The 144179-nt window shown below is 33.7% G+C and overlaps 4 protein-coding genes, 1 non-coding gene and 2 pseudogenes across 7 annotated transcripts; 5 read left to right on the top strand and 2 right to left on the bottom strand.

The window, feature by feature from the left end:
- Positions 1-9907: 9907 nt before the first annotated feature.
- On the top strand, positions 9908-14437 carry LOC120123162 (protein NUCLEAR FUSION DEFECTIVE 4-like). Its single transcript, XM_039142115.1, has 3 exons — positions 9908-10354; positions 10549-11402; positions 13825-14437. Exons 1-3 carry the CDS (start codon positions 10025-10027, stop codon positions 14303-14305), a joined length of 1665 nt encoding a protein of 554 aa, XP_038998046.1. The 5' UTR covers positions 9908-10024; the 3' UTR covers positions 14306-14437.
- Positions 14438-46525: 32088 nt separating this feature from the next.
- LOC120123231 (thaumatin-like protein 1) lies at positions 46526-48374 on the bottom strand. 2 transcript variants are annotated; one of them, XM_039142159.1, is made up of 4 exons: positions 48055-48374; positions 47294-47963; positions 46807-46925; positions 46526-46770 (listed from the first exon to the last, which is right to left on the bottom strand). In XM_039142159.1, the coding sequence occupies exons 1-4, from the start codon at positions 48113-48115 to the stop codon at positions 46610-46612; spliced, it is 1011 nt and encodes a 336-aa protein (XP_038998090.1). In that variant the 5' UTR covers positions 48116-48374; the 3' UTR covers positions 46526-46609. The 2 variants fall into 2 exon arrangements, with proteins under 2 accessions (XP_038998090.1, XP_038998089.1); XM_039142158.1 differs by having other exon boundaries at positions 46526-46925.
- Positions 48375-77622: 29248 nt separating this feature from the next.
- On the top strand, positions 77623-79033 carry LOC120123164 (actin-depolymerizing factor 5-like). Its single transcript, XM_039142117.1, has 3 exons — positions 77623-77703; positions 77784-78043; positions 78813-79033. Exons 1-3 carry the CDS (start codon positions 77683-77685, stop codon positions 78961-78963), a joined length of 432 nt encoding a protein of 143 aa, XP_038998048.1. The 5' UTR covers positions 77623-77682; the 3' UTR covers positions 78964-79033.
- A 17051-nt stretch (positions 79034-96084) lies between these two features.
- Positions 96085-96191, top strand: LOC120123237. The gene has a single exon (XR_005516179.1). It is a non-coding gene; the product is annotated as a small nucleolar RNA R71 (small nucleolar RNA).
- A 3173-nt stretch (positions 96192-99364) lies between these two features.
- Positions 99365-102912, bottom strand: LOC120123197 (annotated as a pseudogene).
- Positions 102913-105111: 2199 nt separating this feature from the next.
- Positions 105112-106125, top strand: LOC120123196 (annotated as a pseudogene).
- Positions 106126-107070: 945 nt separating this feature from the next.
- On the top strand, positions 107071-113856 carry LOC120123221 (basic leucine zipper 23-like). 2 transcript variants are annotated; one of them, XM_039142150.1, is made up of 3 exons: positions 107071-107169; positions 107707-108492; positions 113379-113856. In XM_039142150.1, the coding sequence occupies exons 1-3, from the start codon at positions 107085-107087 to the stop codon at positions 113402-113404; spliced, it is 897 nt and encodes a 298-aa protein (XP_038998081.1). In that variant the 5' UTR covers positions 107071-107084; the 3' UTR covers positions 113405-113856. The 2 variants fall into 2 exon arrangements, with proteins under 2 accessions (XP_038998081.1, XP_038998082.1); XM_039142151.1 differs by lacking the exon at positions 107071-107169 and adding an exon at positions 107207-107500.
- Positions 113857-144179: the final 30323 nt, after the last annotated feature.

The following is a 144179-nucleotide window of genomic DNA, read 5'->3' as shown; positions in this document are numbered from 1 at the left end:
TCAAGGACAAATTTAACATCATATATTTTATATTTGCATATTTTATATACTTGTAGGTTTTACTCCTATTCTAAATCGAGTTAAACCCGATTATAAAGAACGATAAAAATGCCAACAAACTTAATGGAATATTTTTAGGGTAAATTATGTATTTAATACTTAAATTGTCAATTTTGATATGTTTTAGTACCTAAAATTTTAATTTTTTTTCAAAACTTAACTTTAAACTTTGAACGTGATACTAAAATGAAACAAAAACTGAAGTTTTTAACGGCGGGGTACTAAAATAAAACAAAAATTAAACTTTAGGTATGATTTTAAAAAAAATAAAAATTTAAATATTAAAACGGACAAAAACTAATAATCTAGTACAAAAATATGCAATTTACCTTTTTTTTTAAAGAACTTATTGGAATCTAAATATCTGATGACGTTTAAATCTAATCGTATGGCTAATGTGGACATGGTTTCTATATGCTCCGTTCTCCTAAAAGTCTAGGCAATTATATCATTTTTAATCAAAATATCTAATCACGTCTAAATCTAATCTTATGATTAATTTATAACTAATTTAAGGTTTAATTAGAAAATAAGTGATCAAATTATATCAGCTCTTGTTTCCTCTCTCTCTCCCTCTCCATCACGTCCTCCCTCCTATTATGTTTGGCTTGAAAGTTGGCAAAGTTGAAAGTTGGCAAAGTTGAAAGTTGGAAAAATTGAAAGTTCGCAAAGTTGACATCTTTGGTTGGTGGCTAATTTGTATACATTGGAAAATTCTTTGATAGTGGCCAACTTGTGCACATGAGAATTTCATCTTTGGTCCCTAAAATATTAGGTTATTTATAAGTTTAGTCCTTAAAACTCAACTATAAATAGGTCTAAGTATTTCATTAGAAATCATCCCAATACAAGTTCTCTTTTCCATTTGTTTTCTTCATTCTCTCACTTTGGGAATTTTAAAGAATTCCATTTGTTGTAATATTTGTTGATAGTGAAGTTACCATCCGGTGTGGTGCCCGAGGAATAGACGATATTCTCGTCGAACCTCGTAAATTTGGTGTGGTATCTTATTTATTGTTTTTATTCGGTTTTTCCATTGTGTTTCAATATTCAATAGTTTGACGGGTTTGTCCACTGTGCAACCTTTGGTTGTTTTGATATTGACATTTTAGGTCAATTTTGAAACTAAGTTCGTGTGGGAAATAACTCAATTTCCTAAAAAATTGGCATCAGAGCTTCGGTTGAGGTTATCCTCATGGTCCTGTTGCTGAAAAGATATAGTTCGTGCTATTGAATATTGTTTGTTAGAATTAAAATGCCAAAATACGGATCAGTTGAGACATCAAACTCTTCATCTGAATCGGTGAGGATGATGATGTCAAATGCTAATTTCTCGATGGAGATGTTCGATGGATCCAATCATTTTGTCATGTGGCAAGACTAGGTGTTAGACGCTTTATTCCAACAAGGTCTAGACATCGTCATTGGGGAAGAAAAGCCCGAATATATAGAGGAGAAAAAATGGGGAACAATCAATCGTTTGGCGTGTAACACGATTTGATCTTGTCTTTCTAGGGAGCAGAAGTATGGCTACAAGAACGAGACTTCTGCAAGTAAAATATGGAAAACATTGGAGGAAAAATTCCTAAAGAAATGCTCTCAGAATCGTCTCCACATGAAGAAAAGATTGTTCAGATCTAATTATCAACCAGACACCAGTATGAATGAACACATCACTGCGTTCAATGAGCTAGTAGAAGACTTATTGGGCATGGATGAAACCTTCAAAGATGAAGATTTGGCTTTGATATTGTTGTCATCTCTTCCAGATGAATTTGAGCACCTTGAGACAACGTTACTTCATGGTAAGGATAATATTACCCTTGAAGATGTAACTGCTGCTTTGTATAGTTATGAGCTCAGAAAGAAAACCAAGAAGGAGAGCAAGTACGAAGCAGCGGAAGCCGTGGTGGCAAGAGGTCGCTCGAAAAGTTAAAAGCAAAGTGGAGAGGGAGATCAAAGTCGAAGTCCAGACTGGAAAAATAAATGTGTCTTTTTTCATGAGAAAGACCATTAGAAGAAAGATTGTCCGAAGCTGAAGAAGAAAGGAAAAGATGCTCCAGATGCATGTGTTGCAAAGCATGATGAAAATGACTATGACATATCATTGGTTGCTTCATCAACAACATTCCATTCAGATGAGTGGATATTAGATTTGGGTTGTACCTATCATATGTCCCCTAATCGAAAGTGGTTCTCCAATTTAGTAGAACTAAATACAGGAGTTATTTATATGGGCAATGACAATGCCTGTAAAACTGTTGGGATAGGTTCAATTCGGTTGAAGAATCAAGATGGATCAACCAGAGTTCTGACTGATGTCCGATACGTGTCCAGTTTGAAGAAAAATCTCATCTCGTTGGGAGCTTGAAATCTAAAGGCTCAGTAGTCACTATGAGAGATGGAGTTTTAAAAGTCATATCTGGCGTACTTGTGATGATGAAGGGCACCAGGAAAAATAATTTGTATTACTACCAAGGTAGTACAATTATTGGAGTAGTTACAATAGCTTATAGAGGCGATTATTTGGACACAACCCAGTTATGGCACATGCGGTTGAAACATGCTGGAGAGAAATCCTTGCAAATTCTGGCAAAGAAAGGATTATTGAAAGGTGCAAAGGCTTGCAAATTGAACTTTTGCGGGCATTATGTTATAGGAAAGTAGAAGAGAGTGAAGTTTGACACTACTATACATAATACAAAAGGTATTATGGATTATATTTACTCAGATGTATGGGGTCCTTCAAAGACACCGTCTTTGGGAGGAAACCATTATTTTGTAACTTTTGTAGATAACTTTTCTAGAAGAGTTTGGGTGTATCCGATGAAGTCTAAAGATGAAGTGCTTCAAATTTTCCTTAAATGGAAAAATATGATTGAGAACCAGACTGGTGGAAAGATCAAATGTCTTAGGACGGACAATGGAGGGGAATATAAAAGTGACAAATTCTTTGACGTTTTCCAAGAGTATGGTATTGTTCGACACTTCACTGTTAGAAATACACCACAACAGAATGGGGTAGCAGAGCGTATGAATCAAATACTATTGGAGAAAGTTCGATGTATATTGTGTAATGCTGGTTAGCAAGGCATTTTTGGGTTGAGGCTGTGACATATGCTAGCCATCTCATCAATCGTCTGCCATCATCAGCGATAGGAGGAAAACACCATTGGAGGTATGGTCTAGAAAACCTGCTACTGATTATGATTCCTTACATGTATTTGGATCCACTGTTTATTATCATGTGAAGGAATCCAAGCTTGATCCGATAGAAAAGAATGATCTCTTTATGGGAATCACCCATGGAGTGAAGGGATTCCGCCTTTGGTGTTTAGACACCAAGAAGATAATTTGTAGCAGAGATGTTACCTTTGATGAATCTGTCCTAGTAAAGATGGTAATGAATGAAGCTGTCCAGACAAGTAGTACTCTGCGGCAGGTGGAGCATACTCCAAAATAGGTGGAGTTTCAGCAGACGATGATCCCAGAAGCTGATACAGTTGATTCTTCAAATCAAATAGAAGAATCAGAAGATGAAGAGGGTCAAACCCAAGAACCATTGGAGACACCAGAACCACTTGCAATTACAAGGCCAAGGAGAGAAATTCGTAGACATGCTCGATTTGTTGATATGGTGACCTATGCTCTTCTAGTTGTTGATGATGATATCCCTATCACTTACAAAGAAGCAATACAAATCTTGGAAAGTAATAAGTGGAAAAGTGCCATGGATGACGAACTGTAATCTCTCCAAAAGAACAACACTTAGAAACTGCCACAATTACCGAAAGGTAAAAAAGCATTTGGATGCAAGTGGGTATTTGCAAAGAAAGATGGATCTCATAGCAAGAAATATGTTTGCTACAAGACAAGGTTGAAAGCTAAAGGCTATGCTCAAAAAGAGGGAATCAACTGCAATAAAGTATTTTCCCCTGTTGTGAAACATTCCTCCATTAGAATATTGTTAGCCTTGGTAGTACAATTGAATTTGGAGCTAGCTCAATTTGATGTAAAGACGACTTTCTTGCATGGTGATTTATAAGAGGAGATCTATATGACTCAGTGAGAATGATACAAAGATAGTGGTTGTGGGAAATGGGTTTGTAAGCTAAACAAATTGCTATATGGATTGAAGCAATCTCCAAGGCAGTGGTACAAGTGATTTGATAGCTTTATGAGGAGGTAAAAGTACACTAGAAATAAATATAATCATTGTGTGTATTTGCAAAAGCTCAAAGATGGATCTTTCATTTATCTTCTCTTGTACGTTGACGATAAGTTGATCGCTTCGAAGAGTCAAAATGAGATAGACAAATTAAAACCTCAGTTGAATCAAGAGTTTGAGATGAAAGATCTAGGTGAGGCCAAAAAAATTCTTGTATGGAGATAAGCAGAGATAAACAGAGAGGGAAGCTTTGTTTAACTCAGAAGCAGTATCTGAGAAATGTATTACAATGTCTTGGCATGAATGAAAATACCAAACATGTAAGTATCCCACTAGCTTCTTATTTGAAACTTAGTTCTCAGTTATCTCCTAAAACTAACGAAGAACGAGAATATATGGCAAAAGTTCCATATGTTAATGAAGTTGGGAGCTTGATGTATGTAATGGTGAATACGCGTCCTGACATTTCACAAGCAGTTTGAGTTCTGAGTAGGTACATGCATGATCCTGGAAAAGGACATTGGCAAGCTGTGAAATGGATTCTATGGTATCTCCAACAAACCGTGGATGTTGGTTTAGTTTTTGAACAGGATGAAGCACTTGGTCAGTGTGTGGTTAGATATGTTGATTCCGACTATGTTGGTGATTTGGATAAGCGTCGATCAACTACTGGGTATTTGTTTACTCTTGCTAAAGCCCCAGTAAGTTGGAAGTCTACTTTGCAATCTACAGTGGCTTTGTCTACTACAGAGACAGAATACATGGCAGTTTCTGAGGCTATGAAGGAAGCAATTTGGCTTAACGAGTTGATGGAAGACTTGGGAGTTGTTCAAAGTCACATTAGTATCTATTGTGACAGTCAGAGCGCTATTCACTTAGCGAAAAATCAAGTCTACCATTCAAGGACTAAGCATATCGACGTGAGGTATCACTTTGTGCGGGAGATCTTTGAAGAAGAAAAGATTCTACTTCAGAAAATTATGACATCATAAAATCCTGAAGATATGATGACCAAGGTGGTAACAGTAATCAAGTTTAATCATTGTTTGAACTTGATTAACATCTTGAAAGTTTGAGCACCTTCGGGTGTATGGCACTTGTGAGCGCAATTAAAGGCATTACATTAAAAGAGCTTCATGGAATTTGGGGAGTTGAAGAAATTGAGTAGGCTTGGTAATTTCAAGCCAAGGTGGAGATTTGTTATGTTTGACTTGAAAGTTGGCAAAGTAGAAAGTTGGCAAAATTGAAAGTTGGCAAAGTTGAAAGTTGGAAAAGTTGACATCTTTGGTTGGTGGCTAATTTGTACACATTGGAAAATTCTTTGGTAGGTGGCCAACTTGTGCATATGGGAATTTCATCTTTGGTCCATAAAATATTAGGTTATTTATAAGTTTAGTCCTTAAAACTCAACTATAAATAGGCCTAAGTATTTCATTAGAAATCATCCCAAAACAAGTTCTCTCTTCTATTTGTTTTCTTTATTCTCTAACTTTGGGAATTCTAAAGAATTTCATTTGTTGTAATATTTGTAACACCCCAACCCGTACCCAACCCGGATACGAGTCTGAGGTGTCACATTGACTTTTCAAACTTTGACTCTTGATAAAATTCAAAGAATTTTTAAAACATTTCATTAAAGTAAAAGAGGTTTAGTTACATAAACTGACCACAATTTCCAAAATCAATCAGAGCATATTTAATTCAACCAATTAGTGCATGCCAACTATACTCAAAATAACCAAAAACATTTAAATCCTCTATTTTCTGATCTGAAATTTTGTAAGGGAGGTGCTGACCTGTCTTACTCTTCTTCTCTTCTCTTCTTGCTTATGTACCCTACGTGTGAAACAATCACACGCTAAGTCGAAAACTTAGTGAGGCATAAAAACTTATAATGCACTTTATAACATATACCAATACATGCATGTTCTGTTCTATCATGTTATACCAAATTACATGCTTTCTTCGTATCATATAAAATCATATCAGATTAATTACAGTAAATACATACATACACATAACTCATCATTAACAGTTTATCATGTAATCACATACTTTTATGCTTAACCTTTTCAATCAAACACTATACACACACAACATCATATCATTTCTATAACATTTATCATACCACTAACATATATTTGTTTATATCTCTTGATTAGCCCATGTATATATGTGAGAACTATAGATATGTGAGTTTATGGAGATTGTGCATTAATGCTGTCACCACAGCTCATATAAATGCACCGAAGTGCCACATAGAATTGCACCTTAGTGCCGCGTAGAATTGCACCGTAGTGCCGCGTAGAATTGCACCGTAGTGCCATATAATAATGTCCATAAGGACCACATATCATTCCTTAAGAATCATATACATATACTAGGGATCAAGTATGTGTCTCACCAGACTTCACACATGTTCAAAAGAATACATATATATCCCGAAGGACCACATATCATTCCTTAAGAATCATATACATATGCCAAGGATCAAGTATGTGTCTCACCAGACTTCACACATGTAACTTAACGAAATTTTTTAACACTCACTGTTGAGTCACATAAAATAATAACGTTTTTAATGTTAGATATATGGATGAATAAAAAAAATTACATGGATGAATAAAAAAAATTTAGACAACGAGAAAAATAGATAATAAAAAAGGAAAAATACATCCCATGTGACTATTATTAACTTGATTACAAACATATATTTTTTTAAAAGTTACAATTTAATCATTCAGTTGAAAAACTATTGCAAGTTGATAACTTTACATTAAAATTGAAAAAACGTTTAACATATCCTGATATGATAATAGTTTTAATTCGTAAAAATTATATATACTATCAATATAATCATAATCTAAAATAATTAAATAAACTTAATTTAATATATTTAAAAATTCTGTCAAATTAACGTGTTAATCTCAAAAGATGTTATATTACTACCATGTTACTTAAAATCGCCCTCAGTGTGTTTACATGGAGTTGAGTTTTATCAATAGGAGCGCTCACTGCATTTATAGTTTTGTGTGATACATGAGGCAGTGGAATTGACAAAATATGTCCTATAGAATTTATTTTCATTGTGCATTTAGAGGATACTCTCTTTCAGGTTTTGTTGATGTTTGAAGTATCAAATAGGTTATATTAGTCGTGGATCAACTTTATATTCGAATGATAGTTCTTATACATATATAAAGAATGAATAAAGGGTAAACCAAGGTAGGCTATGCATAAAGTGATACACGTCCATTTGCAACAATTATTGTACCAGATTCTCCATTATCACTACTCCCATTGGATTTCCTCTGCTAAGTTCAGCCACATAATTGGCAGCCCTAGTTTTCTCACGCAAGCTACGAGAAATATAAACCTCCCAGTCATGATCTAGCCTATAAGAGTGCACAATGAATAGGAGTTCAAGTCACATCTATAATAAAATAATTATTAGTATTCTTTGAAGATTCTGATTTAAACATTAAAAATACTAAGGGCGTATTTGGTTCAAGTCATCTCATATTATCAGGGGAATGAAATGTCATTCTCCCGTTTAGTTGGCAAACATTCTCAGCTCCCGGTAATCTTTTATTCCCAACAGTGGTATTTTGAGGGTATATTATCGGGAATGTGATTACCCTTCTTTCCTTAGGTATTGTTGGATTACCGGCGTTTTGGACTAAAATACCCTTAAGATTTTATTTTTTTCAAAAATATCATTATTATGTCGTTGAATATAAAAAATTCTACGAAGGTTAAATTACAAATTTATCCTTTAACTATTTTAGATTTACAAAAAAGTTTATAATTAGAGTTTTATATGAAATTCAGGGGTTAAAATAAAATTTTACCCTTTCATTGAACCTATTTATCTTTTCAATTTTGTAAATTTTTTTTATAAATTTTATAAATTTCAAATTTTTAAAGAAAATATATAAATTAATTATAGTAAAATTATAGTAGAATTCAACTTGTTAAAAACAAATATATGATAAGGACAGTTTGGTAAAATATACATTTCAATAATCTTTTATTTCTTTAACCAAATACTGTAATCTTATATTCATACTAAAAGAACCAAATACAAAATATAACATTCCTAGTAATCTTACTCCCGCAAGTAATCATATTCCTACTGATAATCTTATATTCCGTGAATCAAACACACCCTAAAAGTATAAACATTTAATATTGAAAGGTTAAGAGTTATCTTTAAACATATAATACCCTTTTACATATCATAAATAAATTAAAAAAAGAATAATTGAGTGATATAAAATGTATTTTACCCTAAAAAGTGTGCTTCAATAATTTTATATTAACGTCTTTTTTAATAGCCTAAAATAATTATAAAATAATATATATTTATAATTTTTCTTAACTATTCACCTCCCATATCAATCTTACACACATCAATCTTACACATACATGTACTCAATTCAGAATTTTAAAAAAGATCATTTAAATGAGTTGTAAATCAATAAAAAAAGAAGTAGATGCGCTTATAAGTCATATAAGTGTCCCCACTTTTAACAGTGCGCCTATCATATCATTCTTATCGTTTCATCACAAATTTGTTTTCTTCTTCTCCGTATACTTCTGCAATTTATGTAATCCCCTGTACTTCTTTTAGAAGGTTTAATATAACATTATTCCTTGTATTATGGTTTAATTTTCATTTTATTCTTTAAACAATCATTTTCAATTAGTCTTTATATTATTTATTTTACCTTTTGTATTAATATTTTTATGTAAAACAGAAATATTTTAATTAATCAAAACATATCATGTCATGAAAAATAAAAATAATCATAAAAAACAAAATATATGAAAAAATTTATAGATCCATTTGAATATAATATTAAATTACTAAATTTGAATCCGGTTTAATTGAATCTCTTTCTAAAATATTATGATCTTATAAAATATAATTCATCAGGCCAGGTTTTCTTTTATCATTATCAATATATAGAAGTACAATTAATTTGTAATTATTATCTCTTTATTTAATCTATCACTAAAATTACAAAAATATTATATGACAAAAAAAAAACTAAAATAAGTCAATCGGACAGTAAAAAGAACATACATATAGATAATTGTATCTTCAATTATTTAAAATATACATACTTAAAAGATTATACTTTCGTTTAAAAATTTTTATACATAAACGATGTGAGATTTAAAAATCTCTTGATTAAACTTATTGATTTTAACATGTTAAGAATATGCCTTAAGCATGTGTTAGACAGTGAGACAATTGTTGTTTTTTTAACACTCGGGATTTAATATCTTAAAATGTTTTTAATTGTAGCACTAATATGAGTTTGTACAAATTTAATACATCTTTTTAAAATACACCTTTGACACTTATCATGAGCGTTATTTCTTTTTACATAAAATCAGTACAATTTCTTTAAATGTTTTTGACTCATTATTTCATTTATTTTATAGTCTAACTAATAAAAAAAAAACAGTACGGTGTGAAAACCGGACCCAATCCGAAAGCATCCCCCGATCATCAATACAAAGATCGCAATTTGACAACTTGCAAAGAAAAAAACAATCGGAACCATAAACGTCAACATTGTGAGCCAATGCAGCTATTCAACAATCGAAGTGTTTAAACCAACGTTGTTAGCACTTTAAATACCCACCCACAGTCTCAAATTCAACACCCAAATCGCTACAGATTAGTTGTAAATTCCTCAAAATTCCACCCTCAAGCCCTCCGTTCAAATTATTCTCAACATCTTTTTTCCTTTTTGTTTAGCAAAGCTTTAATCTAAAGTGTTAATGGGGCATCGTGAAGCTTACACTTTTAGTGCCTGGAAATGGCTAGGCTTTGTTTCTGCAGTATGGGTCCAAGCCATTGCAGGCAATAACTATACATTTTCCAACTACTCTGATGCTATCAAGACGATTATGAACCTTACTCAGCTTCAGCTCAACAATTTGTCCGTGGCTAAAGATGTCGGTAAAGCTTTTGGTCTCATTTCCGGCCTCGCCTCCGATCGTTTGCCGACCTCCGTAATTCTCCTTATTGGCTCCATTGAAGGGTTGGTCGGTTACGGTATTCAATGGCTAGTCGTCAGCCGGAAAATTCAACCACTTCCTTATTGGCAGGTAGAAGAACTGTTCTGTTGAGCATTTGATCGAATACTTGTGTTGCAACTGTGTGCCTCACCACTTCCATTAAAAAATTGTTGTTTCACTATTGAGATCCTAGTCCCTACAAAATGGGTCGTGTTCACTGTTTAAAATCTATTTGATTTTCCGCATAATTTTTATTTTTTGTTCTTTCGAATTCGTTTCTACAGATGTGTATATTCATGTGCATGGGTGGCAACAGCAGCACATGGATGAACACGGCGGTGTTAGTGACTTGCATGCGCAACTTCCGTCGCAACCGTGGCCCGGTTTCCGGCATCTTAAAAGGGTACGTCGGCCTCAGCACCGCCATTTTCACAGACCTCAGCACCGCCCTTTTTGACAAAGATCCCTCCAAAATCCTCGTCTTGCTTGCTGTCATCCCTTTCGCCGTTTGCCTTACCGCCGTCTTCTTTCTCCGTGAAATCCGCCAATCTGCTCCCGTCGCTACGGAAAATGAAGAAGATCGATACTTTACGATATTCAACGAAGTTGCCGTCGTGATTGCTGTTTATCTTTTAACGTACGACCTCATCGGCTCGACCAATCAAGTTGTGTCACTCGTTTTTGCTATCATTCTTCTTATTTTACTAGCTAGTCCGTTGGCGGTTCCGGTTTATTCTTTTATAAAGAGTTGGCGCTTGGTCGGGTTCGAACCCGACATGGAGCAACAGGAACCGTTGCTGGAACAAGAAGCTAACACAACAACGGCGGAGAAAAGGGAGGTCACTGAAGAGGAACAACCGGTTGTGGCGGCTGGGGAAGCGGTGACGGCGGTGGAAAAGATTAGGCCGGTGATCGGAGAAGAACACACGGTAGTCGAGATGATGCAAACGTGGGACTTTTGGCTTCTTTTCGTGTCGTTTTTGTGTGGGGTGGGGACCGGTATGGCGGTGATAAACAACATGGCGCAGATCGGTTTGGCCCTTGGCCACGCAAATGTTTCCATTTTCGTGTCGTTCATCAGTATCTGGGGTTTCTTCGGTCGGATCATTTCGGGTTCGGTTTCGGAGTATTTTCTCAAGTAAGCTCCATTTCTTTACCTTATTCTGCATAATCCAAATTTTTTCATATTTACACCAATTTTATGGCATCAGAATCTTCCACTCATATTCATATTAGATCTGTTCATTTATTTATACCATTGTTAGCCATTAAAATTGAAATTAGCCACGGATTTAGAAAATATATTAATTATTCTCAAATTATTATTGATATTTTTAAAATTTTCATATATAATTTCCCTCAAAGAAAAAAAAATCAACCGTCAATTAACACTCTAGTCACTTTAAAGTTTTGTCCGAATAATACCAGAAATTATTATATGAATCTCATTAGTTATATTATCTATCAATGAAACTTATCTATTTCATTTCTTTCTTTCATGTCATTGTTTATTGATAAATCTTTACTTTTTTCCGTGGAAATATAAAATTGAGTGATTACTTAAAAAAATCAATTATAAATAGTTTAGTGACATGAAAAAAATGATGTGACCAAATTTTACTAGTTGCGGGATCATAATGAGGCGATGAAAAAATAAATAAAATAATTTCTCAAATAATACCTTACAATATTAGTTTATTTGGTATTTTTGTATATAAGAAATAGTTTGGAAAGTCACGTGTCATGACCGGAACGAAAGGGTTTTTAAAAAAAATAATTTAAGAATTTTTTATGTAATTATTTAAGGATTCTTTTACTAAAATAGATAGTTAAAATATTATTTTTATATAAATAATTAAAATATTTTTTTTGTTATAGTAGATTCCGAATATATATTATTTTTTATTTAAGTATCTAAAATGACACGTGAAATTAATTAAAAATATTTAAATTATGTTAGTTTTTTGCTTTAGGTATCTTAATATATGCTTTTCAAATTAGGTACTTAAACTATTATATGTAATCCCTTTATGTACCTTAGCTATTGTTTTGGTCAAAATAAGTCCCTAAATTATATCCTTTTTTATTTTAACACCTAAAGTATTTTTTGGTCAAAATAAATATTTAATTTTGTATGACGTGTCAACATCTTAGGTAAAAAATAATTTTTTAACTAAAAAAATATTAAGACTTAAAATAATTAAATATAATAATATAAGTACCTAGTTTGACAAAAAATAGTTTTAAGCGCTTAAAGCGAAAGAAAATATAATTTAAATATTTATTTTTACTTTAAAAATTTAAAAGAATACTGAGATATTTAAATGAAAAGATTGATATACTCTAAATACTTACTTTAAGTAAAAATTAATTTAACTATCTACCTAAGAAAACGTAAACACTTTTTATATTTATTTCAATAGAAAATATTTTAAATATTTAAATAAATAATATACTTCAAATACATTTTAAAAAAAATATATGTTTGTTGTTTTTCTTCAATAAGTTTACACGAAATGATCAATTCTATCGTGTTCTTTATGTAATGAACTTTAAAGCTGCTGAATCTGTTATTTTGGTGTGACACGCTTAAATTAATGGTTACGTTTCAGAGCCGTGCGTGCATGCCAATTGCCATGACCGTAACCACTAAGCTTTATGTGTTGTCAATCTTGCTTAAATGCACATGCTACAGGAGGACCACACTCCTTTTATTTATTTATTTTTTACCATATTAAATTGCTAAAAAATCTATGGTTAGCAAAATTCGGATTTAAAGTTGGATTGATTTTACTTTGATTTAATTAGATGAATGGGTTGATCGGTTAATTTATTTTGAATTAAATCTTGAATTGATGAGAATTCAAATTTGTTTAAATGATTCTTTGGTTTTATATGCAGCATTGGACCGACAATGACTGATATTTATTATTTTGATGTTGACAAGTTTAGCTCAATGGATGGGTTGATGTTAGTTGGCCCTATTAATTCCATCAATTTACTTGGTTGAAATTTTATGTGGTGTTTTATTCATTATCACAATTTTCATTTATCTTGAAATATTTATGTCTAAAATTGGTATTCAAGATTATATACTCGAAGATATAAACTTCGTAGGTACACCAAATATATTTAAAAAATTATATATTTTCTATGATTGTATGCTTGTCTCTCTTATAATTTTATAATTTATTCCTTTTTAAAATTTTAGAAGTTCACTTATAATATAAAATCTTGCATTTATCCCTGATTATAAACATTCTCATCCTAGTTCAAATAATATGCATTGCACTCAAACGTTACGTATCTTATTATGGACTTGTATGGTAATGCATAATGTAGATGATGGTGATGAGCTCACAGCATGGCTCTTGTCCAGCCATTGACATCTTTCACTTTTGGCCATTTCAGCTTTTTTTTTTATTTGTTTTATTATAATGTCGGATCATTTCGGATTCGGATTGTTTAAGATTCTAGTTATAATGGATATGCAATAATTTGTCATACATTTTATTGATTATTAAAAAAGAAAAACAACCTGAGCTTTGAACTACCTGCAGGAGAGCTGGAACACCTAGGCATGTTTGGAACGCAGCATCTCAGATCCTGATGGCAGTTGGGTTCTTTCTAATGGCATTGGCAATGCCCGGTTCCCTTTACATTGGTTCAATCGTTGTCGGTATCTGTTACGGAGTCCGTCTAGCCGTGTCGGTCCCTATCGCCTCGGAATTATTCGGTCTCAAATATTTCGGTTTGCTCTACAATATCTTAATCCTCAACCTTCCCATTGGTTCTTTCCTCTTCTCAGGCCTGCTCGCCGGTTACCTATACGACGCGCAAGCAATTCCGACACCAGGAGGTGGGAATACCTGTGTGGGAGCACATTGTTATAGGCTGGTGTTCATCGTAATGGCTATAGTCTCGGTTATCGGATTCGGCCTGGATGTTTTGCTGGCAATAAGAACTAAGAACGTTTACACCAAGATATTCACCAGCCAGAAATCGAAGAAATCATTGACCACGTCAAATGGCCAACGGTAAACAATGCAGCAAAAGAGTAAGTTGCACGATTGCTGAACTTTTATCTTATCAGCAATTGTATTCAATAATATGATATGTTTTGGATATGCAACAACAACAACAAAACCCTATTCCCATATGCAATGGGATAAGGGAGAGGTAGGGTAGTAGACTGCCCCAACGCCAGGTTGAGAGCAGCTTCCATGGAAGACCTCTGACAGTCAGAAAATTAAAAATAAAGATAAAATGCAATGCATGTATAAATAAATAAATAAATACATAGTTGAATAGTCTTCATATGCACTCTTCATATGCGCATCTCTAATGGGAAGTAATCACTGCAAATAAATCACTGCGTAAAATATATCTGCATATATACAGAAGACGTAAGACCCGGCTAAATTTAAAAAGAGGTAACCTGAAGAGAAGGATACACAGTAGTCAACGATAGCAAGCTACGAGACGGAATAAAGTCAAATGGGTTAACACATAAACTAAGGCAACACTAATACGCTACCCTAGTTCTAAGCCTTCATAAATTCCAATGACAGAAACGTATATAAAGTAGAAGTCATGGAAATTACTATAAAGACATTAAAAATAAGACAGAGAATGTTACACCTTATGGTTGTGACTCGCACTACTCGGCTACCCTGGTCTTAAGTCTCCATACTTTCCTATCAAAAGTCGTGTCCTCGGTAAGGGCTAAATCGTTCAAATCAGATCTCAAGCAGTCTTCCCACTTCTACCTTGGTCGTCCTCTCCTTCTGGCACCGTCGACTGTAACGACTCTACCCTCCTGACCGCATCCGACGGTTGTCGCCTAAGGACATGTCCAAACCACTGTAGTCTTTTCTCCCTCAATTTTTCGGATACATGCACCACCCCCCAAGGACATCCTAATAGTAGAGTTTGGTGTCATGTCCCACAGAGTCCTACCACATGCCCATCTAAGCATTCTCATTTCTACGACTTCCATCCTCCTTACGTGATCCTTCTTGATTGCCCAACATTTTGATCCATATAGCAGCGCTGGTCTTATTGCCATTCTATAAAATTTTCCCTTAAGTTTTAGAGGCACCTTCTTATCACACCAAACTCCAGTAGCAGCCCTCCACTTTAGCCATCCCACCTTTATACGGTGTGTAACGTCATCATCTACACCCCCATCTTTATGTATCATAGACACTAGGTACTTGAAACAATCCTTTGAGGGGAGAACGTGTCCTTCTATGCATACTTCTACATCTTCATCGTTTTGGTTCCCACTGAAGTTTGAACATAAATACTCTGTCTTTTCAATATTGATCCTTAGACATTTTTCTTCCAAAGCACTCTTCCAGGTAGCCAGTCTCCTATTCAACTCAGTTTTTGTTTCAGAAACTAGGACAATGTCGTCAGCGAAAAGCATACACCATGGAACACCGTCTGGTGTCGCACAAAATATGTCGTCCATAATCAAGGCGAAGATGTAAGGGCTAAGAGCCGACCCCTGGTGCAGTCTGATTTCCACCGGGAATACCTCAGTGTTGCCAACTGTAGTCCTGACGTAAGTAGTAGATCTATAGTACATATCACGAATCGCCCGGATATAAGCAGTTGGATCCGTCTCGTTTCCAAGGTCTTCCAAATCAGATCGCGTGGAACGCTATCATATGTCTTCTCAAGGTCAATGAACGCCATGTGAAGATCTTTTTTTTTTTTTCCCTATATTTCTCCTTTTGGATATGCATTGCTGGCAATTAGAACCAAGATAATTCACCGTCGGATATCGGAAACATCCTCAACGGCGTCTTACGGTTGTTCGCCATTTTATATTGTGATAGGTGATTCTGGAAGAACATTGTATGAATTGTTTGATTTGAATTATTAGGATGTTCTTCCAATTCTCCAATTTGAAGGCATCTCATTTGTTTTATTTTTTTTAGCTGATAGCATCTCCTGTTTGTCAGTTTGTATGCTATGCAAAGTCTTAAGCTTTTACCATTGGATAAATTCACATAAAAATGTATTTAATTTTATTAAATAAATTCAATCATCAAATAATATTATTTTATAATATTATAATAAAATTCAAACGAATAATCAATTTAAAAGACTCGTTTATAATCAATTGAGTTTAATTTAATCATTATGCAGTTGGTATAATACAAGATAATTTAAGATCGAATATTTTTAGATATTTAATATCTTTTGATTTATGGGTAGCGATAGATAGATTAATATATACATTAATATTATCGACACCCGTTTTTATCCGGGTTGATGTTTTATTTTATTTTTTATTATTATATTATATTATATTATATTATATATATATATATATATATATATATTAAATAATTAATAATATATTTTTATTATATTTTTATTTCCAGACCCAAATACAACCCAAGAAACAAGCAAGCCCAACATAACCCGGCCCAAATTGGATTTCACCAAAACCTAACCTAACCATAGCTTCTACTACATCCGCCGCCACCCGCGCCGTTGCCATCACTAAATCCCACTGTCGGCACCCCTGTTCCAGAGCAAGAAATCAAATCAATCAAAAACGAATCTAATGAAAATGAAATCAAATCCACCCAACCATCATCGTGCGCTTGTCACCATAGCCACACCATCACTATTAAAAGGGGGAATCATCCGAAAAAAGAAAGAACGGGAGGAGAAGAGAAGCAACTCGAAAAAGAGGAAGAAAAAAATAGGAGAAGAAACCTTACCGGGATCGACGCTCGTCGAAATCCTAAAGTCACCGAAGTTCAAAACTTTCGAAAGGTATTATTGTAGATCTACACTCCTAGGTTGAGATTTAGGACAAAAGGGGTTCGGATTGGGTTAAGAAAGAAAATAGGAAAATTTTGGGCTATTCGATTCTCTCTTCGGATGCCAAGAGCTGCCACCAACGAGCAATGGTCGTCTTCCCCGACGATGGGAAATGGAGAGGATTTCCTCTCTCTTAAAAATAGTTGGGTATAAAAAATGGGGCTAGGGTTTTAAATTTTTCTATATATATATCCCTTGATTCTTGTAACCTTTTGTTTTAATCCTGAAATGAAGTGGGTTAATAGCACATTTAGTTCTCCTAGGAGTGCAACCTTTTATTTCAGTCACTTAATCATAAGTTTATTTTTTTATTTTGAATCTTTAATTTTATATATTTATATTTTAATCATTGTTTACATATTAACATGCTTTGGTCAAATTCCTAATCTTCACTGTCAATTTATGATTTGTTGCATTTTTACCCTTCATGTTTATTGCATGTGGGAATATGCTCTATTATGGGGTAAGCCCTTTCTAATTTCACTTTGTATATTTTTGGTCAATGTCCTTCTTAGTTTAATACTTGAATGGCTTTGTGGTCTTATTACATGTTTAATATTTTTGCATTTTATGTGATACATTTAGTCCTTGTAATTTATTATATATTTAATCTAGGTATTTTATTTGTTTCGATTCTAAATCCTCTTATTTTAAGTTTAATGTAATTTATCTATCTTTTTATGTTAATGGGGGTTGTCTCAGGAAAGACAGACTAATATACGGCTAAAAAACGGCGTGATCGAAATTTAATAAGATACTTAACAAAGTCGGTTAAGCGTTACCGGAAATGTTGACTAATAATAATGTTGTAGGTAGAAAATATGAAGAAATATTGGCAACTGGCAAAATTTACTTTTCGGTACATATCGATACCGTGCACAAAAGTAGCGATATATATATAATATATAAGAAAGTTATGAAAACCGGTTAAAAGTAGACATGTATCGATACCTTTATAAGAATATGTATAAAAGTATCGATACTTTAGTAATTTAAGAGAATTGCAATCAAAGTGCGTACGAAGTATTGATACCTTACACACATGTATTGATACATAACAATATAACAAGTTGAAATTTGACAAATCTAGTTTCAATTTGATAAAACATGTAACAAATGTGACTAAACCGGTTGAAAATTAACAAAACTGGTTTTGTAATACCCCAAATATTAGGTTGATGACTATATTGAAAAGATTTAAAAATTTGGAGGGTTAAATTGAATAAATGGTAAAGTATAAGAAAATGATTTAGAAATTTTGATTAAGACCAATTAGTAAGAATGGAAGAATGAAATGGTATTTTGGTCCTTTAGAAGGAAATGAATTTAAAATCCATTTTAATTAGGGTATTTAAGAAAATGGGAAAGTGAAAAATACACTAAGCTATTTCTCTTCTTCTTCCCCGTGAAAGTGCTCTCCTTCATAGCCAAAGGTAAGGCTTCATCTAGCTAGCTTTTCCTTTCATTTTTGGTTTGCTCTTGAAACCTTGAGTGTTATAGAGGCTTAAGGAATGGTTAAATATAATTAAAACTAAGAGATAGATGATTTATTTGAGATTGAAGAAAGTGGGTTTTTGAATGATATGTTGAAATATAAGTTTTTATTGAGATTTACTAGTATATTTGGCTTGTCAAAGAAGTAAATAAGAGCTTAGAAACATTGGATGTGATTAAAATCATATTAGAAAAAGTAGTATGATTTTTGGTCTGAAATGTTCTTTAGAGAATTTGGATGTTATAAGAAGCTAAATGGAGGAAAGTTAGTTGGATTAAGTGATGTAAAGTTTAAGTGTACTGTTAGAGGTAAAAGTAAGAGAATTCAACGAAAATTTGGTGAAAATCGAACTGAAAAATGGAAAATCTGGGTAGGGGTATCCGTACTGGAAGAACAGTACCAATACTATAGGTTTAAATTTGAAGAATTACGATGAACAATATATTAATATTGGTGCAATTAGTATCGATACTGATGTGGGTATCGATACTAAGAGAAAGATATCGATACCTTGGATTCCAGAATGTAGAAATGGTATCGATATTGAAAGGGAGTATCGGTACCATAGTATAGAAGTATCGATACCATGGTAGGGGTACCGATACTTTTGAGCCTGAAATAGTAAGATTGGATGAAATTGTAATAGAAATTGAAAATAATAGTACTTTGAGTATTATTAAAGTATAAATGTTAGAGAGTATACTAACATTGGTATGATATATGTACTTAATGGATGTTTGTGTAGATCATAACCAAGCTCCCGAGTCAAGCAAGAGAAAAGGCAAGGATAAAGTTGTCGAGTAGTTGGACGTCATTACAATAAATTAGGGAGGTCTATCTGGTGAGTGCATCTACGGTAATTATATGGGATGAGGGAGACTCGCAATGAGTCAATCTCAAAGGTTTTGATTTAATGTATGATTTACAATATTTAATATATGTTTATAATGTGTATGGAAATGATATTATGAATAAGTTTTAGAGTATGAACTGCTCTAAAATGAAAGTTAAATGCCTAACGGTGCATTTTTGGTAGAAAGGTACCACTAATGCAAGTTAGATGACAAATGGTGCATTTTTGGCAAAAAGGTGCCACTAATGCAAATTAAATGCATAACCGTGCATTTTTTTAGAAAGGTACCACTAATGCAAGTTAGGTGACAAATGGTTCATTTTTTGCAGAAAGGTGCCACTAATGCAAGTTAAATGCCTAACGATGCATTTTTGGTAGAAAGGTTCCACTAATGCAAGTTAGATGACAAATGGTGCATTTTTGGCAGAAAGGTGCCACTAATGCAAGTTAAATGCCTAACGGTGCATTTTCGGTATAAATGTACCACTAATGCAAGTTAGATAACAAATGGTGCATTTTTGGCAGAAATATGCCACTAATGCAAGTTAAATGCCTAACGGTGCATTTTGGTAGAAAGGTACCACTAATGCAAGTTAGATGACAAATTGTGCTTTTTTTGCAAAAAAAGGTGCCACTAATGCAAGTTAAATGCCTGACGGTGCATTTTTGGTAGAAAGGTACCACTAATGCAAGTTAGATGACAAATGGTGCATTTTTGACAGAAAGGTGCCACTAATGCATGTTAAATGCATAACGGTTCATTATCAGCATGAATGGATGGCATAAATGAAAATTCATAATGGTGTATAATCGACATGAAAGGATGCCACAAATAAAAATACATAATTGTGTATTAACGGCATAAAAGGTGTCACTCATGGTATTTATAAAAGATAAATGATCATTTGACACTTTGGTGCAATACATGTACATTTCTTTCTCATTTAACATACATAGAGAAAATAAAGAATAATTGGGAAAAATATACAGAAAAATAGGTATGTTGGGCATACTAAGAATAATTTCGATGATTGTATGAATGAAATTTGGTTTAACTGAAAAGGATTTATCTGATCCTTATGGAGTATGTGATTTAGTTCGTAATTAAATAGCCATGATATACTATGTATAAATTGCAGTTTCTTTACAATATTATGTCTCACTAAGTAAATACTTAACGTGTGTTAATTTCACGTGTAGGTAAAAGCAAAGAATAGTCGAGTAAGGGGTGTAGTAGCAGCTATCATCAATCTAAGGTTGACTCTAATCAGTAACAGTAGGACAATCATGTTTATTTTGAAAATTAGTTGGCATGTAATCGACTTTAAGAAAAATACTATGTAATGTATTAAAGTGATAATTTTTAGTAATATGTTTCAACGAATATTTTATTTTTGTAATAAACTGTTTTGTTTTAATTTGGAAACAAAATTTTATGGGTTTTACAAATAAGTGAATGATTTGAAAAATCATGTGACACCTATGAATTGTGTACAGAAACGTATACGGGAAATTGATGTTACATTTATTGGTATCAAAGCTACAGGTTTAGCCGATTCTCGGCTGAAATTAGGTTTAATTGAATTGAGAAAAAGGATTACATTCCATTAAGATTATCAAAATTACTGATATGGTGTCAATTAGAGTGTGATTGATGTCACTTCTTACTAACTTGAGTGTTATTATTATGTATGTCGTAATAGATGTCCGAAACTAAAGATAAAGGTAAGAAAGTTGATAATGTTGAAAAGAATGTCGAGATCAAAATCGACCTAGGAGAATCCGATATGACTTCAGTATCAAGCCTTATAAGGGTAGATGCTCCTATGGATTTTCCTTCATTCTGTGGAAGGAATGCCCCAGCGTTTAACGAAGTTTATGCATTTGAGAAATCCATTAAAAAGTTTGAACGACTTACAAGAGAAGTTGAATCGGATAAGGATCCAGAGGAGATTTTTGAATCTAGTGATGATTTTGAGGTTTCTTCAGGTACACTTAAATAATCGAGAAATATTTTAGTGAATCATTAAATTGTTTAAAACAATGTTAATTTGAGTAAAAGGAAATGAGTAAGCGGTAAATAAGTTGACCGCTAAAAGTTTAAAGAAAGTTGAGTTATTAGTGAATCAAATGATTATAAGTTTATTTGAGAATAAATGTTTAAGTTTTATAGACTTAATAGTGTTATTTTTAGAAGGTAATTTGTGAAAATGGATTTTCTACCCATTTCATGCTACAATGAATTATTATTTAGAATTGAAATTAATTCTCGAGAACTTGGAAAAATGTCAAGTTTGTAACGATAGGAAAAAGAGTAAATTTGGTTTCTAGTGTAATTTTAGCATTAACTGCTATGAAGTTATTGCTACAAAGTTGGCAAGTCTTCCTATTAAATGATGTGAATATTTAAATTTTCATAGTTGAGATAGAAGCTCGAGAATATTTTCAATGGATCTGAAAAAGTTACACATATTACCTTAAAAAGGAAATAAGAAATTTTAAAATAAAAGTATTCTATTTAACCTAATCTCGAGTGTGATGATAGCAGTAAACCCTATAGGTCATGGTGTAAGTGGGAGTTGGACAGGTAGTAAATATTCGATAAAGATTCCAGGGACCATGTTCCCGGTGAATCTGATGGAATTATCAATTGATGAGTTAAGATAATATTGGGTATATGTTGTTTATCTCCAGAAATGATTATTTCAGAAAGATGCAGAGGATATGGAAATTATAGTTTTTGAGAAAAAGCAAAATCATTGCTTAAGGTGATATCGACAATGATTGTAAAGAAAATGATGTCAGAAAGATGTATAGCTTTTCTGGCTAATACGATATATACTCAAATAATTAAGTAGAATTGTATGATATTTCTGCAACTAGGGAATTTATAGATTTCTTTTCAGATGAATTAATTGGGTTACCTCTAGATCGAGAGGTGGAATTCAAGGTTGATGGTTATCAAGGTATTGATCATGTTTCTATAATTTCATATTGAATGACTTAATTGAGTTAAGAGAATTAGAGGCTCAATTAAAAGAGTTGATTTATCAAGGTTTCATCAGACCGAGTGTATCATCTTGGGGACTATTTGTGTTATTAGCGAAAAGAAAGATGAATCTTTGTGGTTATGCATAGATTATTGACATTTAAGTAAGGAACAATAAAGATTAAGTATCCTCTTTCGAGGATTGATGATCTTTTTGATCAATGGAAAGACACAACAATGTTCTTTAAGATAGACCTTAGGTTAGGATACCACCAATTAAAGATTAAAGAGGAGGATATATCAAATACAACTTTTCGGACTCGGTATGGACATTATGAAATTGTGGTGATGCCATTCGGATTGACAAATGCTCTTGTAACATTTATGGACTTGATGAACCGAGTATTCCAATCTTACTTGGATCAATTTGTGGTGGTATTTATAGATGATATTTTGGTGTATTCCAAGCCAAAAGAGTTTTGAAATGCTAAAGAGGATGTTTATATAGGCACCAATGATTATACAACTTGAGATTATGTGGTTTTTAGTGATGTATCTCCTAACTACTTAGGAATGATGCTTATGCAAAAAGCTAAAGTTGTGGCATATGCTTGATAAAGTTAAAGACTCACAAGATGAATTACCCTATGTATGATTTAGAGTTGGCAGCAGTTGAGTCTGCCTTAAAATATTTGACGCCATTATCTGTATGGTGAGCAGTGCTATAATTGTGCTAATTACAAAAGCCTAAAGTACTTGTGGACTTAAAAAGAGTTGAACCTGAGACAGAAAAGATAGACATAACTTTTAAAGGATTATGATGTGATCATTGATTATCTTCCAGGAAAGGCCAATGTTGTTGCAGAGGTAGTTGGTCAGAAACCTTTTTGGCAGTTTTGTTAGTTATGGATGTGCGATTAGTGTTGAATGAAAATGTCATTGTGGGCTGAATTAAAGATGAAGTCGATGTTTTTATTATATCAGATAAGAGAATTACTAAGGAAAGATGAAAATTTCTTGATTAGAATTGTATAAGTACAAAAAGAAGATGTCAAAGATTTTGAAATGAGGGTTAATGGATGTTTATATTATCGTGGAAGACTTTGCATTCCCAATAATAATTAACTGAAGAAATATATTCTTTCGGAGGCACACTATAGTCATTTGATGATGCATCCAGACGGGAAGAATATGTATTAGGATTTAAAAAGTCGTTATTGGTGGCCTGGTATGAAAAGAGTTGTATTAGAGTTTGTTGAGAGATGCTTGATATGTTAGTAAGTGAAGGTTGAACACCATTAAATTATTTTGAGTTAAAAGATCGAGATCTAATTAGCCCTAATTTAATGAAAGAAATAAAAGATTAAATGAAAGTTATCCAAGATAATCTAAATAGAAAAGAGATTATATATCAAGTAGGTGATAAAGTTTTTTGAAAGTATCATCTTGAAAGGTCAGATTTGACTTATAAAGAATAACAAATACGGATTTGGACTCGAGAAATCAAGATATAGAGTAGCAAAACGATTACTCTAGTTGAAGTGCTTTGGTAAAAGAATAAAGTCTTTAAATTCGAGGTTGAATTTTCTTAAGGGGATAATTATAATACCCCAAATATCAGGTCAGTGACTATATTGAAAGGATTTAAAAGTTTGGAGGGTTAAATTGAATAGATGGTAAAGTATAAGAAAATGATTTAGAAATTTTGATTAAAACCAATTAGTAAGAATGAAAGGGTATTTTGGTCCTTTAGAGGGAAATGGATTTAAAATCCATTTAAATTAGGGTATTTAAGAAAAGGGGAAAGTGAAAAATACACTAAGCTATTTCTCTTCTTCTTCCCTGTGAAAGTGCTCTCCTCCATAGCCAAAGGTAAGGCTTCATCTAGCTAGCTTTTCTTTTCGATTTTGGTTTGCTCTTGAAACCTTGAGTGTTATAGAGACTTAAAGAAGGCTTAAATAGAATTAAAACTAAGATATGGATGCTTTAATTGAGTTTGAAAAAAGTGGGTTTCTGAATGATATGTTGAAATATGAGTTTTTATTGAGATTTACTAGTATATTTGGCTTGTTAAAGAATTAAATAAAAGCTTAGAAGCATTGGATGTGATTAAAATCATGTTAGAAAAAGTAGTATGATTCTTGTTTTGAGAAGGTCTTTAGAGAATTTGGATGTTATAAGAAGCTAAATGGAGGAAACTTAATTGTATTAAGTGATGTTAAGTTTAAGGGTATTGTTAGAGTTAAAAGTAAGAGAATTAAACAAAAATTTGGTGAAAATCGAACCAAAAAATGGAAAATCTAGGTAGGGGTATCGATACAGAAAGAACAGTATCGATACTATAGGTTTAAATTTGAAGAATTACGATGAACAATATCAATACTGATGCAATTAGTATTGATACTGATATGGGTTAATTGATGGGTATCGATACCATGCTAATGTAGAAATGGTATTATATTGAGCCTAAAATTGTAAGATAGGCTGAAATTGTAATAGAAATGGAAAATAATAGTAATGTTAGAGAGTATACTAACATTGGTATTGTATGTGTACTTAATGGATGCTTGTGTAGATCATAACCAAGCTCCCGAGTCAAGCAAGAAAAAAGAGCAAGGATAAAGTTGTTGAGTAGTTAGACGTCATTACAACATACTAGGGAGGTATATCAAGTGAGTGCATCTATGGTAATTATATAGGATGAGGGAGACTCGCAATGAGTCAATCTCAAAGGTTTTGATTTAATGTATGTTTACAATATTTAATATATGTTTATAATGTGTATGGAAATGATATTATGAATAAGTTTTAGAGTAGGAACTACTCTAAAATAAAAGTTAAATGCCTAACGGTGGATTTTTGGTAGAAAGGTACCACTAATGCAAGTTAGATGACAAACTATGTATTTTTGGCAGAAAGGTACCAATAATGCAAGTTAAATACCTAACGATACATTTTTGGTAGAAAGGTATCACTAAATCAAGTTAGATGACAAATGGTGCATTTTTTGCAAAAATATGCCACTACTGCAAGTTAAATGCCTAACGGTGCATTTTTGGTAGGAAGGTACCACTAATGCTAGTTAGATGACAAATGGTGCATTTTCGGCAGAAAGGTGCCACTAATGAATGTTAAATGCATAACGGTGCATTATCGACATGAAAGGATGCCATAATTGAAAATGCATAACGGTGTATAATCGGCATGAAAGAATGCCACAAATGAAAATACATAACGGTGTATTAACGGCATAAAAGGTGTCACTCATGGTATTTATAAAAGATAAATGACCATTTTACACTTTGGTGCAATACATGTACATTACTTTCTCATTTCACATACATAGGGCAAATAAAGAATAATTGGGAAAAATATACAGAAAAATATGTATGCTGGGCATACTAAGAATAATTTCAATGATTGTATGAAAGAAATTTAGTTTAACTGAGGAGGATTTATCTGATCCTTATGGAGTATGCAGTTTAGTTTGTAATTAAATAGCCATGATATAATTATGTATAAATTGCAATTTCTTTACAATCTTATGTCTCACTAAGTAAATACTTAACGTGTGTTGATTTCACGCGTAGGTAAAAGCAAATAATAGCCGGGTAAGGGGTGTAGTAGCAGCTATCATCAATCTAAGGTTGACTCTCAACAGTAACAGTAGGAAAATCATGTTTATTTTGAAAATTAGTCGACATGTAATCGACTTTAAGAAAAATGCTATGGAATGTATTTAAAGTGATAATTTTTAGTAATATGTTTCAATGAATATTTTATTTTTGTAATAAAATGTTTTGTTTTTAATTTCAAAACAAAATTTTATGGGTTTTACAAATGAGTGAATGATTTGAAAAGTCATGTGACACATGTGACTTCTGTACGGAAACGTATACGGGAAATAGGTGTTACAAGTTTCAATTTGAGAAAACCGGTAAATAGCTATCGGAATTGTTGAAATTTGTATCAATATGTTTATAAGTATATGTATCAAAGTATTGATAGTGTAGGAATTTTAAAGAAATAAAAAAAGAAAAACGTCTCGAAAGTATCGATACCTTACACACATGTATCGATACGTGACAATATAACAGGTTGAAATTTGACGAAACCGATTTTAATTTGACAAAACTGATAAAGAGATATCGAAATGGTTGACATTTATATTGATACTTTTATAAGTATATGTATCAAAGTATCGGTACTTTAGGAATTTAAAAGAATTGCAATAATATCGCCGATATGTTAGACATAGGTATCGATACATGACAATATAACGGGTTGAAAATTGACAAAATCAGTTTCAATTTGACAAACCAGAAAAGCGATATCGAATATGTTGATTTATCTATACTTTTATAAGTATATGTACCATAGTATCGGTACTTTAGGAATTGAAAAGAAATAAAAATTGAAAACATCTCGAAAGTATCGATACCTTACACAAAAACATCAAGACTTGGGTAATGGTATCGATTAAATATAAATAACATAACCAGTTAAAATATCAAAGGCATTGCTAACAGAGAAATAGATATAAGACGGCGTAGTTTTCGAAATCAAAGCGTATTAGTTGCTGCAAAATAGAAGCAATGTATTTTTGAAAGCGTAATTGTTTGTTTGTTGCTGCAATCAAATCAAAATATATGTCGTTAAAACCCTAGTTTTTTAGTATTATAGTATTCAGAAATAGGGGTTAGGTTTATGGGTTTGGGTTTTTTGAAGTACAGAAGGATTTGGGACCGATTACAGGTAGAAAATGATATTCTTGGTAGAAAATAAATATCGATACTTTTATATAATATTATAGGTAGAAATTGATATTGTAGGTTGTATAAAGGTATCGATACTTGTAGTAGAGAGTATTCTCATTCCTTTGAAGGAAACTCGGTTACTATTGGATTAGTTATCGATACTTGTATATTGAATAAAATGTATGTAATTTGTATTTGATTTTATTTGAGTTAATTTAGTGCTTGAATGTTCATAAACTTATATATGAAGGAAAAATGAAGTAAATGGATCTTGCAATTATTGTTTGCAAAGATGACATTGAAATGGAGCCCGAGAGTATCAACAATGAAGTAAATCGAAAGCAACCATTGGGTGGATATATGTACTTCTAGTAAGTATCAATGTATTTGTGTAATTGTTGTTGAAATGGTAATTGAATTAAAGTATTTAAGAACTTTAAATTGATTACAAAATTTAAATCTTGATAGTATGACTGAATGCCAAAGGATGAAAGAAGCTGATAATTACAACATCAATTTGGTATGCAAACTGAAGTTGACATTGAGTATTATTTAGCGTTAATTTATTGATTAAGAAATGTTTATGCTTAATTTTAGGTGAAACATAAGGTGTTATAGAAAAAATGAAAGAAATGATGATCGATGAAAACAAATACTATCAAAGTAGAGAACAATATAAAGCTTGGAGGAAAGCAGATGAAAAGAAGGTATTCATTAAACTTGTAAATACTATGATAAACGATATATAAAAAACACTAACAGTAGAAATTTTTTAAAAAATGTAGGAAGTGTCAAAAGGTGTAGCATCGAAAGAGTGAACTCCAAAATTGAACACCTGAAGGAGAAGAATAAAGTTTATGTGCTGGAAGAAATGGAGTTTGGATCTTTGATAAGAGTGAGGGATTGACCAATTCAGAGGGAATTGTGTCGATCATTGATGGAGGAATTTGATGTAGAAAAATTTAGAGTTCAATATGGTAATTATTCATTTCCTCTGTGGGTCCCATGTGTTGTAGCCGTATTTGGGCTAGAAGATAAATGCAATAGTGTTGAATAAGTTATTAAGACGAAGAACTGAAAATCATTTACCAAGAAATATGATTTAAAGCCCAAGTTGACATATGTTGGACTTAAGGAGGAAATTAGAAGCGGAGATTATGACGAGGATAACCTGAAGGCCCAGGTACTATTGTACCTTGTCGGAATATTTCTTTGTCCAATGGGTGATACATCCCCGAGAAAGGACAATATAAAGTTGATTTGTGATGAAAGGTTGAAAGAGGAATTGAATTGGGATGAATATGTCCATGAAAAATTAATTGAATAAATAATTAGCTTTCAGAAGTACCGAAGCCAGATATACCTCAAAGGGTGCATAACAATCTTAGAGGTAAATGAGTTGAAGGATTTGTTGGGTTGGAAAACTTTTAAGTATAGTTATTATAGAAAATGATAAATTTCATTATAAATGCAAATTGTATTATTTTATTTTTGGCCTGATTGTGCAAGTGTGTCGACATTCCAAAGAATCGAAGTGGCACATATCTGTTCATGAGGGAAGGAAGAAGTAGTTCGAGTGATGACAAAATTGAAGTTAGAAAGACCAAGCTAGCAAGAAATGGTAATAAAAGTAATTATATAATATTAAGATATAAAAAATGTATTAATATTGTAATTTAATTTTGAAGGTTATTGGCAAGGAAGAAGATGAGGAAGAGAAGGAATAAGAGAATGTAGTAAGGGAATTATGGTCAGAGAGTGCAAGTAAATTTGATATTTTAATGTCTAAGTTGGAGGATCTAAGAAAAGTTATTTATGGTTGTCTGAAAAGACAATCCATAATTGAAGAGGCGATTGAGATACTTACGGGGAAAGTGGGGGGATGTTGAAAGAAGTGGTAGAATTAAGGGGTAAATTTAAGGGGTAATGGGAGAGGATGAAAAAATCAATGTAGGGGGAAAATGAGGGATGAAATAAAATATATGAAGAGTTATGTGGGGAAAAAAATATGATGAATTTAAAAAAATGAAGAAAAGTTGGATGAAATGAGGATGAATGATGTTAATGTTATGCGGACATCGGAGAATGTAATCGATGCTGACCTGTAAGAAGAAGAATTAGAAGGTAAGATGAATAAAGTAAAATTGAATTTGATTTTTAATATTGTGTTGTGACTAATATTTGTAATCATAAGTATAGGTTGAAAAAGTGAAAATACCCAAAACAAATTAGTGCATTTGAAAGTGGAATGTGTGAATATGTATGGAATAGTGAGTTACCATTAAGGTCAGTAATATATATTGTTTTTTTAGTGATATTTAAATATTTTCATGATAAAACATTATTCCAAATATATTATACATCGAAATTGTAATCGAATTGGGAAACTAATTCGCCATAGTATCCAACGTTGCAACATTAAAACCTATGTCATGGGTTAGCAGTCTGGTAAGTAGAGAGTATAAATTGTTAAAACCTAGTGAATATGTTGTAATTATGTAATTAATTTTGTTAGGTTATTGATTTGGTTGGTTGGGTGTTGGTTAACTATTCGAAGAAGATACTGGGGAAGCAGAAGATTGCCCACCTTCCATAAACTTTTGCAGTGAGTTAAATTAATAAATGCTGAAAAGTAATGTTATGGATGGTCAATTAATAATGATTGTCAAGGAAATACAGGCAATGGTGTTAGAACACAAGCCAAGTGTTGATGATGTTACGGGCTATTGGGAGTGTATATTAAAAGACTATTCAAAATTAACCAATTGTGACACGGTAAGATATCGTATGATTTGCAAATGGTGTTTTGTATTTAAATATTTATAAAGCAATGTTGTATTTTTTTAAATTGGGCGTGACATTTATTGTAGATCTTTATTACAATAAACGACAGACATAACCATTGGTATATGTTGTGTTGGATATGGTTTCTCATGTTGGAACGATTTATGATAGTCTATTTACAACACCAAGGGCCAAAAAGATAGTGCAAATGCCAGGAAATTGGTATGTATGAAAGGAAACAATAGTTTATAATGCATAATTTGTTTGCAATATAACTTGAAATTTATTCACGCAGATGACCATATTAGATAAATATAATAAGGAAGGGATATTTGTGAATTCATGTGGGCAGCTGAAGGTCCCATTGAAAGGTTTCAACTTTGTGGAGCATAAAATGAATGCGCAATTGAATAAGTATGAAATTTGAGCATAAATTGAATACGTAATTTATAAGGGTTTCATAATTGACATTTATGGTATTCAATTTTTTAACAAACATGATTACAACATTTATGTGATGATGCAGATGGAAGGGATCGTTGTTAGAGCGTCAACGGAGGATTTGGTAAATGGAATGAAAAATTACTTTGTAGTTAAAATGTTAAAAGTCGTAGATTGAATGATGTGGTTAATATATTGACAATTTGAATATAGGTTGCTGAAGATTGGGATCACGCGAGAATATTAAATGATCTCATAAGCCAAGATCAAAATAAAAGGAGAGATGAGTTGACAATTGCTTTCATGAGACACATGAAAAAACTTATGTGACGATGTAAGCTATATTTTGTATGTGAATGAAATTTTATATGTGATGACCAAAGTTAGCAATTGGTTGTTGTACATGTTTATTATACATACTAGGTGTTATGATATTTACGATATACGTAGATCGATACTTGCAATATTTCAAATGTCTTCGTTGTTTTGAGATGTAATAGACATATTGAAATTATAAATAAGCATTGAAAATTTAAGACATCATAGTAAAATAGACATAGTAACTCACATCATTGTCATCATTTGTGGGATCGTATGACCATTCCATTCCATCTTTAAAAAAATATGTTGATGTAGGATGTGTGCTTGTTTCTAAACTGAGCTTTACTTGAGGACATGTTAGTTTGTTATGTACCTCACCGTTGCAGAACCCACATTGCCTAAATTTCTTGGTGACTTTATTCTTTTGTACTTCTTTTCGCTTTTCCTATTTTTGTTTAGGGTCATGAACGTTGTTTACGACATTTCTTCGGTTAACTAAATCTTTCAAACCAAATGAGTGTTCAAATTCAGTCGTTAGTCTTTTCATCTCATCTCTTGCGATTATAAAAGATGTATCTGTCTTTGATGTAATATAATATAAACGACTTGACATTGCACGTACAGAGTGAACCGTGTCATTTGCATAACTTCTGGGGGTACATTGAAGTAACAAAACTTGGTGCACAAGCCTTCGCATCCTTAGTCCACCTACTTAGAATCAAAGACTTAGGCATAGATGTGTAACCCAAGTGCTTCAAAACATGAAGTTGATGGTGACATGGAATTCCTACGGTCTCGATTTTCCTACACGAGCATGTTATGGTTTTCATATTGACATCAAAACTAATTTCAAATCTCTTGTTTTTTTCTTTGTGCTTTTCAAAATAAAATTTTGGCATTCATCTGATAAGGACTGAATTTGTTCCTGAAGCCAGTACAAGGTCTACCGTTGAAGTTCTTCTTGGAACAAATGAAATGATTTACGCCTATAAATTTCAGTAGCATGACTTTGTTGGTCAATTAGTTTGAAGGACTTTGTCTGGGAACTTAAGTAATCTTCTTTTAACTCGTTGATATGCATTTTACTAATTTATTCTCAATTGCTCGAACAACATCTAAATATGTCTTCGTGTTTTTCAGTGCAATCGCGATTGAAGAATTCATAGACTCGCACCTTTGTGTATAGCGAATATTGGCAAAGAAATGATCAGTTAGATATTCTTGTGCCCATAAGTGCCAAGTATTTCCCTTATCAATCACCCATGGATGCTTTTCGACATTGAATTCTGAAACAATTGAACGCCATTGAATATCAAATTCTTTTGTTGTTCACCAAGAAGCCATGCATGTAGAAAATGTTGTAAATTTACGGTCACCCATGTTAGCTTGTGCATTACGAGAAAGTTGCCAAGAACATAATATGTTCTTAGCAAAAGGGATAATAATTTGATAGACCTCTGCATTGCCCTATCCTCATCGGTGACAACTGAAAGAGGTGATTTATTCATCATGGCTTGTAAAAAATATTTCATTCTCAATCACCCATGGATGCTTTTTGACATTGATTTCTGAAATAATTGAATGCCATTGAATATCAAATTCTTCTATTATCCACCAGGAATCTATGCATATAGAAAATGTTGTAAATTTACGGTCATCAATATTAGCTTGTGCATTACGAGAAAGATGCCAACATAATATGTGCTTAGCAAAAGGGATAATAATTTGATAGACCTCTGCATTGCCCTATCCCCATCGGTGACAACTGAAAGAGGTGATTTATTCATCATGGCTTGTAAAAAAATTTCTATTTTCAATCACCCATGGATGCTTTTTGACATTGATTTCTGAAACAATTGAACGCCATTGAATATCAAATTCTTCTGTTGTTCACCAGGAATCTATGCATATAGAAAATGTTGTAAATTTACGGTCATCAATGTTAGCTTGTGCATTACGAGAAAGATGCCAACATAATATGTGCTTAGCAAAAGGGATAATAATTTGATAGACCTCTGTATTGTCCTATCCCCATCGGTGACAACTGAAAGAGGTGATTTATTCATCATGGTTTGTAAAAAAAAATTCAGCACCCACTCGAAAGAATGGGACGTTTCGTTAGCCATGATGACAGTAGCAAATACTATTGTGCTATGGTGATGATATGACACAGACAATAGGCATAATTGGTTGACCATACCAATTATCTTTGTACATTGTGTCAAACATAATTACATCATCGAATCATATATAATCTAATCTCGATATTGGATCAGCCCAAATATGTTTATGCAATGCCCCTAATTCATCTATTGAGTATGTCATAAAAAACCTGGGATCATCTTGTTTCTTATAATTAAAGTAAGAAATTAGTACATTGACATCCCCATTGACGATTTCCTTTTCTTTACGTCTTTGAAGTGCATTGTAGAGGTCTTTATATGTAAATCCAACATTATGATAACCCTTGCATGATGCTTGAAATAATTCATTACTTGTGATGTCCCAACACCAACATCTTTTTTAATGTTGTTGCCTCATCCACATTAGCCTTACTCACAACTCTACTTGAACGCATAAATGGTGTCATAACAATTGCACACAATGCATGATTATATTCATGAAAAGGCTTACTTAGAACCCATTGATCATTTGTATTTGTTGCTGTCACCAAGATTATGCCTTGCATGATTAAATGGTGTCATAACAATTGCACACATTATTGACTTTGGATGACCGAAACCCTTCTTTTGAGCAATAAAATTCTTATGTCTTCACATTCCCTTCCCTATCAATGTATGTTGTTCCCCGGCGTGCACTAAAACCATGTTTCCGTACGTGTTGTAAAAATCCCAAGCTTCCTCATGTGAAGAAAAAAGCTGACCAACCAATCTTTTAGATTCATCAACATTAAGTACTTCATGGCATTCCTGCTCGGCTTAACATTGTCTGATGAAGTATGGTTCATAAATAATGATTCATTAGTACGAAAAAAATATGCTTGTTTTAGGAAAGTTCAGTGGTCCCAACAGGAGTTGATGTTGAATTTTGATGTTAGAAGTTGAAGTAGAGGTTCATAAAACAACATTCTTCAGTGGTGTTTTCAATTATATTAGGAGGAGGTAGTTGAATGGTGGGTACAACATTTATTTGTTAGGACATATTTAGGTATATACAATTAATAAGTACCAAATGCAATAAATTTAGCTAGACGTATCAATACCACTAATGTAAATATCAATACTTTGATTATAAGTTTATACACGTTTTCTCTAAGTACGAATACTTGTGTCGATGTCGATACTTTTATTCCAGTATGCTTGTAAAATAATTTATGCAAAGTATGAAAATGTAATAATATCGATACTTTTTATATACATATCATACTTTTATTCTAGCATGGTTCTGAAACAATTTGCAAGCAAAAACGTATCAATGCCCATGTATAAAGTATGGATACTTTGAATTTCAAAACCTATTACTTTAAAGTAATAGGTAAATTTACAATGTAAATGGTAAAAATTTACCGATTTAATGATAATAAGCGTAAACATCAAGTATCGATACTTATTATCAGTGCTTATAATTTTGAAACCTATTTCTTTAAAGAAATAGACAAATTTACAATGTAAATGGTAAAAATTTACCGGTTGAATGATAATAGGTGCAAACATCAAGTATCGATACTTATATATTCCAATATGAATCTCAAACAATTTGCACTCAAAAAGTATCGATACACGTATAACTAGTATCGATACATATAAATTCGAAACCTATTTCTTTAAAGAAATAGGTAAATTTACAATGTAAACGGTAAAAATCTATCGGTTAAATGATAATAGGCATAAATATCAAGTATCGATACTTTTTACATAAGTATCAATACTTTTATTCCAGTATGAATCTCAAACATTTTGCACTAAAAATATATCGATACACGTATAACAAGTATCGATACTTATAGTTTTGAAACCTATTTCTTAAAAGAAATAGGTAAATTTACAATGTAATCTGTAAAAATCTACCGACTGAATGATAATAGGCGTAAACATCAAGTATCGATATTTTTTATATAAGTATCGATACTTTTATTCCAGTATGCATCTCAAACAATTTGCATGCAAAAAAGTACTGATACACGTATAACAAGTATCGATACTTATAATTTCGAAACCTATATCTTTGAAGTAATAGGTAAATTTACAATGTAAACGGTAAAAATCTTCCGGTTTAATGATAATAGGCGTAAACATAAAGTATCAATACTTTTTATATAGATATCAATACTTTTTATATAGATATCGATACTTTTGATATAAACAACACCAATACTTTCAACACAATTATCGATATTAAACCAATTAACTGGTTAGGTTAACAATATTTTACCGGTTACAATATTATTAACCTATAAACAAACCAGTACCGATGTTCAAGTATTAGGTTACGCTTCCTTTTTATTCAGTAGATGTGTTTTTTTTTCTTATTTATTTAAAACAATCGATCCTCTATACTTGTAATCGAAACGTTGCTCACCTAAAAGGTAGATTTCTCTTCCACTCCGACGAATACCGCCGTTCAGAAAAATTGCACCTTTCAGGCTTCCCAAAATATCCCTTCCACTGGAGACATTTCTTGCAACTATTACGATAAGATTTGTAGGTAAAGTTTATACAAATGTTATCCTAAATTAGGGTTTTAGTGATTTAGGGAATCAATATTTTTTTCTTAATGTGCTTGTCTTTCATGTAACAACCTCTATATCCACTCCTAAAAATGGCTCCAAAACGTCCGAGAAGAAATTATTCTCATGCAAAACCTTCTTCTCAACCAAGGTCTTCTTCTCAAGTAAGGGATTCTGATCAAATCAGGTCGTTTGATACAAACAACTTTAAAACTGATGAAGAGAAAGAAAAATTTTATTGGCATTTTAAAGCAAGAAAGATTCGTCCAGAATGTGTTATTGACATGTATTTCATGTTCAATGAAAAATATAAATTTTATTTTAAATAGATATTTACAGATTGGGGTTGGCTTGGATTTCTTGGTATAGAACCAAAATATTTTCTAAACCTTGTTCGAGTGTTCTACAATAATGCTTCATTCCACCGTGAGCCTAATAGGAACAACATTATCGGAATTAATACTGATGTAATGGGGAAGATATATATATATATATATATATATATATATATATATATATATATATATATATATATATATATATATATATATATATATATATATATATATCTAGAATCTATTGCTACGGGTATATGTGTCGATGATAAAGGGGATTCCGATAAAACTAATTTATATCCTACAATTAAACGTTTGGATAGAAATAGCCCCACTCACCTAGATATGGAGGTCAGAGTGTTTCACAAAATTATCACTTGGTTTACTCGGCCTTCTGGTGGAAATTTTTCCATAATTCAAGATATCGATTATAAGTGGTTAGCGTAGTATAGCTCAAAACCCACTCCAAACATTGAACAAATGATATTTGAGACACTTGTAAATTTACTCAGAAAGGGTGAATCCATTACAACTAATCCATTACAACTTCACTGCCATATGCATGTGTCATTACCCATCTGTTGAAGAAGAATGAAGTTGATTTTTCGCTTGACTACCTTGTTCGCTTATCCTGGAATATTGACATGTTGTCCATGACTAAAGCCGGATACGGATTTATTGAAAATGTCAATTGGACAAAAAAGATGACATTGGAGTATAATAAAAGAAAGAGCAATTGGACCTCATTAACAATGGCGACCAACAACCGATGGAAGAGACGCTCCGATGGAAGACACTAGGGTTGAAGAGGATATTACAATGAAGTCAGTGATGGAGTACATGGATAATTTCCAGGAGCATTTTGATTCTCGTGTGGGGCACATTAATGACCAAATCGGGGAAATGCGAGCCGATATTTCATCATTGCGTGATGAAGTCTCCAACTTGCATAACGAATTTCGTCAAGGAGAGTTAGGTAATTCATTCTTTATGTTCGAAATATTTACATATTGTAAAATGTATTTTCTTTTCTTATAACAGTGGTGGAGGAGGCGGTGGACAATCAAATGCTGAATGAAGAGGACAACATTATAGATGATGAGGATGAGGATGAAGATCCAAACAAATATATGGTGTCTGCAACACCACCGTCAATAAAACTTGTCATTTTTTATGTCAATAGAGTTCTTGCCTAGTTTTCAAAAAATATCAAAGGTTTTAAATTTGTTTATTTCTATACATTATTTTAACCTATAAATGTACAATTTTAATGGCATTTTGTTCATGTTATAGATGTTATAGTGAGACCATGTGTATATGAATTTCTTCATTTTTGTTTAGAAAACTTTGTTATTGCCATTTGGTCTTCGAAGTTGAGGTAAGCACTGTTAAGAAATTGAATTACTATATATATAAATGTATAATTTACAATTTGATGTTAATCTTAGAAACTGTTAACAATTTCAGGCATAACATTGATCGTTCACTTGACAAACTACCTTTATTGTGCGACCAACTTATATTCATTTGGGTAAGATGCATGTTTTTTCGTTGCTTAATTTTATTTGTTTATGATTCCTACAAATTTATGTTTGAATATTTCTATAAACATGATAAAGTAAAGTGTAAAAAAAAAGATGAAGTTACCTACTGTAAGGATCTGCAAGATGTTTGGAATGCGTTTCCTTAATACAACCCGGTAAATACATTGTTGTGGATGATTCAGCAAAAAATATTATTTATAATCCAGTAAGTTACATGTTTTCCATATGTTCTTTCTATTAAGCTATATGTTCATACATTTTTTATTCACAATTTATGTATTTATATAGTAATACAGTTACATATGTCCACATCCCTTTGACGCTTCATCTTTGAACGACAATGCTTTAGGTATGACACAAATTTATGCCGACTTATGCGAAATTGGTTTCTTATTACATTATTGAACATGTTTCATTTGCTAATTTCAATTATTTATATATTTCCTCAGCAAAAGCCGGAAACATCCGCGAGTATTTGGAAAATTTCTCGAATGCGCCTAATGTTCTGGACTTTGTCAGAAATAACCCCTTTTCTTGGTTTAATTTCTTTGTGGGTAGACAATTAGAACATTGTTATGTATAAAATTGTTTTGTATGTTTGGTTTACTTATATTGCATGTATATTTTTTTTATCCAAACACATAATGCATTATTTTCAAATTTAATGTACTCAAACATATAAAACAAAAACTGTGTATTTTAATATTTCTATCTACAATACAACTTGTGACCAGTAAAGATTTCATTCTTATGTGGCACTGTAAAGAATCCATTACAATATCTTTCTCGTATTGTCTTCCATTCGCGTGACTGTTTTCTTTATGTGAATCAACTAAGCTTTGAACCAGTATTGGTTGTGTCTTTCCCTGTTTTTTTGGCAGTTAACACTTGTTACTTGAACAGTAGGAAACAATTATGCAGTTTTCAATTTCAATTTGAGATCCACTATAAATGGGAGCTTTGTTGCTTTGTTCCCTTCAAACAACAACATGCTCATTGCCTCGGGAGGTTCTGCTGCTATGAGGTTCCTGCCAAATGTCGTGATATATGTGGAGATGTTGGTTGGAATCACCTAGTTAATATATGTTGCGTTTGTAACATCAAATTATATTTGTAAGATTCTTTTCTTATTAACTTACACAATTTTCATGTTAGCATTGATTAATCCTAATTTCCATTGTTTCTTTCCAACATGAAACTACAGGAAAATCCCCACAATCATAATTTTGAGGCACAAGCTAGAAGATTGGATATGTGAACAATGTCTTTCGGATAGAATACATTTCATCCATCCCATGAAGATAGGATAACCGTAAACTGAAACCGTTAAAGAGAAACATACCTGATATAGAAGTAGTTGCAGATTTAAAATCACGATAGAGATGCATCTGGTTCTCAAACAGTTAAAGCATCATAAATATATCAAACTTATGATTTAGGTGGTATACGGGAAATGCAACCAAGGACAGCCAAAGAATCCTGAGAATTTAAGGCTACAACTTTTAATAATAATAAAAATAATTGAAGGATACACATGTATAAAGTATCGATACTTACCTAAATTAACAATGTAAACGGTAACAGTCTACCGGTGTAATGAAAATAGGCGTAAATGACAAGTATCACCACTTGTTATTTACGGCTATTTTCATTATACCAGAACACTTTTATCCATTTACATTGTTAATTTACCTATTACTTTAAAGTATTTGGTTCTGAAATTCCAAGTACTGATACTTGTTATTTACATGTGTATATTCAAAAAAAAATTATTATTAAAATATATATCGTTCAATTCTCGAGAATTTGGGTGTATTTGGTTGTATTTCCCATTTACCACCCAAATCATAAGTTCGATATGCTTCTGATGCTTTAAATGTTTGAGAACCAAATGCATTGCCATCAAGATTTTAAATATGCATATGCTTCTACATAATGTATGTTTCTCTTAGACGGTTTTGGTTTACGATTATCCTATCTTCATGAGCTGGATGAAATAGATTCGACCCGGAAGACATTCTTCACATATCCAATCTTCTAGCTTGTGCCTCAAAATTATGATGGTCAGGTTTTTTCTCGCGTTTCATGTTGGTTGATTGCTTCGACTATATCACAACAATTGATCTCCAAAGCGTTATTGGTTGATTGGCCGGGATTTTTCAAAGAGTTGTTGGTTGATTGCTCCATATCATTTGATAGAAGATGAATGAATTATTACAGTATTGTACACCTACTCCAAGTATCGGCAAAATTAATTTTGAAACATAAATTGCATAGTTTATGTATCCATACTTACGTTTCTGTATCAATACCTACACTATAAGTATCTGTATTTTAAATTTGAGGATTGTTGAAATATCAATACTAGTTATTAAAGTATTGTACACCTACTGTAACACCCCTAACCCATATCCGACCCGGATACGAGTCCGAGGTGTAAAATCTTACAAATTGGTCACTAACCTGATGTCTGGGATGTTACACCTACTCTAAATTCCAATATGCTTGTAAAACAATTTGCACGCTAAATGTATCGATACACATTATTAAAGTATCAATTTTTATAATTTGGACAACAAAGTTTCAATATTTAAAATTTTGAAACTAAATTTATAATGTAAATTGTAAAAATCTATTGGTTTACTGATAATAGGTGTAAACATAAAGTATTGATACTTATTATATAGGTATCAATATTGTTATTCCAGTGTTCATATCAAATAATTGGCACGCAAAAAGTATCGATACACATATATAAAGTATCGATACTTATAAATTCGAAACCTATTTCTTTAAAGTAATAGGTAAATTTACAATGTAAACGGTAAAAATCTATCAGTTTAATGATAATAGGTGTAAACATCAAGTATCGATACTTTTATTCCAGTTTTCTTATCAAACATTTTGCATGCACAAAGTATTGATACACATGTACAAAGTATCGATACTTGGAATTTCAATACTTATTACTATAAAATAATACGTAAATTTACAATGTAGACGGTAAAAGTTTTCCGATTTAATGATAATAGGCGTAAACATAAAGTATCTATATATTATATATATGTATCGATACTTTTAGTTCAGTATGCTTCTCAATAATTTACAAGCAAAGTGTATTGATACACATGTATAAAGTATCGATACACGGAATTTCAAAACCGATTACTGTAAAGTTATATGTAAATTTACAATGTAAACGGTAAAAGACTACCAGCATATTGATAATAGGAGTAAATACCAAGTATCGATACTATTATTTCAGTATGCTTCTCAAACAATTTGCATGCAAAATGTATCGATACACATATATAAAGTATCGATACTTATAATGTCGAAACCTATTACTGTAATGTAATAGATTAATTTACAATGAAAACGGCAAAAGTCTATCAGTATAGTGATAATAGGCGTAAACATCAAGTATCGATACACATGTATAAAGTATCGATACGTTGAATTTCGAAACCTACTGCTTTAAAGTAATAGGTAAATTAACAATGTACACGGTAAACGTTTCTACCGATATAATGAAAATAGGCGTAAATGTACAAGTATCGATGCTGTCATATAAGTATCGATTCTTATAATTTTGAAACCTATTACTTTAAAGTAATATGTAAATTAACAATGTACACGGTAATATATTAATAATATTGATAACAAATCAAGTAATTAACCTATTTTGTTATCGTCGGATTTCTAAGGTTCCATCAGCTTTAAACATGCGCTACCTGTTACATTAAATAAGCGATACTTGTTATGTTATTATGTTTGATAATGTTTCTAGTCATTAACCTATTTTGTTATCGTTGGATTTCTAAGTCTCCGTCAACTTAAACTTTGGTAACATTTTAGGCGCTACATAATATGTTGATAATATTGATAACAAATTAAGTAATTAAACTATTTTGTTATCGTCGAATTTCTAATGCCCCATCAGCTTTAGAAAGGCGCTATCTATTACGTTAAATAAGCTCTCTACCGAAAATGTTAATATCAAAATTAACATTTCCGGTAGAAAAAATAACATATAGTGCTACCTAAAATGAATATTTCTGATACTAACATTTTCGGTAAAAAATAACATTTTAGGTAGCGTCCGATATTAATAGTAAAAAACATTTTAGATACGCTCCACCGAAAATGTTAAAAAAATATTAACATTTATGGTAACGTCTTTTCTTAACATTATATTAGATTATTTTTCTTTAGACATCCCTTACTATGTCCTTTTATTGTTTTAAACTTTTTTCCCCTTTTTTTCATTCAATAAATAACGGCAGATGGTTCCTTCCTTAATTTCTCCGTTCTTATTTCTTTCCCTTTTAATTTGGTTGTAATTTCTCTAGATTTTCATTTAATGTCATTATTCCAATTTCGTGTGCTTTTGACCTTCACTTCTAAATTTTATAATTGAGTCTTTGTGCTAATTTAATTGTGATCTTGAGTTTTCTTGTTATAAATGGATATACATTATTTAAGGTGATATTTCTTTAATTTATTACTTATGTATTATATTTTAAATATAAGTGTTTGTTTAATATTTTAGTATCTATAAAATTTTTGATTTGTTCAACTAACCTATGAAAGACATCCAAAAATCTTTCGAATGTTATTCGAATAAAAACTATTTATTACTTATTTATACCTTTAATACTTAAAAATATAAATTTGCTTTATTTAAGAAAACCATTTTTTATATACTTGTATTTTTAAGGACTAAATTATTTTTATATTAAAAAATTTATATCTTTTTTTTTTTGGAAATATCTTGAACAAAGAGCCGTCTATGAAAAAACTTTCAAAATATCTGGAATTTGATTCTTTAAGACGTACGAGTGAGGAAACTTTCCGTCAATTTTTTTATATTAATAAATAAATATTGTGTTAGTCATATATATATATATATATATATATATATATATATATATATATATATATATATATATATATTTATTTGTCACATTATATTTGATATTTCATTCATCCTGAATATGTTGTTACTCATGAATCATACATTTATTTTCTCGTATTCTAAATTAATCAAAGGTAACGTCGTGGGTAACGAAATTACGTCACTGAATTTCAATTTTCATTAATCCACGTAGTAGGGATACCGTTTTCAAATTAAATCGAGTGAATTAAATCATTTTCACCGAGTCAAAACTTTTAAAAATAGATTCACTTATTCCTTAAAAAAATCATAGAAATAAAAGGATCATAATTTAAATTTTGAATTTGAATTTGTAAAATTTCACTATTTAGACAACATATAATCGAAGGTATTAATTTTGGGTACTATGGGGTTGTTTATCATTCTCATGCTTAACCGACTATCGAATCTTTAAAAATGAATCTTTGGTAGAAGTAGACCAATTTTTGTATTTTTAAATAATTTTTCTTAAAAATATTTTAAAACATATTTTTTAGGTATTCGACCTACCTAATCTAAATATTGATGACAACTCAAAATTTCAAATTAAACCAAAATTTAAATTTTCCAAAAAAAATCGTAATTATTTTTAAATTTAAATTATTTATTCAAAAAATTGTTATGAGAAATATCTTAGGTCTAGCAAGCACCGCTGCACATGAGATATATATAGATAGACATGAGATATTGACCTAAAAGATTATGATATGAATTTAGGCCTGTAAATGAATCGAAAGCACACGAACGAAGGTATGTTCATGTTCGTTCATTTAATAAATAAACGAACATAAACGAACACGAACATAAACGAACAAAATTTTTTTTGTTCATGTTCGTTTATTAAGGAATATAACTTGTTCATGTTCGTTCATTTAATAAATAAACGAACATAAACGAACACGAACATAAACGAACACGAACATAAATGAACACGAACATAAACGTTGGAGACCCTACCTTCCATTGTTCTTTCATGAAAAATAGTCGACAATGCAAATCAACCAAATCTACAGTGATAAATAGCGTAAGAGCTTATTAGCAGTGATGAAATGTTTGAAGATATCAAATATTTCGATCGATCTTTTAAAGATATTAAATGATTCGCACAACTTTAATTTAACGCTATAACATTTATCTTAGTGTTCCATGATTACATATGAACAATCATTTTCCGCTATTACACTCTTTTTCAGAAATTGCATAGAAACCTTTGTTTTGTTTTCTGGCAAATTCTATATATTTTTCTTTTTACTGATGCTCATATACTTCCGATTTTTACCTTTATCTTCCCATCTATTTCTAGAAAGAAGTATTATGTTTTCTTGAGTTTTAGATGTGAAGATACCCACAATAACTTTACATATCAACTATTAAGTCAAATAAAACAGAGAAAGATGAAAATAGACATGTAAAACTTCATATTGCACTATAATATAACTTGTTTTGAATCTTTCAGAAATCGTCTCCACTCTCCAGTGAACAATAAGATTTGGGAAAAAAAAAGGGGAAAATGAATATAAGAGCGAGGTGCCTCACAGGTTAACATATTGGATTTAATCTCCAAATAAAATTGGGTTAATTATAGAGTTGGTCATCAGAATATCAGATTAATATTTTTAAGATGCTTACAAATTGGTCACCAAAATTGATTTAAGAAGATTGGGTTAAACATAAATGAATGAATATAAACGAACATAATCGAACAAACATAAACGAACATAACCAAACGAACATAACCGAACGTTCACGAACCTAAATGAACGAACGAAACCTATGTTCATGTTTGTTCATTTAATTAAACGAACAAAAAATCTTATTCATGTTCGTTCATTTAATAAATAAACGCACATAAATGAACTTTCCACCGCACGGTTCATGAACGGTTCGTTGAACGTTCAGTTCATTTACAGGCCTAGATATGATCTTATAGAGATGAGTTCTTTAGTTGAATGAAAAAATCAAATTTGGTACTGGACGGATTGAAATTTTGAGTGGTAACTAAGATTGGGTTAGAGTCGAGTTTATGATAAAAATATTTGACTTGAAATATTTTATTAGAAAAGATAATTTCTTTCAAATTTAGAAATCATAGAACATCATTGATAATTATATCGATCATCACATTAATCATTATTGTTTTATTAAACTTTAAATCTTTTCTAAATATCATTTTTAAATCTTGAATTTCAAATTTGTCGCACGTTTTTACTAAAGAAATAATATAATATCCATAAATATAAATTAGAATAATTTATTTTTATGTTTTCGATTTTTCTTTTTCGTTGTCAGATCAATATAAAATACAAATATATAATTTTTTTCCTTTAGATGGAGTCTATTCACTATTGAATTTATTGAAAATAATCTTCAATTATCAAGTTAAAAATCATCAAAGAAGATAAAGTAAAAAAAAAAACGAGGTAACAAATAAAGGGAAAATTAGGATAATGGACGGGATAATATAGGTGGTGTTTGTTTTTACTGTGTAAGGTCTGTAAAGCTCTTATGTCTGTGCCGCGCAGATCACGCGCAGACATTGGGCTTCGTAGACCGTTTGTTTTTTAGAAGACAGAAGCTCTTCTAACGTCTAAGCGTGATCTGCGAGGCGTAGACGTGGTCTTATGTTTACAGACGTCTTCTAACATCTTCAAAGAGGTTTTATATTTAATTTTATATTATATTTGATTTTAATTTTAATATTAATTTTTTTAAATAAATAAAATATTAATTTTTTAATATTAATTTTTTAATATTATATTATAGATATTAATTTTAATATTAATTTTTTAATATTATATTATAGATATTAATTTTAATATTAATTTTTTAAATAAATAAAATATTAATTTTTTAATATTATATTATAGATATTTAATTTTGTATCATATAAATTATTTTATATATTATTAAAATTTTATATTTATTTTAATTATTTTGATTTAAGTTTAAATATAATTTTTTGATATTTTAAACTTTTTATAAAAAATGTAAGTATTTAAACCAAATTGCTTAATAAAAAATGATTTCATTGTTTGATAATTAAGATTTTAAAATATAAAAAATTATAAATTATGTTTTTAAAATTTTAAATATAATCACAATTAAATAAAAATAATCAAAAAATAATTTGATAAATTAAAAAATATTTTCTAAAAATATCATATAATTATAAAAATAAATTATGAATATATATTTAAAAAAATTAAAAGTATTACATAATTACATATTTAAAAAATCATATAATTTAATGATCATTTATAAATTTTATTCTATAAAACTTATAAAACTAATAATGCATGTGATTATGTGAGACTTATAATAGAATTAATAAGGTGGTGTTTGTTTTTCTAAAAAAAATTATTATTGTAGTTGTATGAATTATTTAAATTTCAGTATTGTAAAACTAAAATTATTTAAATATCAGTATTACAAAATTCTTTTAAGTTTAAAAAATCAATTTATTTATATTTCAGTTTATTTTAGCAATCTGCATACGTTAAAAAATAAACAGTCTTCTTCTTGCAGAATGCAGACTTTTGGTCCACCTCTTCTGCTGCAGATGCCTGCAGATGTGGTCCGCAGACTGCGGACATTTTACCTCTGCAAAAACAAACACCACCATGTCAGTAGAATTATTAGTTATGATAATGGGTAGGACCCTACCCTCTATATAAATAATTCATTTGAAGACATTTCAATATCTATTTCCCCCTTAATTTATGGTGTAAAGTTAAACATTTTATCATCTATGCAATGCCTCCAAGCTTTAATATAATCAAAATCCAGGCTAAGCTGGTGAAAGTTATTCTCTAGGCAGATTTTTCAAGGTCATTTAACCCCACTCCACTTTACTCCTACGTTTTAAAGGTCCCATTTAGGCATTTAGTATTTCAACCAACCACTTTTAATATATATTGTTTTACCACTATTGAGTATTAATTCCTTTTTTCCACGGAACAAAGTGCAATGCCACGGTAACCAAAAGGCAAAAGCTGAGCTCGAAGCTCGAAGCTCGGTTCCTTCACATACAACACCACCCAATTTCCTCGATTCACATTACATACATGGTACAACAAGCTTTTTATTAAAGATAACGGATGCCAAAACCCAACACAAATCAATCAATTTATCTAGTTATTTTTATATGCATCTTTTGTCTATTTCATGATTCATGTTGGAGTTCATTATTTCATCTCTTAATAATATTAATTTTAATTTTAAATCTCAATTGTCTCATTAAAAGTAAAATCTGACTCGGTGCATACCAAGAAGAAAAGAAAAGCTCAACTTTAGGGAAACAACACCCTTTAGTGTTATATTATACATTGAAACCCTAATAATACAAGTAGAATTGATGTCACGAAGCCAAAAGACAGGCAGCAGTTAATAATGCCATTAGTGCATATTGTAGAATACAAGGATCTGATGTTGTTGCTGATTCTCCCATTGCCAGCCCAGCTAACCATGACCCATCTGTCAACATTGCCTCACCAGACCCTCCTGCTTCAGTGCTTGAATCCAAACCGGAGTATGTGTAGCTCGAACTCGAGTAACCCGAACCCGAATATCCGTAACTGCCGTTATCGGAATAAGTTAACCCGGGTTCTGACCCCGATCCTTGTGATGCTAAGCTTGTTATTGGGGGAGTTTCTGTAACTGGTATAGATTTTTGACTGCAACATGATATCAGTAAAAAATTAGCTGATCATATTCCCATATATAATAAGGTAAGGGGAGGTAGGATAGTAGGATGTCCCAACGCTAGGTTGAGAACAGTTTCCGCAGAAGACTTCCAACATTATGAAATTGTCGTCGTAGAACTCGATCCCACGACTACAAGATTAAAAGCCTCTACCAACATGATATTAGTAACCATTTGTTAAATGCTATTGCTGTAAATATACAATCTTTTGTTAGATTCACCTATCAGATAATTAAATAAATGAATCTCTATTATATTCGAAGTCGAATTAAATTTTTAAATGAAAGTAACACTAAATTATACATCGAACGAAATGATAGTGAATTACTAGTTTACTACCTGGGAGAAGATGGGCAAAACGTCACCGTATAATCAGCTCCGGTACAGGTGAAAGTGCTCGTAGCATCATCGTACGCGTAGCTGTAAGATCTGGGACAAGCGGCCTTAAACATCTCAGAATATACCGATGGCTTGCACGTGGCAGGTGTGCTGTACGCGCCGCTACAACAATATTCCGGGCTTCCAAACGCCTCGCACGCGCTCTTGCAAGCGTCACCGTCGCCGACACGGAGTTCCGACGGGCATTGCCGGTTCAAGTCGGTCGTACATCCGGTAGAAGAGCAAAGACCCGACCCGCCGCTTCCTTCGACGATCATCGGCATATTGTAGCCGTCAACGAGACTGACGTCGTAAAAATCTTGCCCTCCTGTTCCGAGAGTGAACTCAGCCAGAGTTACGGGTGGAGCAGCGCCGAGTCCCTTGCATTCTACCTGGCCCGACCCGCAATCGCCTGTTAAGCAGTTTCCGGAACCGGATCCGTCGAATTTACAGCCCGTTCGGCCCCAGAAACGACCCGACCAACCCGTCGGGGCTTGAAACGAACGGGAAGAGTCTTTGGGAAGCTCGAATCCAGTGCTGTCGAGTCCAGGACTCCCTGAATTTGCTAAAATCCCAGGCCAAACAGTGTAATCACAACGGTTGACAAACGTGAAAGATGCACCGTACGCACCTGATAAAAAAACTTTAAGTTTAAAGAACAAATCTTTGCTAAAATTTGAAAATGTGAGAGAAACCCAGAACAGAATGAGCTAGACATTAACCTTTCGGGGTCACGAGGAAGACAATGAGAGCTATTGAGCTAATAATAATATGAAGATCCATGAGGTTTATAGTGCAAACTTTTTTTCACCTTTCTCAGTTATGTAGCTGAAGCTTAAAAGATATAAAAATGGAGCTGTGTGAACGTGAAGTGTTAGTGTTTTTGGGTTCAGAAAACGGACAAAGGTACAATAATGGTGAAACAGAGTACAATTCAGGGGAGGGCAACTCCAAGTGAGTTGAATCGCCCAATAACCAAGAAGTGTTAATAGAAGATAGGTGAGAGGTCACTGAGCAGGTGTCTGCTGCTACTGTAAATATATTACCACTCCCTGCTTCCTTCCAATCATAAATTTTTCTTCATTACTTTATATCTGAAAAAAAAACATTGTTGATAGGACAGAGATGGAACTACAAAGCCATGTTTTGGGAAAACTAATATGAGGTCCTTTGAAAAACTTCAATCATTTTATTTTACCCTTTTAAAATATTGGAAAATTGTATTTGTTTCCCTACAATTTTTTAACTTTTACATTAATATATATTCTAAATTATCATGAGGTTAAAAACCATATGATTACAGGCAGAGCCACCAAATTAATTGCTAGCCCCTAAAACTAATTGGGTTGTTAATACTTCAGGTTTCCTATTCTCGATGTATTCATCTGGTAAAAACAGGGGAGTGAAAAAGGGGTATAAAGTGAACTTTTCAAAGAACATATGAGACGCAGGTAAAATTTGAAGGGACCGATTATGAATTTTCCGGACACTTGGGGTCGATTAGTCCTACACGCATGTGATGATACAGTTTAAACACTTATGCTTGAATTGATTGGATGCACTTTAACTGAACAAGATGATGCTTGAAAATCAAACAGGAATTTCTCATCGCATTTATAAATTATAGCTTAATATAATTTCACCTCTTTATACTGTGATTTAATTCTTACTTCAATTTTTTTGCACGATTTTTTTTTAATTATCTCATGTATTATTATCTGTCTGAGTTTAGTTCAAATCTGAGGAGGCATTAGATGAGTCAAAATGCATGCCTCCATGGTATTACACCACACTGTAATTTTAACATCTCTGTGAAGGACATCATTGTTGATAAACTACTAATACGAGAATGCCTTTTTTAAAATAAAAAAAATACTAAAACCGACCTAATTTACTCGTATCAATCTAATGTTACTCAAACATAAGAGAATCTACATTTCTTCTGTCGGATTGAACATATCGTAGAGTAACTTTCACATCATAGTAGCTTCGTTTGAGAAGCGAGTTTTTCAACCGTAAAATCATTGTTTTTTTTAGATTTTTGGTTTGAATCAATAATCACTTTTTAAACTTGAATTTGTAATTGAAAATAATGTGTTTGAGATTCCTTTTATACTTCAAACGAAATTTTGGGCTAAAACGCTTTCACAAGTATTCCTAAATGGCATTTAAGAATTATAAAACCAGAAAACAAATCAAGTCACCTTTGTGTAACGTCCTAATTCACTACAATCCAAAGATTAGTACGTTACACGGAGCCACTAAATGGCTAACCCAAAAATATACTTTTAAAACAATTATAAAGACCAATTTAAAAGCATCCATCATGATTATATAATAGGAATAATAGTATTCAAGTTTACAATTATAGGAGCCTAAAAAATACATCCAGACTATTTGAAAAGAATATTTCAAAATACGGTTATGAATCAAAATACAAGAAAGTTCATATACAGTACATACCCTCTAAGAAGACTCAAGATTTACTCAAAAGCTCATGTCGATCTGAAATATGGATTGCGCGATAAACTCCTCGAACGCTCCTCCTAAGAACCTACGTACGGAAATAAATTATGAACGTTGCGTTAACAAGCTCAGTGTCACACTAATAACCAAACTATACTACTTGCATCCACTATATGATCATGCTTGCAACATAAATACATAGAAGAATGCTAATCTAAACATACGTACAGAGGTAGGCATCATGGTGTGGTCAGAGGGTTTCGTTACATCTCAGAGACACACACCCCTCTAACCTACCTAGGGTGAGATATGGAATTTCTACGTCAGAAACATCCACCCGACCAACCTACTCCATACAAGTACTTGGGGCATCTATGCCCGATCAGCATTAAAGTGCCTTATGCACTAACTAAAATGTGTCCAAGACCTTTCTGCTACTAGAGTAACCCGAGTGTCATGGTTGTTTCCTGAGCATCAAACAAGGCTAGTTTTATGACTCCTTAATTTATAAAAATTCTACGTGTGATTAAAACATTAGTGTTGTTCTCGCTTGAAATCTTATTCATGGAGTTTAAAATGCCTTCAATTCCCAAACTAATATACTTGAGATGAGAAGGGTTCTTTACCCTACTCAAGACGAGAGTATCAATATTGGCTTTACAATATCGATACTGATCTCTTGGGTATCGATACCGATTTCTAGGTGTAACCCCATAGACCCGGCCTATGTGTTACGACTAGGTCTAACAAATTACATTAAAAATTCTTAAAATATTTTCCAAAACGTTATTCGGTAATTTATAATATTACAATTAAAATATATAAAAATAAAATAGATAACGATAAAAAAAATAAACTTGTAATTATAAAACTATAAATGACTAAGTAGAATAAAACATGTCATAATTGCATATCGAGATAATTCGAATACCAGTTGCAAAAGTAGTAAATATCATGAAATAATTACTTCAAAATAAAGGCACATGTCACTGTAATTGAAAGCAATTCGGAAGATAGAAACATTACAATAAAATGTTCTGCAAGAATATGTCGATCCTATAATTCCTTGATTCGGGGTACCTATCCAAAAGTATCTGAAAGGGGTAAAACAATTTGAAAAGTGAGCTAGAGCTTAGCGTGTCCCAACAGTGCAAATAAATCATAATGTTGAAATAATCAAGTAATAGTTTAGTAAAATATCATAAAAATCATAATGAAGTTTAAGTTTTAAAACTCATAGTTTACCTTCCTCCCGTACACCATATGCAATTTTCCAGAACTGCATCAATAGGGCTTACCTTATACCCATTAGGTATAAAGAGCCAACCTAAGGGAGCATCTTGGGGCTTAAGAGCCTACCCAATAAAGTTCTCGGGGCCTCGGAGCCTACCCAAGGGTCGCCTTAGGTTCGTAAGGATTTACCAGTTTGATCAGAGCTGAACCTCCATACTCCAGTATCCTACCCAAATCAATATCTCAATAAAACAATTCACATAATGAACAGTAAATTCCATGATCTGTAATCGGCATAATCATATTTCTAATGAAAACAAATATCCATATAACATATATCATTCAACCATAGTCCATAAGCCATCAACCAGTAAATCAGTAAATCATAATTTTTGGTGAAACATATTTCAATGCAGATAAAACAATCATATAGCATATAGGGAATAATATACGATTAGTCTCTAGCCTTAATTTAAGTATCCTTAAATAAAATGCTTAAGTACATATGCATGTTCGGGTTTGACGGTTAATTTGGAGGCTTTCGGGTTCGAATTTGGTAAAACATACTTTGGATTCGGACTCAGGACATGAAAAGACATAATATGACTTATCTCTCTAGTCAAAGGAACATAATAGAATATAATGCCACAACATGTTCTCTCAGTCTCAACTATGGCAGCCTATGCTATTGATAAAAACTACCCCTCTTAGTCGTTGAAATCCTATCTTAGTCTCTCTCAAACACTATGGGATTAGGACATAGTACTACTATGTCGGGTTTAAGCTTAAGTAAACTACTACACCCTATTGCTTATGTGGATCTTACTTGTGTTTCTCTCGAATACTCCAAGCATTAATGACTGAGTTTCTCTCAAACACCTAGCCTTCATCTAAGTAATGAACACTCTCATGCCTCATTCAAACCTAGAAGATGAATCCTTCATAAGAAAAACAAGTAAATACAAAAGATAAACTTTAATCTACCATTAAAACAAAATCAAGCATCAATAAAATCAACCCCACCAAATAAGGTTAGTTCATGGCGGGGCTCGAATATTCCATGAAATAAAACATGAAAAGCATTCGTGCCAAACAACCCAACTAAAATAAATAAAAGAAAACAACAAAGGGATAGAGGAAAAAGCTTTCGACGCACGCTGTCGAAGCTCCTCTTCGGCCACAACGAATCGCCTTAGCTCGCTAGTTCCTCTCAGACACCTAGCTTGCCACTCCCTCTAGCTTCACCAATGGGTATGAGTTTATGTTTGGATTTTATTTTATTGTAAATGAACATGGACATTTATTTAATATTTTTTGGGCTTTTATTTTTTATGAGGTTTGGAAAAAAAATTATATGATCTATTCAACGTCAAAGCTTTCTAACATCTTTGCCCATCACATACATAATTCCATAAATTATTTTTCATCAATACCACCCATATCACTCGAATTAGAACACAAACCACTTTCAATTGAGACCCAACTTGAATTTCTCAGACAAAATTTTTATGTGACACCCTACAAATTTGTAACTTAGAAATACTATGTTGTTGTTAATTGCCCCTTTAGACATATTGTGTTTTCCATCATATAGAATTCAAATTATCACATTATTGATTGTACATTTGTTGAGGAATATAAACAGTTAAAAAACTTAGGCTTGAAGATGTCGGCCTTGCTTTGAGTGACCATCGAGTGAACATTAGATGGGAGAGAATGAAGGTTTCGAGGAGGAGGAATACTCTAACCATGAACATCAGCAGGCAAATCTTCAGTCAAATCATCAACAAGCGGTATTACAAGTGTAGACATCATTTTTTTCATTTAAATTATATTATTATTATTAAATTTATTATTACTAAATATTATTATTATTATTATTATTAATATATATATATATATATATATATTACAAGCCCAAAGGACCCTGAGGCCCGTTTTACAAATCTGGAGGCTCGGTTATCAAATCCCAAACCCAAATGGAAACCCTGCATTGATTTGGGGTTTCAGCTAGGGTTTTCAAACCCTAGCCCCCAGCCGCCGTCAACATCATCAGCCGTTGGATCTGGCAAGATCCAACGGCCCAAAAGGGTTCCAGATTGAAAACCCTAGGGTTTCTAACCCTAACAGCCAGCCATTTCTAGATGCTTCCAGCCGCCTCTGATGAGTCCAGGTGGTCCAACAGCTGCTGCCGACACTCCAGAACGTCACGAAGCTACCCACGTCGAGCCCTATGGTGAGTCACCACCATAGCTATGGTGACTCACCGGGCCTTTCATCCTTTGGACCGGTCTGAAGCCATCACCGGTAGTGGCTATAAAAGCCACCGTCCCCTGCAAGAAAAAAAAGAAGGAGGAAGCCACGAGAGACAGAGAACAACAGATCCCAGAGAGACAAAAACCGAGAGCAAAAGATACAAAATAGAGACCAAATCACAACAGCCAGCAAACGGGAGACAACAACACCAACAGCAAGCAATCCAACCACCATCAAACACCAAAATAACGAGATAAAAATCGAAAGAAATCTTACCGAGGAAAGCCACACCACCACCGGAGTAACCACGCGCCTCCACGCTCCACAACAAACCTTCGAAAACCGAAGGTATTTTTATAGATTTGCTCCGATTAAGAGCTTTGTAAGGTAAACAAATACCGGAATCGTCATTAGGACGATCCGATCTACGTTGTGGTATAAAGTTTTATTTTCCGGCCACCGGAGGCGGTGGCCGGCGGTGAGGTTGGCGGTGGCTATCGGCGCTGGAATTCCCTCCGGTGAGGGAATTAAGAGAGAAGGAAGAGAGAGCTTCTTCTCTCGTTTTTGAGAGAAGAAGAAGAAGAGAACAATGAGGCTGCTGGCCCTTCGGGCCAGCTATGAAGGGGTATATATACCCCTTCCCTAACGACGTCGTTTTTGGAAGGGGTATATGCGTAATTTACATGTATGGTTAAACCCCTTCCGTAGCCATCTAAGTTTTGTAATTATTCATTTTAGTCACTAAAACTAATTTCTGAATGTTCTAATTCAGTATTCGAATTTTATTTTATTATGTTTTAGTCCTTACCAGTATTAAATAATATATTTAGGATAAATATCACATTTAGTCCCTAATAATTTTAATATTTCTATTTTAATCACCTATTAAATAATTAATGGCTAATTATACTACTAGTATTTATATTTTATGATAATTCTAACCATGTCTCTTAAATATTTATATTTTATAATTTGATCATTAAATTTTATGTAATCTTAATTTTAACCATAAGTCTTATTATTTTTACATTTTAGGTTCATATATTTATGAATATGATCCAATAGTTTTAATATTATTACTTTTGTTTTCTTTCATTTTAATTATTATTTTATTTTATTATTACTTTTGATATATGTTTAAATTATTATCTTCATGATTATTTTATTATTATTATTAAGTTATATAAATATATATAATATTTATTTATTTATTCTATTTGTTTATTAAATAAAAATCCTATTTATAAATTTAATTTTATAAATTACTTTTAAGAAAAATAAAACATATTTTGATATATATTTATTTTTTAATATCTAAGAAAAGAGCTGTTTTAAAATACCTAGAAGTCCTTTTTTGATATTCTTAAATAAATAAATGTCCTACTTTTATAAATTGTATATATTAATCTATTTTTTAGATAAATGTTTTAATATTTATTTATTTTTTAATATCAAAGGAATGAGCTGTCTTAAAACACCTAGAAGCTCTTTTCTGATATTTCTAAATAAATAAATATCTTATTTATATAAATTAATAAATTTACTTAAAATTATAGTAATAAATTTAAATTAAATATATTTTTAATTTTTAATTTTTAATTTTTAATAATAGAGACAATTTATAATTAAAAAGTATCAATTTTGGGCGTTGTAGGGGTGCTAATCCTTCCCTAAACGTAACCGATCACGAATCCCTTTTTATTATTAAAAAGAACTAATTTTTGGTTAAAACGCAGATCAGTTTATCTTTTAATTGATGTTTTCTTAAAAACTCTTTTAAAAGATATTTTTTAGGTATTCGATCTACCTGACCCAAAAGGCCGATGGCGACTCCCAAATTATTTTCAAAACCATTTATTCACATCACTTTTCCCGTCAAGTAAATATTTCGTGCCCGGACGAAAACCGGTTACGACAGCTTGGCGACTCCGCTGGGGACTTAGTCATGCTTTGAAATTAATTATAAATTGTCTCTATTAATTAGAAATTAAAAAAAATCATTTATTTAATTTTTAATTCTTTTATTTCAAAATTTTTTATTACATACTATTTTCATATAATTATCATTAATTTTTTAAGTATTAATTTTAATTATTTTATTTATCTATTAGAAGTTTGAACATTTCTCCTCACACACAACACTTGCATTGCATAACATAAAGCTCTATAATTGAGTTTGTCCCTTTTAAGTGGGAGTGAAAGCGACGTCTTCGTGAGAATTTATTCTCCGTGTCAGGTATAGAGAAATGTATCCCCTCGAATTGAACTCGATCCGCTTAAGTCTGTAATGGACTAGGATTGAGGGTTTGGCAGCCTAAGGGGGCACTAACAAGGACAATTCGAGTACCTTTACTCCTATAACTAAAACCCTACATGTAATAAATATTAGAACTTCTCCTGATCTAAGACAGTACTGAACCTCTGTCCTTAGGTATACACAAAGGAGAAATAAGCTTTAGCTTTTAATTTTTTTAATTTATTATTTTTTCTGAATAGATGCCTGCGAACTAAAAATCATGCGGTTAGGTTAAATTTTCCAAACAAAACATGGAACTAGAAAGCATGAGGTTAAGAATTATACCTTGATAGATAGATTTTTTTCATTAGTTGGTACTAACTATTTTATTTTTTTCATTTCTTTTGTTTGCATTGCATGATCATAGTATAACCAAAAGGTGTTTACTTGAAAGATTGTTCATCATATTGGAAAGAAATTGTAAATGGACAAAAAGTTTTATGATCAAACAAAATATGATGCGGCCAAAGAAAGACATCCTGAGGAAACTCTGAGGATAGAAGCAAGCTATGCACCCAAAGATCGTATGACCATTGAAGAGCAAAAGGAGATACGAGAAATAAGAGATCAAATGACCAAGATGATGGATAGAATATCTGTTTTGGCCAAAGGAAAAGAGATTCCAGCACAGAAAGAGAGAGAGCTCAATAAACCTAACTCTGCAGTTTCAGATACGTAAGGGACTTCGATTCTTAACCAATTTGAGAAATTACAGACAGTCACCATTCGTATTCACAAATCGTCTGGAGATACCAAAGAAATGGTGACGAATGTACAAGCTCCCAGAGAAGAGAAGAAATCATGTAATCAGAAATCATCAAAGTTTAGTAAGCTCCCGATGTCTAAAACTCAGGTTCAATCCAAGACAAAAGGTGGTTCTCATCTTGATACTATCCCCATATCATATAAAGAGTTGTATGAAAAGCTACTTGAAGCACGAGAAGTGGATCCATATTATATAAAACCGTTCCAACCTCCGTATCCAAATTGGTATGACATCAACGTTCATTGTGAATATCATGCCGGAGCTCAAGGACATACCATCGAGAATTGTCTTGCCTTCAAACGCCGAGTCCAAAGTCTTTTAGATCATGGAAACTTACAATTTAGGGTAAATGATCGACCTAGTTTGGTAACCGAGGGTCCTGATAGATTAATACCAAAAGTCTTCAAATGTAAGAATATCAGTAGGGGCACCCAGAGAGAAGAAGATTTGCTGAGGTTTGAAGCTCAAATACGTCAAAACGATAAATTGAGCACCAAAATGGAAACCATACATGAAGACTTCCAGAAGGTCAGTCAAGCCTTTCAAAATGCTGGTATAGGAAACACCCCAGAAGAGTGGATAGCAGGGGTCACCAAACTGAAAAAGAATTACGACATACATGAAGATCTTGTCCAAAACTTTTTAAACACAAATGTTCTCTCACAAAGGAAAATGATCAACTCCAAGAATTGTCATAGGAGATGAAAGAACACCAGAATGTCATGGAAGAAGCTGCAATCCATACAAGCAATATAAGCTGATAAACTAATTTGGTTTTAGAGAAGAAAATGGGAAAGTTATTCCCTATATGTAAAGTTTTGTTTAAGTTAGGACTAAAAGTTGTCCCCTACATGTAAAAGTTTTGTTTAATGTACTGAAGCTTTTGTGTTCAATGAAATCTGTTCTAAGATGATCACTCTTAAGTAACACCTTTTCATACATGCATTTACATTTTGTATCTGTGCATTTTCATTTTATTTTTTATCTTTGAATTGCACATTTTGCATTCTTATTTTTCCATTTATGCATTTTTCACATTTTTATTTAAGTACTGTCATGTACTTTAATTATAAAAACATGTTAATAATTAATGAAAGGTTTTGTAACAGTAAAACCAAGGCCATTCATTCATATTACTTTACTATCATCATGAAAACAATGGAGCAATCCTATGAGGGACTACAAGATCAGTGGCTAGAACAATTGACAAGGTTACCTCAGGATATAAGGAAAGAAACATCAGATTCAGTACCAGATGGATCAGATCAAATTATTCAGGGAATAGAATCTGATAAAGAAAAGATAACTGCTAAAGAGAAATTGTGCTATCAGATTGAAGAATCGAGACAGATAATATACCCTGGGGCATCCCACTTGAACCCAAAGAATAGCCTCATTAATTATTCACAATATGAGGAGAAAGTCAAGAGGACAGAGAAAGCAATCAGAAACATGAAAGATATTAGTGCCCACCATAAAGAATTAGAAGCAAGAAAGCTCAGCTTGGTTCCAGATTTGATTATTCCCCATGAATTCAAAATGCCTGATTTTGAGAAATATGAGGGCACCAGTTGTCCCTTAATCCATTTGAGAATGTTTTGCAGAAAAATGGAAAGATATTTGAGTTCTGATGATCTATTAATTCACTCTTTCCATGATAGTCTTGTTGGCCCAACAGTAGTCTGGTACAATCAGTTGACCCAAGAACAGATCAAGAGATGGGTAGATCTAGCTGATGCATTTTTGGGACAATATCGGTATGTTAAAGGCTTAGCTCCAACACGTATGGATCTTCGAAGAGTAAAGAAGAAAACCAATGAAAGATTTCAAGAATATTCCCTAAGATGGAGAGGAGTGGCAGCACAAATTCAACCTCCCATGTTAGAAGAAGAGATATCACGTATGTTTCGTAATTCCCTTCCCGCTCCTTTCTGCGAGTTGATGCAGGCAAATCCGACAAAGGAATTCGAGAATCTTGTGACAACTGGAGATTTAATTGAGAATGTAATCAATGAAGAAAACTCAAAAGTCACATCCAAGAGCCCAACGGATCAAAAAGCGAAAGCTGATGATGTGAATGTAAGTCGCATCCAGAATCCCCACAACTGCAAAAGAAAAAGAGCAAGTAATTGTTCGGATCGACCAAAGAAAGTCATGCGATCAAGAAAAACTTTGGAAGTGTTCCAAACTTCCATTTTAGACTTGTATCCTCATTTGGTTAAAGGTCAATACGTCACACCAAGACCAACTAAAGTGACACCAAACCTTTCTGCTCATAGCTATGATCAAGATAGAGTTTGTAATTTTCACTTGGGGGTATCCGGGCATTCTACAGGCAATTGTAGGCCACTGTTAAAAGAAATTGAGATGCTTGTTGACAAAGGGGTTTTGACACAAGAAATGATCAAGAAATGGGGGGCAAATAAGGATGAGAATCCTGATCCTATTACATACCCAACATTAGAGAAGTAATGAAGCATAATAGATAAAGAAGTGTTACCTACCACTATAGTACTTTTCTATTTTCAGCATCTTGTTTGAACTTGTTTTTTTCCTTTCTCCGCTTTTTGTGCAATAAATAAATTTGTGTTGCATTAAATCAATTTTGTAAGCTTCCAGTTCTTTGAATATCAACTGGATTAAAAATTCTTCATGATTAGAGTTGTAATCTTTGACAAAATATCAAGATTGAAAACCAGAAAAACAAGGACCCTTGACCTTACCCCAGAAGAAATACACCCAAATACTATCCTATTACAAATATGAGATAGCCTACTCCTATTAAAAGGAATTACAAAAAAACTTGGTATTTATATATAGGAGCGTATAACATGGGGCATCATTGGTGTATTACATTACAAAACTGACTAGAGTATTTTTCTATTGATGACGTTCGATGATGAACATAATTTTTACAAATAGGTAAATCTAGTTTAAGTCAGTTGCTTGGGAATTAAATTCTAACGAAGAGATTTTCTGAATTCCACCAAAACACCTAGACTATAACAGGTTCTTCTTAACAAGCTTAAGAAATTGGATTTAAATACTCATGTTATATTATTATACAATAAAGCTTGAGTCGTCCCTCTAGAGCAATTGGTTAATCACCCTGGCTTTATGGATAATAGTCAGCTAACCCATTATATTATTATATGCAATAAAACTGTCCCTCTAGAGCAATTGGTTAATCGCCCCGGCTTTATGGATAAGTTTCAATTAGCCTGATAAAGGTGATTATATTATTATATACAATAAAGCCGAATTCAGCTAGCCAAAATGGAAAATGTGTTAACAAAATGGACTAAGGGAGTTACGAAACACCTGTTATAGTCAACTTCACACAAGCACTCAGAAATTTCATTTTTAGACCGATATTTTCGCACTACTTTGATTAGATGAGTCTAAATGAAAAATTCCAGAGAATTGAAATGGAAGAACTCTAGAAAGTCTAGTAATTGACAATCCTAGTTGCGTCATTTTGTACGCATCTGGTTAAAATACCAAGTCCTTAAAGTGAGGCATGTGACAAAGTTCACAAAAAGAGAGAGGAGTGACATCTTAAATAGATGTAACCATAGAAAATAGGAAAGCCATCCTGAAACCAACCCAAATTTTGATACTTGTCAAAGAGCTATAATTCTCAAACATTAAAGAATTGTTGATTATTTTGATATTCTTTGAATTCATGTTTATGATTTGATTTTATTGTGAACCTATAATAGGCAACACTTTGCAAAATTCTTTCATTCTTCAATAAAGAAAGGAGAAAAAACATTTTCAAACAGGACAGTCTCAAATGAGAAAGGTCCTTGAAGCAAATTGTTGTTTAGTCTACCTCTGTTGAAGAAAAAGAATGAACGAGGTCAGAATAATGAAACACTTCACATTTTTGAAGGCAAGTGGTCCAGGAAGCCAGAAAGTCTGGAGAATTGAACTTGTGATGCTCTCCTGTGACATTATCAGCAACTTATTAAGAATGATTACCTTGTTCTAAAGGGAGATACTGAAAGACAGTCACTTTAGCAGCCATTGCAAGAAAAGGTTTCTATATGGAATGTCACCGACAACAAGGTCAAATTCGACAAATCTACTCATCAATTGCTCCAACCGAACATCATTCAGTTCTTGCACATCTGTTTTCAAAGGTATGCCAAGACAGTAGAAAGCAATCTCTGCATCACTGATTCCAGAGAAAAGAGACAGGACATTGATACCACCATGGAACATGTCTCTATACAGATCCTTGTGTATGGTTTTTAGGGAAACCTAGAAGCATTTCCACCTCATCAGATTCAAGTGGAACAATTTTATTCTTTTCAACCCATACCAGATTCCATTTTCAGCACTCATCAAGAACATACTTCTGGACACTCGAAGGTGGCTCATTGTCATAAGCTTCAAGAGCCTTACAGATCCTTTCTGTCAATTTGGCACTTCCTGTACATGTTTATAAACAGTTCAACTTTGTTCTTGGATCCCAGGAAGGCCATCATTTCTTTGTCAATGGAAAAGCATCAGCATATGGAGGAAGCAGAATAAGAGAAAATCTGTTCTCAATTAGCAGAATTATGAATATAGCCCTTTTCAGCGAATAGCATGAAAATGCTTCGAATCTACAAACTCTGGCTCTACATCGAATAAGTACTGTGATATCCCAGTCCAAACATTAACTGGAACAAATGCCATGTGCTCATAGCATCTTCTGGAAGTGTTCTTTGAGTTATCTAATCTGGTTTGGTATGAACCACAGAACCAACCATTGGATTTGAAAGATGAATGTACTCATAGTATCTTCTAGAAGTGTTCTTTGAATTATCTGATCTGATTTGGTATGAACTCCAAAATCAATCATTGGATTTGAAAGATGAATTTGCTCATGGTAGAAATAAGGAGGCTCAATAGCATCTTCTTGAAGTGTTCTTTGAGTTATCTGATCTGGTTTGGTATGAACCCAAAAAAAACCAATCATTGGTTGAAAGATGAATTTACTCATAGTAGAAATAAGGAGACCCAATAGCATCTTCTGGAAATGTTCCTTGAGTTATCTGATCTGGTTTGGTAGGAACCCCATAACCAATCATTGGAATTGAAAGATGAACTATATGATCGTCTTCATTAAGAAGCTTCCTCTGTTTCTCCCTTTTCAAAAATCATAGCCCAAGTTTCGCCTTTGCTTGTAATTGGGATCATTGCATAATGGCTTCCTATCTTCTACCATAAGAAGTGCATCAGTAACCTTAGCCATTTGATCAGCACATATAAAATCTGTCAATTCTGCAATTGATGAATCTGAACTACATCTCTCTATTGTTATTGAAGCCTCAGCCTCTAAGAATCCTATTTTTGTCAAGTATAATAGTTTACTCTCCTCATCAGAATCAGAATTCATGATTTCCTCGATATCAGAAGAACTATCAATATCTGTGAAATCATCCTGAAAGATCGCTTCATAATCAGACGAGTTGTTATCAGAATCAACATGTTGCATGGGTGCGGATTTTTTGATGAGCTTGTACCATTGTATATGTAGTCTTGCCATTGCATCAGATTACTGTTTGCATAAATTGATTTCTCTCCTACATAAAAGTATATTTCAGAGATGACTTTCACTGAAAGATGATAAGCCACTGTGTCAGCTTGGAACGGATTACCAAGCTATTTTTACTGCTCCGTCCAACTAAATCCCTCCAGATACAAAAAATGGTCACCTCATTCAGAAGACACATATCTCAGACGTTTCTGTTAGAATGATTGAGTACTTCTTAAGTTTATGACAACATAAAGAGAATTTCTCCAGTTACTTGACAACATTGATGTTCAGTAACACCAGAATGAGAGTATTCAAGATAAACAGATTTGGGCATGAATAAAGCCACAAGTACAACAGTGTATTGTCAAAATTAGACCTCGTGGGGATCATGATATTCAAGTCAAACAGACATTGAGAGTCAATCAGAAGCAGAATATTAGGGCATCTCGAAAGCCCATTTCAGACAGAAATGTTTCATATGGGACATCTTGAGGACCCTTTTCAACCAGAAATAGAATATGGGGGCATTTTGAAGGCTCAAAATAATATGAATATTTGTGCATTCTTGGAGGCTCATCTTAACAAGAAGTAATGTTGAGCACACTTTTAACATCTGTATCAGCAATTGTTGGGGCAATTTAAAGGTTCCTTCAGATAGATCCATGTGGGGCATTTTGAAGGCTCAGATTAACAAGAAGCAAATGTTGGGGCATGCTAAAAACCCTTTTCAATCAGAATCAGAAATGTTGAAATATTCTGAATATTTATCAGCAAAATGCTGGGGCATGATGAAAATCCATTTCAATCAGAATCAGAACTGTTGATGCATTTTGAACACTTGTATTAGCCAATGTTGGAGTATGCTGAAGGCCCACAACATCCTGTGTCAAGATCATTGACTTGAAAAAATATTTCCAATGAGACAGAAAGGTGTAAAGAATGAAAATGGTGTAACAGTGACAGTCGAGCTGACTATACATAATTGCTTCGTTCATCAGGCAGTTACGTTATGATCATGTTGTTGAACAAATGTTTACTCAGCAAGTATGTTTTCAAATACCTAATCTTCTTAACCATATGCCACATGATAGTATGTTCTTTGTTAAGCTACATTACGGTTGCATGAATAAAGATGATCCCCAGGCAGACTACTCGATCCAGGGTTCAGTTCCTCAAGGTCTCAACTTTGAATTTTGCATTCTCCGTATTAGTGATAATTGAAAATATTTCTTTGAGATTTCTGGCAGTTGTTTCAACCATACTACTGGGATTATGAAGCTGTTTTTCACATCAGTTTTTGCTTAATTGATGACATTGAAGAGAGAAGCTCGACTTAATTATATTACCCTTTCCTTTTATTACTGGGGTCATCATTACAACCAAGATAAACTAATTTTCCATTTTGGGTTTTATCATGAGCGTCTCATCCCCAGCAGCAAGAATTTCATGAACCTCTTTCTGTACATGGATCCTACAGTTGATGTGTTTCTACTTTCTACAAAGATCATTATAGAAGAAAACGTGATCAGTATCACATTTGTCTTTGCCCCAGATGATATCAAGATCAGTTAGTGTCTCCTATTCAATTCAACACTAGCATATCTTGAGAAATTGATCAACTTTTTGGTCATACCAACATCACACTTGAATCCCCATGGAGTTTTGTTCTCAAATGGTCTTGTGACATCATACAAAAGTTTTAAACACTGTGCAAAGAATTTTCTTGACCAGCAATCCAAGCAGAAGCCACATGAGATGATGAATGTGTTGTCAAATGTTTTACGAACCAGTGATTATGGTGTTGAACCAGTGTTGTTTTCATATGGTTTTCCTTTATTGATCCAAGATGAAATCTGTTTTCTTCAACCCCAAGATTATAAGATGAGATATGATGAAGATTTCTTTCCACAGAAAGAGAGCTGAAATTTTAACAACAAGAAACTAATGGCACCAACTAAGGTTGAACGACAGGTTGTTGTTAAACATCTCGACATGATATGGTCCAAGTTGCCGTATTCGATATTGAATTAGATGGGGAGACATGAAAGGAATTAAGATAAATCCTCTTTGTGATATGTTTCAAGAGGCAAATCAGAACATACTCTACTCTCCTAATTAATCCTTGCCGAGTCAGGCATATCTACTTCTTCAAAGATGATAGATTCCCTTTTTAAAGATGACAGATTCTCTTTTCAAAGATGAAAGCTTTATTGGATTTTTACACAAGTCGAAGCAAAGAAAGTTGGTTTTATCCAAGACAAAATGGGACATCAGGGTCATAATTTTGACTACAGCAAGAGTTCCACAAATGAAACATTTCTTCTGAGACTTAAATGAAGTTAAGAACACGCCGAGATACAAGTTAATCAGATGATTCTGCAGAAATGAAAGCTTGATAGCATAAGTTTCTACACTAATATCCAGAGGTAACCCTGGCAATAAATGATGAACTGAAGGAAGACTAAGTTCACCACTTTGAAGTCAAATGAAGATTGCATCAACATTCATGCATTCATAAAAATATCATTTACAATGCATTACATTGATACATCTGAGTGCATTCAAACATGAAGTTTTACAGATCTTCTGAAGAACAAGAAGATTCAGGGTAAAAAAATACCTTACACGAAGAAGGTATTCAAAACCACAAATACAAGAATCATGCAAACATCTGAAGAAAGGATGGACACAATCCACAAAAATGAGCATTATCTTGAGATTGGGGCATGTTACCCAATCAACATGTTATTTTGAAGAAAAAAAATGAGAAAACAATTTTCATAGTTTCTCATTCAATCTTTTCTAAAAAAAAAAGAAATTGATGAAAAGTAAGAAAACGATTTCCTTAGTTTTTACTTAGTAAACTATTTCCTACATCTGTAAGCCCTTCAGTGCATGATGTATTCAAAAAGCCTTCGGGAGCTTTTTGATGTTTTCAAAGCCTTAGGGTCATCTGTAAGTCCTTCAGTGCATGATGTTTCCAAAAAAGCCTTCTGGAGCTTTTTGATGTTTTCAAAGCCTTAGGGTCATCTGTAAGTCCTTCAGTGCATGATGTTTCCAAAAAAACCTTCTGGAGTTTTTTGATGTTTTCAAAGCCTTAGGGTCATCTGTAAGTCCTTCAGTGCATGATGTTTCCAAAAAGCCTTCTGGAGTTTTTTGATGTTTTCAAAGCCTTCGGGTCATCTGTAAGTCCTTCAGTGCATGATGTTTCCAAAAAGCCTTCGGGAGCTTTTTGATGTTTTCAAAGCCTTCGGGTCATCTGTAAGTCCTTCAGTGCATGATGTTTCCAAAAAGCCTTCGGGAGCTTTTTGATGTTTTCAAAGCCTTCGGGTCATCTGTAAGTCCTTCAGTGCATGATGTTTCCAAAAAGCCTTGTGGAGCTTTTTGATGTTTTCAAAGCCTTAGGGTCATCTGTAAGTCCTTCATTGCATGATGTTTCCAAAAAGCCTTCGGGATCTTTTTGATGTTTTCAAAGCCTTAGGGTCATCTGTAAGTCCTTCAGTGCATGATGTTTCCAAAAAGCCTTCGGGATCTTTTTGATGTTTTCAAAGCCTTAGGGTCATCTGTAAGTCCTTCAGTGCATGATGTTTCCAAAAAGCCTTCGGGATCTTTTTGATGTTTTCAAAGCCTTAGGGTCATCTGTAAGTCCTTCAGTGCATGATGTTTCCAAAAAGCCTTCGGGAGCTTTTTGATGTTTTCAAAGCCTTAGGGTCATCTATAAGTCCTTCAGTGCATGATGTTTCCAAAAAGCCTTCGGGAGCTTTTTGATGTTTTCAAAGCATTCGGGTCATCTATAAGTCCTTTAGTGCATGATGTTTCCAAAAAGCCTTCGGGAGCTTTTTGATGTTTTAAAAGCCTTCGGGTCATCTGTAAGCCCTTCAGTGCATGATGTTTTCAAACATTTCCATCCTGCTCAAAAGAAGCCAAATGAAAAAAATATTGTCTTTTTCGTCTTTGCTCTATTCTTGTTAACACAAGGATGAGCAAAGAGGGGCAGCTGTAGACATCATTTTTTTCATTTAAATTTTATTATTATTATTAAATTTATTATTACTAATTATTATTATTATTATTATTATTATTAATATATATATATATATATATATATATTACAAGCCCAAAGGACCCGGAGGCCCGTTTTACAAATCTGGAGGCCCGATTATCAAATCCCAAACCTAAATGGAAACCCTGCATTGATTTGGGGTTTCAGCTAGGGTTTTCAAACCCTAGCCCCCAACCGCCGTCAACATCATCAGCCGTTGGATCTGGCAAGATCCAACGGCCCAAAAGGGTTCCAGATTGAAAACCCTAGGGTTTCTAACCCTAGCAGCCAACCGTTTCTAGATGCTTCCAGCCGCCTCTGATGAGTCCAGGTGGTCCAACAGCTGCTGCTGACACTCCAGAACGTCACGAAGCTACCCACGTCGAGCCCTATGGTGAGTCACCACCATAGCTATGGTGACTCACCGGGCCTTTCATCCTTTGGACCGGTCTGAAGCCATCACCGGTGGTGGCTATAAAAGCCACCGTCCCCTGCAAGAAAAAAAAGAAGGAGGAAGCCACGAGAGACAGAGAACAACAGATCCCAGAGAGACAAAAACCGAGAGCAAAAGATACAAAATAGAGACCAAATCACAACAGCCAGGAAACGGGAGACAACAACACCAACAGCAAGCAATCCAACCACCATCAAACACCAAAATAACGAGATAAAAATCTAAAGAAATCTTACCGAGGAAAGCCACACCACCACCGGAGTAACCACGCGCCTCCACGCTCCACAACAAACCTTCGAAAACCGAAGGTATTTTTATAGATTTGCTCCGATTGAGAGCTTTTTAAGGTAAACAAATACCGGAATCGTCATTAGGACGATCCGATCTACGTTGTGGTATAAAGTTTTATTTTTCGGCCACCGGAGGCGGTGGCCGGCGGTGAGGTTGGCGGTGGCTATCGGCGTCGGAATTCCCTCCGGTGAGGGAATTAAGAGAGAAGGAAGAGAGAGCTTATTCTCTCGTTTTTGAGAGAAGAAGAAGAAGAGAACAATGAGGCTGCTGGCCCTTCGGGCCAGCTATGAAGGTGTATATATACCCCTTCCCGAACGACGTCGTTTTGGGAAGGGGTATATGCGTAATTTACATGTATGGTTAAACCCCTTCCGTAGCCATCTAAGTTTTTTAATTATTCATTTTAGTCACTAAAACTAATTTCTGAATGTTCTAATTCAGTATTCGAATTTTATTTTATTATGTTTTAGTCCTTACCAGTATTAAATAATATATTTAGGATAAATATCACATTTAGTCCCTAATAATTTTAATATTTCTATTTTAATCACCTATTAAATAATTAATGGCTAATTATACTACTAGTATTTATATTTTATGATAATTCTAACCATGTCTCTTAAATATTTATATTTTATAATTTGATCATTAAATTTTATATAATCTTAATTTTAACCATAAGTCTTATTATTTTTACATTTTAGGTTCATATATTTATGAATATGATCCAATAGTTTTAATATTATTACTTTTGTTTTCTTTCATTTTAATTATTATTATTTTATTTTATTATTACTTTTGATATATGTTTAAATTATTATCTTCATGATTATTTTATTATTATTATTAAGTTATATAAATATATGTAATATTTATTTATTTATTCTATTTGTTTATTAAATAAAAATCCTATTTATAAATTTAATTTTATAAATTACTTTTAAGAAAAATAAAACATATTTTGATATATATTTATTTTTTAATATCTAAGAAAAGAGTTGTCTTAAAATACCTAGAAGTCCTTTTCTGATATTCTTAAATAAATAAATGTCCTACTTTTATAAATTGTATATATTAATCTATTTTTTAGATAAATGTTTTAATATTTATTTATTTTTTAATATCAAAGGAATGAGCTGTCTTAAAACACCTAGAAACTCTTTTCTGATATTTCTAAATAAATAAATATCTTATTTATATAAATTAATAAATTTACTTAAAATTATAGTAATAAATTTAAATTAAATATATTTTTAATTTTTAATTTTTAATAATAGAGACAATTTATAATTAAAAAGTACCAATTTTGGGCGTTGTAGGGGTGCTAATCCTTCCCTAAACGTAACCGACCACGAATCCCCTTTTATTATTAAAAAGAACGAATTTTTGGTTAAAACGCAGATCAGTTTATCTTTTAATTGATGTTTTCTTAAAAACTCTTTTAAAAGATATTTTTAAGGTATTCGATCTACCTGACCCAAAAGGCCGATGGCGACTCCCAAATTATTTTCAAAACCATTTATTCACATCACTTTTCCCGTCAAGTAAATATTTCGTGCCCGGACGAAAACCGGTTACGACAACAAGCATATTAGAAACCGTGGAAGGAGCTTGTAGTTCATTGGTTGAGGTGTGCAACTCAGGAGACTGCTATCCAAAATTGTGACCAAAAGAAGTGTCACACTGCACAAAACCAACCTGGATAGTGTGCTGAGACGAAGTACCAGGAGATAGCGTGTCACTGCTGCTCGAGGAGTTAGTGGCATCGGCCACATCACATTGAGGTTGCTCCATTAATTTTGGTGCACAGTTACGAAGAAATGAAGCAACTCCAGGCACTAATTCAATGTCTACATTCGAACATTGTCAAGAAGAACACCCGGGTTAGTAGTGAGTTCGACAAATTATATTTTCGTTAAACTTCACATGTTGTGAAATGTAGATCTGACCATTTGTTGTCATATATAAGTAGCCCTCATGTTGCACGCTATAATCAAGAAAAGTACAAGCTTGCGAATGAAAGGTAAGCTTGTGTGATTCAAACGGACAGAGACATAGAAAGCATTGGAAACCAAATACACATAAATGCTCATAGCGTGGACTTTTTCCAAACAATCTCATGAATGGAAACCTTAAACCATTTGTATAAAGAACATGCGTTGGCAACTGATTGATTAAGTAGACAATTATAACCACGACATGGGACCAATATTTCAATGATAAAAGGGCTTAAGCAAGTAGAGTGAGTGTTATCCCAATAATTTATTGATGTTTATGTTCAATTACACCATTTTGTTGAGAATTGTGAGGACACGTAAGAAAATGTCAGAACCCTTCCTCCTAAAGAGCCTTGGTGAATGGATGAAACTCACCACCCCAATCACTTTGAACTTCTTACATTTATTTGTTAAATTGAACCCGAACCATAGGTTGAAACAATCAAAAAGAATATAAGGCATGAGATTTTTCTTTCAACCAATAAACCTAAGAGTATCTCGTGCAAGCATCAACAAACGCTATATAATAGCAATATCCATTAGATGAAACGTGATGTAGTCCTCATAAATCCATGAAAATCAACTGAAACGGTGAAACATAGATCGTGTGAGAGGTAGAAAATGGTAAAGAGTGACTTTTCTCATATCGACATGCAACACAAACAATGTTATCATTATCAAATGTGGTATAAATATTACAAGCACGACACACGGTAAGTAAGATATCACAACTAGGATGACCTAATCTTCAATGCAACAACCCAAAGTCAATAACACCATGAGCAACATTACATTCGATATAAATATTATTATGCAATAACAATGAATCAAATTCATAAATACCATTCTTCTCAATTCTTCAAGCAATATCACATTCATCTCATCATCCCAAATCATGCATCTACGAGTATGAAATTCAATAAATACTCGATTATCCTTAGCAAGAGTATAAATCAACACCAAATTTAGTGAAATACTAGGAATAATAAGGGAGATTATTTAGCTGCAAATTATGAGCGGAAGTAAGTAAACCAAATTGTCTGATTTTATAGATACTAAACATGTTACTGTCACTAATGATAAGCTTACCCTTTTTTAGGATAAGCCTCACCATCGACAACATTAGAAGCATCATAGGTCACATGATGTATAGCCCTAAAGTCCAAAAACCATTTCCCAAAAGTATTAGACAATCATTGATTCCTAATAGTGTTCTATGAACCACAATCACTTGGCAACACAAAAGCATTTCCATTCCACGACCCAGAATGTCCACAGCCACAAGAGGAAGGCAAAAATGAAGAAAACATATGAGTAGAAGGACCAACAGTAGAAACATATGTAGAACGATCACTTATTGAGGTTCGACAAAATTTCTAGTCAAAGTGGCGCCAACACCGATCAACTAGGTGACCAACCTTGCCACATAATTAACACTGAGTCATTGGCTTTCTACAAAATGATTCCCTTGGTTCAATGTATAAACAACCCTAGACGCAGAGGATTGAACTAATAGAGACTATCGACCTCCTCAAACCCCATTCATACATCTCTACATCAACCAAAACTGAAACAAATATGGTATTAAATTACGACTGCAACGCAGTGTAACGGCCAAATCGTAACGATTTTGAAGGTCACCACGACACATTATTAATGCAATGTGATAAAATATTTTATACTATAACCGCTACACTGCAACCGCAACTGCAACAGATACCACAACCGCTATTTTATACTATAGAAACAACACCATCCAAGGTGAGAGGATACTGATTGGAAGCAATCACAGTAATGACCAGACGATACTTAGTCGGGAGACTGTTCAAAATAGTAGCCACTTGTTCAAACTTTGAGACCAGACTGCAAATAGCGGTGAGAGCATCGCATAATACTTTAACATGATAAATGAAGGTCCTCATACTCATCTCCCCTTTACAAATATGTTTTAGTTAATAGTGCAGGTTCATCATCGTTGTTGTAGACCTGCTCGCAAAAAACTTTGTAACAGTGGACCAAACCTGAGCTGATGTATCATCTCTGATCAGATGATGAATGATTGATGAACTCATCATGGATAATAGCCACAAGGCAAGTGCATTTTCTTGTGTCACAAAGAGCTCGTATGTCGCATTCTCAGCAACAAAACCATCCACTAGAACCATCATCGCTTGAGGTGGAGTAACCTCACCGTTGAGCAGCTTCTCAAGCTGGTGACTCCGAATGAGAAGAAGCACTTGCTGTTTCCACAGTAAATAGTTACTTTTATCCAGAACAACTCTCAACCATTTGTTGGTGAACTTCTTCTGCAAGACTGCCACCAATGAGCTGTCCATATCACCCATGGAAAAAACACAAGAAATAAATGAAATATGAACTTATTTAGCGCAATGAAGAAGAAGAAGAAGATCCACAAGCTATTGGCACTATGTTAAATTTATCACTGGTAAACATATAGAAAATACCTTGTTCATTCATTGATCAAAGCCATATATATAAGGATAACAAAAGACCTAGGTCATTCCATACAATATTGTTGTTATAACAGCCATAACAAATATTTACCAGAACAATAGGGGTGAGCAATACCGAGTACCCGCTTATTTTTTGGAAACCAAATTTGAAACCTGTTGCACCGGTTCCTAAAAAAAGGGAACCAAAACCTGTTCCTAAAAATTGGGATCCGGAACCATAACCTGTAGGTATCGATACTGGTTTCGGCTACCCTGTTATTTTGATATCTTTCTCATTCAACCTGTTAATTGTTACACATTAAGTTAGATGATATACCACCTATTAGGTATGACTCATAAATATACCGGTAAAGAGGAAAGAGGACAGATGACGTAAGCACATTGCTGAACCTCATTAAAATTCTTGTGTTCTTTCTGTTTTCTTTACCCGATTATTCAACAATTGTTATATGATGTTAGGAGCTAAATTCGAAGTTATGAAATTCGATGGTCAGGGTAACTTTGGATTATGGCAAACAAGGGTGAAGGATCTGTTGGCACAGTAAGGGATCCTGAAGGCTTTGTGACCTACAAAGTCGGCATAGATTGAGGAGGAAGATTGAGAAGAATTGTAGCAGCGAGCGGCAGGAACCATAAGAATATGTTTGGCGAATAAGGTCATGTATCACGTCATGCATCTATCGTCTCCAGATGAAATTTGGAAGAAGTTAGAAAGTCAGTTTATGTCCAAATCCTTAACAACTAAACTGTATCTAAAGTAGTGGTTGTATGGGCTGAAGATGCAGGATGATCATGATTTTGCACAACACGTGAATGTCTTTAATAAAATCATTTCTGATTTGGCTTGACTTGATGTGAAAATTGAGGATGAAGTCAAAGCGATGGTTTTGTTGTGTTCGTTGCCTCCCTTTTACAAACACATGGTGACTACTCTTACATATGAGAAAGAGACTATCAAAGTTGAGGAGATTACTGCAGCCTTGTTGGTTCACAACCAGCGGAAGTAGAATGCAGAAGAAAGCTCTCAAGCTGATAACTTATATGTCAAGGGCAATCGAGATTGTGGACGAAAGCCAGAGAATGCAAGGTCTAGGAAACGGAATTTCAGATCCAAATCTAGGGATAAGAAGACAATTCACTGTTACAAGTGTAAGGAGGCGGGACATATGAAGCGAGACTATCCGAAGTTAAAAAAGTAGACTAATGAGAAGCGTGATGACTCATCCAAGTCTGTGAATTTGGTCGAGGATGACAATTCTAATTACAGTGAGGGTGATATGCTCTCTATTTCAACGACTCAATTGACGGATGCTTGGATTCTTGATTATGGATGTTCTTATTATATCACACCAAATAGGGAATGATTTTCGACATACAGGTCGATTGATGACTGCAGGGAATATTTACAAATTGTTAGGGAGTACCGTTGTAGGTGGAGTTCATTCTGTTGAGTCATGTGATGATACTACCAAACTGTGGCATATGCGTCTTGCTCATCTTAGTGAACATGGTATGGCTGAATTACATAAAAGAAATCTATTGCATGGTGTTAAAAGTTGTAAGCTCGAATTTTGCAAGTGTTGTGTTCTTGGTAAAAAGACTAAAGTTCGTTTCAAGACTGGGAAGCACACAACTGAAGGGATTCTTGATTATGTGCATTCTGATGTATGTAGGCCTTCCATGACATCGTCTTTGGGTGGATATAGGTATTATGTTACTTTTTTGACGATATCTCATGGAAAGTTTGGGTGTATTTTTTGAAACAGAAGTCTGGCGTTTTTTAGAAGTTCAAGCTATGGAAAGATGAGGTAGAAAACCAAACAGGACAAAAAATCAAGTGTTTTTGGTCTGATAATGGTACGGAGTACACAGATCTACAATTTCTAAACTTCTGTAAGGAGCATGGGATTAAGAGGCATTTTACAGTGCGCAAGACACCACAACATAATGGTGTTGTGGAACGGATGAACATGTCGTTGAATGAAAGAGCCAGATGTTTGCGATTGAATATGGGGCTTCCCAAACACTTCTGGGCTGAGGCTGTTAACATGGCGCGTTATCTTATCAATAGATCGCCAAGGGCATCATTGGCTGAGAAAGTTGCAGAAAAGGTATGGCCTGATCATGATGTTACTTTTGATCACTTATAGATTTTTGATTGTCCTGCTTATGTGCATGTTCCTGCTGATGAGAGATCCAAACTTGATGCAAAATCGAAGGAGTGTATTTTTCTGGGTTACAAGACAGGTGTCAAAGGATTCAAGTTATGGGATCCAATTTCGAAGAAAATTGTGATCAGTAGAGATGATGTTTTTTATGAACAGTCCATGTTGCAGTAGAAGAAAGACACGACAGTGGTGGATTTCGAGCAGTTTTCAGTTGAGAAAAATAAACTTCTCAACCGACTTCTGGTGGTTCCGCTACGGTTGATTTGCACGATTATAGTCTCGCCAGAGACAGGGTGAAACAGACGAATATAAAGCCTCCGAACAGATTGGTCTTTGAAGACTTGGTCTCTTTTACACTTACTGTTAGCAGTGATGATCCAATTACTTTTCATGATGTTGTTACTAGTCAGGAAAACAACAAGTAGATAGCTGTCATGGTTGAGGAGATGGAGTCTTTGCATCACAATCGTATATGAGAGTTAGTTCACCTTCCTGAGGGTAAGAAGTCGATTGGTTGCAAATGGGTTTTTCACAGCATAAATGAGTTGATTATGATGAAATTTTTTCTCCTGTAGTCAGGTACACTTCAATCCGAGCAATATTTCATTAGTGGCTAGTTGGGATTTGCATTTAGAGCATATAGATGTTAAAACTATTTTTTTTGCATGGTGATTTAGAGGAGCAGATCTACATGCAACAGCCTGAAGGTTTCACTCAACCTAGAAACGAGCATTTAGTTTACAGATTGAAGAAATCTTTGTACGGGTTAAAACAGTCTCCGAGACAATGGTACAAACGGTTTAACTCCTATATGATCAAGATTGGCTACAAGCGATATGAGAATGATTGTTGTGTCTATGTTAAGAGCCTTGATGATTGTTCTTTTATTTTTCTGTTATTATATATTGATGATATGTTAATTGCTGCGAAGAACATGGATGATGTTATCGATTTGAAAACTTTATTGAGTCAGGAATTTGATATGAAAGATTTAGGTGCTGCAAAGAAAATTCTTGGAATGGAAATTTGCAGGGACACAGACTCAAGGAAACTATGGCTATCTCAACAGGGTTATGTTGAGAAAATGCTGGAAAGGTTTACGATGATCAGTGCAAAACCAGTGAGTACTCCATTGGCAAATCACTTTAAGCTTTCATCAGAACAGTGCCCTAAGACAGATAAGGAAGTTGAAGATATGGCAAAGGTTTCGTATTCTAATGATGTTGGCTGCTTGATGTATACAATGGTATGTACTCGTCCTGAGTTAGCTCATGCTGTTAGTCAAGTTTGTAAGTACATGTCTAAACCTGGTAAGCAACATTGGGAAGCAGTCAAGTGGATCTTTATGTACTTAAAGGGTACTTTGGGACATGAAATTATTTTTGGTAGTCAACGGGATAATCCTTTGGTTGTAAGATATGTGGATTCAGACTATGCGGGTGACTTGGATAATAGAAGATCTACGACAGGGTATGTCTTTACTCTTGGTGGAGGGACTATTTGTTGGAAGTCTACTGTTCAATCTGTTGTGGCATTATCTACAACTAAAGCTGAATACATGGCAGCGGCTGAAGCTTCAAAAAGAAGCTTTATGGCTTACTGGTTTAGTGAAGGAGTTGGGTGTTCATCAAGGTGGAGTTCAGTTGCTTTGTGACAATCAAAGTACTATTCACTTGGCTAAGAATCAGGTATATCGTGCTAGAACTAAGCATATTGATGTAAGGTTTCAAGAGATCAGAGAGTTGGTTGCATCTGGAGAGATTTTGTTTCAGAAAGTACATACTGATGAGAATGCCGCTGATATGTTCACCAAACCAGTTACGACAGCCAAGTTCATGCATTGCTTGGACTTGTTGAATGTTTCAAGTTGTTAAAGAAGTAAGGTAACCCAACCAACATTGAATGTTTCCTAAGGTGCAGGATATTCGTCAAGGTGGAGATTTGTTAGGTATGACTCATAAATATGTACCAGGGTTTATTTATTATAAAAAGGAGATATAACCTAAACCTATGTGATATTAAATGAAAAACTAGCGTCGCCTAAGGCACCGAGGACGTAAGTACATTGTTGTACCTCGTTAAAATTCTTGTGTTCTTTCTGTTTTCTTTACTCGATTATTCAACACCACCTCTACGTTAAAATTGACCCTTTTATAACCTGTTAATTTATTAAACTAAAATGCTACTACTTATCACAAGTAGAACTTTTTTCTATACAAAATGTATCCACCATTTCATACTTAAATAGTAATAAAAATACTAACTCGGTATTGAAACCATTTTTAGCCGGGTACCCAACTGGTTCCGATCCAAAAATTTTGAAAATAGGAACTGGAATCGATGTTAATAGGGTCCTTATTTTACTACCCAAAACCGAAACCGTTGGGACCGATTCCGATTCCGAAACCGACAGTTCCTAACCGATTCGGATGTCAGAACAGGGTTCCCCGTTCTTTTGCTCACCCCTATTGACTAACACATCGCATTAATCTTTCTGTATCATGTAATAGTAAAAATCTCGATTAAATTTATAAATAATTTAAAATTTTTAATTTTTCTTATCTATAATATTCGAATTCGATGTCCTATCCGTGATGGAACCGCTGTATTTTCAATTAAAGCAAAAGCAACTTTTGGATTTCTCCTACTTGGAATTGGTACACCCTTCTACAAACATTGATAAATGATGATGATTGATAAAAATGTTGCATCTGCTTCCTGTTTTTTTTGCAGCCGATTACTTAAAAAAAAATATGATTCTAATTTTGTTTTAGTCTGATCTTGAAAATGTAAGGTGTAATTCATTTAAAGAAAAAACAATTTAAAATAAATATAATACTATACAATTTTATTCAATTATAATTATTATATATCACAACGTCAAAAAAAATCATTATATATATTTAAAATTTTATGTAATATCGCATAATCCTCCGATAACTTATTATATATTATAGTGATTTTTTCATCTATCATTTTCCTTTTATTTAAGACTTTTGAGGTAGATCCATACATTCTTATTTACTAGTATAACTTTTGTTCACTCAGGATAAACTAAGAACTTTAGTTGAAATTTTAATTTATCAAATAACATGTCATAATAATTATTCGTATAGATCAATTAATTAAGTATTATATTATTATATCTATGTCATTATCATATATATTCATAAATGATGGTGGCTGGTCACATTGAATATTGTTCCTTCAATTGATTTTCAATTATTCAATTAATGGTGAAGTATTTTTATTTAAATTATACTATACGACCAAAATTTTATAAATAAAATTAAGTATTTATTATAGATGATACATGATATTTTTAATTAAAAATAATTTTGATATAATATATATATTTTTTAAATATGATCTCAAAAGTACTACATAATCATTTTTTAAATGTTTAAATTAATTAATTTTTTAATAAACCTAGGGTAAATTTAAGGTAATATTTATTTAAAGATTCAACCATTTAACAATAAACGTTTATATTCTTGACATATGCGATGCTCAAATCTGAGACCTCAAGGAGTAATAATAAGTTATTTTATCACTAAAATCGCTTGAGTCGTGCTTAAATAAATAAAATTAAACATATGTATTTGAACACATTCAAATATAACATCTCTAAAAAATATCAATCAAATTAAAAGTTTATAGATAAAATAATTAATTACAATGAAAATAGCTCACGCATATTACACTGTTGGAAATTAATATTTAATAGTTTAATTTAATACCAAATGCTTTAAAAGGAAAGTAACTTAAAACTTCAAATTAATTGCAATAGTGTTATGTTTGAATAACACAATAATAAGCTAATTTGTCATGTTGCATTTACTAGGAAGGTAATTAGCCAAATTTTTTACTTGAGAATTTAAATTTTTTAAGGGTGACCGTAATGTGTTTCGATCCATTTTTAACCTAGGATTTAGGAATAAAAATTACATATTATCATATTACTTCAAATGAGTGATTAGATTAAAAAAAGTTTAAACTTTAATGACAAAATACAAGTGAAAATAAAATTGAATAGTGAAATTTATAATTTACCCTTAAAATTATTAATCAACCAGGTCAGATTCTACTTTGGGGGATGAATTCTCTTAATCCCATTTAAAAAGTATCAAATGTTTTTTCAACTAAAGTCTCAAAACCACCCAAATGGCAATTTGTTGTCCAAAACAGAACTATATACTGCACATATCATAACAAGGTAATAGACTGAGTTGTAATTATCAGTGAACTTTAGTGGCATTTCCAAAACCTATTTCATTATATAAATCCCATTGCAGCTTTCCATTCTCATCCCCAAAGCTTTCAAGTTTCAGCGAAGAAAAAGAGACGAACTGAGCTCACTCAAACATCCTTTCAACAATGGCTATGGCATTCAAGATGGTAAATCACAGCCAATTCTTTTGATTTTTTTCTTATTTTGATTTTAATTTTACGTAATTCACTCGATTCTGATACTATAGGCTACGACCGGGATGTGGGTCGCCGACGAGTGCAAGAACTCATTCATGGAGATGAAATGGAAGAAAGTTCATCGATACATAGTGTTCAAGATCGATGAAAAATCGAGGCTGGTGACCGTCGATAAGGTCGGCAGTTCCGGCGAAAGCTATGACGACTTTACTGCATCTTTGCCGACGGATGATTGTCGATATGCCGTGTTTGACTTCGATTTCCTCACTGTTGATAATTGCCGGAAAAGCAAGATCTTCTTCATTGCATGGTTCGTCGCCTTTCTATACTTTCGTTAGTAGAACACAAGTTGACTATTTTACCCTTATAAAATGAGAACTTCATTATTTATATAAGGGTAACATGGTGATGGTGCATATAAAACATAACAATTGCCAACTTATTATTTTTTTCTCTATTGAGTTGAAAACAACCAAATAATTGAGATTCTGACGAGGAATGATTTTTTTTTACAGTTAAGGATAATTATAAGATTTTATTTGTTTAAAATCTTTCGGTTACTAATAATATATATATACTTTATAAACATAATTGTTCGAACTCAAAATATTTAAGAATAATATTCTCTTTTGTTACTAAAATTGCTCGATGAATTTATATATATTTATTTATAAAATGATGAGAATATTTAGATAAAATTCATATATATATTTTTTGATTCTAATTCAATTTAAAAGTTTTGATCAATTTTTAGTCCATTAATAGAAAATGTTTCTCATCAGAAACGCCTTTTAAAAAGTATGTCGCGTCATATACGTTTTCCTTGAAAGAATGTCGTTCTAAAAATTAATTTGTAAGAATATTATATTAAGAATTAATTATTTAGATAATATTTGGCTAAAAATGTTAGATTTACAATGGTGATGGATTAATGATCATTCACCAAGTCAACACCCCACCTTTTTCATTTCATTTTCTTTTATAAAACCAAGTACGAATTTAAATGCTACCCACTAAATTGATGGTCCAAAGCCATTTAAATTAAATATAATAAAAATGATGGGGTTTTATTTGTTTAGGTCCCCAACTGCATCGAGAGTAAGGGCAAAAATGCTGTACGCAACATCAAAAGATGGGCTGAGGAGAGCGCTTGATGGCATCCACTATGAAGTTCAAGCAACCGATCCCACTGAGATGGCTATGGATGTGATTAAGCATAAAGCTTATTAGTAGACTAATTATAGCTGTGTAAATCATGTTTATCTCCCTCTTACTTTCTTACCTTTTCATTTTGATCACTCCAACATGTGCTCTTTTCTCTTTTTTTATGATAGGTTTGTACACATGCAATCTAATCTTCTAATTTGTAATAATACTTTGATGTTCCATGTGTGTACTGATTTGAGGACAAAGTGGCCATCAGATCCACCTTTTTCCTTCATTAAATTATTATTTTATATTTTCAACACTTTGTAAATTATTTTAGACTTGTACATTGATTCTTAAGTACTTTTAATTTTAGCATGACACTTATATTTAAATGTGTAAATGAAAGTGACTTGAAGATATTTTTTTTAAAGATTTTTTATTCGATTGTAAATATCAAATTTCTTATACTTACCAAACTTGAAGTTTAAAATAAAATTTTAACACTCCTTTCCCGTATCTATCATTGAACATGAATTAGAAATGTCACGTGAAACTTACGAAACTCCCCTTATTGAAAATCAATAAAAATTTATTTCTTTAAAAATATTATTTCTAAATAATAAACCATAATTCAATTAATTGCATAAAACACCTTTCCATTTGTTCGATATTCAAACTAAGTCCATTATCTGACAGTAACCTAACAATTCATAACTACAAACTGTAACTAGTATAATTGCCTAAAAATTGTTTATAAATCATTCCAAACTATGTCTGAGCAAGGTTTATACCAAATACTATTAACGTATGTATGCCAACTAGAAAAATCAAATATATCATATAGATGTTATTACTGATATAATAGACTTGCTTCTTGATAGGTAAGATGTCGATCACTCCTTACTCTGATCTTTGCTCTTTACCTACATGTGAAAATCATTAAGCACTAAGTATACACTTAGTGAGAAATAATCAATAATAAAAAATAAATAATAATAATAATACAAAGTATATCATATGAGAGTATATGAACATATAAAACAAACTTATACCAAGTTATTTCCAATTCAGAGATACTTGAAATCATCAAGTCATATACAAAATATTTTATGCTAAATCACTTATAATAAATGGAAAGTTTAACTTTCACACTTACTTGTCATAACTGGTACTTTTTAAAAATCTCTTTATGTTATAGCCCAAGGTATCAAATGAGATGCAAGGTATACGGGTCAGATAAGTATTCACAAATTGCACTTTTAGTGCAAGACAGATGTACAAATACTATAAACACAATATCAATGAACCAATTATCAAGAGTACCATAATCAAAATCACATCGTATTATGTACTATATTCTCAACAGCACAATGGTACCAACTTGCATCGTACTATGTACATAATGCAACTACGTACAATAGTGCCAAAATCACATTGTACTATGTACATAATGCATCTACTAATAGTCCACCTCTATGTCATGCCAACTATACCAAGGACTTGTGTACATACAATGGGCATTTCCATTAATTATCACATGCTATTCAGTTGCCAAATATGATAATATATTGAATATTTCATATAATAACACAATGGGCTGGGACGGATGCATGATTTTATGTTGGGGACGAACTTGAGCTTATAAAATTCGGGGGGGGGGGGCAAACTTGAAGTTATAAAATTTTAGGGAGAAAACAAATTTTTAGTAAAAAATACATATAAAAAATTTAAAATATATGATAATTATATATTTTTAAAGGGAGTCCGCCTTCATACCCTAAATATTTCATTTCTATATAACATGACTATATCATGAAAATATCATAAATCATTTACCATTTTGACATGAAAACAACATGTCCATAATATGATAAATATCATAATTATCATGTAAATATAATAGAGTTTACTTATCTCAAGGCTTTAAAATAACATATAACATAAAGGTAACATAAAATGCATGATTTACCACTCATTTCTCTATTATGGCAGCTTGCACTACTCTTAAAGAATCAATGTTGTGTATTAATATGCAAAATAAAATTATATTCTGTTTATTCTAATAGAAACTAGATTCAAATACAAATATAACCATATAAAGCACTATTTGTAGTTCAATTTGTACAATTTACGGTGAATTTTTCAAGCCAACTTATAGAATCTGTTTTGAGTAGAATCTGTTGCCCTATTTTTTGACCTATCATTGATAAAAAATGCATAGCTTCTAGTATACACTTCGAAATCAATATCTGTTTGTTTTACACAAAACTAGATTGACATATTAATAAAACGGTATAAGAATAACCTTCTAATAATTTTAATAGGATTTATGATTATTTTCTAAAGCTATTGTCAAGAGCATAAAATCTAGACAGATTTCATTATTTTGCATATCTAGCTTATTCATTAATTCTATTAACTTTTTAAATACAAACTTAACCTACATGCATGAATCAAAAATTCATATAATATACAAGAGTCACTTCTTACCATAGTAACTTAATCATTGATTCATTGTAAGTCAATGTTTATATTAAAATAATCACACTTCATACACTTCAAATTAACATTGAATACCAGAATTTCACTAAAATCTTATTTTCTTTCTCTCTTAGGGTTTCAAGGACCAAATTAGAGGTTTTCATATTTCAATTACAAATTTAAAAAATTTACCATCAAAATGAAGCTTAGATGATGGCAAACAACATGAACACTTCAATTTCATCAAAATCCTAAACATGTAATTGAAAACCCTAATAACCAAATATACCATGATGTGTTCACACTTAAAAATTTTGCTTGAAACAACATTCTAAAGTTGTACAACATTTAATCTTCCATGATAAACATCAAAACAAGCTTGAATAATTTTCCATAATTTTCTTCTACATGACCTAACTTTGTTTATCAACGTATCCATGAAATTCATCTTGATTCAAGTATGGAAAAGCCATATAAACAATTAATCATTAAATTCCAAGCCTTAATCTAATTTAATCCATAAACCATAGTCTTTATTTCCTCATATTCCATAGCTCATACCAACCAAAACTCTAAATTAATGGTACCAAATTTAAAAGAATTCAAAGAACAATATCATATTTCATGGTTTCACCTTAAATCTTAATCAAAATGCTTGAAAATGAAATGAAAGTGTTTTCCCACTTACCTCAGCAACCCATGGCAATGAAGAGAAAATATGGAGAAAATCTTGAAATTTCCAAAACAATTAATGTCATTTCTCATCTTTTAAGTATCGTGAATTTAAAATTCATTTTATTACAAAATGACCACTTTAACCTTAAAATCCAATGCTCACCATTATGCCACATGTCAAAATCTCCATTAAAGGGCTAACATTAATCCATTGAGTTAGTAGTTACCAATTTTGCCCTTGTAAAATTTCATAATTACAATCTTACCATTTTTATCCAACTATTTAGATTTAACATGGAAATTCAACTTAAATCCAATGGTTGATATTAAACTTATCCTTTTAAAGCATGTAAATGATAATTTTCCCTTTCTCTATCATCTAACAAAATATCTCAAATTTTCAATTCGATCCAACTATCCAAAATTTTCTCGAACATTAACACTTATAGCCTTTAACAAAAATTATGTACCATAAATCCGAGTAACACCAAAATATCATTCTTGGGGGTAAACTATTCATTCACAAGATAAAATGCCTATTTTGGGAAAATTACCTTTTTGGTCCATAATTTTTTCTAAAAAATATACTTTAGCCACCAAACTTTCAATTTATTCATTTTGGTCACTAACCAAATTTTTGGTGTATTACAATTCTCCCCATTAAGAAAAAATCATCCTTGGATTTTTGTACGTATCTGATTTAAATAGATGAGGATATGACTTTCTCATCACTTTCATATTTCTCAAGTAGCTTCATCTACTTTATGATTACTCTAAAGAACTTTGACAAATGATATTGTCTAATTTCATAGTTCTATGATTCTAGAAATTAGAATCTTTACCATTTCTTCTTCATAAATTTATTTCAGTTTTATTTCAATTTCTTCTGAAGTGACGACATGAAAAGAACCATAGCCATGCCTTCTAAGCTTCGGTGCATGAAAAACATTATGAAACTTACCCATCTTCAGAGGTAAATCTAGTTAATATGCCACCATAACAACTTTCTTCATCAGCTCATAAGGATCAATAAATATTAAACTCGTTTTTCCTTTTTTTTCCCAAAGCGTAACACCTTCTTTCAAGGTGATACTTTAAGAAATATTTTTTTAACTGAATTGATATTCAATATCTTTCCTCTTTATATCTAAAAAAACTTTTATCGATCAAGGAAACTCTTAAGATTATCTTAAATAACCTTCACTTTATCTTTGACCTCTTTGATCTAGTCATGACCGATAGTATCACGATCCTTAAACTCAACCAATTTAAAGGAGTTCGACACTTCATTTCATAAAGTGTTTCATAAGGAGATATCTTAATACTCAATTGATAATTATTGTAATAAGAGAACTCAATTAAAGGCAAATACTTTTCCCAAGAACCCTTTGAAATCAATCATACATGTCCTAAACATATCTTCCAAAATTTGAATGGTTTGCTTAAATTGTCCATCCATTTGATGATGAAAATCAATGCTAAAATTTTAGCTGATTTTCAAAGCCCTATGCAAAGATTTCCAAAATCTTGAAGTAAACATTGGATGTCTATCACACATAATCGATATGGGTATCCCACAAAGTCAAATTATCTCTCAAATATATGATTCAACATACTTATTCATAGAATTATCGGTTCAAACTGTAATGAAGCGTGCTAACTTAGTCAATATATCATATTCTATCTACAATCACCCAAATCAAATCATTTTTACTTGGTTTCAATTGTAAGCTCGATACAAAATCTATTGTATTTTCCCACTTCCACTGAGGAATAAAAATCGATTGTAGCAATCATAAAGGAACCTCATGTTCTGCTTTGACCTGGTATCAAGTTAAACACTTAGAAACAAATTCAATTATAACTCTTTTCATGTCATTCCACCAATATCAACTCTTTAAGTCTTGATACATCTTATTTCCTCCCAAATGCATAGTCAAAGGATTACAATGTGTCTCTGTATGACGCTCCCACTTCAATTCATCATCATCTAGTATACGACTCTTTCTTAATAAAATAAGCATCCATCAATCTTAAATTCAAAATCTTTAGTTTCACTCTTTTATTTTCAATTTTTTCTATTCTTGATAAACATTTTTCATGTTTTAACTAAGGTTTTTTTATTATATATAACAAGGTAGGTTTCAACTTAATTTGGTAACCAATGCACCATCATTTCTTATAAACAACTATACAATCAATACTCTTAAAGGAAAGAATATATGTCGACTTAGTGCATCAAACAGAACATTAACTTTCCATGAATGAAAATCGATAACAACATCATAATCTTTGAGAAGCTCTATCTATCTTTTTTACCTCATATTAAGCTTCTTTTGAGTTAAAAAATATCTACTACTTTTAGGATCAGTATAAAAATGACATTTTCACTATATAATTAATAACACTATATTTTCAAAGCAAACATAATCGTAGCCAATTCGAGATCATTAGTCAAATAATTTCTCTCATGAGTTTTGAGTTACCTTGAAACTATGCCACAATTTTTGCTTCATTCATTAATATATATCCTAAACCATTATGAGACGCATCACTATAAATTGTATAATCTTTTCCCAACTCAGGTTGAATTAACACATTAGCTTATGTCAATATCTTCTTCAATCTTTCAGAACTTTCTAGAGATTTTTCAGTCCAAATAAATGATACATTCCTATATTTCAAAAATACTATCGGGGCTCCCCAAGGTTATACACTTGCTTTTGTGAACCCTGGTCTAACAGTCCTTGTAACTGTGCTTTTAACTCCCTAAGTTAAGTATGAGCGATTCTATACGAAACCATATATATTCTTGCATTTCCTGATAAAACTTTGATTCCAAAATTCTACCTCTCTATCTATTAGTTATATAAATAATTCATCTGTGTCATGATTACTTTTGCGCTCGGCGAGAATTTAGGAGTCACGTGTTTGAAAAAAATAAAAAATATTTGAACAAGGTTAGAGTCGTCATCGAACTTTGGGATTAGGTAGGCCGAATACCTGAAAAATCATCCTTTAAAATAATTTTAATAAAATTATTTAAAAAGACAGGAGTGGTATGTGTTTTGAGAGATTCTGAGTATGGGATTCAGTTACGCTCAGGGAAGGATTACACCCTCGCAGCGCCCAAAATCAGTACTATCAATTATACTACTATCCCTATTATTAGAAATTTAATAAATTGAATTTATAATCCTTTTATTCTCAAATTATTTAAAAATATTTTAGAGAAAAAATATTATTATTATTTATTTCTAATTAAAATGATAGTAACTCACTAGTTGTGTTAAGAGAATTATTTCTCATGTTTTAATCAGAATACTAGAATATTATTTGATTTCTAAGTAATTTAAAAAACAAAAAAAATGTCCATTATTAATTCTAATTAATGAAGAAAAGAAGTCCCTAGTTATGTTAAGGAAATTATTTCTTATGTTTTAGTTGAAATAATATTGGCATTTTATATTTTTTTAGAAAATTAGGAAAAACATGACACAATTTGTTTATTTTTAATTAACGAAGAAAGCAATTCCTTAGTTGTGTTTAGGGAATCATTTCTTATAATTTAATTAAAAATGTTTAAAAGAATGTCATTAAAAGTTTTTTAAAAAAAATAATAAAGACCTAAAAAACTGGGGATTAAATAATTAATCTGGTTATTGAGGATGAATAAGTTGATGTTTATTCAATAATTAATGGGAACAAATTTAAATTTAAGTGACCACTTGAAAAATAATTAATTATTTATTTACTAATATTAAAATTGAGCGTCCATTTTTTAGGAGCACTCTTTTCAATATCAGAAAATCTCAATTGCAAGATGCTCCATTTTGTCAGCTCCTAACACATACCTGAATGCTAAGCCCTTTGATTGACTCTACATGTGAGGAGAAAGCTAGCTTGGTCCCTGCAAGAGAAGGGTATGTATTCTGGAGTAGGATTAGGGGTTCTTGTTTTACAAAGGCTCAATCTTGTCAATTGTCAATTGTCAAAGATTTACAACCTCAATTATTAAAGAAGTTTAGATCAAGTTGATATTCAAAGAATTTCAAGATTAAAATTTGCTCATTGCTCATTACCTCAGAAGGAAATATTTTATTTAAAATGTTCGAACGTCAAATGACCTACAAACATTCAAACATAGGAAGAAAATCAAGTTCAAACAAGATAAAATACTTTTGATGAGAGTGCAACAAAATTCTTGATGGATGTCACATCCTACTCCTGATCAGAATGCCCCATTACACATCGAATGTCCATCCCTTGAATCAATCAGATCTTGGACCTTGTGCTTCAATGCCCTATAATTCTTAATAGTGTGCCCTGAGCTCCCAATATGGTAGTTGCATAGGGCGTTAACATCATGGCCTTTATGATATGGGGTCTTTCTTGGTTTGAATTGAACTGGAGTCACAAAGTACAACTCAAGTAGCGTTGGGAGCAATTCCTCACACGTCATTGGAATTGGATTGATGTGTGTCTTTTAATGGAACACCTTATGAGGTTTGGTCCTCTGATTAGCTAGATAAGATCCCACTATGTTAATTTCAACTATTTCCTCAATGTCAGTATTGTTAATGCCTCTTATCATGCCCTTCTTGACAGCTCTTTCAATCAATTCTCCACGCATGATAACGTCAGCGAAACTCTTAGTGGCAGCCCCTATCATGTGGTTAATATATGGAGATTTTAATGTATTGATGAATAAAGTAATGAACTTTTTTTCAATCATTGATGGATGCACTTGAGATGCAACATCCCTCCATCGTTGTGCTTATTGTCAGAAGCTCTCATCACTTTTCATCTCCATATTTTGCAACATTGTTCGATCAGGGGCCATATTAGTCATGTGTTTGTATTGACCCAAAAAGGCATGAGCCAAATCCTTCCAGGAGTGGATTTGAGTACGACTTAATTTATTATACCACTTAGAAGCTGGTCCAGTCAAACTATCTTGAAAGCAATTGATCAACATCTGGTCATTTTTTGGTGTATCCAGTCATCCTTCGAATAAACATCGTGATATGAGCAATAGGGAAATTGGTTCCATCATACTTTTCAAAATCGAGCATTTTGAATTTAAGCGGGAGGACCAAGTTAGGAACTAAGACTAGTTCTCCTGCATCCATTTCATTATGAGAGCTTTGTCCTTTCATTCCCTTAAATGTCTCTCTACACTACTTTTTTAAGTTATACGGGATCTCATTTTTGACTTTTTTCCATCTCATCAGGATCTGACATGTCGTGATTAGTAGGATTATCCCTAGTATCTAACATGGTTGCTTGATTTTTAGTTGCATATAAGCCTACTTGGTGGCTTGGAAGCCTGTCGGGTGAAATGAGTATTTATGGACTAGCCTGTGCCATCACACATTCAGAGTTTTCCATGGTCGATGAAATCTTCTCTCTGCCTCTTTCTTGGTTAAACCCAGTCAGTTTTGCTACAATTTGGTCAGGTAGGTTGTCTTGGTTTTGCAAAATACGATCAACAGTGGCCTTTTGCGCTTGATCCATTTAGCTTCCCAATCTATTTGCATCATTTGCAAATTCTCTTCTAGTTATTTCTTCAGTTTCTCAAATTTTGTTTCCATTCTCAGTACTGTGTAAATGAAGTTCCATAGTTAGAAACACCTTCTTAGAGTTCTCCACGAGATAAATCCATGTATCCATGATTAATGCATGTAAAAATTCCCAAATTAATACCATGTAGAATGCAAATATGCAAATGCAAATGCAAAAAGTGTTGATCAGAATGGTGAATATCATAGAACAATTTTCACCAGGGATAGAAGCCTTCACATTACAAGATAGTCCATTTTACAAACATGCTTTTGCTTAGATGTTGAGTCTGAAGAGGGTCACTGCTTTGTCTCGGATCTTCTTCCTTGAAAATGATACCCCTCAAGCACTCTATAACCTAACTCTGTTAATACCCCGTGCGGTACTGAAGTCTGTACGTCGCTCTTTGATGACTAGTGATAAAATGATCGTAGATAAGACTCTACTACTGGATTACACCTCGGATTAATGGATCATCTTTCCAGTCACGAATGTTGCACGATCTTTGAGCAAGTCTCATTCTTATACTCTCTGAACTTCTTTTAGCCCTCGGTGCATGTCTGTGTACGTGACTGCTTGACTGAAAACTTTTATCTCTCCTTGTGAAAATTTTCACTTGAATATCCCCTCACGAATCAACACTTTCGCATTATGTCATGACGATGCAATGCAAAAACAAGATGAAAAATGACACAAAAAGAAAAAAAATGAGTTAATACCGGTAAGATAATCAATAGAGTTAAAGATGTTATTTAAAGATAAATATAACACCTACCCGATCATGGTATCTACCCAAGCATGCTTTCATTAAATTGCATTCTTACCTGGACATGCTTTCTACCCAAAATGATTTGTTTTCAAGAAATTGATCTTAACCACATGGTATTTAGTTCACATGTTTTTATTCAATAAAATTTAAAGCAAAAGGTAAAGGTTCATAAACACTCCTCCTTTGTGTACACTTATTTTGGCACCTACTGACAGACATAGGTTTGGTATGGCTATACCTAGGGTGGCCGTTCTACGATTCACTACATGCATGGTTTTGGATCTATGACGAAAAGGTACTCGAATTGTTCTTGATGCCGGTGCCCCTTTGGGCTGCCAAACCCTCGATCCTCACCCATTACAGGTTTCGAACGGAACAAGTTCAATTCGAGGGGATTCACATCCTTATACCCATATGAGGAATAAATCCCTAAAAAGGTATAAGGTATGTGTACCCCAGAGGTTATTTGATAAAACTCACACGAAGAATAAATTCTTACGAGAGTAAAGCGTTCACCCCCACTTCCTTGGATCGAAGCTCGGGTCTAGAGCTTATGTCATGCAAATGCACGTGATGTGTGCGAGGAGGAACGTAAAAAACCTTTGACTCTAAAGAAAAAAGAATACTCTCAATAGAAACTTGAACACTGCTGAAAACAAAGATTAAAATATTAGTATCACGATTAAAAATAAAGAAATTAAAAAACTTCAATAAATGGATCATAAGTTAACTATGAACTCAAACCCATAATTTCCACCACATTGACAGTATATAAGCGACTTACAATCTGAATCTCTAAAACAAAGTCCCTAGCGGAGTCTCTAAGCTGTCATAACCATTTTGTTTTTGAAAAAAACAGTTATGACTATATTTGAAAATTGTCGATTTTGAATTAATTTGCATTAAATCGAATGGGAGTCGCCATTGACCTTTGGGTTATGTATGGCGAATACCTAAAAACATCTTTTAAACAATTCATAAAAATAATTTAAAAGATAAAAGTTGGTTAACGATTACGAAAAATCCGATTTAAAGGGTCCGATAGTCGATTACGCGTGGGGAAGGATTAGCACCCCCACAGCGTCCAAAATTGGTACTTAGTCATTTATATATTTTCATGGTGGTGGAAATTATAAATCAAATATAAAGTTAGAAAATGATTCATTTATTAAAGTTTAATTAATTTGCTTCATTCCATCCTTGATTTGAAAACGTAAATCGAATATAAATCGAACATTGACATTTGCATAAAATAAATTGTTATTTAGAGAAACATGTATTGCATTATTTGACATAAAATAAAAAGAGAATTAATTAGCAAAATAAAATCGATTTATTTCAAGTTCACATTTCGTTTGAACGTCGTATCGGATTGCACTACTTCGACCAAGCAATGCTTTCCACGTCTATTCTACAAATAAGTGTTCTCGAAGATCTTCAGATAAAATATAAAATATATGGTCTAGTCGATATTTCATATATTAATTAAATGAAATAAGGTAAAATACAGTATTATCGCATATATACAAGGGTTGGGAATATTTGATATATATATATATATATATATATATTATATCTGAGGTCACATAATAATGAAACAACAAATACATAAATATAAAAATGTACGGTTGTTTAAACCAGGATAGTAAAACTAATGTAAAACTAAATGATAAAAGGATTTAATTAAAACAACAAAAAATAACATGGCTGAAGGTTTAATAATACCACCAGATTCTAAACACTATACAGAGAACATTGACTAAAATAAACCTAAGAGAAAATCTAAAGCCCAAATCATGCATTAAACCAATCGAACCAAAAGCAAACATAGAAGACCAAAATGAAAATCAAGCAAAATAAATAGCCAAATCATAAACATTATCAAATCTATAACTAAGAACGAATATGAACTAAAATAAAAGATAACAAATATATAGGCTAAAATCAGAAAAGTTAGCAAAGAAGCATAATAGCCAAACATGAACAAGAATGAACTAACGCTCAATTAATATGCTCGAAATGAAAGAAAACAAGAGTTTCATTCAATGGTAAAAAATAGAAAGCTTTCAAACTGCAAGACCTAAAGTGCTATTATCCCAAGCTCTAAAACACGTTGAAACCCTCTAGACAACGTCGTATTGTTGACCAAATATAAGGCCAAATAATACGCCAAAATTTGTCCATCTTCCCATTTTCTCGTTTCTCTCTTTCTCTTCTGTTTAAAGAGAGTAGAACTATCTCAAGTTCCTCCTCCCCCCCGAGGGAGAACTTCTGCTGAGGTTCCCCGGCCACCGTAGATCAACAGTCACAAAGGGAAAATGACCTCAAAACTTTCCCCTTCTCTTCCCTCTAAAAAAACCTACTTCTTGAACACCCGAAGCCCAAAATGAACCTGTCCAAAACCCTAAAACCTTAAGTTTAAAGGATAAAGCCCAAAAAAATTACACGCGTCGGTTGATCGGACAGTCCACATCCACTAGCGGCGGCGGTTGGTTGTAAGAGTAGGGTGAAAACCCTATGATCTGGGTGATCTGGACCGTTGGATGGGTCCAGATCCAACGGCTGGTGTTAGAGGCAGCACTAGGCATAAGTGAAGAAACCCTAGCAGGTTTGGGTCAAGTTGGGCCTGATGTTGGACCTGAACCGAGTTTGATATTGGGTCGGGTTGGTTTGTGGGTCTGCTTGTATTTTGGGTTCTATTTGGGCTCAAATTTTGTAACCTGTAGATGAAAAATAATAATAATAATAATAATAATATAATGATAATAACTATTAGTAATGAACGCTAGACAAAAAATGGGTGTCTACACTAATGATGAATATTTATACTAATCTAAAAATTTATTTAGTTTGCTTGTTCACGGTTATCCAATATTTTCCCGTGTTTCTTGTTATTTTTGGTGATGCATGTGCAAAACGGAGACGTACCGATAACTGGAGAAAACATAGGGTCGTGCGTGGATCTCACGCGCCGGTGATACTCCCAGAAACTCTGATGGTGATATGGCGTTTTCCTGATCATTGGATTATATTTTTCCATCAATGGTTCAGATGCAATATTACTTTTTTGATTCAGATGCAATCTTTCTTTATGTCGTAGATAACTGCATGCATTTTGTGGACCAACATTCCATTTAATGAATCAAACCAAGAGGGGCCTATCACTTTACCAAAACCGGCGGCAAAGAGGAATCCAAAGGAGTTTTTATTTTTGTAATTCAATGTATATTGGGCTAAAAAGTGGGCTTGGTATTTATTTTGTAAAATGGGTTTATTTTTATAAAGTAAAATGGGCTAACATAATAGACTTTATTATTATACTAATATTCTATATTCTAACATGTAAACTATATTGTAATTAATATGAATACTAAATGCACATCAAATTAATACACAATATATAACTAATATGCACATCAATTCTATATAATAGGAAAAACTTATATCATATAATATGTATTTAATATGTAATACTAATGAAAGACTGCACATTTAACACAAAAACTACATATCTTTATTATATTTACAAGACTACATACTAATACTAATATTATACTTAAAAATTACAGCTATATTTGTTCCACGAAAGTTATACTAATACTATATTTAACAAAAAAATTAAAAACTATATTTAAAATTATATATATATATATATAACCATAAGGCCCATTTAAAAAATGCCACAATCACCGATATAAAATGGGTGATGAAAGTTGCCCTTATTTGCTAATTGTTGTGGAATGGGAATGAAGTAAAAACAAAAAGAACAAATTTTATCCGACCAACCATTATCACCAAGTTGTATATTTTTCACCTGCAAACCTTTCAAACTCTGGTAAGAGTCAACACTAAATACAAATTCTTCTCAATCTTTAACTGTATTGGGCAGAACAAAAAAGGTTTCCCATACGAACCCACAAAAATCCATATAAGGTCGAACAAACCCTTTTGTACAACATGTTCTCATTTTATAACTATCTTGAATAGAACTGACGAAACCTTCTATAATAACCCTCTATTCTTTCATAAAACCAAACAATGTCAAACATGTTGATTCACCCATTATGTGGTGAAATCGAGCAAAATGATAATGTTGACTCACCTCCTATTATGATGGTATCAGACAAATATTGATGCTAACATACCTCTTTCTGTGATGGAGTCAAGCAAAATGGAGTACTAATTCAACTTGTTTTGTGATGGAATCAAGTACAGGGGTAATGTCGTTCCACCTCCTTCTATGATAGAAATGAATAAAAGGCTAATGCTGATCTACATCTTGTTGTGATAGAATTTAACGCGACGGGGTGTTGATCTACCTCATGCTGTGATAGAATTGAGCAAAATGATCATGTTTATCCACCTCTTAGTGTGATGAATGAATAAAATGTTAATGTTGACCCATCTCCTATTGTGCTGGAGTCGAGCAAAACAGTGCTGACAACTCCTGTTGTGATGGGAAAAAGCATAAAGGTAATGTTGTTCCACCTTTTTCTATGATGAAAACGAGCAAACAACTGATGCTGATCTACCTTCTATTGTAATAGAATCAAACATAACAAGGGTGTTGATCTACCTTATATTGTGATAGAATCGAGAAAAAATGACAACGTTGATCTATCTTCAATCCTAGATATTTGTCAAATGCTCCGATCTTAGTCGTGCCAGTTCTTAGTAGACTATTTATTTTATTCTTATTAGTGTTTGGCAATTTAATAGGTTTTGTTCTAGGGCAACATGATAAGTTTGGAAAGAAAGAAAGAGAGATTTATTAATTGAGCAAAAAGTTTATTGATTGTGAGTTTAGGTACATGTTAATCCAAAATTTGTGTTGTGTTTTGGTGTGGATGACCCGGAAGTTAAGGTAGTAAATGTTGTATCATACCACATGGTTAATATCCAAACTTGATCCTTTGAAGTTCTTGATGGAATCACCAGCTTTAACTAGTAGAATGGCTTGGTGGAAAATGTTGTTGTCAGAATTTGACATTATTTATGTGAGCCAGAGAATAATAAAAGGAAGAGTTATATTAGATTTCCTCGTAAGTCATGCCTTATATGATAATGAGTCTTTGAACTTTAATTTTCCCGACAAAGATCTTTTGTGTATCACTGTCGAGAAAGAAGATGTTGAAAGTAATGAATCATGGAAGATGTATTTTAATGAAGCGTCCAATCCATTAGGAAGAGGAATTGGGGTAGTACTAATTTCCCCAAAGAATGTTTATTATTTGTTTAAAGGTAGATTACAATTTTTATGCACAAATAATATGGCAGAATATGAGGCTTGTGTTATGGGGTTAAGAGCAGCCTTGCAAAGAAAAATAAAAGTGTTGAAAGTATATGGAGATTCCTCGTTAGTGGTGTATCAGTTGCGAGGTGAATGGAAAACAAAGGATTCCAAGTTGATTGAATATCAAAATTTGATCATTGAGTTAATAAAAGAATTTGAAGAAGTCGCTTTTGTTTTTCTCCCCATAGAGGAAGAAGAAATGCAGACGCCTTGGCTACATTGGCTGTAATGTTTAAAACCACAAAAAAGGACGATATGATGCCAATCTTTATGCAAGTTTATAAAACTCCGGCACATTGTTATAGTCTAGAAGAGAAGGCAAATGATCGTCCATGGTATTATGATATTTTACAATATATTAAGTATCAAACTTATCCACAATAGGCGTTTGAGATCGATAAGACGATAATTAAAAGAAAGGCTGAAGGATATATCCTCAATGGTGAAATTTTGTACATAAAGGGCAATGATCAAGTGTTGTTGAGATGTATTAATTCTCAAAAGGCACGAAGTATTGTTGAAGAAGTGTATATTGAGATATGTGGAACACACGCAAACGACCTTTTTATGGCCATAAAAATAATGAGATATGGGTATTATTGGTCTACCATGGAAACATATTGTATTGGATATGAGAAACGATGTCATAACTGCCAGATTTACGCGGATAGAATTCATGTGCCTCCATTATAGTTGAATGTAATGACTGCACCGTTGCCATTTTCTATGTAGGGCATGGATGTCATGGGAGCAATTTCACCAAAGGCTTCCAATGGTCATCGCTTCATTCTGGAGGCTATCAATTATTTCACTAATTGGGTAGAGGTTGCTTCGTATGTCGGTATCACAAAGTCAACGATTTGATAGTTCATAAAAAAATAGACAATTTATATATTAATTCTATAAAAAATGTCTAAATATAGAGAGATATATTCTTAATGTTATACATTATTTTATAAATATAATTATTTTTAGAATTATATATTAATTTCAAGTGTGGTAAAAAATACAAACAATAAATTTTTATGTGTTGTATTATATTTTTGAAAGTCTTTAAAAGGGCTAGATTTATATAGTACGAGTCAATTCATATTTTTTAAAGACCAAGGCTAAATTAAATGATTAGTTGAAGATTTTTCTATTATATGCTTAATTATGAATACAAATTATTAAGTATAAATTGTTTCGAGACATTTATAAATAATTGATTTAAAAATAGTGTGATAGAGTAAAGTGCATCTATGATTGATTTTGGAAAAGATTTGGTTTTTAAATGTACCCAGGGCATCACTTCTCATTTCTCGAACACCTATCTGGTGCACTATTCATTTCTATGTTGACCTCAATTCATAAAACATTATAACATTATATACACTTCGTAACTTAGAGAAAATTAAAGAATGAAAATTGATAACCTTATTGAGATAAGACTTTTGGTCATAGTAGTTGAACTGTTAATGATCTTTTCAAAGTTAATATTTGATTAATGTAATTGATAATACTATTAAAAACCTTGTAATTATTAAATTTCTATTATTACATTCCTAGAATTGAGGAAAAACAAATGATTGTATATTTATAATATCCCTAATTATTGATTTTTTTCGAGAAAATTAAGAAAAGACTATTTCATTTTAAGAGACAAAGTCATAAATGACATTTTTTAAGGATTTTCTAATTTGACGACATTCATACTTGATTTTTAGAAATTCAAACATGTGATTATGATCAAATATTATTTACTTTAATTTACTTGAGTAAGATTAAAAGAAAAATGTTTACATATCTTATATGATATTACTTTAGTTAGACACCCAAAGGTTAGAGGATGTGGGTAATTGAAATAGTTCTCTACCCTACGTAGCCTGATGCGGTATTTGAGGCTATGTCATTGTCTTCTATTGATTGTACTGTTCTAGTTGAATGTAATGTTGTTGTTATGGATTGGCAAAATTTTGGATCCTCCAAGACAAATTATGATGGTTTCAAAAATTGGCATTGTAAGTGTTGCAATAGGAATTGTCATTCCTATTGCAATTCCTCACATATAAAATAGACTTGGGGTTTTGAAGACATTCTTAATAATTGTGATTGTCTCCACAATAAATACAAGAAACACTAGATGTGACTTTTGACACAAAGATTCTCCTTGGCTTTTGTAGTTTTTTCACCTTATCCGTCAATGTTGAGAATTGAGAGGCCATATATTTGAAAGCATTTGAATCCACTGCTACAACATTGCATCTGCCAAACATGTTCCTCATATTGGGGTATTGGTAGTCATTGGTTGATATTCTCTCCAGAATATCATAAGCTTCATTGTACGTCTTATCCAATAATGACCCATTTGTCTATGCATCAATCACCATTCAGTGTGCATGTTCAACCCATTGTATAACATTTCATTTGTGTCCAATATGGAAATCCGTGCATTGGACATATTCACATCAAGTCCTTAAATCTTTCTTTCGCCTCGTATAAGCTCTCATCTTCTAACTGTTTGAAGGAAGTAAGGTCGTTCCAGAGTTTGGTATTCATGTTAGGTGGGTTGAATCTCATCATAAATTTTTGTGCTAGCTCATTCCAATATGCTATATCATCGGGTAGCAGAGATGTCAACCAATATCTAGCTTTGTCGCACAACGAGTAAGGAAACAACTTCAACTTTAGTGCCTTGTCAGGAACTCCTTGTTGAATAAATGAATCACAAACTTCCATGAAAGCTCGAAGATGTGGTCGAGGATCTTCGGTAAATGCCCCACTATATTGCCCCATTGAGTACAACATTTGAAATATAATCGGCTTGAGCTCAAAATTGGCAGCACAATGCCAGGATGTAAGTCATTGAGTGTTGGGACCACATGTTCTCGAATAGGCCGATTACGATCATCCATGTTGTAAAACTATTGTTGTAAAACTCCATTGGCAGTCGAAAATTCAGCATCATCTATGAGCTACAGCGGAGGTAAAGCAATGTTGTCTTATCTAGGCATGTGTTCTCGGTTAGCTTCTATTCGATTAGCTCATTGTCGCCACAATACATAAAACAAAAAAACTAATAAAAATGAAAAGTTCCTACAAAAAGAAAAGAAACAAGTAAGTAAATAATAAAACAAAATGTAATGTAAAACTGATGCTCCCTGGAAACATCGTCAAAAACTTGATGCTATGTAAATGTTATAGCAAAAGTACAAGCATACACTGTCATACAAGTAATAAAGTGGTAACAAGATTGTTATTGATGTCGAATCTCACAGGGAGCAAAACTGATTACAGTAGAGTTCAAGAAAAGATGGATTTAGTGATTGGCAAACAGAAAGTAAAATAAGAATGTCAATATTATAAAAATAAGGGAATGTTGTAGCAAACAATAGAGCTTTTAGACTGATAGACTTAAGATATTGTCCTACTTAACTGCTAGTAAGATGATTTTGCTATAGCACTATATTTCACGAGTTATGCAATGATTAACTTTTAACCTATTATTTTATAACTTTTAACCTATTATTTTCTAACTTTCATTAAAAATTCATAGGTTCATAATTAATAAAGCAAAACATAGGCATCCTATATCTTTATAAGAATTTGCTTACTCTCGTAAAACACATATTGGGGCAAAGCTAGCATGCAAACTTAATTATTTTTATCTCTAAAAATAATTAAATCACATACTATAAAATGCTATTATCTCTAATAAAACATCATATATAAATGCGGCTCATAAAACCTAGTTTAAATAAAATCATCATCTAAGCATTTAATCTAACACCTTATGTTTGATACCCAATTAAACAATAAAATTAAACATTCAACATCACAATAATGTTTTCCCTTTCTCAAGTTCAAATCCAAAAAGTAAAGTTGAACCCCGATCGGCCACCATTACTACACAATTGCTCCAATGTTGTTGATGCACTACTCGACAAACAGACTAGGTTGCCATCGTGGGGGAGAAAATATAGGAGATAAAGAAATACCCTTCTGAAAAGTGTGAAGGAAGACCAAATTTATAAGCCCAACATGTCAAAGCATCCTCCAATAGGAAAAATATGTTTTTTCTTATATTTTTTCCAGCCATTTTACAGTTGTATTGGAACGCTGTCTGAATTTAAAAAAATTTATAATTGTCTACTGAGTCACCAATTGCTGCAAGTTCTGTTAAGCAATTCAGCGTAGTATCATAATACATCATCACCTGTAGATTCAAGTAATGCCACAACATCAGTATACCAATTTTCAGCATAAAACATTAAAATCAACCCATACTCCACCAAATTACTCCCACGATGCTAATGATGAAAAATATATAAAATTAATCATAATATGATTTTAATATGACCTTAATGATACTAAAGTTTAAGCTCAACCTAAGTAAAAATATCCAAAATAATAACTCTTTTAGAGAGTTGTCAATAACATAGATGTAAGGAATATTCTATAGAGAGGAAATGATGGGGACAAACCTATCACATTGCACCGTCACATATGGAGCTTGTTAAAGAGAGATTAGGAGGTTAAAATTAAACACATCTATCAAGTGCTTCTCTAAGAGGAAGGAAGCATTTAGATGCATTAGTTAAATTATTATTTTTTTGTTTATCAAAAAATGAGTGTAGAATTAGATAATCAATGAAACATATATAAAAAATTATAAGAGAACTAAAATTTCAGAAGGTTTGACCGCACTCCCAACTGGTTCATTCTTCTCTAGAATACAATCCTTCAAATTATGGAAAAAATGAAATTAAAATAATAGTTAATTACATCATATGTCCTCAAACTATAATATTAATTTTAAATTGGTTGTTAAACTTTTAAATATTCTAATTTTATCCTCAAACTATGATACTCATTTTGAATTAGCCCTTAAACTTTAAAATATTTCAATTTCATTCTCAAACTATGACCCTCATTTTAAATTGATCTCTAAACTTTTAAATACTCTAATTTTATCCCTAAATTCATCCAAATATGTAAATAATTTTAACCATAGTTTGACCTAAACTTCACTTCTTAAAAACATATAATAATATAGTTTGGCCTAACAATTTTATTAACATGAAATGTGATTAGTATATACATATAATTTGGGATGAAATTGAAATGTTGAAAAAGTTTAGGGACCAATTTGGAATGAAGGATATAGTTTGGAAGTGAAACTAAAATATTCAAAAGTTTGAGGGGGAATTTAAAATAATAGTCATAGTTTACGGCTAAAATTATAACATTTAGAAATTTAGAGGCCAATTTAAAAAAGGATTATAGTTTGAGGACGTATGAGATAATTAACTTTAAAAAAAGTTGTTTTAGCTTTATCTAAATGATTGAAATTGATTATATAGTTACATGTATACACACGTAGGGATGAGCATGGGTTAGGTCGGGTTTTTGGTCCACCCGACCCGACCCGAGAATAAGGAGTCCTCCACCCGAGACCGGACCATACCAAAATAAGATTTCACCCGACCCGATATATAACTTAAAAACTCAGCCTGATCCGACTGACCCAAAATAATAATAAAATATTATTTTTATTCAATAAAAACAATGACTTAATTGAAAAAATAATATATAGAGGGGTATTATTGTAATTATTCCTAAATATATAAGGTAAAATTATATATATTTTTTAGGGTCGAGTATTTTTCACCCTAAATTCAAACTCGAACCCTACCCCGACTCGAACATCACATCAAAAAAATTCAACCCGATCCAATCGGGTCGGGTTGGAACCCGTCAGGTTCGTTCCCATGCACTTCCCTATACACACGTGTGTGCGTTTGTGTTAAGAGAGACGGATAATCATCTAAAAAGGAATTTGAAAGAATAAAAACTTGGACGGCCAATTTCTTCTTCAAATCGGGACAAGCACCATTTTGATTGTCGAATTGCTTTTTGTCCACCGGAATCTGGCAACTCGGTTTTCCCAAGCACAACTTCTCCACAACTTGCTTGGAATTTGGAGACGTACAATTCCCAATAGAGTGGCTCCCACAAGACCCGAATGGATCCCGAAGCTGGCAAACTCGACGGTGACGATCTTCTTCTCGTCCGGACACTTTAGGTCTGCCTTGGGCTTCAAGTCATCCGTCCTCTCCCGTTAGGTTACCATTTTTGTTCTCATATAACCTAGGTGACGGAGGATGGTTTTCGGTTACTGAACTGCAGATGGTGTCCCTATTGATCACTACGATCTCGATGTCCTTAGGGTTGGCTCCATCTTTCTCCAATATGACAATTAGGTTCTTTGTTGGCTTCAAGAACGTTTTCGGGATATGGTACCTGAAATCACGAAGCATTTAGTTGGGACTCGATGTGACGACCGGTGTATTTACCGTGGTTTACACGTATACCAATCAATCTAATGGCTACTGGGTTGGTTCCTTCAGGCGCATAAAAATATCCCAGCAAAAACAGCATGTTAGAGCATTTTTTTAACGTAAAAAATTCCCAGTACTTGTCAATTTATATTTTACCGTATTACCGTGGTTTACACGTACTCGGATTGAGTTGGTTCTTTAAGAATAGACAAGTCAGACATCCAATATCGGCCAATGCTTTTTCCATTGATACACACCATGCCTTTGCTCATACCAATCAATCTAATGGCTACTGGGTTGGTTCCTTCAGGCGCATAAAAATATCCCAGCAAAACAGCATTTTTCCCAGTCTCAAACTTTGCATCTTTCTGATACACAAAGTTCTTCTCAATTTTGCTACCCTGTCCAGAACCCATGTATTCATCATTCACAAAGAGAAGGAGACCATGGCCCTCGCTTGCAACCCGAATGATCAGTCGATTCCCTTTTTAAAGGGTAAGTCGTTTTCACTCAAATCGACACTGGTCGAGTACCAAACGTAGTCTGATATATCTTTGGTCAAGTAAAAGAGCTCAAATGGACGGTCTTCCTTATGTTCGAATTGGTTCTGAAGGGATTCCTTGTACGAATTGGCTCTGAAGGGATTCCTTGTACATCCTCCACTCAATGTTGTTAGCAACTTTTGATCTTAATATATTTCTCGTGTTGTGTTGTGTTGTGATATGTGTTAAACAATCAAATAATGTTTAACCCTGTGGTCACTTTCGTGTTAAACAAGCATGTAAGTGGAGATATCAAATGATGGAAAAAAGGGTTTCGGAGTTAACCAACTGTGTGTTTAAAACCATGGTCTTGCAGTCAGGAAGGACACCAATGGATTTAGGTGGCAGATAATATTCCCCTCCCCTGAAACTGACTGTAGCCGGTTTAGCAGTTGCATTGTTGGCTAAGAAAGCTGCACAGTTCGGTGTTCCTGGTTGCTGCCACATTTGAGCCTGCAATGCACAATACCTTAAGCTCTAAGTAACCATAATAGATTTCTCGGTGTATGTATAAACGCTTACCTCTATCTCGGGGCTTAGCTTTACAACAGTAGGAGACCCATAAAACAGATTTGAGCGTCCTTGATATGACCATATTTCGGTTCTCTTATTAAACCTACAGAACATTCATATAACAATGTGTTATTATCCGTATAAACGACTTCGACCCAATGATCATCAGATAAACAATGTTTCTTAGTAACGAGTTGATACGAAAGCAGCCCTCGTTCTGCCATAGTTTGTGCCACCATAGTACTGCAAAACAGGAAAACAACAACCGGTAAGAGACCTATGTCTAAAAAGGGTGCCATTTAGTGAATTGCCAAGTATGGTTCTACCATATAATGGTTAACCAAAGTTCCGTTCTTACAGAACCACTGAACAACTGAGAATGCCAAATCTTCTGCAGATCGTTGAGATGGTGGATCTCCGAATACTCGGTACTGTTCAGTCCAGTTCTCGGTCCACAGGTAAGGCTTGTTGGGTTTGTTTGGACCCGTGAAAGTATCTCCACAGTGTCTGCCATTGCAGGAATTGATCTGCAGAACAACGAAAGTGTAAATTCCTAATAAGCTATGGAAAAATTACATTTTCCTTGTAGTTGAACTTGATAAACATACAACTGGATCTGGGGCATCCTTCTGTTTGCACATGATCTACGGGACACCGATGTTCAAGTTGAGGGTCGTCTTCGCAGCCCATTGAACATAACTGTCTCCTTTTTCTCTAAATGCTAGTTAAATAGCGTTGTATTGTTCTCGATCTAGGAAACACAAAATGAATCAAAATTAGAATCAATGGTGTATATATATATATATATATATGTTCTAGGGGGAGAATTAGAGTATCATCAATTAAACCTGAGCTACAATGATAGGTCCTCCTTGAGAAGCAAACAACTTCTCCGCTTTCAGCTTGTCAACGTTAATGGTAACCAATTTCATGTGGTTCTGCACAACATAAAAGAGTTCATTTCAAATGAGGTATCGAAACTAACGAGTCGCCGTATGATTTTTACTTATGTTACATAATCTTGAATGGTTCATTATCTGAACGGAATATAATGTTTGGAACCTCTCTTAACCAATGAGGCAATCCTCTGAAAGTTCACCATGAAAAAAGCTACACTTGTTAAGAGTGTGTGAATAAATGGGGATTGAATAAGATTGTGAGAAAGTGTTGAATCTTTACCCATTGTTCTATTCAGCTTGCACAAATGGACCGAGCCTCACGATCGCTGACATTTTCTGCTTGGCGATCAGCTTAATGAACTTCACCAAGTCGTACTCTCCTTCGAAATTGAAATTCCCCTGCTCCGGCTCATGACCATTCCAGAACACGTACATCTCGATCGCGTTGAGGCCTCCACGTTTAGACTTTACAATGAGATCCTCCCAGTACTGCATCCTCAATAGTTCAGCTCAACCTATGAAAACTCAAAGATACATATGCGTATGTATGTACGTAAGCATAAATCATACCTCCGGGGGGCTGCGAGGATAATGAATGGCGCCCCAAAAAACAAGCGCTCTTCTGCCATTGAAGATCAAAGATTGTTCATCGTAAGTGACGCTCATGTTCACTCTCCCCGGAACATTCATCTCTTCACCTATGTTATCATCTTCATTGTCGCCACCATTGTTCTTGTCGTTGTCTTGTGCAAAACCGGAAGTAATCAACAAAATTGAAAAAAAGGTTACGAAAATGATACGGATTGATATCGACTTTGCCTTCGTCGTAGTTGCTCGATATGCTCCCAGTCTAAAAAATATTTTTCTCAGACCGGGAAATTAACAGCTAGCGGATACAAGCAATTTTAGAACGGTATAATGGGAGGAGCTCTACGGTTGGAAATCTCATTAGATAATGCACGTGAAGAACACTCATATAAGACGCAAAGGTTGCATGAAACTTGGGATTTCTATTAATCTGTTGCGATTATGAAGCCATTTCCTTCAGCATATTTAGCAGATCTTTGACTTTGTTTATGATTAAATTGATTAGAAATCTCCTACCATTTTTAAATCTTTATCTTATTATTCGAATTCAATTGTATTAAATTTAGATAATACGTTTATCTAAATTCAAGTATTGCAGGAATCTGTTGGAGAGAACGAGAATGCAACAAAATACACTCATTCGTTCATATGAAAAAACAGGCACTAATAACTAAAAATAAAATAAACTAGTATATTATTGAATTTCGACGACTTACGAATAGTGTATCTAGAGGTGGCAAACATGTCATTCAGATCGGGTCATTTCGGATCGAATAATTTTAGGTCTAGATTAAATTTGATTTAATTTTGTTCAGAACGGATCGGATTTGGTTCAGATCTAGTTCGGGTTTATGGTGAATCGGATCAGGTCGGGTATCGGGTCGGGTCAATTTTTGGGTTGAGTGATTATTGGATCGGTTGTTTTCTGGTTTAAATCAATATCGGATCTGTTGATTTTTAGATCGGGTCAATATTGGGTCGGGTTAATATCAGATCGGTTGAATTTTGGGTCGGGTTAATACCGGATGGTTATATTTCGGGGTTTAAATCATATCGGATCTGTTGATTTTTAGATCGGGTCAATATTGGGTCGGGTTAATATCAGATCGGTTGAATTTTGGGTCGGGTTAATACCGGATGGTTATATTTCGGGTCGGGTCAATATTGGATCAATTGATTTTTGGTTTAGGTCAACCTTTAGATCAAGTCAATTCAGGTTAAATTGGTTATGAGTCTAATCAAAATCAAATATATATAGAGTAATTGATATATACTTGTAAAAATATGTCTTCTTATTTTTTAATTTTATCATTTAGCTTTAATTTAAATTTTCAATCGTTCAATATTTTGAATTAAACCATCATTTAGAGAGGATAAATCGATAATTTGACACAAATATGATCCTATAATACGTGTTAGAATTTATTATCAAAATTTATATTGATCTCGTATGAAAAGTTTAAAATGAGAACTATTTGATAAATAAATATTTTTTATTAAAATTCTTAAATTATAAATGAAATATTTTTATTAAATTTTAAAAATAATACATAACTTTATTTTTTAAGTTTTAGTCTTAACATAAGTAAATTTTATATTATTTTTATTATAAATCTAATATTATTTCTTTTGTCTTAATTGTTTTCTATTATTTTTATTATAAATATAATATTTTTATAACAAGTAAGATAAGTGAACTTTATTTATTATTGTTTTCAATATTACAATTAGATTCTTAATTTTATATTCCTCTTAAACTTTCTATTATTTTATTATAAATATAATATTTTTAATAAATTATTAGTTTTATTTAAATTAATTTATTATTGAAAATAACTTTTATCGTTTAATAACTTTTATCAATTTCAATCTATTCAGGTTGCTTTCAGGTCAGGTTAAATTCGGTTCGGTTACTTTCAGATCGGGTTAAAATTTGGTTCGGGTTTCTTTAGGTTCGGGTTGCTTTTAGTTCGAGTTAATTTTGGTTTCAGTTCGGGTTAATTTCAGTTCCGATTAATTTCAGTTCTGGTTGATTTCGGTTTCACTAAATTTTGGATCGGATATGAGTAGGGTATCAGATCAATTTTGAATATCATGTTTGGGTTAATATCGAATATAGGGTCGGATAAAATCGATTCGAGTAATCGAGTTCGGGTTAAGTTTAGAAATCTTCACAAGCGTATCATCCAATTACAATGACCTGCAAATTTTCACAACATTGATGGTTTTCTGAAATACCCTTGTAAATGTGCTCCGCAATTCACAATTTATTTTTTCTTTTTGTCTTTCAACTGCAATTATTAATGAGTATATAAAGATAAATCATATGTAACATCTAGCAAGATACATGATAAATGAATATATCTAAAAAATAATATCATACATAAATGTGAGAATATATCTCCTTGAATAAATCTTTCTTTATTTTCACACTTTTGATTTTTTATCCATATTTAATTATTTTTTTATTTAATTTTTTCAAAGTTAAATTTGATAATGCAAACGTTCATATCTATATTTTATTTAATTTTTTTTTTAAATTTTTAACATTTTTTATATATGTTTATAAATATGTTAACTCTATGACATGGCTTTTCCTCCTCCTCCTCCTCCACCTCCACCACAGCTTGCATTTCGGCTCTTTCTTTCCCCAGTGTCTGCTACTGCAAATCCTTGACTTTTGGGTTGTTTCTTCTTCCATGGAAGAAGATGAAATGATGACAGACCGAGCATACAAAAATGGTTAGCTGCGGGTTATCTCACATGCCCTGTTACAATGCAAAAGTTCCACGATCCATCTCTTGTCCTGAACCATAATTTTCGTCATTTGATTCAACAAAAGCGTCAATTGGGTCACCAGTTACACCCTGATTACGTCACAACAATCGACCTTGTAGTCTCCCTCAAACACTCCCTTTCATCTCCTTCATCAACCTTCCTAGAGAAACTACAAGTACTGCAAAAGATTGAGGACCTAATCGATGAAATAGATTCCTTTTTGATCGAAATGGGTTTCTTGCCTTTGTTTCTGAAACTGGTTTTCGAAAAGATAGACCCTGGATTCTCCCAAGACTACATCAACTTCGTGGAGCAGGAGCTTTCTTGTGTTCTTAAGCTGCTTCCTTTGGGAGAATTGGAGTGTTTGAATATGCTTAAAGAAGGGTCAAAGCTGGAATCTTTCGTGGTCCTCGGTAACCAGGGAGCTCTGTGGAATGATTGAAAAAACTAGAGATTGTTGAACATGATCATCTGTGTTGTGAAGCAAAACAGTGAGATATACGATGCTGGAATCCAAGCCATTTCAGTGATGTGTTGCTTGGAATCAAACATGGAAAAACTTGTCTAACAGGGCATGATCGATGGGCTGGTTACATACATTTGGAACTCGGAGAGGAAGGAGAGAAGCTTGGTGTCGATGGCGATGGCGATAATAGAGCAAGTGCTAGAGAACGAGAGAGCAAAAGAGGCGCTGATAAAGAATCTGAACAGTGTAAAAGCGGTGGTGAAGATGTTGTTCAGGGTGTCGGAGTCGACGGAAAAGAAGAAGAAGCTGCTACGTCAGAGAGTTAATGAAGTCAATTGTTACGTCAACAAAAACTAACGGAAAATAACGATAAGGACATAAGTAGAAACAAAATAAAAGTTTGATGATTATATTATAAGTTTTAAAAATTTGATGATCAGAATGCAAGTATCCTAACAATTTAGGGACTATTTGTACACTTTACCCTTATATCAATTACTATCTTTTTACGCTAATAAATATAAAGTAAATTACATGATTGATCATTTATATTTATGTTTTGTCCACTTTTTCTAATTAATTTTAAAAAAATAGTACATGGTTATTTTCATTTTTATTTAATTAATATGTGATTCTCACGAGTTAACTGTCATTAAATATTTTGTTATAAATACACATTTGGTACATGTTATTTACATATTCTCTCACTTTATTCATACTTTTATCAAATTAAAATTAATCTAATCCTCAAATCAAATGATTCTACGCGTTATGTCACATGTCACCATTCGATTAAAGAACTAACTTTTCAAAATATTGATGGAAAATAAATATATTAAATTAAAATAAAGTTAGTCCTCCAACCGAATGATGATACGTGACATTAGTGACACATGACACTAGTGATGCATGACACCAATGACACGTGACATCATTCGATTGAAGGATTAATTTTATTTTAATGTATTAAAAGTAAGATTAAATTGAGAGAATATGTAAATAATAAGAACCAAATGTGTGATTTTACCAAAATATCAAGTTACCTAATCTGTTAAATTTTAACGATAATTAACCTATGGTAACCACATTTAATTAGATAAAAACAAAAGCGATTATATATTAATTAATAAAAACTAAAATTATTGTATACTATGTTTTTTTTGGAATGAGTGAGTAAAAATGAACAAAGCATAAACATATTTGATTAACCGTGTAATTAACCCTAAATATAAACCATCGTTATAATTATGAATATTTCTTTTTAATAGAATATTTTTCAAGCATAGTCCCTCGAGAACCTATAAATTGCAAGCAAAATGGTTTCTGACCAGAGAATACACAAAAAAGGACTCCTGGAATACCTGCAACGAGAGCATCAAAGCGTCCATATCTTTGTTTCTGGTCCGTCCATTTCAGGATCTTCACGATGCCATAAATTCATCATTCTATTGACCTTATATGCAAAATTTTAAAAAAGTTCATATTTTTATTCCCTTGTAAAAAATTTCATTTTCTTGTTACCCAATTCTCACTTTTCTTCTAATTACTCATTTAGTCTTTGCGCCCTTGTTTTCCCTTTGAGGAAAAAAGGAGCCGCCTTTTATGTGTTAGGGTTCCGAATTGCCGAATCTATGGTAACAGTGCTGCTCTTTATTCGATTCTTTGCCTTGATTTCTTGTTGAACCTTTGATTTTATCCAACTGTTGTGGCCATCCCAGGTTGTTCAAGCCGAGTAAGACTTTTTTTTTTCTCTTTTATTTTTTTATGATCTGTGTGATTCTTTGCCAGTTGATTTTTTAAATTAAATCTCGTAATGTTTGACAAAATGTTGTGTTCTAACTTGATTACTTGCTTTGATTAGTTTATTTTGTTTAATTAAAAAATCGCAAATTTATCTCTCCTTTGCTACATTCAAGTGTTTACCTTCGATTTCCCTAGGGTTTCTACCTGTAATGGACGACGGGGAGCTTGAATTTTCGAACCAGGAAGTGTTTTCTGGGAATAACATTGGTGATATTCCAAGCAGTTGTTCAATGGACAGTTTTTTTGATGAATTACTCAATGATTCTCATGCTTGTACTCATACACATACATGCAACCCACCTGGTCCTGATAATTCTCATTCACACACATGTTTCCATGTTCATACCAAAATTGTGCCTGCTTCAACAGAAGACAAGACTAGCGATGACACTGCTGGGTCCAAGGAGAAATCGAAGAAACGTCCACTGGGTAATCGTGAAGCTGTCAGGAAGTATAGGGAAAAGGTTAAGGCACGAGCTGCATTGTTGGAGGATGAGGTTCTGAGATTGAGGGCAGTGAACCAGCAGCTCTTGAAGAAGTTACAAGGGCAGGCTGCATTGGAGGCTGAGGTTGCTAGGCTTAAGTGTTTGCTTGTGGATATTCGAGGAAGGATTGAAGGGGAGATTGGATCTTTTCCGTATCAGAAATCAGCAACTACTGTTAACCCGATGAATATTCCTGGTTCTTATGTGATGAATCCTTGCAATGTACAATGCAATGATCTGATGTATTGCCCGCATCCTGGAGTTGAAGGTAGAACAGGAGAAGATGTAACGCTGAATGGACAAGGATTTAACGGGTGTGACTTTGACAATTACCAGTGTTTCGCTGACCACAACTCAGGAGCAAAGGTGCTTTCTACAGGTGTGGTTGGAAGTGTAGGGTCCAACGGCAATTATTCTGGCAATAAAAGGAGGAAAGGTAAAATTTGGAATTTCTTTATCTTAACTTCTTTATATAATTTTATGATGAGTACTGGAAAGTTAGTTTCTCTTGATTTATTTTATCTTCTGTAACTTTTATATTGGTTGTAGTTATTTGCTTATCTAGTTGTGGCTTGGAGCTTCAAATCCAAGATTTTAATCTTCTTGGAAGGTTTTTGCACAATTTGTGCTTCTTGTACCTTGTCACGGCTGCTATAAGGAATACTTTTCTTCTTGTGTTGAACTTATTTGATGTAACCATATACTATATAGTTCTTTTATTGTTCCAAGCATGTCAATTATATGGTAATTCTAGGCAAAAATGCCCTTATGGGGCTTTGAAAAAAAAGACTGATATGAGGGAGGGGAAAAAATATTAGGGTGAAAGCTACAGTGAACGCTGGAAGTTGGCCGGAACAACTGGCATCTTCCGAAAGACGGCTGGAGCACCCGGTGTCTTCAGACTCTTCACCTCCGGCTTTGCTTTAAACTTGAAATGTGCAGCAGAGAGGGAGGCAGAGGGGCTGCAGTAGAGAGGGAGAGAGGGAGAAGGACTGCAGCAGAGAGGGAGGCTAGCCATGGTGGGTTCAGCCGGACTTTGAAGATGCGTGTGTTCCGACCGTTTTCCCAAAGATGCCATCTGTTCCTGATGTATTCCGACGACACTGTTCAAAATGCCCTACTCAAGACAATACTATGGGTGGTGTTTTAACTGGGGAAATGTTTTTCCCATAGTTACATAAATCGCTCAATAGCCCACGATCTACGTACTATACGTTGCGATCCAAAACGCGGTACGAACGCGTTCCACCCCGTGAATCTCGTTTCAGTTCGTCCGTTCCAATTCGCGGTTCGCCCGTTCCAATTCGCGTTTCGCTCGCGTATCGAAACGGTGAAATTAGTGTACCAAAATCCCACAGCGAAAATAATGGAAGCATAAACCCAATGAAAACAAACCAAAGAAAGAAGAAACCCACCACAACAAACCAAAGAAAACAAAAACCCTCACAGCAGAAGCAAAGGAAATAAAAGCCCATCAAACCAAAAACAAAGAAACAAATATAGGGGTAAGGATTCAGTAGGAGAAGGGGTGGTAATGAAGATCGTGGAAGGGCCGATCTTGCCAGTCGGCGGTAGAGTCAACATATTTTTTTGATAGGTAATTTGGTAAAGGAAAAGAAAGGAAGATGGACTGGCATTTTAGAGAGGAAAAAAAAGGAAGATGAGGAAACATTGAAGTGTGAGAAGAAAAAAAGTAAAGTTAATATTTAAGAAACCCAAGTAAAGACCAACTCTTTTTACTGTTTAAGATATTGGTTTAATTATAAATTTAGTCCTTTAACTTTATAAATTTAGCCCTTCAACTTTGAAGTATTGAAGTTACTGAATGAAATCTATAGTATTGAAGTTACTCTAAGATATTTTTTTTGGATAATTAAAATTTTTATTACCCAAATGAGCAGTGATCTGCTACAAAACAAACATCAATGGGATATCAACAAAAATCATGAATAACCTATTCACAAAACAGATTATAGGTTATTCAATACTCCAATTCTTACAAAGAATGATATTAATACTATCGAGTCTATTGATGTTCCGGCCTCTTAGTTGCATTCCGACCATCTCCTTGATAGCTTTAAGAATTTCAACCGCCGTTCTAGAGTTTCCTTTGAACAATCTTCTGTTTTGTTCCTCCCATAGAGAATAGAGGAATGCACACCATGCAAGTTTCAAGATAGTGATAAGTAGTGATTTACCTTTCCAAGCAAGGGAACCCGATGCTAAAAAGTTGTTCCAGGACAAAGTAGTAGACCTTAATCCAGAGAGGTGCAGAATGGCCTTCCAGAGGGAATCCGCCAGTGGACATTGAAGGAACAGGTGGTCTCTTGTCTCCTGATCTTCATTGCACAATACACATAAGCCATCAGTTATAATGCCCATTTGATGAAGCCTATTCCGAGTGGGTAGTATGTCCAAGATAGCCATCCAAGCAATCATGCTGTGTTTTGGAATGTGTAGAGGAAACCAGATTATATTATGCCAATTAAATTTGTCTCCCTTTACTCGAATCTCATCCCAGATGGCACGAGTCGTCGTTGCTCTTGTAGAAAGAACAATTTGTGCTTCTCTTTTATGGTTTAGTAGTTTTCTGAAGCTCCAACTAGCATTAGTACCATCTTCTGCATGCCAGAAATCTTTATTTTTTAACACATAGGATTTCACCCAAGCAACCCACAGTAACCCCTCTCCTGCTAGGATGTTTCTAATGAGCTGGATCATGCACGCTTTGTTCCATGCTTTTAGGTCCTTTAGGCCAAGCCCTCCTTCAGATTTCGAATGGCATATCATTTTCTAGCTTACTCTAGCTCCAGTGGCAGCCGTGTCAGAGCCTTTCCAGAGAAAACGAGAACAAAGTTGCTGGATTCTGTTTATAATTGACTGTGGTAAAAGTAACTTCCTGCACCAGTAGTTAGCAACACTAAATATGACTGCTCTGATAAGTTCGAGTCTACCTGCATAAGACAAGTGTCTTCCAGTCCAGTGACGGAGCTTGGATTTGATTTTATCAATGAGAACTACACAGTCCTTTTCATAGAGTTTTCTCGTAACTAGAGGGACCCCTAAGTATCTTACAGGCAAGCATCCATGTGTGAAACCTGTGATCCTGCATATAGTCTCTATGCAATTAATAGGGATACCAGCAACATAAAATTCACATTTGGCCGCATTGAGATGTAGTCCAGACATTTCGTAGAATTTATCTAGGACACTGATGACTCTTATAATAGATTTCACATTTCCTTTACAAAAGATAAGGAGATCATCCGCAAACATTAAGTGAGTGAGACCAATCTTTTTGCATTTAGGATGAAAGCCAAACATACCTCGAGTGGCAGCTAAATTAAGAAGTCTGGAGAGTACATTCATTGAGAGGACAAATAAGAAAGGAGAAAGAGGGTCACCCTGCCTTATACCCCTAGCACCCTTGAAGTAGCCAATCAGAATGCCATTGAAAGAGATGGAGTATCGTGCTTGCGTGTAACAAGCTTCAATCCAAGAGATGAAAGTCATTGGAAGATCCAGAGCCTTTAAGATTGCAGAAATGAGGCCCCAATGGAGAGGATCGAAAGCCTTCCGTAGATCAATCTTCATACAACATCTTGGGGAAATAAATTTCCTTCCGTAGCCTTTAACTATATCCTGAGCAAGGAGAGTGTTGTCAACAATGCTTCGTCCTTTTACGAAAGCAGACTGATTCAAAGTTATCATTTCTGGGAGCAGATTGGTCAAACTGTTGACTAAAATCTTGGTAATTGCCTTGTAGACAACTGAGCAGCATGAAATTGGTCGGAAGTCTTGAATCTTACTTGGATTTGGTACTTTGGGTACCAATGGAATTGTTGTAGCATTGAAGGCTGGCAGCAGCAGAGTTTCTTGAAAGAAGTATCGAATCGCATTCACCACATCGTCTCCAATCACATTCCAGCATTTTTTGAAAAAGTAAGGGGTGTAATCATCTGGGCCGACCAAGAGCTTTATCATTACCTTGATTGAAAATTGCTGCTTTAATCTCCTCTGTAGAAACTACCTTGACTAGATCAGATGAAGCTCCAATAGGTAATGTATAATGCAACAGATCTTTAAGAAGAGTAGGGTCGCAATTGGTTACAGCGGGATCCGCAGTGCCAATAAGGCTCTTGAAGTAGTTTATCACTTCAGAGGCCATATTATCAAAGGATTCAAGCCTTCTTCCTCGATCATCGACAAGCACTCTGATTGTATCCCGTTTGTTTTTGGCAGCAACGATAGAGTGGAAAAATTTAGTGCATCTGTCTCCCTCCTTTAACCATTGGGCTTTTTCCTTTTGTTTTAAGAACATAAGCTCAGCTTCTTCGAGAGATTTTAGTTCATTTTGTAGAGAAAGCTCCTTCTCGAGTGCGTCGTCTCCTTTTAAAGTTGATAATTGCTGCATTTCCAGCTCTGTTTTCTTTTGCTGGACTCGGATTGAGATATCACTGTAGCAGTCTTTATTAAGTCTCTTAAGGCAGCCTTTGAGGCGTTTTAGTTTGGAAAAAAGGGCTTGCATAGGATACCTTGAATAGTAGGTTGCCAAGAATGTTGTACCTCATGCATGAAACTAGGATGAAGAGTCCAGAAATTGAAGAATTTGAACGGTTTGGGTCTGTTTGCTTCTACCTCTTTGTTGAGCGAAACTAAAGCCATACAATGGTCTGAAGGACCTAGAGCAAGGAATTCAACAAATGAATTGTGAAATTCTTTCGCCCACAAGAAATTGATGAGTACCCTATCAAGCTTCCTTGCAAGGAATGATTCTTGCTGTTTATTACTCCATGTAAACAATGGACCAAAGAAAGGATGGTCTTGTAGAGCAAGTTCTTGCGTGACTTCTTGGAAATCTTTCATTTCGGGAGATGAAACAGGGCCAAGTAACTCATGAGCAGAGGTCTCATTCGACTTCAAAATGATGTTGAAGTCCCCTCCTATTATCCAAGGGAGATGGTCATACATGACTGATGGAACATTATTCGGATATTTAGGTGGTGTTTTATAGTTGTATGGGTTGTTCAAAATAAAAATGATGGTTTTTTTCTATATGCTTTAATTAGATTTTCTCTCTATATTACCGAGCAGTGTTTACAGTTTAAAGAAAAGCAGCAAATTTGTCGTTAAATGTAGGAAATGCCCAAAACTTGTGGCGCATGAGCCCTACTTAGAAGGTATTGGAACTTGTTATGGCAAAATTACAAATATTATGAACTGTATTGACCGTATCCAAACTAATTATTTCTGCATAAGTTGTGTAGCACTGTGCTTTTGAGTATGTTTTGGCGATGATACTGATGTCTGTTTCCTTGGTAGGAGTTCGCCCAGCTACATTGGGTTGAAAAACTGTTGAGATGAGCATTATCCACAGTCCATGGTGTATTACATTTGTCTTCCAACGAGCAGTTTTCTTGGGATGCACCACTTCTTCCCTCAGGTCGCATTTGTTTTTATCATTTTTTCCTTTTTGACCCTACTAATGGGTCATTAGAGATTCGCTGTGGTCTTCTTAGTTTATGTCCCTGGAGTATAAATATTTGTCTTCCAAACAGCTGTCTTTGGTATGTATCACCTCCTTCCCTAGTGTTGCATTGGTTTTTTATTATGTTTTTCATTTCCCGCTCATTTTTTTTGGTTTTTTAAACCTACCTATTGGTTTTTAGAGATTGGCTGATGGTCTTCATAGTTTATGGTTTCTAGCAGGGACAAACTTGTAAAGCTCGAACTCTGGGTTTATATCTTGTAAAACCATTTATGAGCAGTTACTGACAGTCTTGTTTCTTACCAAGCTAAACTCAACTGAATAAAAGGCCTTATCTGATCTTCTTACCTTGCATGAGGTTCATCAGTAACTACTAACTACTAGCAATGACGCTATGTTTTGCTGTTTTTCTTAAATTTTTCAGTGCTTTCTGTCATGTGAAGTAGTGTGTTTTGTTTTTAGCTATTGCCTGGGGTTGAGTTATGGCTCTATCTGTTTAGTGACCTACGTCGGGCTCGTTCCCAAGCAGTCACCATATACTAGCTTTACAACACACAGAGTTAAGCAGTAAACTGGTTTTGAAAGGACCCTTCTTAGCCTTTGATTTGACCAGTGTCGTTTTAGAACTGTAGTTGTGCTTTTTTATCTTTATTTTTGGATAAAAACTTATGGGAACTTCATTAAGGATAGCATTACAGCGTGCCCATCAGCCGTTACAGGTAAATAAAACCACAGAGAACAATGTGAAAACCCTTGGATAACCACTGAAAACCAGGGCTGACCCCCAGGCGTGGAGTGCGACCGCCTAGGGCCCAGGTTTGGAGGGGACCTATTCTTCCCAATCTGGTAGTCTGCTATTATTTAAAAAAATTATTCTTACCTACTGCAAAGTTGAATGAAAAGTTGAATGATGAGATGCCACAACCCATAAGCCCAAAACAAGAAATATAAACTTCATCAATTAATGTTTGCTAGTTGTCATGCATATTTAAAAAATAAAAAAATTAAAACATTACTTTATAACCTTTGAATCACAATTATATCAGATTCTCAAAAACTTTTTGACTCTTCATCTTTTTGTGACCTTCGGTTGTTCAGTCCACCATAATTGATTCTCCAAAACTCAAGTTTCAAGTTTACAACAGTCTAATTATTAATCATAATATTAAACACCATTAAATTTTTATTCTTCTTTTCCCAAATACCTAGTTTTTCCAATTAATATGGTGGCAACAGGAATAAAATCTCCTAATATAAATAGAGAAAGAATGGATTCATTAACCACAAATAATCAAATCATCATCTATCAAATATTAGAGTCATATATTCAATCAACTGATTCCTTATTTACTATTTTAATTTTTTCGACTCGCGGTCTTGCAGAGGGCAATTGACGATTGCGAACTGGCCTAATTGAGAAATTAGAAGGTATGCTTATTTCTCCCTCCTCTTTCCTATTTTTAATTATTAAAATATAACTTATAATTTATAATTATAATAATATTCATGGTTTAAAAAATTCTACAAATCTACAATGATTTCTAATAATTCTGTAAATTTCTTTTTTGTATAGTAATTCTGTTTTTTTGTATATGTTTTGTATATGGTACAAATTGTAATTCTCAAATTCTGTATAAACTTACAATTAAAAATTTTAAATTTTAAAGTAATTATCACATGCCTATTTTGTACAGTAGATTTTTTTGAGAAAAAAATGTATACAATAGTTATTTAGACTCTTATTTGATCTTTTTATTTTGGTGTTCATGTTATAACTATTAATATTTATGTCAACAGTGTCAATTATCAAATTGGGAATTTGGGATTTTATCTTACTTCAATGGGTTACAATTCTAATTGAAGAATCCAGGTGCAGTTGTTCTTTTCTTATACTTATTTATTAGAATTGGTTTGTGTTTGACTCTTTGATGAGATGTTGCCTAAAAAACATTTGTCTGAAAGTGAAAAAAAAAGAAAAAAAGGAAGTGAGAGGAGGAGTTAAAGAAGTCACAAAAAGGTGCTCTTGATAAGTTTGTGTTTAAAAAGGATGATTCTCATGAAACTTTGAATCAATCAACTGAAAATTTGCATCCTGGAAATTCTGAAAATGTGATTGAGGAAGTGAATGATCCAATTGACTTTAATGATGTGCCAATTGATGAAAATGTTAAAAATTTAGGCATTGGTGAAGAAATGGATCCTATAAATTGGGAGAATATTGACAATAATGCGAGGGATATATTAGTTGAAAAAGGGCCCATAAGAAAAATGGATCTTGAATTTTCTGTTGATAAATATTATAGACATTTCTCATATGCATGTTATTTTAGAAAGTTGAGCAATAGAGAGACTAGTGATAGAAAATTGTTAGTTTATTCCAAAAATGTTGACAAAATATATTGTTTTTGTTGCAAGTTGTTCAAATCGATTAGTAATGTAAGTTTGTTAGCAAATGATGGCTTAAGTGATTGGAAACATAGCCAAAGGCTTAAACAACATGAAAATAGTGTTGAACATAAGACTAATATGAATACTTGGAATGAATTGAGATTAAGATTGAATAAAAATCAAACAATCGATAAAAATTTGCAAGAAGAGATTATGAAAGAGAAAGAGCGTTGAAGAAAAGTGTTACAAAGAATATTCTCAGTTGTGAAATGTCTTGCTAAACATAGTCTTGCATTTCGAGGATCCAATGAAAAACAATATCAATATAACAATGATAATTTTCTGGGATTGATTGAAATGATTGCAGAGTTTGATTTGATTATGCAAGATCATGTTAGACGCATTCAGGATCGTGAAATTCATTATCATTATCTTGGATAAAAAATTCAAAATGAGTTTATTTCCCTTTTGTATCAAAGTGTGAGAAATTCTATCATTAAGATCATTAAAGAGGCTAAATACTTTTCCATTATTCTTGATTGTACGCCTGATGTGAGCCATCAAGAACAAATGACCCTCATAGTTCGATGTGTTAATATATTAAATAACAAAGATAAAATTGAGGAGTTCTTTTTGGAGTTTCTAAAAGTGGATGATACATCTGGATTAGGACTCTTTAATGAACTACAAAATGTTTTGAAGTCTCTTGATCTTAATGTTGATGATGTGAGGGGACAAGGTTATGATAACGGTTATAATATGAAAGGAAAGCACCAAGGTGTTCAAAAAAGATTTCTTGAAATTAATCCAAAAGCATTATACATGTCTTGTGCTTGTCATAGTCTAAATCTCACTCTTGGTGATATGGCACATTCTTGTGTTAAAGCTATTTTTTTGGAGTTGTTCAACGCATATATGCATTGTTTTCGAGTTCTACAAAGAGATGGAAATTGTACTTGATAATGTTCCTAGATTAACTGTGAAATATTTATTAAATACTCGATGGGAGAGTCGAATTAAAAGTGTCAAAGCTATTAGATTTCAATGTCCCCAAATTAGATTGGCTTTGTGTGAATTATATGAATCTTGTGAAAATGATGCAAAGTCAAAAAGTGAAGCTGAAAGTTTGGTGAATGCACTCTCAAGTTTTGAGTTTTTGATTCGTGTTGTGATTTGGTATGACATTTTGTTTGCTGTTAATATGGTAAGCAAGAAATTACAATATAAATCTATGTGCATTGATACTATCATAAGACAATTAGAACGTGTGATGTCCTATTTTGAAAAATATAAAGATGAAGGCTTTACAACTAGTATGAATGTAGCTAAAAGTCTTGTACATGAAATGGATGTGGAGCCTATCTTTCCCACAAAACGTGGTGTAATTAGGAAGAAATTTTTTGGAGAGAATAATGAGGATAACGAAGTTGAATCGCTTGAAGAGTCATTTAGAGTCAATTATTTTTTGGTTGTGGTAGATATGACAATTACTTCTTTGAAGAATAGATTTGAGCAATTGAAGATATTTGAAAGTATTTTTGTATTTTTATATGATTCAAATAAGTTAAAGTCATTAGATGATAATGAGTTAAAAGAATGTTGTGCTCATTTTCATTCTACCTTTTTTCATGGCAATTCATCGGATGTTGACTTAGATGATCTTTTCTATGAATTGAAAGTCTTACAAATGACTTTGCCGACAGAATTGTTATCCACCACTGAAATTCTTAAGTTTGTCAAATCTGCAAATTGTTATCCGAATGCTTCAATTGCTTATAGGATTTTATTAATTGTGCCTATGACTGTAGCTTCAGCCGAAAGAAGTTTCTCAAAGCTTAAATTAATAAAAACGTACTTGAGGTCATCAATGTCACAAGAAAGGTTGAATGGATTAGCAACATTAGCTATTGAGAAGGAGATGATAGGAAACATTGATGTTGATGTTATTATCAATGACTTTGCATCTCAAAATGCTAGAAGAAACCGTTTCTTATGAGAATTTGTGTATGTTGTTTTGTAGGTGAGAGACATCAATTTTCGATTGAGAGAAACGATTCTAAGAGATGATTGAAGACATAATAGGAGTAAATTGAGTGAAAAATTGTGATGTCTCTTTATATATTTGATAAAATAATGTTGGTTAATGTAATAGAATCTACTCGTATAATTTTTAATGAAAAAATTTGTTTGGCGTATACCAAAATTTATTCTTGAATTTTAAGTTATTTTTTAAGGGCCCTTATCTCTTATTATTCTTGAATTTTAAGTTATTTTTTAAGGGCCCTTATCTCTTATTTTGCCTAGGACCCTTAAAATGTTAGGACTGACCCTGCTGAAAACAAGAACAAAGTCGTGACCTTTCCCTTATGAGCACCAATCATAGGACACAGAGTCACCAACCATGAGAAGTCCCAAGTTGTACCCACAAGACGTTGAAGACCTTGCTCAAATCAGGCGACCAATCTCCCTTCTAGTTTGAGATTCTGCAATAAACATTCCAAGAAAGTCAGTGGTGGCTGGCTGGTGGCCCTCATGGACCTTATCATGTTTTTTCAGCCAGTTCCTTTGACATGGGGCGGTGGAAATATAGTATCTCTTGTCTCTTGAATGAATGAACCCTAAACAAATGTGGAAAGACTTATACCCTGCAAGGATTTTTCAGACCCCATCCTTCTTTTCGTGTAAAAAGAAAACGTGTTTTAATCATTTTCAACTAAATTGATTAACTCTTTTGTTTTTAAGCCATTTTCTAAAATATTATAAGTATTATTCTGTTTGGATGACTGAAGTCTACGACGAACTTCTTGTTGCTCATCAGTTTGGAACCTCTAAGCTTACCACATAAGAGCCACTTTGTAACTAGAAACAGGAAGATGTTAACGAAAAACATAGTCTCGATTTTAACTCACAATGTGAACCAAGAGAGTAGTAGCTATGGCAATGGATCTTGAGAATTTACATGCATAAATCCACGCTGGTAAGCAAAGTCGTCATATCGATGAATAAACAAAGATTCAAATTTAATGTTGGTGGGAAGCCACTTTAACATATTGTCGTCCAAGGATAAGCTCTTCCCTTTTAGTTAAAAAAGCTTGTAACGAACGGGTGAGCAGTGAGCTTAGTTAATGCCAAAAGATAAAAAATCCAACAAATTCAACATCTTTCTTCATTTTTCCAAAGATTGAACAAAAAAAGTCAAAAGATAAGACATATGGATATGGAAAAGCATGTCTTTATTGCGTGTAGTACGCATTATTATGATATCTTTTGTTTGATTTTCAAAGGTCAAAAAGGAGGATAAACATGACCCTCTCATGACTGGAAAAAGAAAAATAAAGAAATGAATAAAAGAAAGGCGAAGGTCAATGCTTTGTTGGTGGCCAAGTTATAATGGTGGAAACTATGCACTTCTTGCTTGCTTTAACCAAACCTTACCAACCACATAAATAATAATAGAAGTTCAAGCCCCTAAAAAAAGACGGTTAAATCTTTGGTTCGATGTTTCTACGGTAATCAATGAGGGAGATCGTAAAAATGTAGGATAAATCATCATCATTTGTTGATATCTTATTTATTCTAGTTAAATTGTCTATGTAGATTTTTTTTTTCTTAAAAAACTATTTTTGCTGTCCCTTTTTTCCCATATGTATGGGGTAAGGGGGAGGTAAGATAGTAGGCTGCCCCCAACACCAGGTTGAGAGCAGCTTCCGTAGGAGACCTCCAAATTATGAAATGCCCTCCGTGGGACTTGATCCCACGACCTCAAGGTTTAGAACCTTGTGCTCTACCAACTGAGCTGGATGGTCATTTCTTTCTTAAAAAACTATATGTTAGTTAAATATTTAAGATTTTTTTTAATATCAATCAAATATTTAACGTAATTTTTCTAATAAAATTATGTGAACACTTCAACAACTTGAATTGATATTAATAGAATCAAATTAAAATGTAAAGATTAAACCATAATATTTTCATTGTCATAACATTTTTTGAAAAATTAATTTAAAAATAATTATGACTTTATTTTATTTTTTTAGGTTTTTATCTAATATGAATTTTAGAGTCGCCATCGACCTTTGGGTTAAGTAAGTTGAATACCTAAAAATATCTTTTAAAACAATTTTATAAAAAAATATTTTTAAGACAATTTTCTGCGTTTATCAAAAATCCGTTTTAAAGGGTTTGAGAGTCGATTACGTGTGGGGAAGGGTAAGAACCTCCACAAAGCCCAAAAATTGGTACCCAATCGCTTATACGTCGTCGCTACAGTAGAATTTGCAAGTTCGAGTCAAAAATTAAAGTACAATCCTTAAAATTAATCAAGTTCAGTTTTCGTTTGAATATCGTCGAATGTCACCTCTACAACCAAGTTGTGCTTTTCACACCCATTCTACTGTGAGTGTTCTTTGATAATATATCATAGTAAAAATGCATTTATAACATAAACAAAGAATTAGATAAATGAAAACTAAAATAATAAACATAACATAATAAAATAAAAAATATTTACATATTTTAAAAACATAAAAGGTATAATATATAAATATATCATTAAAGTAGATAAATATAACTTCAACATATAATTATAAAAAGTGTGCTTCCTTTTATATATATACACATATACATAACTTATAATTAATAAAATATAAGCTAAAAAGTTTTATATTAGAGATACATACACATTTAAAGCATAAGAGATGAATATAGGACTTAGTCAAAATAAATAAAAAATATAAAGAATCATTAGGTTAATCATTCATGTTATTTCTTAGAGATAAAAATTTAACCAAAATGAATTCATAGCAAAATTTTAGGGACTAAAAGAATCAATTAATCAATCTCTAATTTATAATAAACAGGGGACTGAAATAAAATGCATCTTGAATTATTGAACGTGATCAGGTTTTAAACCAAGCTTCGAATACATACTAAAGGTGACTAAAATGTAAGCATGCATAAATTGAAGGTTCAGACACAATAATATGTCATCTTATGATTAAAATAATGATTTACAAAAATAGTAGGATTTAAACTGTCATCATCCCAAGCGCTAAAACGTGCATTCTCTCCCTCTAAAACGGCGTCGTTTAATGCATGGTATATAAACCTAAAATCAATGTTTAAAATCAACTAAGCCTTTTATTTTCTATTTTTCTAGTTTCTTAAGAGAGAGAGAGAATTCACACTCTCTCTAGTTCCCCTCATTGAAGGCATGGCCATCCTTCACTGGTACCCTCCACCACCATTCATGGTGGTCGGAGGGGAAGCAAAACACCCTAAAATATTCATTTATGTTTCCTTAACCCGAATATGAGGCCATCTTTTTCTAAAACTCACCCTAGAAACATTGATCTAAGTTTATACCTTTCAAAATCTCTGAAATCCAGCATCCCTTCGGCTTGCCGACAAACTTTGAATCAAGGGGAGAACTTTTCCTTTCCTTTCCTCTCTTGTTTTCGTTTTTTTTGAAATGGTTGTTCTTCGATTTCTCTTGTTGTTGTGTGTTTTTTTTCCTTTTTTAAGTTTCCTTTTTGCATGTTATATCTCTAAATATCTTAAGTGTTTGGCGATGAGTCGGTGAGGCTCTTTCATAGGGGCATGTTTTCCCCTAAACTGAGCAGTTAACATCTCGAATTTCTTGGGATTTAACTTACTTTTTAATGGTTTTGGTGTAGATTTAATTTCACCCATGTTGGTTGATTTTTTTCACTGTTGGCCTTTGATTCGATCGGATTTGTTAATGGCGACAACTTGGGAGTCATCGGCGCAGTCTAGCTTCTCTAACAGCAACTACGAGGCTTGGTGTGAGTCGCGACAGCGTAAGGAGGGCTCATCATAGGCGGCGTCATTGAAGCTAGTCTAGGGTTTCAAGAACAAACCCTAATCCCCTTTACATCTAAACTGTTGAATCAAGCATAGATCCCATGCTTGATAGTAGGTGGCGGTTAGAGGAGAAAAGATGAAAACCTTAATTACTGTTGGGTAGTCATACGGGTCTTCTCCTTAGGCTTTTTTTTGGGCATGTTGTAATTACTTATATAATGATAATAATAAACAACTACTAATTAATAACATTTATAAATAATCTAATAAATGTAATAATTATAAATAAAAGCAAAAACACCTGAACAAAATATAGTGTCTATAGCTGCACCTCTTTGTCTATTGTTGTATAGCGAGAATAGGGCAAAGATTAAAGACACTATTTTGTCTGGCCTCAATGTGAACTCTGAATCTGGATTCCCTCCTTCTGAAGTAAAGAATCTGAAAACAACTTTGTTCCTTCTTGTTAAGGATGTTGGGTCGTATTTTGATGATCTATTACTTCATTTGAAGACTCTAGGTTTGTTGACGATATTGTTCCTTCATGATGAAGACGTCTAATCGCATTTGAATGATTGTGTTTTTTAAGACAACATGATTCCTTCGGGTTGATGAAGTCTAATTGTTTTTGGATAATTTGTCTCTGAAGATGACATTGCCCCTTTGTGCTAAGGAGATCCAGTCGCTTTTGTGTGATTTGCTCGACGTCAAATCTGGTGATGATATTGCTCCTTCGTGATGACGAGGTCTATTCATGATTGAAAGGTGATTGATCCACTACATTTAGCAATGAGATGAATTTTTCCAAATCGTGTTAAAAATAAGTAATATGATACGATTTCTGTTGGGATTGAAGAGGCTCAAATTGAACAACCGAAAATAAGCCAAGAGGGGGTGATTTGATAAAAATTTAGGGAGTAAGGAGATTTATAGGATGGGAAAAATAATGCACAAAGATTTATAGTGGTTCAACTCCCTTAATGAAGTCTACATCCACTACCTAAGCTCTTCACTTAGGATTTTCCAATAAATCCACTAATTTGTTCTTTCTTTTTTAATGATAAAGAGATAACCTTTAAAAACTCCCTAGCTTTTCAAAGGCTTAGATAGAACCAAAACTCCTTTACAAAAGGAAAACAAAGTAAACAAAGAAACCTCTAAATGGTAGGTGTTTACAAAATTAAAGCTCACATAAACACAACTATTAACAAGAAAAAGAAAATAAAGAGTGAAAAACGTTTCTCTTGTGTTTGAATGATTGGATAGGTGTTGGTAACCTTCTTCAAGTGTCTTAAACTTGTATTTATATGTTGAAATGTGTTTGTGGCTATTTCTAGCCGTTGAGGATGAAATTTTGTGCAAAATAAAATTGCCCAGTACAGGGAGTACCGGTACTCCTTTAATGAGTATTGGTACTTCCTTTGCTATTTTTAAATAAAACTAGCTGTTAAAGACCGTTGGGCTAGAAGGTATCGATACTATGATCATGGTATCGATACTACTATGTAAAGTAGTATTAGTACCCCTTTGGGTATCGATACCTATTTTGCATTCTGGAATTTTGAGCAAGCTGTTAGTATCGATACTACCTTGAGAGTATCGATACTTCTCTTACCTTTGGTACCAATACCAATGAACAGTGTCAGTATTCTTTATATAGTATCGATACTATAAGAACAGTATCGGTACTGCGTACCCATAAAATCATTTTGTGCTCAATTTCACTTTTAATGGACTTTGAATTATTTTTTAAAACTTTTAATAAATTCAATTCAAGTCAAAAAAACATTTTGCCTTAATTTGTTATATCAAAATATAATAAAAAGCGGTTCAACAATTTCATAAGCATCACATGCAGCATGTCCTAAAGATGGTCTAATGGATTTTGATATGATGAATGCTTGATGTAGTTTTGCATGATTTAATCTAGAAACTAAGACTTCACCTTTGGTGAATAGTCCTCAGTCATAGCAGATGAAATTCTCTCGACTACTTGTGCTCTAGTGGTTTTGGTCCCTATACTATTGGCTTTTAGTCACAGTGACCACTCTGCCTACTGCTACCTTTGATAGTATTCTCTTCTTTAGTTAACAAATTAGGCCTCCTTGCAAAGGTTGACTCTTTTTGAAACGATTTGATTGATTGAAATCATATCTGATATATCTTAAGGTCATGACTATTTTCATTTTGATGGATTTCTTGAATGGATTTGACGGATTGAAACTAATTTTGTTCACGTCCTAATCAATCACAATTGAGGAGTTTATTCACTTGTACTTTATTGTGAACACTTGTTTTAAAACCCATATACCCCCTAAACTTTTCTCAAAGCAAGGCATAATAATCTTTTTATACAGAAAATTGTTATTAATTTGTATTTTATATGCATGATGCTTATGAGAAGAAACAATAAAATATAATTACCTTTTTTATTAACAAAAGATAAAGAAGGTGCAATCCTTTTGAGTTGATGTTTTTCCAAGGAAAAGACAAATATTATAAAAAACAAAAACCAAGCACTCCTGATATCAAGCGTAGGAATCCTTTCATCGTCTCACCAGCTGTCTTTTCTGAAGATTAACATGTGTCTAGATGATTCAAATCGTACTAAAGGTATCCAAGTATGAGAACCTCTTCCTTAATTGTCAAGCTCCCGAGGAAATTTTCTATTTATTAGCCTAATTATGAATATTCGAGCCGTTATTTTTAGATTTTCAATTTGAATCATCATTTGGTTTCAAGACGCATGATTTAGGTTTTCATATTGAACCCTATCTTTCTTTTATTTTTTACCTTTTTTATTGTGTTTTTGTTTTTTCTATTGCTTCAAGTATATTATCGTTTAACTAAGTCTGAATTCATAGGCTTGCATCATTTTCTTCTTACACATTTGACAATGATATATAGGTAAAATCTATTCTATACCCAATTAATTTCTTCTAGTTTCAACTCCATTAGTACTCTCAAAGAAAAGATTTCTACTTCGATGGGTAAAACCGTTTCCCTCCCGTAGACTAGCGAGAAATGTGTTGCCCTAGTCGATGTACAAAAAAAATGTGATACGCTTGTAAAGCAAAGGGTAGCTTTTCATGTCAATCCCTATATATCTCAATTGTTTTTGTGATAATCCTTTTGATTTTCTTATTTGTCGTCTTACTAGCACATTCATCTTTAGGCGGTAAGGAGTCAAGTTATGATATTTGATTTTAAACTTCGTGTATATTTCCCTCATCCACTCATTATTCAAGTTCAAATTATTGTCTGAAATGATTCTCTCTGGTGTTTCATGTCTGCAAAAAATTTCTTTCTTCAGGAATTTTCATACTACTCCCTTGGTTACACTGGCATAAGATGCAACTTTAACTCATTTGGTGAAATAATCGATGGTCATTAAGATGAATCGGGGTCCATTAGAGGCCTTCGGTGTGATTGTTTTAATGACATCCATTCCCCACATTGAGAAAGGACAAGGTGCAGTCATTATATGTAAGGGTGAAGGAGGCACGTGTATTTTATCACCATAGATTTGACATTTTTGGAATTTTCAAGCATATTTGGTACAATCCCTTTCCATTGTAGACCAATAATACCTGAACCTTATGATTGTTTTGGCCAATATAAACCTGTTGGCATGTGTTCTGTATATTCCTTCATGAACTTTCCCTAGTACCTTTTTCGCCTTAGTTCTATTCAAACATCTACACGGTATCTAGTCTTTTTCTTTCTTGTAAAAGACTTCCTCATTAAGTACGTATCGTATAGTTAATCTACTCAAGGTTCTTTTGTTATTCGTAGTAGCTTCAACCGGGTAAGATTGATATTTGACATACTAAAGAAAGTTATAATACCATGGGAGATCATATTCTTCATCTTCCTCAATGTTAGAACAATAAACTGGGACCTCTCTTATGCTCATCTGGATGGGCATCATTCTAACTTGATCATTAACTTTGAACATTGAAGCGTAGCCAAGGCATCTGTCATTCGATTTTTCTCACTTGGGAGATAAGTAAAAGTAATTTATTCAAATTCTTTAATTAGATCCATGACTAGATTCTTGTATTCTATCAACTTGGAATCTCTAGTCATCCATTCTCCACGAAGTTGATAAATGACTAATGATGAGTCCCCAAATACCTCTAGGATATTAATTTTACGCTCAATTACAACTTAAATTCCCAATATGCATGCCCCAATTTCATTCCCTATGGCATTTGAAGCATCGTCGAAGTTCATTCTCCATATTTCATCTTTTGGGTTTCCTCTTATTCTAGGTGGATATACACATTAGATCCTCATTGGGGAATTCAAATTTCATTGGTTCATACTCTTTCAGTGCTCTACTTGCCAATAAGTCTGCAATGGCACTACGCTTCACTGTCTTTTGGCTCACAAAAACTATGTCAAATTCGGTTAATAACATTTGCCACATAGTCATCCTTCTAGTTAAAGCTGAAGATTCCATTATGTATTTCAACGAATTCATCTTCGATATTAACCAGGTAGTATGGTACAACAAGTATTGCCTCAGTCTTTTTATGGTTCATACCAAGGCACTGTACAACTTCTCGATTGGGGAATATCGAGTCTCGTAGTCAGTGGTCTTCTTCCTGGGATAATAAATGACTTAATCTTTCCTTTTAGTTTCATCATAGAATGCTAGTACACATCTCATCAAATTTTCAAAAACCTTTAAGTACAGAATCAGTGGCTTTTGCGTTTGATAGGTAGTCTTTGACTTTATCAAAACATCCTCACAATTGCCATCCCAGATTCATGAGTTTTACCTTTTCAAGAAGCAAAAGATTAGATCACACTTCTCGATGTACTGAGAGATGAACCTGACAATATAATTCAACCTCCCTAGGAATCCTCGAACTTCTTTTAGAGTTTTTAAAAGTGGTAATTCTTGGATTGCTTTAACTTTGTTTGGATCTATCTCTATCCCCTTTTCAATAACTATGAACCCTAACAATTTCCCTAAAATTGCCCCAAATGTGTACTTGGTCAGGTTAAGCTTCAATGGGTACTTTCTTAACCTCAGAAACAATTTTCTCATAATTTTAACATGTTCGTCTTTAGTTTGTGATTTGCGAATCATATCGTCCATGTATATCTACATTTCTTATCACTGATATGTTGCCCCAACATTCTTTAATCCAAATGGCATCACCTTATAGAAAAATGTGCCCCACATTGTCACAAATGTTGTCTTCTCCATATCTTCAAGATCTATCCTGATTTGATTGTACCCCGAAAAGCCATTCATGAATGAGAAAAGAACATGCTTAGTCGAATTATCAATCAAAGTGTATATATAAGGAAGAGGAAAGTTTTCTTTGGGAATCACATGATTGAGATCTTGATAATCAACACACATTAAGACTTTCCTATCTTTTTTTGAAACCGGCACAATATCAGCTACCCACCCGGGGTACTTAGACACATGTAGGAAACCAACATCAAATTGTTTCTTTACCTCTTCCTTTATTTTCAACAACATGTCTAGCCTCATTCTTTTAAGTTTATATTGTTTTGGTTTGCATTCTGGCTTTATTGGTAGCTTATGTACAACTATGTTAGTATCCAAACCCAACATATCCTGATACGACCAAGCAAACACATCCTTGAACTCTTGTAGCAGGTTTATGAGATCCTACCTTACTTCTGATAAGAGCAAAGTGTCAATCTTAACCTCTTTTTTATCTTCCTCTATTCCCAAGTTCACTATCTCAATCATCTCTTAATGAGGCAAAATTTGTTTATTTTCTTGTTCAATCAATCTTATAAGTTCATGGTTAAATTCACAGTCCTTGTCATCCTTATAACCCTCAAATTCCTCTAGACATATTCCATTTTTAAAATCAACCTTTGGTTGATAGATATCATTATTCGAACCATTGATATCTGGAGACCTACAAATAGAAAAGAAATATGTTCGAGATATGAACAAGAATTATATTTTATTTTTATCGAAAGAATAACATAATATTCTAATAATGTAATAATGAATAAAATTAAAAAAATTTCCATGAAAAGAATAGAGAAAATGCATCATTTCATTAAAGTAACGACAAATAACAGTTTGTCTTTACAAAAAAAAGCCTACTATATTAGGGTCAAGAAGCGACAAGATTGTTATTAGGCATTACTCTAAAATGTGTTTATATAATATAGGGAGTTCTTCAACAATGCAGTTGTCCAGAGAGTATCTAAGAGGAGAAGGACGAATTGCAGCGAGAACTCTTCAATCGAATCGTTTGTGATAGCATTGATGCTAGGACTTTCTATCATAACCTTAACTTCAACAGCCTCTTTTGCAACCCATGGGTACTCTAACGTATCAACCACGAAACCCCCATTTGACAAGATCTTATTGATGGGAGGTATAGCTATAAGCCCCCAAGTAATATCCTTGCCCTTGCCTTCATTCTTTCTTTAAGTCTCTAGGCATACTTATACATGTCCTGATAAGTGGACTTGTACCCAATTCTAAAGCAGTTCCTTTTAGTCATCGGGTTTAGACCTTCAGTAACTCCTTGCAACCTCTTACCTTTAGTAACTAAATTATCTTGCTCCTTAAGAGTTTATGAGAGATTATATTCTTTCCTTAAAAAAAGTAGCATTGACAAATTCCAACGATTGGAAGGAGAATTCCAGTGCATTCTCATCCACCTGCATATATAGTGCATCGGTGGTGACAAAAACTATGGTTTCTTCTTCAGCTTTGATGGTTACAAAGTTACCTTAGAAATGAATCGAAGCTTCTGGTGCAATGACGAGGAAACTACCCTGACCATATGTATCAATAGCCTCTCTAGCAAGCAGTTTTAGTTCAGATAGATGTCCGTGAGCACAAACTCTACTGCAAAGGTAGTTGGGCCAACTTTGAGGGGAATTTTAATTTTACCCATAATAATTCTCTTGGTACCATTGAATGCACAAACATTGTTGCCACAAACCTTCATGTGTGAGGTCTCCACGAGAAGCCTATTCAATATTACCCATGGCGTAACATTCAATGTTGATTCATTGTCTATTAATACTCTTGACAGAATAACAGTTTTACAATAAGCGATTATGTGTAATACCTTGCACCTACCTTTCCCATCTTCAGATATTTCATCATCGTAGAAGTAGATGAAGTTATCTGCATTGATATGATTCACCAACCTATCAATGTATTCCAATTGTAACATCCCAAAAGTCGAGTCAATGACCAAAATATAATTTTTTAAAACATTTAGTGACCAATCTCAGAAAAGATTGAAAGTTTAGGGACTTAAATGGAAAATTTGGATGTTGGATTTAATAACAAAGTTTGAAACTAATAAGGGTATTATGGAAATTTTGCAGGGAAGATTTTTATTTCCCTTTATAAAGGGTAATAAGCACGTGGGAAAGAAGATAATTTCTCCAGAGTCTTCTTCAGTTTCTTATTCCTCTCCATCGTGGGTTCTTGCATAAGGTAAGTTGGTACCTAGTTAAGATTTTCTTTCATTTTAAAGTTGGAATTTGTTCTTGGGATAGTAAGAAAGCTTAAGTTAGCTTTAAAACAAAGAAAAAAAGAGTTAGGAGAGATTAAAATTAAGGAGTTTTTAAATGAAATTTTGATGAAGAGTTGATAAGTTAAGTTGAAGGCTTAATTTGACTTGTAAATGGTTAAAGAAAGAGATATGAAGTGATTGAAGTAAATTTAGAACAAGTGGGAAAATTGGTATGATTCTTAAAATCTGTGTAGATGATAGGATTTTGAGATTTGAGATGTGAGAAATGGGTATTTATGAGTTTGAACATGTATATGTGAGTTACGAATATGATAGAGGATGAAATATGAAGTGTTTAAGTAGAATTGTAGTGATTTTCAGGCTTAGATGTGAATTCTGGGCTATGGTGTATCGGTACATATTCAATATGTATCGATACATCATGAGTAAAATTTGGGAAGACATTCAAAGTGTACCGATACATTAGGGAGTGTATCGATACCCCCTTTAATAGGAAAACATCGAATGTAATTTGTGTATTGATACATAAGCAGTGTATCGATACACACGTTAAGGAATGTATCGATACACTATAGTGTGTACCGATACACTTTAAAGGGGAAAATGGAAATAAATCATTCTTTTGGTTTAAGAAATGAAAATTTGAGTATGCCAAGTGGAATATTGATATGTATTATATGTATGATTGTGTAGATATCAATCGAGAGTAATGTCCGGAAAATGTGTCAATTAATAGTCATCGAGCAAAAATATAAGGAATTGGTATTAACTACTGAGGCTAGGTGAGTGCATACTCTTAGGATATATGTATTTTCTACATGAAAAATAGACTTGTGATAAGTCTGTTTCAAAATTTTGAATATATGATAGTATGATTCAAAGCATGATTAGGATTGTGTACTATGTGAATATGCCTTGCTTGTATTACATGTTATGTGATCTGCATTTATATGATATGTAGTATATAATAATGATATAGGAAACATTACAAGAATATTACCTGAGCTACTTGATAATAAGTCATGAAATTACATGCATATGTAAAATAAGTTATAAAATGAGAAAATAGGTGTTGATATGTATATGAGAAAATATGAGAACAAGAAATAAGTCATGTGATATGTGAATATGAAAATGATCTATGTGTATATGTGATATATATGATATACGGGAACATATGTGAACAAGAGATGAAAATGATATACATGTTATATAAACACATGAGAAATGTTATAAGATAAGTGACATATGAATATGAAATCATATGAACAGTGATATGTACATGTGAATATATGAAATGATAAATAATAATTCCCATGTTATATGCCATAAGGGCAAGAGGTATAGTTGGCATGCCAAGAGTCGAGGGTTCTACGTGGTCCTTCGGGACATTTCATAGTGGTCCTTAGGGATATTTCATAGTGGTCCTTCGGGACAAATTCATATGCCCCTAGTAGGACCCTATACGAGCTGTGGTGACAGTATAGTGCACAACCTTAATAGACTCATTACAATTAAGAGTTCTATTATATGTTTTATGCCTCACTAAGTCAATGACTTAGTGTGTGATTGTTTCACACGTAGGTTCCGAAAAAAATTCGAGAAGAGAAGCTAAGAGGAGCAAGACAGGTCAGTATCTTCCTTATGACGATCAGATCAGAAACATGTTGAACATATGTATTTTGTTTTATAGAATATAGTTGGCATGTAATTACAAGATTTAAATTGAATATGCTCTGATCGGTTTTATAAAATCATTTGATTGTATTTATTAATGTAAAGTACTTATTTTCTTAAATGAAGAATTTAAGATTTTGTGGATTTATTAAGAACAAAGTTTTAAAAAGTCAATGTTATACCTCAGACTCGAATCTGGGTCGGATACGGGTTGGAGGTGTTACATTTAATGGTATTTGATAACTCCGTAAAAAGACTTAATTTCTAGTCGTTTCACTTAAGTTATTGCTCATCTAAACAAGGTATGCATAACATTTTAGTTGCATTTAGTTGTATATAGGTTATATTAGCTTGTGGTGGATAAATTTTTCTTAGGCAAGATTTATTTGGCTTGACTGATGCTGCTGAGGAGAAATGGTTGTTTGGATTGTGTTTGTGCAGGAAACTTACAAGGGAAGAACATTTCAGTTGTGACAATGTAAATTTTCAAAGGCCAACGGAACATGTAAGAACGTGAGGAGCAAATTTATCTCGTCGAGGCGAGGTTTATATGAGGAAGTCTGAAGCAAGTGTGACGAAACCGCCTATGTCACAAGCCAGCTGGATGACCTACTTCACGTACAAGTAAGTCTTAGTTATTCTGACAACCGCCTTTCCTTTTTAAGTCTGGACATTTATTTGACAACGATTAACCAAGGAAATTCCAAAAAGCATGCAAAGCCCTAAGATATTTTTCCTTATAAATAATCAGCTGTAGCTGCCAAAGAAAGAGGGCAAGGAAGAAGAGAGAAGAACTTTACCCAAGGCGTGAGCAAGAAACTGCAGTGCTAGTTCACCGTCTACCCGCTGACCTTCCTTTGTGTCCTCCATAACCAGATGTTAGTATAGTGGTGATCAGGCCTCTAGAGAGGATGATCACCAAGACAGGCGTAGTGCTGATCAGAATCGTCGCGACAGAGCCCCCGATTTTGGGAGTCGTTCTTCCTTTGTTTTTAACTCTTTATCTATCTGGGGTTGTACTAAACATTGAATTTTGGATGATCTTCGATAGCACCATGAATGTCTTACTTGGTGTTAAACTTTGTTTTGCCTGAACAATATTTTTAAGTTTATGAATGATGAATTATATTTTGCGTATGACTGTTTTGCTCATCTTTTAAATATTTTACCTTACGCTGTAAGAGCATCGAGAGATTGCCTGGGGTTTTGGTAAAACATGTCTTGGCATTGTAAGAGCATCGAGAGATAGCCTTTTATCTAGATAATGAGTCTTAGATTCGAGAGAATTAAGATAGATCCATGTGAGCAATGGAATGAATCCGGGATGGTGAAGTTCTAACTTGTTACCTTAGAGATAAGGAGTGAGTTTCAATCGACTAAAAGGGATAGACGCTAGTGTAGGATAGACAACGCCTATAGTTTACGCTAAGAGGTATTGCTACAACAATAGTTTGACAAACCAAGGGTTGTAGTTAACACTAAGTAGTATTGCCGTAGCAACCATCTAAGAATACCTAGTAATCCTGTCGGGCAGCTTAGTAAGTCATAATAATTCATTTTGAACTTAGAAATAATTGTTTTCGAAGCAAAAGTTTAGCATCAATATGTCTGAATATGTGAGGTTGTTTGCATTATATTGAAAGTAGCACTTATTTTGTTTTGTTTTATTATTCTGCATATTTATTTTTCCTCGACCGAACTTTCATGAACTCATTAAATCAACTCATTGTTTTATTAATATTAGTTCTTAAGTTGAAAGCGTAGTAGGACTTAGTTTGTGACATTAGTTCTAGTTGTGGTAAAAATATATTTCTCGACCAATCCCTGTGGAGTCGATACTCACTTACCCTATATTACATGAATCAATTGTGTATACTTGCACATATTTGCTTACCTTAGTGTAGACATTTAAAAGCGATCAAGTTTTTGGCGCCGTTGCCGGGGATTGGCAATTGACGAATTTTTTTTAGCCATAACAAGTTCTCTTTGTCACGTTATATTTACTACTATTTTCTTTTGTAGGTTTTAATTATTGCATGACCTTAAGATCTTCTGGTAATCCTTTGGAACCATTTAACCCTGAAGTTGAGCAATCACTCAGCCAAAGGTTGCGAGCTCAAAGAAGCATAGAACAATCAAATCAAATCCAAATGCAACATAACATGGGAGATTTAGGACCTGATGCAGCTGTCAATCTTCAAGTTGCAAGACCAAGAGAAATACGAGATCATTTGAACCCGATTCTTGATGATCTCAATCCAGGCATAGTGGCCCCTAAAATACAAGCCACTCATTTTGAACTCAAACTGGTGATGTTCAACATGCTAAACTCTATTGGACAATTTGGTGATTCACCCAATGAGGATGCTAGGCAACATGTTTTTGCTTTCCTTGAAGTATGTGACTCGTTTCGGCAATAAGGAGTACATGAAGATGTGCTCAAACTGAAACTTTTCACTTATTCCCTATGCGATAGGGCAAGAGCCTGGCTCAGCGGAGTTCCTTTCGGCTCAATGGAGTCATGGGCAAATTTATGCAAGAGTTTCTTATAGCAATACAATCCACCCAATATGAATACATAGCTTCGCAATGACATTGCTAGTTTTCGCCAAGGAGATGACGAATCAATGTACGAATGATGGGATAGGTACAAAAGCCTACTTCGTAAGTGTGTTAACCATGGTTTTCACGATTGGACGTAAGTGGTAATATTTTACAACGGAGTCAATGCACCAACTCGAATGATGCTAGATGCCTCAGCAAATGGCATCTTACTGGACAAATCACCCGAGGAAGCTTTTGACATTCTCGATGGGATAAAAAATAATGATTAAGATTGGGAACCAGCAGAAAAACATCTGGAGCATATGAATTAGAGGGTAAGGATTCGGTAGCCGCTCAACTATCTACCGTAACCAACATGTTGAAAAATTTGCAACATCCTAATGAGGTAAGAAAAGTCAAGGTGACCAATAACGCATGCTTATTTTGTCATGGAAACCATCATGAAAGTGAATTCCCGGAAAACCATGAGTTAGCCAATTTCGTGGGTAACAACAATCGGAGCAACAATAACCCCTATTCAAACACGTACAATCCTGGTTGGAGACAGTACCCAAATTTCTCATGGATTCATCAAGGAAACAACAACAATCAAGCAGCAAATTACAGGCCACAGCAAAATAATTCTGACCATCAATATTTTTATGAATCAGCATCATCAGCAGCCCTGGCAAAATAATAAAGGTACAACTTCTTCCTCCAACACTAATTCCTTAGAGTTATCATTGTAGGAATTTATGGCTTCGACGAAGATTTCATGGCCTCCACAAAGACCTTGATGCACAAACATTCTGCAACAATTAAAAATCAAGGAAATTTGTTACAAAGCCAAGAAACACTTTTGTAAAGCCACAGTTCATCCCTAAGGGCATTGGAAAATCAAGTGGGACAAATGGCTACAACATTACACTCTCGCCCACAAGGAAACCTCCCTATTGATACGGAGATCACTAAACATCATGGGAATGAACGATGCAATGTGCTTACACTAAGGAGCGGAAAACATATCAACCAAGATGACAAGTTTGGGGGAGAAAACTCCAACAGTTTTCACCGTGACATAACACAATCAGAGGTTCAAATTGAAGTTGTTGAATGAAAGGAAACACCTAAAGAGAAGGAAAGAACTGAAGATGCAGAAACGCATCGCTCAAACAATGAGGAATTCATCGCCGAGGTCAGAAATTTTTCAACAACAACAACAGACAATGTGAGACCTCCACCACCATTCCCTCAACGGTTGAAGAAGCATGATGATGCCATCCAGTTCAAGAAATTCGTTGATGTTCTAGATCAGTTGTGAATTAATGTGCCTTTACTTGAAGCCATCGTGCAAATGTCTTCCTATGCCAAGTTTCTTAAAGACATTGTTATGAAGAAACGAAAGGTAGAGCGTGCTGACACAGTAACATAAATCTGTTCAGCAATGAGCAAACTCCCACCAAAGCAAAAAGACCCTGACAGCTTTATAATACCATGCTCAATTGGTAGTAACTTCATAGGACTAGCTCTTGTTGATTTGGGATCAAGTGTGAACTAGATACCAAAATCCATATTTATAAAACTAGACGGGTATCACGCCTGCCTAACCTCAGTCATCTTACAGCTAGCTGATCGATCATATGTGCAGCCAGAGGGAAGAATAAAGGACATCATCGTAAATGTGGATAAATCCGTCTTTCCAGTTGATTTCCTTATCCTGTATTGCGAAGCCGATGAAAACGCCCCGATCATCCTGGGACGACCATTTTTAGCCATTGGGAGAATCCTAATAGATTGTGAAAATTGAGAGTTCATAATACGAGTAGGAGAGCAAAGTGTCACCATCAATGTATTCAATTCCATGAAATATGTGGATAATAACTCCGTAAAAAGGTCGTATTTTGAGACATTTTCACTTAAGTTATTGAATGTATAAGATCTCATTTAGGACCATGTAGATGCATTTAGGAACATATATTTGCATGTGGTGGAATTTGTTTTTCCGCGGCATTTTATTTTGTCATCAGTGCTGCTTTATGGGGAAGGTGGTTTTTCTAATGATGTGCAGAAATTGAGAGCAAGGAAAAGAGAAAAAGAAAATGCCATGACATTAGGAGACCGCTGAGCAGAATGAAAATGCCGAGTTGGATTAGTATTTCGAAAACGAGCAAAGTGCGAGAAGATATTTTTGAAGGCAACTATCCCCCATTTTCATCAAGAGCGAGAAATCCACCTGGATTAGCACTGCACAAGCCATGTTGCACCATGTCGACCATGTTGCACATGCTGCAGATGTCAGGTGCTCAGCTAACCACCCAGTATGGGCCATTTCCAGATGCCCATGCTGGACCACTGCCCCATGCTGGACCACTGCCCAATCCTCACGAGAATCAAGCAAAGTTGGGGGCATCATAGGAATTTCAACACCAATTCCTAAGGTTTTTTCTCCCCTTATATATAGAGGATGAAGCCACAATGAAAAAGACTTTTGGTCCCACGCCAATTTGAGCTTAAAATTTAGAGAGAGAAAATCTTACTTTTCTCAGTTAATCCTACTTGCCGTGGCATTTCTCCTTGACAAGCCTAATGGAGTGGCGTTCTAAGCATCCGAGAGGAGCTAGATCACTGGGAGCAGTTCTTGGTGACCAAGGAAAGAATTTGGCAGTGCACATTGAAGGCTTTTTCTCCTCCCCTTAGTTCTTTACTTTCATATTTTGTTATTGGGTTGTAAGGAACGAATGAAATTTACTTTGTGCTTGTTTATTTCGAACCCCACCATGACCTAATCCTATTTGGTGGGAGTTCGTTTGGATGTTTAAGTTTTTATTTCAATGAATGGTTGTCTTTCTATGCTTCAATCTATTTTGTTTATGAAACTTAATGCCTTAAGGTAGTAAGAGCTACGAGAGTAGCCTTTTCTTAGGAGGTCTTGAGGGTTCGAGAGAATACCTTGGCAAATTATCCTTAGTGTTCGGGAGAAACTAGGGAGGAACTACATAAACAAGGGGTTCTAGGTAGTAACTAGGCCTAATACACCTTAGAGATAAGGTTAGGATTTCATTTGACTAAAAAGAGTTGTGTAAAAATGATAGGTTAGATGTTAATGCTGCCACAAAAAGGTATTACCGAGTCATATCATGTTATCTGGATCAATAGGATCAGTGCAGGGGTTTACGCCAATATGTTATGCCAGGGCATCTTTAATCTATCGACTCCCTTACTAGAGATAGCATAGGGCACCTTAGTAGACTTTGTCGGGCATGCTAGGCATAGAAGAAATATCATTTGGAGAAATAGACTTAGATTTTCCCAGTGACTCCTATCACTCACTTCCATAGTAGCTTTTCGTGTGAGAAAGCTAAAGTCTTATTAATCAAATCGTATATTTATATTTTATTTTGCCTTGACATTTCCATTTGTTTGCACTTATCATAATTGAATTTGCCACGACGTTTTATCCAACTTGCCATGACATATTCAATTACGACCACACTACCACCATTCCATTTTCACATCATTCATTCCATTTTGCCACAACATTCTCATTTGTACATACCATCACTAACTTTACTTAGGTGGCAAAGTAAAGTGCCTTGACAAGCCTATTTGATTTCCCCAATTCCCTGTGGAGACGATACTCAACTTATCATTTATTACTTGTTCAATTGTGTATACTTGCACATATATCCGCACCTATTTATAGTACTCACAAATAGCGGACAAGTTTTTGGCGCCGTTACCGGGGAATTGGTAACTGGAAGTTAAATTTTTTTGTCATAGCATTTTTATTTTACTTGTATATAATTCTTTTATATAGTTTTACCCTTTATTTTTCTTATCTTCTTCAGGATTTCGTGGTGTATGACCAGAAGTAACACCGACGAGCCATTAGAACCAATTGAACTGGAGATCGAGAGGCTCTTTAGAAGAAGAAGACATGCTCAACGTGCAAATATGTACCAAATTGGAAATCCATGCATTGGTCATAAGGAGGATCAGAATGCCGAGGCAAATCCATTTGCTGGGAATGCACCCAGACCTCGTGCTATTTGTGATCATTTAAACCCAATTTTAGACGATTTAAATCTTGGAATTATGGCACCAGAGATTCAGGAAACCCATTTCGAGCTCAAACCTGTCATGTTCAATATGCTGAACTCCATAGGGCAGTTTGGGGGCATGCCAAACGAAGATGCCAGACAACATATTCGTAACTTCTTGGAGGTGTGTGATTCTTTTCGCCAACAAGGGGTGCAAGAAGATGTTCTGAAGCTAAAATTATTTCCATATTCTTTGCGTGACCGAGCAAGGGCTTGGTTGAGTGGCTTTCCCGCGGGTTCAATGGAGTCGTGGACTGATCTGTGCAAAAAAAATTTGCTGCGGTATAATCCTCCGAACATGAACACCCAACTGAGGAACGACATTGCTTCCTTTCGTCAAGCTGATGACGAGTCGATGTATGAGAGCTGGGATCGATACAAGGTATTGCTTCGCAAGTGCTCAAATCATGGTTTTCAAGATTGGACACAAGTGGTGATGTTCTACAATGGAGTAAACGTACCCACGAGGATGATGCTAGATGCCTCGACAAATGGGACGCTACTTGACAAATCACCAGTAGAGGCATTTGACATTCTGGATAAGATTACCACTAATGATTATCAGTTTCCATCTACACGGTTTGGTGCTGGGCGCAAGTCACACGGAGCTTTCGAGCTAGATTCTAAAGATAACGTGTCCGCCCAACTTGCTGCTATCATCAACATGTTGAAGAATTTACAAAGGCCAAGTGAAGGCAGCTCATTCAGTATTTTTATTATGCCACATCAATCACAATGAGAGTTACTGCCCAACCAATCAAGAATCCATCAACTTTGTTGGCAACTTCAATCGAGGTAACAACAACCCTTATTCCAACACATATAATCCTGGATGACGTCAACATCCAAAATTTTCATGGGGAAATCAAGGAAACAACAATGCTCATCAACCAGCTCGGCAACAGAATTACAATGACTTCCAGAATTATCAATTGAATATGCCATGGTATAATTCTAACAAGGGAGGGTCATCTTCATCAAACACTAGTTCTTTGGAAGCCACAATGCAAGAGTTTATTGCAACAATGAAGACAATGCTGCAAGATCATGCGACCTCTATAAAAAATCAAGGGGCCCTGCTTCAGAGCCATAGTTCGTCGCTGAGGGCGCTGGAGAGTCAGGTTAGTCAAATTGTCGCGACATTACAAGAACGCATACCAGGACATTTATCGAGTGACGCTGAAGTCACCAAACTTCATGGAAATGAGAGCTACAGTTTGCTAACCCTCCGAAGTGGTACACAAATTAATATTGAAGACAAGTTTAGGGGAAGACCGAAGGATGATTCACCCACTATAACTGTGCAAGTTGATCGAGAAGTGCTGGAAGAAGCACCAATAGAAGAGGATAATGATGAGGGTTCGTCAAGTAAAGAAACTGAGGCGGAAAAAAAATGGCAATGCAACTTCTGTTCGTACCCCGTCAGTACAGGAAGCCATACCCCCACCTTCTTTTCTGTAAAGATTGAAGAAGAATAAGGAACATATCCAGTTTAAGAAATTCGTTGACATCCTAAGTCAACTATAAATCAATGCTCATTTTTTTGAGGCCATAGAACAAATGCAAACATATGCTAAGTTTCTCAAGGAAATAGTTACCAAGAAGAGAAAAGTAGAGCAATACGAGACAATTGCCATGACAAAAGAATTTTGCTCTTCATTAAGTAAGTTGCCACCAAAGAGACATGATCAGGGCAGTTTCATCATCCCATGTTCAATAGGAGGCAAATTAGTTGGGAAGACACTATGTGACCTTGGCTCAAGCGTAAACTTGATGCATAGTCAATATTCGTGAAGCTTGGGATAGGAAACACGAGACCCACATCTGTCATCTTGTAATTAGTCGATCTTTCACATGTTCATCCTGAAGGGCGGATTGAAGATGTCATCATGCAGGTTGACAAATTTGTTTTTCCTGTCGATTTTCTGATTCTGGACTGTGAGCCTGATGCCACAACACCCATCATCTTGGGGAGTTAATTCCTAGCTACCTGTCGTATTCTCATCGACTGTGAGAGGGGCGAGCTGACCATGCGAGTGGCCGATTAACATATTACTGTGAATGTCTTCCGATCTCTCAAGTACATGGATGATTCTGAAGAATGCCAGAGTATTTTTGAAGTAGATACAACAATTGCAAAGGAAGTAGATCAATTTTGCCAAGACAATTTCATTCAGTTGGACCCTGATGAGAGGCTATTCGAAGACTTAAAGGCTGAAGAGCCTAATGATTTTTCTATAGAGGAACAACATGCTAGCTTTCTCTAATGATTTTTCTATAGAGGAACAACAGGCTAGCTTCCTCAAAGCTAGCCCAGGTAAGCATTTTGAACCTCTTAACTTTGACAAGTTTGTTCCTCCTAAGCCCTCATTACAGCATGCACCTACCCTAGAACTTAAGAATTTGCCACAATATCTTAAATATGCTTATCTGGGTAGTAATGAAACTTTGCCTGTGATTATTTCCTCTGCCCTTACTCCTAACCAAGAATCTAGTTTGTTAAGTGTTTTATCACAATATAAGAAAGTGTTGGGATGGACGATGGCAGATCTGAAGGGAATAAGTCCAACTATCTGCATGCACAAGATCCTGTTGGAAGAATGCCACGACAAATCCATAGAGCCACAACGAAGATTGAACCCAATCATAAAGCAAGTTGTGATGAAAGAGATTCTTAAATGGCTTGATGCTGGAGTGATTTACCCCATTTCTGATAGTTCTTGGGTAAGCCCCGTCTAATGTGTGCCGAAGAATGGAGGCACGACCGTGGTGACAAGTGAAGACAATGAGTTGTTACCTACACACACAGTCACCGGGTGGCGAATCTGCATGGACTACCGCAAGCTCAATAAGGCCACCAAGAAGGATCATTTCCCTTTTGCTGTTAAAAGATCAAATACTGGATCGACTTGCTGGCAAGGCATATTATTGTTTCTTGGACGGATACTCAGGGTATAACCAAATTGTCATCGCACCAGAGGACCAAGAGAAGACCATATTCACGGGTCCCTATGGAAAATATGTTTTTCGAAGAATGCCTTTTGGACTTTGTAATGCCCCTGCAACTTTTCAGCGCTGCATGCAAGGCATATTTTTTTTGACATGGTTGAGGATTCTCTGGAAATTTTCATGGATGATTTTTCTGTTTCTGGAGATGACTTTCAAAAATGCCTCAGTAATTTGACAAAGGTACTGAAGTGATGCAAGGATGCCGATCTCGAGCTGAACTGGGAAAAATATCACTTCATGGTGACCGAAGGCATTGTTTTAGGCCATAAAATCTCTGCAAGGGGCATTGAGGTAGACAAAGCCAAGATTGAGGTGATCGAGAAGCTATGCCCACCAACTTCTGTCAAGGGCATTCAGAGTTTCCTTGGACATGCTGGATTTTATAGATGATTCATCAAGGACTTCTCCATGATATCCAAGCCCTTGTACACCCTGCTACAATAGAACCAGCTGTTCGTGTTCGATCAGAAATGCCATGGCGCATTCAAAGAGCTGAAGTAAAGACTTATCTCTGCACCGATCGTGGTTCCCCCAGATTGGACGACACCGTTCGAGTTAATGTGTGATACAAGTGATTTTGCCGTGGTGGCTATGCTTGGGCAACATAGAGGTAAAATCTTTCATGTTATTTATTATGCTAGCCGTACTTTGAATGCGTCACAATTAAACTATACTAATACTGAGAAAGAATTACTTGTCGTGGTATTTACATTTGACAAGTTTTGGTCATACTTGATAGGCACCAAAGTCATAGTTCACACTAATCACTCAGCTATAAAATATTTAGTGAACAAGAAAGATGCCAAGCCTAGACTTATTAGGTGAATATTACTACTCCAAGACAAGCCTATTTGATTTCCCAAAATCCCTGTGGAGACGATACTCAACTTATCACTGTATTACTTGTTCGATTATGTATACTTGCACATATATCCGCACCAATTTATAGTACTCACAAGTACCGGTCAGTGGACGATTCAGAAGAGTGCCAAGTTGAGGAGAAGACAATCCTAGGACAAGGTGAATCTATACGACTCGAAGAATACTGCGCTTTGCATCATAACTCTACAACTGAGATGCAAGAACAAGATACATTTGGTCCAAGCGAATTAAACTCAGAAAAGGAATCAGAAATTCATGGCCCTGACAACAAAAATCTAAACAATGAACGCCCTGCAATTGACACCAATGCACGATACGGAAGAGAGGCAAAGGATCAATCGAGACTTCTTCATAATAGATTAGGTATGACATTCGAACCCTTAGAATATGATGAGGTAAAGTCTCAAGAGTCATCCTTGCAACATGTACCGAAACTGGAACTTAAACCTTTGCCATCACATTTGAAGTATGCTTATCTAGGAGTTGATGAAACTCTACCAGAGATAATTTCTGCCAACCTAACCTCCAAATGGGAGAATAGTTTGTTGAATGTTTTGTCACAGCACGTAAAAGCTCTCGGATAGACAATGGCAGACTTTAAGGGAATCAGTCTGACTATATGCATGCACAAAATTAACCTTGAAGATAGCCATAACACTTTGGTGGAACCTCAAAAAAGGCTCAATCTAATCATGAATAAGGTATTCATGAAGGAAATCATAAAATGGTTGGACGCGGGAGTAATATATCATATATTTGATAGTTCATCGGTAAGCCCGATACAATGTGTGCCAAAGAAAGGTGGTGTGATCGTAATTAAAAGTGAACATGACGAACTCATCACCACGAGAACAGTCACGGGCTGGCGCATAAGCATGGATTACAGGAAGCTCAACAAAGCCACAAAGAATGACCATTTTCCCTTTCCTTTTATCGACCAAATACCTGATAGACTAGCGGGAAAAGCATTTTACTGCTTCCTCGATGTATATTCAGGATATAACCAGATAGCCATAGCACCGGAGTATCAAGAGAAAAGAACTTTCACATGCCCGTATGGCACCTATGCATTTAGAAGAATGTCGTTTGGATTGTGTAACGCTCCAGCTACATTCCAAAGATGTATGATGGCTATATTTTCAGATATGGTAGAAGAATGCATATAAATATTTATAGTTAATTTCTCCGTCTCGGGTGATGATTTTGACCGATGCCTAGGAAATTTATCTAAGGTACTAAAAATATATGAATAAGCCAACCTAGTGTTGAATTGGGAGAAATGCCATTTTATGGTGACCGAAGGAATAATGTTGGGTCATAAAATTTCATGTCGAGGCATTGAAGTCGATAAAGCCAAGGTGGACATAATTGCAAACCTACCCGCACCCACCAATGTGCGAGGTGTACGCAGTTTCCTTGGACACGCAGACTTCTACAGGCAGTTCATAAAACAATTTTCTCAAATATCTAAACCCTTATGTCTTTTGCTTCAATGAAATCATTCATTTGAATTTACTAATGATTGTTTGAATGCCTTCATAGATTTGAGTAAAAAGTTGTCGGTAGCACCAGTCGTGATCCCACCAGACTGGAATGAGCCATTTGAACTCACTTGTGATGTCAGTGACTATGCAGTCAGAGTGGTGCTAGGGCAATGAAAAAGTAAAATCTTTCATGTCATATGCTATGCGAGTTGTACTCTTAATTATGCACAAGTAAACTATACCACAACTGAAAATGAAGTTTTAGCAGTAGTATTTGCATTCAATAAGTTTAGGCAATACCTAATAGGCACTAAGGAAATTGTGCATACATATCACTCAGCCATTAAATATCTGATTAATAAAAAAAATGTGAAGCCTAGACTAATTCGATGGATATTATTACTACAAGAGTTCGATTTATAGATTAAGGATAGAAAAGGTATAGAGAATCAAGTGGCAGACCATTTGTCTAGGCTAGATAAAAAAACCTGATTGTCTTGACACAACAGAAATTAAAGAGGATTTCCCTGATGAGAAAATATTATTTGTCATGGCTGCGCTGTGATATGCTGACATTGTTAACTTTGTTGTTAGTGGTATTGTTCCTCCTGATTTATCTAGCTAGGGCAGAAAGAAGTTTCGACATGATGTGCGACATTACTAATAGGATAAACCGTTTCTATTCAAGTAATGCGGAGACCAAATAATTTAAAGATGCATTCCAGAAGAAGAGCAGAAAGATATTCTACACCAATGCCACTCGTCACTATATGGAAGGTATTTCTGTGGAATGAGAACAGCAGTAAAGGTGCTCCAATCTAGATTTTATTGGCCAACCTTATTCAAGGATGCGCATGAATTTTATAAATCATGTGATAGATGCCAACGAATAGGAAACATATAAAAAATGCATGAGATGCCATGGCAAAATATCATGGAAATTGAACTCTTTGACGTATGGGGAATATACTTCATGGGACCCTTTCCCACATCTTTCAGAGATTTTTACATTCTCTTGGCAGTAGACTATGTATCAAAGTGGGTTGAGTCCATCACAACACCTAAAAATGATTCCAAAACGGTGCTAAAGTTTCTGCACAAAAATATATTCACCCGATTTGGAACACCACGAGCTATCATCAGCGATGAAGGCACTCATTTTGATAACAAATTGATTGCTAAGGCACTCATTTTGATAAAAAATTGATTGCTAAGGCACT

The sequence above is a fragment of the Hibiscus syriacus genome, unplaced genomic scaffold (genome assembly GCF_006381635.1).
Source record: "Hibiscus syriacus cultivar Baekdansim isolate YM2019G1 unplaced genomic scaffold, ASM638163v2 tig00110391_pilon, whole genome shotgun sequence".
Taxonomy (NCBI): Eukaryota; Viridiplantae; Streptophyta; class Magnoliopsida; order Malvales; family Malvaceae; genus Hibiscus; species Hibiscus syriacus.
The sequence above is the reverse complement of the archived record's forward strand: the minus strand, read 5'-3'. Positions and strand labels throughout refer to the sequence as shown.

Coding starts and splice junctions, on each gene's coding strand:
- LOC120123162 (XM_039142115.1), top strand. CDS start 10,025: ATGGGGCATCGTGAAGCTTACACTTTTAGTGCCTGGAAATGGCTAGGC. Junction 10,355..10,548: donor AACCACTTCCTTATTGGCAG/GTAGAAGAACTG, acceptor TCGTTTCTACAG/ATGTGTATATTCATGTGCAT. Junction 11,403..13,824: donor GTTTCGGAGTATTTTCTCAA/GTAAGCTCCATT, acceptor AACTACCTGCAG/GAGAGCTGGAACACCTAGGC.
- LOC120123231 (XM_039142158.1), bottom strand. CDS start 48,115: ATGGATCTTCATATTATTATTAGCTCAATAGCTCTCATTGTCTTCCTC. Junction 47,964..48,054: donor CTTCCTCGTGACCCCGAAAG/GTTAATGTCTAG, acceptor TTTTTTTATCAG/GTGCGTACGGTGCATCTTTC. Junction 46,926..47,293: donor TTTTGCCCATCTTCTCCCAG/GTAGTAAACTAG, acceptor ATCATGTTGCAG/TCAAAAATCTATACCAGTTA.
- LOC120123164 (XM_039142117.1), top strand. CDS start 77,683: ATGGCTATGGCATTCAAGATG. Junction 77,704..77,783: donor TGGCTATGGCATTCAAGATG/GTAAATCACAGC, acceptor CTGATACTATAG/GCTACGACCGGGATGTGGGT. Junction 78,044..78,812: donor AAGATCTTCTTCATTGCATG/GTTCGTCGCCTT, acceptor TTATTTGTTTAG/GTCCCCAACTGCATCGAGAG.
- LOC120123221 (XM_039142150.1), top strand. CDS start 107,085: ATGGTTTCTGACCAGAGAATACACAAAAAAGGACTCCTGGAATACCTG. Junction 107,170..107,706: donor CGTCCATATCTTTGTTTCTG/GTCCGTCCATTT, acceptor CGATTTCCCTAG/GGTTTCTACCTGTAATGGAC. Junction 108,493..113,378: donor TGGCAATAAAAGGAGGAAAG/GTAAAATTTGGA, acceptor TTTCCTTGGTAG/GAGTTCGCCCAGCTACATTG.